Here is a 121,896-nt window from a genome sequence, read left to right as displayed (position 1 = left end):
CACATGGGATTATTTAAGTTGTTAGGAAGTTGTTCTACCACTCCTAAATTTGCTTCTTCGCAACTCCCCACCTAGCCCCACCATTGCTTTCTTTCCCCTTTGCCTTTGCCTCCTCTATCCCTTTTAATTCTCATTTCTTGGAATCCTTAGATCCCATCTAGACTCGGCTCATGTAGTGCCACTGCCTTCAAGAGGCCTTTCCTAGCTCCCCTCATTGTAAGTTCACCCTTCCCCCCCTTCCTAAGCAGATTTATCTGTGAGCATGTTGTATCCCCCCATATAGATATGAGAAAAGTATCATATGGAAAGAAACATAGAAAGCAAGAACCTTAAAGGATTGGGCTGTCACTTTTGTATTTGGATCCATAGCACTTAGTGTTGTGCTGAAGAAATGCTTGCCTGCTTGTTTCTAGATCTGTTCTCTGGGGACAAGCAGAATTAGTCTAATCCTTATCCCACATGACAGTCTTTTAAGTATTTGAAATTTATCCTGTGATGTCGCCTTCCCCTATGACATTCACTTAGTTGTCTTCTCTATCTATAACCAGGCCAATTCATCTCCAGCAATTGGGTGTGGAAGGCATCTGCCATCTTCCTGGCACAGCTCCTAGGAGTTTCAGGATACTGAATGGTATACTCAGGATGTAGAGATGTATGGGCAGGGTCATCTTTAGTCCACTTGATCTATATCTCATCGCTGGGCCCTGATGGCTCTGGAGGTGAAAGTGAGGCTGATGACTTTGCACAGCCTTCCCTCACTTAAATCCAATTCATTTGCATGTCATGGCATCACCTCCCTGATGTCATGGTCCTCTTCAAGAACGAAGGACAAACAACAGAGAAGTATGGGATGGGATGAATCCAGATGGGATCCCCCTTGATGAGTATAGAAGATCTGGAGGTCTAACATTTCTATCATTGGGGGTAGGTGGTTGAATCCTAAAAAACCATAAGATTTTAAACCTTTCAGTTCTCCCTGGGGCAGGGATAGGGTTTGTTTTGTACTCTATGCCCCCTGCTGGGTGCCTGTATTTGCCTAATGAATAAATTTCAGTTGTAATGAATGGGCTGCCCATTAACCAGCACATCTGGACCCAGGGCTTCAAAGCTCCCACTTCTTTGCTTCTGCTGAACCATTCTGTATCCAGGGCAGGGCAATGTGGCTCAGGCTGCAGAGAGTTGGGGAAATGTATGGAGACAGTGTTCCTTTTGTAATGCAATGTATGTTTTAAACATTTTTATTTGAGTATCACATGCATGTCCGGGGTGCTTGTATTGAGAAAAAAGACTGACATTCCTATTTTACTCCAGACGTTGACCCTTTAGAATGAGTAAGGCTGCTTTCAAATCATAAGGGCTTTCTTGATCTCTGTCCCCCCTCACCCTTTACCAGCTGCTAGTGTTTCCTTCCACTCCCAACCACTCCACTGCTCAAAATCATCTCCTATCTACTTTGCACATATCTTGGAAAATCTATTTGTTGGTGTAATGGATAGAGAATTGGCCTCAGGGTTAGGAAGACCTGTCTCTGACACATATTGTGTGATCCTGGGCAGGTGACTTAACTTCCGTCTTGCAACAACTATAAATTATAGAGCAGATATATACCTGTTATTGGTAGAGGGGGTTTCCTCACTGTGAGTTCTCTATGCTGATGAAATCACATGTTTGTTGACCTCCCTGATCCCAAGTATTCTGTACATGCCTATATGTATACATGTTATTTCACCCAATAGAAAGTAAGCTTCTTGAGGGCAGGCACTGCTCTTTGTCCTTATATATCCAGTGCCTAGCACACGGTAGGTACTCTGTAAGTACTTTTTGTTGATCATGATAATTGATCATTCTGGTTAGTTAAGTATGCTTAACTTTCAAAAACCATTTTTCCAAAAACCATGTTTTTAAAAGGTGATTTCCCCCCTGCCCCCAGTACATTTTAGTATTTGCAAGTAGTAGAGGAGCTAACACTTTTAATATGTGTTTTGGAGAAGAATATCATTGTGTCACTAAACGTCATTAAACAGAGAAGAGTTGTGCTTCCATTCCAGCAAACCCTGACAGTGATTAAAAAAATATGATCTCTTGGGCCAATCCACCAGTCGCCAATCAGTGTCGAAAACATACGGACAATGAAGGTTATAGACTCAGAATAAATGTATTCAATGCATTATAAAGTAAAAATATAATCTAGAGGAAGGATATCAGATAGTTCTATACACAGAAGCCTGTCCTGCAAGCACTCGTTAGGGCATGGAGAGAATGGGAGGATAAAGGGAATGTCTTCTGATAAGGAATGTTCTGGAATTCCAGGTGGGAAAAGACCACATGACATTGGAGGAGATGAAAGAAAACCCACAGACTGTTTATTATAAAGGTCTCTCTGCGGATGTTCCTGGTGTGCATTCTGCGATGGTCTCCTTGGTCCATAAGGAGATGGAAGAGAGAGGAGATCAGGTCAGGGAGAGAGAGGGGAGTGGAGTCTTGGTTCTCAGGATGGCTTTCAGATGCCTCTAAAGTTTCATTGGTTTCAGATGACAGTGTTTCCTCATTAGAGCATTACTTTTCTGAACACCATAATAGATGAAGCTCAAGACATCATCCATAGAAAATTAGGCCAGAAGCTTGGCTGGGGCCTCTGTGAGTGAGGGACAATTTTGTGAAGTTCTTATTGGTATCCTGACTGCTAGGACAGATTCTGTTACAACAGACTCTGTTTGCTGAGTTGTCCTGAAACTTTGTTACACCCAGGATTACTAAAAACTTTTTTTTACATTAGAAATGCTTTTGTTAGAAACTTTCATGTTGTAATTGTATTTTGTTTCTGAGTTACAATAGCTGTTTGGATTTAGATATGCTTTTCCAGGCTCTGTTTCTGCTCTGAAGTTCATTGAAAGGAAGCTCTTAGTTGTGGTAAAAACTGTCCCTAAATTCGCACATGCAAAATTCCATCTCCTTGGATGGGATCTGTCTTCTTTCCAGCAAACATTCATGACAAGTCTCGATTTAGCTATTTTTAATAGCAGATTTATCACTGCCAAGATGACTGTCCATGTGGTATGGGATGGCCAGTTGTGATATGAGTTAGCAGGGAGAACAGAAAACAAAGGTCTTTTTCTTTCCCAAATCACAAAAATTCCTCATTTGCCATTTTAAGATAGCAACGAAGATATCCATGTCTCCTATAGGCAGTATCTCCTCATGAGAAGCACCCTGGGTCATGTACAAAAGGACATTATGATGGAGAAGGGGCTGGTGAATTTCTGAAGGGTTGGCTTGTTTTACTGGAGTCTAGAAAGGTCCCTGGTCTTCCTTGTCTGCCTGAACACTGTGGTGTCTGTTCAGGCTGTGGACATGCTGTGTTAGTGCTGCTGTCGTCGAGAGTTTCTGGTATTTGTTTTCTATTTTGCTGAGCAAAAGTTACTCCCAGAGGCGAGTAATTGAAACATCCAAGGAAACAGTAAATCAGGAAGAACTCCAAGACAGAGAAGTTTGGCAACTATCAGGTCTTTCCTCAAACTATCTCCAAAGACAACTGGATCTTGTTTCATCTGTTAGGCTGGCAAATAGTTTGATCTTAAGCATTTCCCCTCCCTCCACCGCCAATGCCTTCCTCACCCCTCCTCCCCCCACCCTCCAACACACCCCCAGGTGTCTCTGTGGTCTGATCACTTCTTTAATACTGATCTGAGAAGAAGGAGGCTTGGAGGACTGGGGGACTAGCTGCCTCTCCTGGAGGGGTAGAGCCGCCATCCTCAGAGGGTTCTGACAGGTCTCCATATTCACTGTTATAAAATGTCTGACCGGCAGTTGGTATCTGGTAGGATGGCCGGCATCTGCCTCTCAGGGCTAATCGCTCCCCTGTCTGATCCATGTTTCTGCCAGAGCCTTTACAGCTGCAAAAAGATAGAGAAGATGAGCTGAGGACTTTCCTGATTGGTTCAGATTCATCTAAGCTTCTTTGACACTAAAGTGAAGGCTGTGCCCTTGAAGAGAATGGTGGAATGTGCCAGTCAGCACGAAATGAGCCTCTCTGGCTTCTCCAACACATTCTGCATGGCTGCCAGCTTAATGTGATCACGTTCCTTAACAATCTGCTCAAAAGAACCCCCAAACTCTTCAGTGGCTCTCTATTACACAGAGGAAAATGTCCCAGCTCCTTCGCCTCCTTAAATCAGTGTCTTTTTCTTTTTTTAAAGAAAGTCTTTAGAAGGGATTACTATCTTATGCTTATATTACTTTTATTTCTCACTGTTCCCCCCTTTGATCTCCTACCCAATCATCCATCCCTTGTAATAAAGGATAAAAGAGAACGGGAAGAAATAGTTCACAATACATCAGTTGTTCATGTAGTACATGTGATGTTCCATACCCAGTGTTCCCCACCTCTGCAAAGAAGGGAGAGAATTGTATTTTCTTATCTTTCCTCTGATGCTAAACTTGGTCATTATAAATACAGTGTCATTCCCCCCCCCCTTTTTTCTTTCTCTACTTGCATAGTTACCATCACTGAATTTCATAGAATCTTAGATTTAGAGCTGAAAGGGATATTAAAGCCCATATTCTTCATTGTATCAATGAGGAAACAGGCCCAGAGAAGTTAAGTGATAATGCTTGGCATTACACAGTTAGTGTCTGTTGTTGTGTGTTGTATCGCATACACTACAGATCAACAAATGTATTGTGTTGACCTGAGTAATAGGAAAAAAATAATGAAGATCCTGGAAACAATGAAACATACCTCCTCCCACATGTCAGGGAGGTAGGGGCTACTAGGACAAAATATTGGATTTCTCTAGCATATGTTTTTGCTTACTTGTTTTTCTTTATCACAGGGATGGAGGATTTGATCTGCCCAGGGGGGAGTGACCATGATGAAAAGACAAAAAGCATGAATAAAATTTAATTTTTAAAAAATTGCTGAGCTGAATTGAGTTACCCTCTTTATATGCTTGGAGAGGGGACCTCCATGTTCAATGAGAAGGGATCCTCTGTAGTTCAAACTTGGAAGTCTATCACTCACTATGATGTAGGCAAGGAAGAACATATTCAGGGCTAGTGAATTGCAGTTACCTGAATCCACCTTCTTTTCTGTGTCTGTTTTCTATCCTCTCAAATTCTTCAGAGGGCAAGACCATTCCACTATCAGTTTGGTTTTCCTATAGAAAAAGAGGAAGCAAGCTTCATCCTTCTTATAGGTTTTCGTTTGTTTCCTCAAACAACTCTACATAAAAGTACAAGTGGGAAAGAAAGACAAGGAATGTCCATCCCATGAAAGGACCGGAGAATCACAGATCTACACTATCTAGTTACAGAAGGGGAAACTGAGGTCCAGGCAGTTGTAGTGGCTTTCCCAAGGTCAGCATAGTAAGTATCAGAGATGGTATCTGAACTCAGGGGCCTTGGGTTCCAGAGACAGTGTTCACTCAGCCAATCAGTCAGCAACCATTATTAAATACTAAATAATCAGTGCTAAGATACGGAAAAGACAAAAATCACTGGGCACTCAGGAATGGATATAAATGTATAAAAATGTATTACCATCTGCTTTGCTCTCGTACCTTAAGGACCACAGGACTTTTCCATCTGACTTGTGGCTGAAGCCTGCTATATGTATTGTCCCCTTATTAGAAAGTGAACTCCTAGAGAACAGGGTTTGTCTTGATTTTCTATTTATATCCTCATCATTTAGCACAGTGCTCTGTACTTAGTAAATATTTAATGAATGCTTTTTTCTCCCTCCCTCCTCCTTCTTCCCTCCTTCCCTCTCTTCCTTCCTTCCTTTCTCTTTCTTTCTTTCTTTCTTTCTTTCTTTCTTTCTTTCTTTCTTTCTTTCTTTCTTTCTTTCTTTCTTCCTTCCTTCCTTCCTTTCCTCCCTCCCTCTCTTCCTTCCTTCCTTCCTTCATTCCTCTCTCCCTCCTTCCCTCCCTCTCTTCCTCCCTTCTTTCCTTTCCTGACTATTATTACAGAAGCCTGCTTGTTGGTCTTTCTGCCTCAAGTCTCTCTCCAGGATCAAATATAAAATATTCTGAGCTTTTAAAGCTTTTCGTAACTGGCCCCCTGCTACCTTTCCAGTCTTCTTCTACCTATGATACATGAACTCTATGATTGAATGACTCTGGCCTTCTTGTTATTCCTCACACAATCCTCACTACATTTGCCAACCTGGGGCATTTTCTTTGGCTGTCATGGATGCCTAGAAAATTCTCCCTCTTCATCTCTGCCTTTCAGCTTCCCTGGCATCCTGCAGGTCTCAGCTAAAGTCTCACCTTCTACAGGAAGGCTTTCCTGATCCCTTTTAAAGCTAGTGCCCTCCTCACTCCCCTGAGATTTACTCCAAATTATGGCATCTGTAGATTGTTTGTAGATAGCTGTTTGAATGTTGTTTCCCATTAGACTGTGAGTTCCTTGAGGGCAGGGACTGTCTTTTACCTTTCTTTGTATCCCCAGCTCTCAGCACAGTGCCTGGCACACAGCAGGCATTTAATAAATGCTGCAGATAATAAATGATGCAGAAAGCTCTACCAAATGCCAGGTTCCAGGATAGTATGGTTCCAAGGGAGGGTGGGAGCTATTCAAAGGCTTAGGACTCATCTTCCAAATAGAACCAAACAAAGGCTTTTTCTGAGACTATCTGAGAGATACTTTCTGTCATAACAGCCCACATTTCCTTCCTCACAATCACTCCATGAATTAGGTAGATGTGTATTTGCTCTCCATTTTACAGAGGAAATGACTTATCCCTGACCTAATAAGCATTAGCGGACTCCAACCCAGGTCTTCTGACGCCAAGGCCTGGGCCAGCTCCAACTAGATTCTCTGCCTCTCCCCTCTCTGTTGCCCTTATTTGTTAATATAGAAATGTTTCTTCACCTCCCCTTTCCCCCTGCTTTAGAAGGCTGTTAGTCTAGGGATGTAATTCATTGTGGTAGAAGAAAATGGCTTTCCAAGACTGAATTCTGATCTGAGTGAGCCATTAGACTCTATCCTGAGAGGGTCTGGGATGATCATTTGAACTACAGGCATCCTTTAGAAATGAAGATTAGTCACTAGTAGACTCCATTAGTGGGGCCAGAATGAGATACCCTCTCTGCAGGAAGGGAGTGAGAAGAGAAGGCCACAGGGACAGGTTGAAAGACTGTTGTTTCCAGGGGGATGCTTCTGTTGGGGCTCAGAGTACTCCAGAGAGACTAAGGCAGAGCTGGCGGTGTTGACCTTGTAATCCCTGACCTCCACAGCAGGACGGGGTGCAGGCCTTGTGTAAATAGAAATAACTCTGTATAGCAGGTCTGGGAACTCTGTTGGCAGTACTGTTTCCTTACTGCTATTTGGGACTTGAATCTTTATTTCCAGATTCTGAGACACTTGTTTGCTGGGAAAGGTCTTATCTCTGTTTCCAAATAGGCATTTCCTGACCCTTCATAAATCTAAAGCCCGATTTCTCTTCTCTCCGCCTCCACTTACCGGATGTGCTTTTGATGATGTATGAGTCATTGGAAATTCTTCAAAGGTTTTTATTCTGGATGGACACCTGATTTGATTCCCTCCAGTCAAACAACTCGGAAATGATACACAGTTATAGTATCTGTTTAAAACAAAAATACATTCTCTCAGGCTGAAGACATTATTGGAAAACACAAGTTGACCACAGTACTAAATGCACCCCCTGAAAGCTCCCGTTTTGTTCCTTGTCCATCTGTGGGTAAGCCCCTGGCAGCTAAAGAGTTGTGCAGCTGGAAGAGGACAAGGAAGGCTAGCAGCCCAGAGAGGAATAGTAGGGGAATACCTTCTGTGGGTTCACTTTTCCATCCTTACAGTAGAAGGCAGAGCATTTCTGCTCCTGGAATAATTTCTTAAGCAAGCAAATCATGTTCACTGTTCCAGCAGGCAGGAGGATTGAGGGGTGAAAGATGGATAGTGATCTCTTTGGTGGACTTGGAGATGTCTCCATTGGACATAGGATGATGGGATTTTATAGATGGAATGGACCTTGGTGATCATGCAACCCACCTATTTAATTTTATGTATGAAGATGAACATTTCTTGAGAAAGTTTTCAAGGGGGATCTTATTCAAGTTTGGGTTGAATTAGATGGTCTTTGAGGCCTCTTTCAATTCTAAGATCTTGTGATTCTGACTCTGTGACTTGCCCAAGGTTGTTGAGATAACAAGTGGTACAGGTGGGATTCAAACATATGTCCACTGTCTCCAAAGCCCACTGCTTAGCACAGTGCCTGGTATACAGTAGGAACTTAATAAATGCTTGTCAACTTACTGTTGTTTCCAGAGGGTCCCAGTGAGCAGATAATAAAAAATAATGCCCCAACTCCAAATGTTCCTTTATACCAGATCTGCACAACTTGGCAGGAGATAGGGGCCAAAATTAAAATAGGCTAAATTTCTTTGAGCTGCAGAGAGGTTAGACTAGAGACAGACTGATGATGGCTGGTTGGTGCAGGTCATGGAACAAACAGGAGAATGTACAGTGGCAACCCTACATTTTCCACTGGCTGCCTGATCGTTTGGCAGGCAGGTCGTATGTTGTGCAGACCCACTTTTTACTCACTGACTAGGCCCTTGGAGCTAGAGGCATTCAGACCTTTTCAAAGCCCAGAAATTGTCGTTATTCTCTGGGATTTTATTAAAACACAAGCTGCCTGTTTTTAGAGTGTTGTTGCATCTCACCCCATCCTATCTCCTCATCCCTAGAAAGAGAACTGACCTTGCTGCTAAACTATGGCAGTGGAGTCTCAGGTCATATTCTTCCGCATCCAGGTTGTGATGGGCAGCAGAAGGCCCCTGAGAGAAGCCGTCATCTTCTGAGCTCTGAGAGTCATTCAGGGGTATGTAGTCCTTTCCCTCCTGAAGAGAAAGTATAGGGTTATGTCAAGGATGTGGAGCATCTGATGCTGTGCACATTGTCTGATCCATAGACCTGCATCTGAGGTGTAAAGCAAATGAAGGTCCTAGGCCAAGGTCAAGAAGTCAGCCTTTCTCAAGGCCTGGGAGCCGCTAAAACATCCTGCTTGCTTCCTCTCTGCTTTTGGTCTAATTGTCCAATACCTTCCTGGGGCATCACATTGTCAGGGGTTGTTTTATTTTGATTTTTGTAATCCCAGTGCCTAGCACAGTGCTCTGAACCAAGTAGGTGCTTAATAAATGCTTGTTGATTGATTACTGTAATGAGACCTTTTGCCTATTTCGTACCAGAGCAAACGCTAAGACTATTTACATTGATGGGCTGAGGGACAGACATCAGGAAAGGAGAGAGAAAAAGAAGAGCATTTAATGTGATCCCTATATCTTAAAAAAAGAGCTATCTCCTTTTCTGGGTAATTAGATTACTGTCCATCTCTCTGTAGGCAACATAGAAGTAAACACATTCATCTACATGCATGAACATCTACACAATGACCTAAATATATATTAAGCCACTTACATAACACATGCACACACATGCACACTGGTCAGCAAGCATATTCACATCAACGTGTATACTATACAAACTCACAAGACACACAGACACATGTACGTGTGCATATGTGTATACCACACATATACCCATGCCCATCAATGAGCACATGCGTTCACATCTACATGTACATCCACGCACTGATGGATTAAAGATAACACAGTCTCTTCTACCCTCTAATAAAGTGGAAAGGAGTAGTATGAGTTATGTGAAAAAGGGGATTCATCTCAGAAAGCAATCCCCAGGCAGGCAGGACCCAACAGCTCCAGATATGCAGAAAAAACATGGTTTCACCTGCTGTACATTTTCCTGAAGCAGATCTCCCAGGATTTCTACCAGGTCAGAGAATGCTGGTCTCTCCTTGGGGTCTCCTGACCAGCAACTTAGCATGATGTGGCGGCTGTCAAAGAGAAACCATACATATTTTTTCCCATATTTCTTTCCCTTGTTTCAGTATGTGGTTAAACAGTAGCTTAATTCTCCTGAAAGATAGGGAAAAGGTGGGAAACTCACATTTCTGCTGTGGCATACTCTGGAGCTCTCATTCGTGTGCCCTCCTTCAGCCTTTGGCAGAATTCTTCATTGATCTGCACACCAGGGTAGGGAGAGGCCCCTAGGTGGCCACACACAAAGGTGGTTGAGAGTAGGAAGAGCAGTCAAAACACAAGACTATACTAGAAGGTTCCTCTCTAGGTCAGTGGGCATCATATGGCTTTCTCTTCTTCTGTGGGGCTTGCTGCCACTCCCCTTCCTCCCTGCCATCAGAACTCCTCTCCTCCCATACCATGGTGCTTCTGCTTCCCAAGCAGCTCTGAGGTGCCAAGAGAACTCACTAATTTGGATTAACAAGGGACAGGCCGGAGAAGTCTGAATTGTGATGTATTCTAAAAACACTGCTCACATTTTCTACCTTTCCTGATTATTTCAGACTAGGCTGCCAAAGTTCATTCATTCAGACTGTGACCCCGAAAGGCCCTTGGGAGATGCTCTAATCATGAGACTGCTTCATTACTGTATCATTAGATTTATGTAAATGAAGATAGTTTGAGCCTTAAGTATTTAAAGATTTTCCTTGTAGCCCTGTTCATCACAGACTCCTAGATTTAGGGCTGGAAGGGACTTTGGAGGTCATCTATGCCAACTTGCTTGTTTTAGAGTTGAGGAAACTAAGGCCTTGAGGTTAGGTGTCTTGCCCAAAATCACACAGGTAGTAGTTGGCAGAGTCTGGGATTCATTTGCTACTTAAGCTTTGGCTTCACATGCAGAGCTATCCATACTTCGTCATGCTGCCTTCCAATAATTGTTTTAATTTTTACTCCCTTTCTTATAGAGGGAAAAGGGCCGGGCTGAGACTTAGGGTCTGGTCGTAGGATCATAGGTTTATAACTAGCAGGATTGCAGAATCATAGATTGAGACCCGAAAGAGACCTTAGGGCTGTCTAGTCCATCCAGACCCCTCATTTTACAGGAGGAGAAATGGAGACCCAGAGAAGTAGGTAAAATGGTTTGCCCAGGCTCCCAATGCTTATTCCACTCCACCACATACGATCCAGTTTCCACTAACAAACATGCTATGAGACATTGGGCCAATTGTTTCCCTCTGTAAAATGAAGGGGTTGGATGAGGTGGTCTGTGGGGTCTCTCCCAGTTTTAACATTCTACTTTCCATGTTCTCTCAATGAAGGAAGGGTTGATGCTAAGGCCCAGGCCACACATTCCATGACTCCTCTGAGTTCATGAGGTTTAGCTATATTTACCTTAAGTTCACTCTGGGTCTCCTGCTGTGTGACCCCGGACAAGGCACCTAACCTCTTTCTAGCTCAGTTTCCTTATCTGTAAAATGGGGATAATGAGAGCATTTATATCTCAGGGTTGTTGTGAGGCTCTGATGAGATAACCTATATAAGATGCCTCATAAATCTTAAAAGCTCTCTAGAAATGCTAGTTATTACTATTAAAGGCTCAGGCCTGTGGCCACACAATCCACGTGATTAGCCACGTTCTCCTTATTCTGCCTCTTGGTTTCTTCCTTTGGGACTTTGGGCACTTACCTAAGGAAAAGATCTCCCAGAGCAAGACTCCGAAGGACCAGACGTCACTTTGGGTGGTGTAGACCTTGTCGAAGATGCTCTCTGGTGCCATCCACTTTAGAGGGAGCCGGGCCTGGGATATAAAGGGACGGACCCTTAAGCAGGCTGGGCTTAAATTTGTGAGCTCAAAAGGGAGCAGAGGGGAGGGGGAAATGCTTCTCTTCTGACTGGAGATGCAAAGAGGAGGAGTGGACTGTTCTCCACATCTCTCAATGTGTCTCTAATTCCGGTCCCTCATCACCTCTCTCTTTGGCTACAGAAGCCTTTTAATTGCCCTCCGTCTCTCAAGACCCTCCTTCCTCCACTGCACTACACAGTTATCCAAACAACCTGAAGCATGGCTCTGATCGTATTGTCCCTATCTTCACTCTTCCCCTACTCTCATAAACTCAAGTGAACCTCTATTATCACTAGAAGCAAATACAAGCTTCTCTGTTAGGCATTTAAAAATCTCCATGGCTCTATCCTACCTTTTCAACCTTATTACATAATACTCCTCTATGTGAACTCTATGGCGTAGTCATACTGACTGACTTTCTCACACACAACACTTAATCTCCTGACTCTGTGCTTTTGCATTGGCTGTCTCCATACCTGGGAAGCTTTCCTTCTTCACCTCTGCCTCTTCAAATACACCAATCCGCTGCAAATTGTCCAAGTCTCAGGCACTCCCTTCTGCATGAAGCCTTTCTGGTCCCTCAGCCTCTGGTGCCTTCCCCCACAGTCACTCTGTATTTCTTCTTCGTGTGTTTTGTATATACCTATCTATACGTGGATGTGTAATCTATATCTATATATAGGCATATGTAAATAGGCACCTATATATGGACATCTGTCTGTATATGGGCATCCATTAAAATGTCAGTTCCTTGAGGGCAGAGACTGTTTCATGTTGATTTTTGTGTCTTCGGCGCCTAGCACAGAGCCTGGCAAATGGTAGGCATTTGCTAAATGCTTGTTGATGGATTGATTCTAGTTGAAAACCAGGCTTATTGTATAGTGAGCCCAGATAGGCTCTTCCAGGAGGAGCCTGCCTCCTCCTTTGCCTTTGGGGACACTACTGTTTACACTGTTATCAGGACTGCTCCTTTCCCACAAAGGGGTGGCAGTGGTGGCCAGGTACAGAGATGGTGAGATGCACCCCAGCCGTCTCCCAGTTTTTCCTGAAGGGGCATCATGCCTTTGTGCATTCCCAACTTTTGTGTACCCTCCAGGCTTTGTTGCAAAGCCTGACCTTATGATGATCTCTGGGTTTGTTGGTCCCCCAGCCTCATACTCACACTGCCCTTCCTGACATAATCAGGATCTTTGTAGATGTCCCGGGCCAGTCCAAAGTCACAGATCTTCACCACGTTGTTCTCTGACAACAAGATGTTTCGAGCAGCCAGGTCTCTGTGAATGCACTGGAGAAGGAAAGGAGAGTGAGATCAGACAGACTCTCTGGCCAATGATGGTGAGTGGGGTTAGTCATGGCCAGCTCAGGGCACAGAGGAAGCTGGCAGACAGAACTCAGGGGATTTTTATGTTTGGGAGACCATACACCAACTATCTGAGTCCATTAAGTGTCTTTCCAGAATTTATGGGTCATTGACCCCATAACCACACCAACTTCCAACATAGCTCAGGCTATGTACATACACATTTGTAAAAAAAAAAAAAGCATATTGTCCTTTCCTTATACCATAAACTTGTTCTGGGACAAAAATGTAGAGACTGATGGGAGAGAGGGAGGTAGGGAGAGAGGTGGGGTGTGGGAGAGGAGGAGAGGGGAGAGAAAGAGAAGAAAAGGAGAGAGAATGGGGTGGGGGTGTTCCATGGGAATGTTGTTATAAATAGGTGATTATCTTTTATAATATTTATTTTATATTGATAAAATAATATTTTATAATATTTTAGTAGGGCTCAATGTTATAATGTATCACATAATTACAGTTTGCCAGTGACGCTATTGCAAAAGGACAGGAGTTTAGGCACTATTATACAGGGTGTGCTGAGCTGGGCCTTTGGCTGGGTAGCCATGAGGCTGACATAGGCTATAAGGTGGTAATTGCGTTGAGGATAATGATGTCTTATTCAGCTTGGTGTACTTCATAGTGCCTGGCATCTCTCTCTACTGCCCTTTCTCACTCTTGCTAGACAGAAAACCAGGGGAGTGTGTGGAATTCAAGTCAATCAATGACTACTTATTAGCCCATCTGGCTATAGGCTACTGTAGGGAAGAGAATGAAGTTAATATCTAAACCACTGGTTCTGGATCATTTCTGATTTTAGTTTATCAGTGTCCTCTTAATTAGTTTGGGGAATGAAAGTTAACAACTATTCTAACAGCACGGGGTTTGTAATCAGAGTTACTTTATGAGCTCCTCTGGAAATGGCTTTCTATTTCCAAATAAAAAGCTCAATGTTTCTCTAGGAGAAGGTGGCACAGTAGATAAAGTGCCAGACTTGGAGTCAGGAAGAACTGAGTTCAAATATGACCTCAGACACTGGTTGTGTGACCCCGGGCAAGTCACTTAATCTCTTTGCCTCAGTTTCCTCATTTGTAAAATGGAGATAATAATAGCCCCTACATCTCAGGGTTGTTGTTAGGGCCAAGTGAGATAATAATTATAAATAGCTTAGCACAGTGCTCGGCACATACTAGGTGCTATATAAAGGCTTGCTATTCCTGTTATCATCAGAAATGGCAAAAGGGCACTGGGTCTGGAATCCGAAGCCCTAGGTTGGATCCTGCCTCTGACTCCACCTTTCCTCTGTGACCATGGGCAAAACACCCTCCTGGGCATCAGTTTCCTCAACTGTAAAATGGGCTGGGATAGATGGCCTTTGAGGTCCCTTCTGACTCTCGATTTAAGACTCTGTGATCTATGATATTCTTCCATTCATTAATAGCACTCATTGAACCTCTGAGCATCAGGTCTTCAGTAAAGTCATAGTTCCATGCTCTATGTCACTGCCCTTGCCTCTGCCAACTATACTCTGAATCTGCCCTCCTCAACCTGCTGCCCATGGAGGGAATGTACACTTGCTTTCTTTTTTGGAGTGAGAGGCTTAGGATAGTGGAGACCACAGACTGGTAGTCTTTAGATCATAAGTCATAGGGTTTTCAGCCGCAAAGCACTTTAGGAATCAATTACTCTAACTCCCCAGTTAGTAACGCAATCATTAGACTGTGAGCTCCTTGAGGGCAGGGACTGTCTGCTACCTCTTTTTGTATCCCCAGTGCTTAGCACAGTGCCTGGCACATAGTAGGTGCTTAATTAAAAAATTTAAACCCTTATTTTATACATGAGAAAACTGAGGACCAAGGAGGGAAACTGATTTGTGATTTTGCCCACAAGGTCATGCAACTAGTGGGCAGCAGAGCCAGAATTCAAACCCAAATCTTCTGATTTCAAATCCTCTGCTCTTTCTATTAGCCCATACTTCTACATCATATTGCCTGAAGGAGACTTGGGTTCATATCCCAGATCTACTCTGGAAGATGTCCCCTCTGTAAGTGCTAAGGGTAACCCAGAGCCCCACTGGTTGACTGCATGGTCTTGGATAAGTCATTTCACTTCCCAGAGCCTCAGTTTCCCCATCTGTATAAATGGAGATAATACTTTTCCCATCTCTCACAGAGGGCCACTGTGAGGACAACGAAAACAAAACACTTTGTACCAGAAAAAAGGTAGATGGAATCCATCCAACATTATTAATTGGTCCATGAAAACACAGCCTTGGGCAAAATGACATTTCAGTGGGCAATTAAGTCCACTGAGTGATATGGTTGTCTTGTTGTATGATTGGTTTAGTGGAGGGAACGCTAGTTCTGGAATCAAAGGATCTGCTTCCTGTGCTTCCTTGCTGGGTGGGCTTGGACAAGCCACTCGACTCCTCTGAGCCTCCCTCTCCTTATTCATAAAATGAGGAGGTTGGACAGATAGCCTGTAAGGTCCTTAGAGCTCGATCAATGAGCAGCAGAAAAGCATTCTTGTGGGGCTTCAGTTGGTTATCATGTACCAATGATGTGACTGCAAAATGAAATGATGTTAAGTGGGGTATGCCCACAAAATGGAAGTGGTTGCTGTCATCATTCTTGTTCCTCTTTGCCTGTTTGCTCAGAGAATCCCAAACGCTTTTCAGGAGGCAGCCTCTTTCAGAAGGGTCAGCAAGGCTTCCACCCTTTCCTTACCTTCCTTGAAGCGAGGAACTCCATCCCTCGGGCCACCTGGAAGCTGTAGCAGATCAGGTCTTCCATGGTCAGGGGGCTTTGCCACAGGTCATCCTCTGTCCAGAGAAAACCGGGAGAAACACATGCATCTGACTCTGTCTGAAACTGCTGGGGCTTGCCTAGGACACGTTCGTTCTCTTCGGCTCAAACCATGCACAAAGAGGGAATAATTAGAAGTCTTGTCTTATGTGCTTCTGAAGTGTGACGGGCTGGGCTTCCCCCTCTGCATTTGCAAAAAGAATTAATTCTCCTCATTTTCAGAGAGGTCATTCATGGCCAGGGGAAGCCGGGTCAGGATTCTGGTTGCCTCTAGCTGCTAGTTCCTTCCTACCCCCTCCCCGCCTTCGTATCTATAGAGTGGTTTAGTTTTAAGCTTTAATAACTTCAGAAGTATAAATGCTACAAACTTACAAAAAATATCATTTAAAAGTTTATTGATTTTTTTACACTGATTTGTAGTGTGAATTTTTAATGATGCATTTTTAATTTTAGTTTTTCATTTCATTCCCTCTTATGGCCAAGATCTTAAGGACTAACTTAAAAAGGCCAAGGTCTCCCACTGCATCTGGGGCCATCTCCAGTGGTCCTGATCTATATCTGCCACTGGGCCCAGATGGATCCAGAGGAAAAAGTGAGGCTGGTGACTCTGAGCAGCCCTCCCTCACTTAAATGCAATTCACTTGCATGTCATGGCATCACCTCCCTGATGTCATGGTCCTCTTCGAGAATGAAGGGCAAACCAAACACAAGGATTACAAAGGCAATCCTTTCTGTCACTGAGTAGCAACTGATAAAGGTTTTTACAAAGTTGAAAAATGATAAGAACAACGAATATCATAAGACAGTGGATATATTGGATTTTACTAAGAAACACATCAATATATGCTTTTTTGTTTTATTTTGTGGATGCCATCAGGATTAAGTGACTTGCCCAGGGTCATACAGCTATTAAGTGTCTGAGGCTGGATTTGAACTCAGACCCTCCTGACTTCAGGGCCATTGCACTAGTCACTGTGCCACCAAGCTGCCCTTACATCAATATTTTAAAAACAAATAATTAACCTTTCAAATGTTGTTTTTTACAAGTTTATAACACATACTTCTGAAGTTGTTAAACTTTAAAATAAAACTTTTAGGACACCCTGTAATGTGCATCTCTCTCTCTCTCTGTCTCTGTCTGTCTCTGTCTGTCTGTCTCTGTCTGTCTGTCTCTGTCTCTCTCTCTGTCTTTCTTTGTCTCTCTCTGTCTCTGTCTCTGTCTCTCTCTGTCTGTCTGTCTCTGTCTGTCTGTCTGTCTGTCTGTCTGTCTCTCTCTCTGTCTCTCTCTCTGTCTCTCTTTCTCTCTCTCTCTGTCTCTCTCTCTCTCTCTCTGTCTCTCTCTCTCCCCTTCCCTCCATCCCTCCCTCCTATGGATAATCCTCACAGACAGTAAGCAGAGACTGTCTCAATTTTGTCTTGTACCTCCGGCACCTAGCACAATACCTGACTCCTAGCTAGTACTTAATGGATGCTTGTTGTTGGACTGCCTGTTTGCCCGATTGATTAAGTCCTCCTGGGAATAGTTAGAGCAGCCATGAGACTCCAGATTTTGAATTTCCACTGGGATAGTTTCAAATGATCAGTGTTGCCGGTGGAGTGGGTGTTCCTGCTTTTCTATAGGGGACAACTATGTCATGGTGGAAATGTACTGGATTTTGAATCCAAGGACTTGGGTTCAAGTGCCAGATATGACCTTGAAAAATCACTTCTCTAAGCCTAAGCTCTTCATCTCTAAAATGGTCTAGAAGGCCTTTAAGGTGACATTCAGCTATATATCTATGATCCAAATCAAGGTTTCAGTGCTTCCAGAGGTCATTAAATCCATTCCTTGCCTCCAGGGACAATCTGTTAAAGCACTTTAGCTTTTTAATCCCAAAGAGGCAGAGCCCATGTTTCCAAGGGATTCATAACCTCTGAAGCCAGAATATTTTTCTTACTGTCCAGTGGCACTTAGGAAACATAGTTCAACCAAGGTGACCCTTTTTGGTCAGTCATCAGTGATAACCAATCCTTGACTACCTTTTCATTAGGCCAAATAACTTTGATGTCACTGAGTATTCTGGGAGGCTATTAAGGCCATAGATCTAGAGCTAGGAAGGACTTTGGAGGTTACTTAGTCATTTTATAGATGAAGAAATTATGGCCCAGAGAGGTTGACTAGCACAAGTGATAAATGGCAGGGTTGAGATCCAAACCCGGGTTCTCTGATTCCGATTTCCTCTTAGGTCCCACATACTATAGGACCAGAAGTCCATTGGTCCCCTTATTCCTAACGATTTGCCTGTTCTTTGGATGGCACCTCTCTCTGTTCTTGCAACTGGGCCCGCCTCTCCTCCAGATCCAGAGACAGAACAGCAGTCACCATGCTGATGATCTCAGAACTGTGGGCCCAGGAGGTAAAGTGGTGGACTTCAGAGAAATCAGCTCCCTTACCATCTTGGATAGGCTGGGCCCGGGAAGCAAGGCCTTTCCCCAGCAGAAAACGGGTGAAGATGGCACTGTCACTGGTCCCAGTCCGACTCCTTCTGTCTGCCTTCACAGCTTCCACCATGGAATGGACCTGGTTTCGAAGCCTGGGGGACTTTTCCTGGGAAAACAGAGGTGGGCATGAGCCAGATAGAGCTCAGAAACCTTTAGCTCCCAGGTTCCTCCTGGGGTGAGGGATGCTCAGGGGCCCCATGTGACTTGTCTTTCTGAGGGAGAATCCTCACTCTGAGCTCCAGCCTCCTTCACACTTCCCATGTTCCTCCTTCCAGTCTCTGGGCAAAGGGAAGAAGATGACCCTTGTCAAGGAGATGAGAAAACAGGGTCTCTGCACACAAACTGCATGCGCATACATGAAGGAAGCTGAATGCACTCACCTGAAGTTGGACCAAAAGTGCTCCCTGCGGCCATCTCCAATCCTGCCTTCTGTCCCACCCTTCCCACAGGCTGATACCCTTTGGGACTCTGTGTGTGTGTGTTGGGGGCAAGGCCTGGGCGCTATAGTGAGGCCCAGCCCCAGAGCCGGCGTGGACCCCTCTCCATGAGCTCCAGTGCCACAGCAGCCTGTATTTATTTGGAGCCATGTTGACCTCCAAGGAAAAATAGACACTCCCTCTCTAAGGCTTCTAGGGCTCTAGCCGCTAAATCCCAGACTCCTAAAGTTAGAAGGGGCCTGAAGATCATCAAGGGCAATCCCAACATGAACAGGAGTCCTTACCAAGTGGCCCCATCCAGTCTCTGTTTGGGGATTTGATCTGGGGAGCTGACTACCTCCCAGGCCAGCTCATGCCACTTTTGGAAACCTCACTCTGGTAAGGAGTTTTTCTTTCTTTAGAAACCTGCCTTTCTGAGACTTCTCCTCCCACTCCCCCCAATTCCTCCCAGTTCTGCCTTTGGGGGTCGAACAGAACAAATCTATTTTATTTTTCCCATGATAGCTCTTCAAGTACTTGAAGAGAGTGATCATGTTTCTCCCCTCTTGGCTCCTGCCGAATCTTTTTTTCTGAAGGCTAAATATCTCCGTTTCCTTCATCTGATCTTTATATATAGTATAGGTTCAAGTTCCCTCACCATACTGGTCACTCTTCTCCGGGATTCCCCCAGGGCCCATAGGTATTCAAGTCATCCTAACAGCAAAGAGAGTGCCTGGCCCAAGGCTGTGGACAAAGACACCTCTGGAGATTATCTTAACATTTTCTCTTGTCTATTCCTTTTTGTAAGCTCATTTACCATGGCCCAATGGCCTCATGGTAGGTTCTACAAGAACATGACATCAAGGGTCAACCAGAGCCAGAGAAGTTGCCCTCAGACACTCTCCAAGGGCTGAAACCACCTACTCTGTAAGGGCTGAAGTCTTCCCTCTTGGTCCGAAGGTAGTTGGAAAGATTCCCATATTTGCAGAATTCCACAATCACCATGAGAGGGCCTGAAAGAGAAAAAGAGAGAGAAGGAGGTAAGGAAGAGGGATCATTGTTGGAGGCCTAGAGAAGGAGAAGAATCTGTAGATGGCCAGGGACATGCACACACAGACAAGTCACAGTTACTGTACTGTAATAATAATTAATAATAATGTAATCCCACTCCCTTCCTAAGCCTGGGGAGATTTCCTGAAGGACAGCTCTGTGACAGAGTATTGAGGGATGACTCCTGATTGGTTGAGACACTTCTGGGTGTGTGTAAAGAGACTTTGGAGAAAAAGAGAGAAGTGGAGAATGGAATTGGAAGACACAGGTGGAGAGAAGTCCTGAACTTTCCACTGGCCCAGGGGAGTTCCCAGCGCTACAGACATAGAGGGGAGCCTGTCCCCCAACCTCTTGCTTCCCAGCTGCTGCAAGCCTAGAGCCTGCTAGGAGCTAAGGAGTGCATTTCCTTGGAGAGATTGTCATCACCTTGGTTGAGCTGAGACTTTGATCTTGTTTCTCCATTGAAGAGCTCATTATTCTCTTGTCTATTCTGTCTACCCTAACACGTATAACCTTCCCGATTTCTGTTGAATTCTTACTTTGATGAAGGGGTTTAACAGCCATTTGTGACTGTCATTTTTGTTCCCAGCATTTGGCGGGGGAAGCCAGACTGGTGACTGAGCTAATGATCACCCTCCTGGTCTAGAGCACATCTACTTCCCACCTGGAATAACCAGGGAAAGTGGCGTTATCCTGAACCCCTAAGGAGTCTTACCCCTGGGCTACCGGTACTTGAGATGTGGTAGGTAGCTCTAATACCCCTCTTGGAGATAGGCCATTGGAGCGGAGAGTTCCCAGCCAAGGTTCTCCTCTTGCTCCTCACAAAGGCAGAGGCCAGACCCCAGATCGGAGAGTTACCTCTCTATGCCACATGTGGGCCAGTCATGTGTATATCCTTTTTAATGAGTCCAGGTTTTACAGAACAAATCCTTTTATTAAGGGGATTTGTTCTGTGAAGTTTGGATTCAAAGGGCTGCACTTGAGGACCTAGAGGGCCACATGTGGCCTTGAGGTCACAGGTTCCCTACCCCTGTTCTAAATGCTTCTCAAATCTTCAACTTCTCCCAATCTCCTGCTTCCTTCCTTGTTGCCTACAAACACAGCTAGGTCCCCCACCTTAAAACACTCACTTGACCCAACTATTCCCTCATGTTGTTGTCCTCTCTCTTCCGTTTCGCAGTCAAAATCCTAGAAAAAGTGGTCCATGTTTGTTGCCTCCACTTTATTTTATATATTCTGTATATATTTTTGTAACCATTCATTTCTCCAATAGAATAACGATATAACATTTATATAGCTCTTTGAGGTTTGAGAAATGCTTTGCTTACGTTATCTAATTTCAGTAGACTGTAAGCCCCTCGAGGCAGGGACTTTTCCTTTTTGTCTTTGCATCCCCCATGCCTAGCACGGTGCCTGGCATGTGACAGATGCTTAATAAATGCTTGTCGATAGATTGTTTAATTGGTCACTGAAGGTAACTTTGTCCTTTGGCTGCTCTGCTCATCTGCCACTTCCCAGGTGGCAGTGAAGACGAGCACAGTGCCACAGTCAGCCGGGGAAGAGAACAAAGGAATCTTTCCCAGCTTGCACAATCTCAGACCAGGACTGCAGTTAGACAGTGGGAACTTCCAGCCAAGGGCCTGTAACATGACTCACTCATTAAAGAAATGGAACCGAATTAAAATTTTGCCTAGAGAATGTTATGACACCTCCAGTGAAAACAGGTACCACAGAGAGGTGCTAGCTCACCAGGGTAGGAATCCAGTCCCTTCCTCCTTTGTATCAGCCACCCCCATCAATTCTTCTCCCTCCACGTCTGGCACCCCTCCCCCCCATGCCTCCTCCTCCATGTCAGGCACTCCCCCCTTGTGTTGGTAACCAAAAATGGGCTCCTTAGCACTTAGTCAACAAGTGCCCTTGAATAGTTTGGCTTTTTCCCCTGAACTAAATGAATGTTCTGAAGTTTGGGGTGCTGGTTTTTTCCCTGAACTGACTGAATGCTGGATTAAAGTAAGCTTGTCGGCCCCTTCACCTTGCTTCCCTTGATTAAGCAGATCAAAAGAACCTGTGCTTTCCCCGGCATACCTTACACCCCTGCAGAAGCTGCTAGTCGGATGGTTAAAAACAGCTTCTGTTGGAGCCAGAGACAGCTACAGCTACAGCTGAAGCTGAAGCAGGAGCTGCCGGTAGCAGAGCTGACCTACGTGTGGATTGAGGAGTGCTGAACAAGGACTTGAGGCCAGTGGGTAATCTTTTTACCATAGGGGGAAGCATGTATATGATTTTGCTTTATACCATCATGCTTCTCTGTGGCCTCCTGCTTACTCTTGTGAGGCGGACTTATTGGGCCTGGAAGCTTTTGATCAAAATATCAAAATGGGGATGCTGGTTTGTGGGTTGGTTACTGTGGAGCCTAAATATATGCTTTGATTCTTCTGCCTCCTACTTTGAGAATTCCTTATATCCAGTGGTTCTGAACCTTTCAGACATATATATGATTCTTTTTGAAATTATAAATTCTGCCCTCATAATATACCCCTCCCTCATGCCATCCCTTTCCATGTCTGTTATTTCCTCCTCCCTCAAAACCTTCCCCTCCATATCAGGCACCCCACCTCATGCCATGCCCTCCATGTCTGGTACTCCACCCTCCCCCAAAGCCTCCTCTTCCATGTCAGGTACTCCCTTCCCCCTCATGCCATCCCCTCCATGTCTGGCACTCCCCCCTTTTCACATCATCCCCTTCAGGTCTAGCACTACGCCCCTCAATGCTGCCCCCTCCGTACCTGGCACTCCCTGCCTCCCCCACCTCGAATGGCTCCCCTTGCTGGCACTAACCATTGGGCTTGGTGCAGGCACCCAGGAGATTAACCACATTGAGATGGTTTCCAATGTGTATCAGAATCTTCAGCTCTGACATCAGTGCTTTGTGTTCACTGGCAGTAGCCCCCTCTGGAAAGAAACACGGCATGGAGCTGAAGGCTTCCTGGGTCTAGTCAGCCTCAATCACTTCTTTTCCACTTCTCTGCCCAGGGGCCTGGCTCAGCTACCCTCACCCTCCCAGAGCAGCCACAGCCAAACTCCAGGACCCACTGAGGGGAGGGAAGTGTGTGTATGTGCAAGGCCTCCTCAGTGGCCAGGCCCTGCCACTGGTGGCCCTGGCTCCAGTCCCACTGGGAATACCCGGTCCTATACCATTCATGACTCTTCAGAGGAGTGGGTTCTCTTCCCTTTGGTCAGGCAGGTGCAGCAGAGCTGGCCTACGGTCTAAGACAGGGGCCACGTCTGTCCCAGTAGCTGGGGAGCCAGGCCCAGGACAGGGTGGGCTAGGCCTGGACAGTGGCAGAGATTGGTTACTTCCTTGTCCTTCCATCCTAATTGTGTGCAAGATGCTTCCTGTGTGTCTGCCCTGATTCCCTCCCTCCCCTCCTCAGCTGTGTGAGAATGTGGATCATGCATGCTCGGCTCCTTTGTGTTCTGGGATCTGTCCTACAGATCCTGTCACCTTCCTCCTTCCCACACAGGGTCACCACCTGACAGCCCTGGTTCAGTGGAAAGAACATTAACTCTGGAGTCAGCGGATGTAGGTTTAAATCCTGCCTCTGACTCTTAGTGTCTATGGGATCTTGGGCAAATCCCTTAAACCTCTCTGGGCCTTGTGTCCCTCATCTGTAAAATGAAGGGCCTGGCGAGATGACGTCAAGGTCACTTCTAGCTCTAGCCCTCTAAACCGGGTCCAGGTCTGCCTAGGCCCACGTGACCTTTGCCTCCAGGGCTGCTTAGGCAGTCTTTTGGTGAAACACAAGAAAAGCCTTGTTTCTCAGAGAGCTGCGGCCTCCCTTCCTTTGCAAAACATCTCAGTGGGAAAAGGCCGAGGAAAGGATCCTTTTCTTCCCCATCTTAGTTAGGACCTCACATTTAAATAATGTTTTCAGGTTTTTAAAAATTCAAAAAAAAAATTTTTTACTTTGAAGTTTGCAAAACATTGTTTTATTTGAGCCTTGAAATATCCCCATGAGGAAAGTGTATTATTGTTCCCATTTTAAAGAAGAGGAAACTGAGCCTGAGTGGTTGTGACTTATCCAGGCCTGTGTCTGAGGCATTTGAATACAGGTCTTCCTGATTTCGAGTCAAACACTGGCTACTGTACCACCACTTCCAGAGAGTAGGTAACAGTGTGAAAACTGCCTGCCCTCCCCGCCCTTATACAAGCCCCAGTGGCCGGCCTACCTTTCAGCATTTTGACTGCCACCGTGTCACAGCTGTTGCCCTTGTTAATCCCAAAGGCAGAGGCTTCAACCACCTTCCCAAAGGCCCCATGTCCCAGGACTCTCCCTGTTGGGCAGAAGGAGAGAGGGGAAGGGAAGGGAAAGGGGGAAGGAGGGAACAGGTCATGGGGGCTGTATGTGATAGGAGAGGTAGAGAGCATGGGACAAGCTCGGGTTGTGGGGCACAGGGGGATGGCTGTGAGGGGACAGCACAGGGCAGGATGGTAGAGTACAGGCATGGGAGCCAGGGTCAGAAGACTGAGTGGTGCTGAGTCAGCCATGGCGTGCCTGCCACAGCTTGGAGAGGAAGGCAGAGCCAAAAACTCAGGCAAACCTCAGCCAAACAGGAAGGGGCTGGGGGTGAAAGAGAAGGACCAAAGCAGAAGAGGAGAGAGGGGAAGAGGAAGGAGCCAGCATCCTCTCCCTCCAGGTGCTCAAAGCCCTTCCCTCACCAAAGCAGCAGGAAACAGCTCACTGGGCTCTACAGACCCTCTGTCCCAGACTCCTGGGGGGCATGGGAAAGGGGAGCTCTGTGCCTGGGGGACCAGGGGTCACACGCCCGGATGGGCGCGGTCAGGATGAATGGACAGAGAGGTCTGTATTTCCGGGATGAGCTTTAGGAATGGAAGGAATTTCACATGTCCCCAGGCAGGTGTGGAGGATGAGGACTCCAAAGTCTTTCCCCATCCGCTCCCCACAAACCCCTCACTAACCACTGTACTGATCTCTCTTTTCCTCCACCCCACACCTCCCACCAAAAGCCTCCAAGCCAGCACTATTTCACAAGCCACACGTTTCCCAGTGGCTTTGCCATTCATTCCCGAATCCTGGCTTCCCAGGGACTAGCGAGGCCACACAGTCCCTTTGTCTCACCAAGATGGAGCCGTTCTCGGGGAAACTCCCATTTGCTGGAATCATAGGGCAAATATTCACACTGGTCCTCCAGGGCCACCTCGCCTGGGTCCATGATGATGGATAGGTATCCCGTCTTGATGTCTGCATGGGCAGGCTTCAGGGAGTAGGGGGAAGGGGACAGGGGAAGTCTTATCATTTCTCTTCTCCCTGAAGCTGACCCCTTCTAACATTTTAAATTGGGTCCATGAAAATATAGCTAGCCTTATGCAAAATAACATCTCGATGGGCACTTAAGGCCATAGAAACAGATATTATAATTTGCACTTTAGATGACTAGAACAGTGAAAAGAGCATTGGCTTTGGAATTAGAAGACCTGGGTTCAAATCTCACCTCTGATGCTTACTAACTGTGTGACCTTGGTCAAGTCACTTAGCTTCCTTAAATGAGGGTATGAGATGAGATGGCCTCTAAGATCCTTTTCCATTTTAATTTTATGAACCTATGAACCCTCCTTCCCTCCACCATTCAACCCTGTTTATTGAGCCTTCTATGTTCAGGGCCCAGTGCTGGACTCTTCTGGAGAGACTCCTTAGAAGAGGGAGATGGTAGGGTCCACTACTGTGAAGGCATTCATAGAGTGATAAGAATGGATACCAAAAATTCACATGAGATCATTTATACCAAGATCCAGATTGCTTTGAGGGTGGAGAGAAAGCAAGGAGCATGTCAGAGAGGGGTCTCAGGAGTAGCAACTAACTTGGGCCCTGAGGACCTCAGAGGCAGAGGGCAGTTGGACCCGGCTAGGGGTGGGTGCAGTACGGGGTACAGAGGGCAGAGATATCTTGACTGAGACAACACCTAGTGATTTTAGGCAGAAGAAATCTAATGATCAAAGCTTTAGAAGCAGGCAATGTCTAGGGAGTGGCTGGGTGTCCAGTTTGGCTAAAGCATAGCTTATATGAAAGAGTAAGAGATTAGTCTGGAAAGGTACATTGGGATCAGAGTACCCAGGGCCTTGAAAACTAGGCAAAGGAGTTTAGAGAGTCAGTGAAGTGGAGCATATAGAGTAATGAACCTTGCAATCGAGAACATCATGGTTCAAATCCTGTTACAGACCTTAGTGAGTTATTTAACCATCTAGGCCTCAATGCCCTCATCTGTAAAATGGGGGTGCTGGACCTGAGGGACCACCTCTAGCTCTAAATCTATGATCCTATTTTAATATTCTCTTGTAGGCCATAGGGAGACAACAAAATTGTGTGAGAAAAGAGAGGATAAGATCTAATCTGGGCTTTCAGAAAATTAGCAGAGCTGCACCTAGACATTTTTATGCCTTGGGAAAGTATCACACCCAGAGCATGGAACAAGTAGCATGAAGTGTATCCTTCGTTGAGGAATGGGGTGGAAACAGAGACCCTGGAATACCAAGGCAAGGTCACAGATGGGGAGGCAGAGGAAGGCTGGAGAGAAGAGGAACTCACTCAGCCATCTATTTGGTAAGAATCAAGTTGACAAATCAGGAAGCATTTAAAAAGTGCCTACTATGCACCCAGTACTATGCTAAGAATTGGAAAAATTTTAACTAATTAGTTTTGCTAATTAGAGGTTAAGATCTGTTGTTTCTACACTGCTGAAGACTAAATCCTGCTAACTTCTGTTCCCTAGACAATCTGAAGATCGACCTTTTTCTGCTTGGCTCCAGAAGACAGAGCTGGGAGATATAGGTAGAAGTTATATTGGGGCAAATTTCACAAGATTTAGAGCAACAGATCTAAAAGGAGAGTTTGAAACTGGCCTCAGACACTTACTAGCTGTGTGACCCTGGGCAAATCATTTAACCCTGTTTGCCTCGGTTTCCTCATCTGTAAAATGAGCTGGAGAAGGAAATGGTGAACCATTCCAGTGTCTCTGCCAAGAAAACCCCAGATGAGGTCACACAGAGTCAGATACAACTGAAACAAGTTCATAACAACAACCACCAAAGAGATCATCTTGTCCAGCCCCTCCATTTTACAGATAAGCAAACTTAGACCCAGAGTGACTCGCCCAAGATCACACAGCTCATCAGTGTCATAGCTGGTGTTTGAAGCCAGCTCATCTGAAGGATGAAAGATTCTCTCCTGAAAGCCGGAGAATCCTGGAAAGGGAAGACTCTGCCCTATTTCTGTGGTCTATCTGAAGGTTTCTATCTGTGTGACTGCCTGTCTTTCTGTTTATCACTTTTCAATTTATATTAGGAGTTCCCAACTTCCTTCCTTTTAGAATTTAAAATATGTGTGTGTGTATGTGTATGTGAGGGAGGGAGGGAGGGAGAGAGAGAGAGAGAGAGAGAGAGAGAGAGAGAATGATGGGGGTGAGGAGAATCAATTACTATGTGGAGAATGGAGGCTTGGCAGAGGAAGGAAAAGTAAATTTCAAAGCAAAATAGACTTGATGGTAATAACAGAGAAGGAGGGAGATGAGTGGCCAGCATACAGAAGGCCCAGGGGAAGGTAGGTAGGCAGGAGTGGATAATAGTCCCTCTGTCTCTGGTGGTAGCATCATATCTGGGCTAGCCCCATTTAGTTCCAGTATCAGGAGGAAATAATCTGTCAGTCAACAAGTATTTGTAGATTTTCTACTGTGCGCCAGGTGCTGTAGACACAAAAATAAAGATGAAATTGTTCCATATGCAAGGAGCTTCCACTCTGCTGGCAGGCTAATGGGAACAGTGAGGCCTGCATGATCAGGGGAAGAGGGCATTGGCATCTTCTCTGGCTCTGCCCACCTGCCACACCACCCTGGGCTTGCTTCCAAGCTGAGCAGCCTCTGAGCAGAGGTAGGAATGGCCAGCTGAAGGCAGGCCTGGGGGCCCCGGCCCGCCTTAGACTTACCCGCTTCATGTTGCAGAAGATGAGGATGAGGAGGATCCAGAAGAACACAGCAATGACTCCGGTGCCGATGAGGATGACAATCTCCATGCTGCCTTTGTCTTCAGACCCTAGGAAGTGAGGGAAAGGTCAGGGCTGGCCCGCCCTCCCGGGTAGGACTCTGGGTATGCCCATGAGGAAGGAGCCTCAGCCTTATTTCTCCACAGCCCTCTAGGTGGGGTTGATGCACCTATTCTCCCAGCTCAGGGCCTTCATTTTCCTGTGCCCCCTGCAGCTCAGCAACCAGGATGTCTCTAAAAAGCCCCATATGCCTAGTCTCTTTCCCAGACCAGTAGTAATAACAAACATTTATATAGTGCTCTAATGTTTACAAAATGTGTTACATACTTTATTTCATTTAATTCTCACTACAAACCCATAAGTGGTAGGTGCTATAATCACCCCTACTTTACAGATGAGGAAACAGCCTGAGGAAAAGTAAGTGACTTGCCCCAAGAGTCAGACAGCTAATAAGTATCTGAGTCAAGACTTGAACTCAGGTCTTCCTAATTTCAAATCAGCACATTACCACTGAACCATCACTCTGCCTGAGTATGAGAATGAGAAATAAGATTGGAAAATCTTATCTAGTTGGAAAGCCTGACCCTGGGCAGAGTCCTCGGAGTCTATGCTGGGCCTACAAAGACTACCAACCAGAACCAGAAGACATTGGGGCTCAAAGAAAAACTTAAGTACTGTCTATTCTCCCACCCCTGACCCTCATTTGAAAATTGTTCCTCCCAAGTACTGCTGTCCATAGGAGGCTTTAAGCCATCAGTGTAACCTGTGTGCTACGGAGAAGGGCTCTTCTAACATTAGAGGTACATGCGTTAATATTTTGGGGGGTCATTCACTGTGCCGCCTGTGGGTAGTGTCCTAAATGGCTGCCCGCCCTCACTTGTGGATCTGCTACCTTCCACAGACACGCTGGCAGAGGAATTGACACAGCCCTTGGCATTGCAGACGCTGCACAGGTATCGGCCTGCGTCTTCCTCCCGCACCCTCTGGATACTCAGTCTTTGGTTGGAGTCAGCCAAGTCAATCCCTGAGAGAGAGGAAGGAAGTTAGGGATGGGAAGGAGAGGGAAGAATAGTTTCTCCCTCCTCCCCCCTACCCAGCAATATGTTCTTTTGCTATTCTCTCGAAGGCTCTCTCTGAGACCTTCAGAACTGATAATGGCTACGTCTAATCTTTAGAGCCTCCTTCCACCCTGATAGCTAGACTGTGGTCCAGGTCAAGAAAGGTCTATCTTGCATTCTCTGTATCACAGGGTCCTGCACATAGCGGTGCTCAATGAATGTTTGTCGAATTGAATTTAACTGAATTGGTCGTGGGTTTCAGATATGTGCATCCTGTTGCCTCACAGAGATTGTGAACTCCAAAGGCAGGGGCCATGGCTTATACTGGAGTCGCTTATCAGTCAACCTTGACACCAGAAAGGAAGCAAACAAGGCATCTGAGCAGCCAAAGTCATTGTCGAAAAGTCAAATACTTTCCTCATAGAAGAGATCTTCATTCAGAGCCTAGTTATACTTGGTTAACACACAGTTCTATCACAATTCATTATCTGGTTTCTCAGCTCACAGAATATTAAGACAAGCAAAATTATATAGGAGTAAGGATGGCAGAGCAGTCAGAGGTAGGGACAGCGACAACAGTGAGAAGTGATAGCTACGGTGAAGGAAAAGAGAGAAAACTATTAAAAAAAACCCTTATAAAAACAGACATGAGAACTGCTTAAGACCAGTGGGCAGGGGCCTAGAGAAACTCACTGTATCTCAGCCAAACACAGTCCCTAAGGTTTATAGTGATGAGATTAAAAAATGAGGTTAAATTATGTTTATTATCATTGGTTAGGAATATGTATGTATATATATGCTCCATTTGAGAACGATTCCATCTATAGTGGTTAAAATTAAAGTTTTAGTGTTGAAAGGGGATACACACTAATATATGCTCGTATGATGGTGCTGGATAAATCATGCCTCCCTGCAATGTTCAGAGCAGACCTGAATTTGGTGGAACTGAAGGGATACTGTTACTTCTCCCTTCCCCCTCATCTCCCTCACCCAGGACACATAGACCTTGTCCTTGGTCTCTACTCTGGCCCATTCACCACATGGAATTCAATGTTCTCCAGCCAAAAGAAACCACACATTTGGCTTAGCTGAGTATGAGGGACAGAGACACCCTTTGAAGTAGCCCTTTTTTCAACCCAGGTGACAACAATTTCTTCCTAAATTCAACCCTATCCACGGACAGCTTCTAGGAGAAGTTGTCCCTAGCCTTCCCTGGGGATGAAGGAGGTACTTTTGGGCTTGAAGGATGCTCTTTGCTGGTGTTTCTCCCCTGGGTTTGCCCTCTAACAAAAAACCACCAAATATCCAATCTAACTAAGGAGGGGAGTGAATGAACCTCTTTCTTTAGGGAGGACAGAAGGTGAGGGAGTATAAGGAGGGGCTTTGAGGGCAGGATTGTCTCTGAGACAAGGCTGTGGCCCCAGTGAGTCTGTGCCCAATGATAGGGCCTGGGCCAGCTGCTCCACAGACAGGGAATCTTTTGTAACACAACTGGATTTCTAGTTCTTGGATTTACTTTCTTTCCTTCAGTTTCTTTGTAAAGTTCCCTTTGAAAAAGTCCCAACTTGTCCTAACTAAACCAAGGGAAAAAGGAATTGGATTGTCCATTGTCCATATGTGGGCTCAGTGGGCTTGGAGGCCTTTAGGAAAGAGGCCATCAGACAGAAGCCAACCCTCACAGAGTTGAAAACAATCAAGAAACAAGAAGAGAGACAGAGGGGTGAGAACCTAGAATGGAGTAGCCAGGACTGTGGATCATAGTCCCCTGCCTGGGACTTTCCTTTGGATCTTCCCAGGGCCTTCCCACTCTCAGGGCCCCTCCATACCTGATTCCTCCTCCAGCAGCCTCTCATCTTTGTACCAGACAATGTCTGGCACATGGGCCCCGGCCACCCGACATCGCATCTCAATGGAGTCACTGACGTTCACCGAAAGGTCAGTCAGGTTCTGTGTGAGCTGGGGTACCTCCAGAGCTGGGGGAAGGGCAATGTGTGGGGTTAGCTGCAGGGGATACCCCCACAGCTAAGAGCCTGAGAAGGTAGCAGGGAGGGAGTGATGTTGAGCTGGGGCAACAGGAGACAAAGAAGAGAGACCTGGTTTGATTGGGGGGGTGGGGGGCGGGGAAGGAGGGGTGGGCAGAGAGAAAAGACAGTGACAGCAGTGCTGTGTGTATGCATGTGTGTGTTGCGGGGTGTGGGGTGAGGGGGGAGTGGGGGGCTTTCCTTCCATTACAATATAAGCTGCCTGAGGACAGGGGCCTATTGTTTAGTTGTGTCCAATTCTGTGTGACCCCATTGTCAATGGGGTTTTCTTGGCAAAGATACTGGAGTGGTTTGCTGTTTCCTTCTCCAGCTCATTTTACAGATGAGGAAACTGAGGCAAACAGGGGTTAAGTGACTTGCCCACAGTCACACAGCTAGTGAGTGTCTGAGGCCAGATCTGAACTCAGATCTTTGTGACTCTAAGCCTGGTGCTCTATCCACTGCACCACCTAGCTGCCCAATTATTATTATTAGCTATTATAAAATACTTTTTGATTTGAATTTCATTAAATGCCTTTTGAATTTGTGGTGGCATCCATGTGTTTATGTGTTTTTTGTGGGTGTTTTGGGGGGGAGAGAGTGAATTCTCCCAGGCCTGTGAAATGGACCCCCACAGAGAGCTCTAGGAGGCTCTAGTTCTCTCGTCATGGATTAAGCCTATAGCTATCACTGCATCTGTTCTGCTACACCTCGTTCTGGGTGCCATATCTCTCTTTCTCTCCCTCTCCCTGACCTCTGGCCCCGGCTGCCCTCTGGGGCACCTCACCCTGCACAGAGATGTATTTCTTGTGGCAGTGCTTCTCATGGCTCCTCCGGTCTTGCACTTCACACACATAATCGCCCTCCTCGTCAGGAGCAATGCGGGGCAGGGCCAGGCGCAGGGTGGCATGGCGGGAACCTGGTGTGGAGCTCAGCTGGCCCTCCAGCCGGGTGGCGTACAAGTGCACATTCTTGCAGTCGAGCAGGAGTGGGTTCCCTTGAGCATCATGCAGTGTGGACAGGTTCAGGCGGTACCACTGAAGATTCTCGTAAGTGTAGTTGTCTGCCTTGCAGCTGAGGGTCAGGTCCTGGCCCTCCACGGGCTCTTCAGATGGTTCCGACTCGATGGTGAAACCATCAGGTATGGCTGTAGGAAAGAATGTGTGGGCTCCCGGGGCCAGGTGGGCTGCCATCCCCACAGCTGCCCTGAGGCCTTGCCCGCCTGGATCACAAAACCCAAGGGCCTTTTTCTCAGTCCTCATCCTCCTTGACCTCTGCACCATTTGACATTATTCATCATCCTCTTTCTCATGACACCCTCTTATCCCTTGGCTTTCATGACATTGTTCTCTGATTACTCCCCGGCTTACACTTTTTTCTTAACCCCTTCCACAGTCTAAATACAGGAATCTCCCAACGTCTCAGCCACAGCCCTCTTCTGTCTGTGTCTCTGTTTCTGTCTCTCTCTGTCTCTTTCTCTGTCTCTCTCTCCTTTTCTCTTTTTGGCCTTGGCAATCTCATCCACCCTCACGACTTCAAGTGTCACCTCCCATCTCCATCTCCACCCTCAGGTCTCACTGATTTAAGCATTCTCATAAAACTGGGCAGGGTCTTGGAATTAATTTAGTCCAAGCTCCAATAGAAACAGATCCCTGCGACTTAGAAAAGCACAAATTAACGTTATCGATGTTATATTTGTATTTATTTTGTTAAACATCTCCCAGTTACATTTCAATCTGGTTTGGGCCTTACTTGGAAGATTTGGGGGCTGCCTGTGCACAGAGGCCTTGAGTCTGACACCTCTCATTTAGTCTATACCCCACCCCCCTCCACTTTGCAGAGGAGGAGAACTAATTTCCTTGAGGTCACATAGATGGGTAGTAACTGAACAGGAACCAGAGCCTGGGCCTTCTAAGTCTTAGTCATGCACTCGCACTATAATTCAGCATCATCATCTACCTTCTGGCATTACTCTTGGATGTCCTGCAGGCATCTTAACTGAACGTGTCTTAAATTAGAGCTTATATTTTCCCTCAAACCCAATCTCTCTTCCAAACTTCCCAATTTTGTTTCAGGGCCTTACCAGGAGGAGGAGGAAGAGGAGGAGGAGGAGGAAGAGGAGGAGGAGGAGGAAGAGGAGGAGGAGGAAGAGGAGGAGGACCTTCCTTTTTAATTTTAGAGTCAACCTTGACTCACCTGTCTCCCTTATCCTCCCCCTCTCCCATCCATTCAGTTTCCAGTTTATTGATTCTATCTTCACAACAGCTCATGAATCCATCCCCTTCTCTCCACTCACACAGCCTCTACAGACCCTCATCACCTCTTGCCTAGACTACTGTCCCCTCTCCAAATCATCCACCATGCAGCTGCCAAATGGACATTTCTATGACATTTCTGTCGCTTGCCTACTCAAAAATTAATGGCTCCTGGTAGCTTGACTGATAAAATACCAAATCCTCAGCCTGGCTTTCAAAGTCCTCTACAAACCCGCTCCCTCCCTACCTCCCCAGTAATCTCATTTAACTTCCCTTCATATACTTTCCATTTCAGGCCGATTGACCCCTCCCCAACCTTCCATCTCCTTCCACACCTTTGCACAGGGGTCCCCCATATCCCGAATGCGCTCCCCACCTTACTCACTAGTTACGTAGAAGTAGATGAGCCGCTCATCCCGCCCCACTTTGTTGAAGGTGACACACTTGTACATGACAGAGACATTGGCCTCCTGGATCACCAGCTTGCTCACCGTCTGGAGTGGGAGAGGACACACTACTGAGATTTCTTTTTCCAACCAATGTCCCCTTCCCCTAATCATGGCTTGTGAGTAGCTGGAGAAATAGCCTGGGGACAGGAAGCAGGTTGTGGGGTAGCACAGAGTGCTAGGAATCATGTTCCAGGAGTCCTGGGCTCCAGCCCTTCTCCTCATGGGATAACACCCACATGCTTTATTTCCTTAAAGAAACCAGGAGCAGCCAGGTGGCAAAGGGAAGAGTCAGGAACAGCTGAGTTTGAATCCTGTCTCAGACACCTCTTAATTGTGTGACTCTGGGCAAGTCACTTTAACCTCCACTGACAGTTTCCTTATCTATAAAGAGGGGATAAGAAAGGTGCCTCCCTTGAAGGGTGGTTGTAAAGGTCAAATCAGAAGACATGTAAAGTGCTTTGTAAATCTTAAAGCAGTAGATAATGCTAGCTATTATCATGATATTAATGGAATGAAATGCTGTTAAAAATGACAAAAAATGTTAAAAAAAAGACAAAAGGGAACATCATTAAAATGACAAAAGAGAAACCTAGGAAGATTTGAACTTACAAACTAAGGAGTGAAGTCATCAGAACCAGGAGAACAATTTATATAATTAAAATAACATTGTAAAGGCGAACTACTTTGGAACACTTAAGAGCTCTGACCAACACAATAACTGACTACAATTCCAGAGGACTGATGATGAAACATGTTACCTACTGCCTTACCATGAGGCGATGGGTTCACAACACAGAATACAATATACATTTTTGGACATGGCCAATGTAGGAGTTTTTTTGACTTGACTGTGTGTATTTGTTAAAAGGATTTTGTTTTTCTTGATTTCTTTCTCAGTGGTGTGGGGAGAGAAGTGGGAAAGAGAGAAAATAAATGCTTGTTAATTGAAAAATATTAATTAAATAAATCAGAAACACATAGTAGACCCTTAAAATAAATTCTTGTTGTTTGTTCAATTGACTGGTTGATAGTCATTGTCATAGGTCTCAGAGTAAATCAGGTGCAGTGTTGAGATTAGAATATAGGTTTATTGATTCTCAAACCAGGGGAAAATACCCCCCAAACCTTGTACCTGCTCTGGTACTTATAGGAATGGTCCTTTTAGCCACTGGACCATTCTGGAGCAGTTCTAGGAACATTGTGGCATCTCCAAGTCCTGCCAGCTGACTGAGTCCCAGGATCACAGATGGAGAGCTGAAAGGGATCCCAGAGACCCACCCCCATCCCCATTCTATAGAAGAGGAAACTGAGGACCAGAAAAGTTAAGTAAATCGCCTCCAGTCATAGAAGTAGCAAGTATCAGAGAGGATGTGAGAACTCAGGTCCTCTGACTCCAAAAACACTTTCTATTGTGACTGCAATAAGCTCCTGACTAAGTGTCCCCTGTTGGAATGTATTCTCCTTGATGGCAGGGACTTTTTCTTTGTTTTGCCTTTCTTTGTATTCTCAGCATTTAGCATAATAGCTGGCACCTGCTGTTGTTAAATCATTTCAGTCCTGTCTGACTCTTTGTGACCCCATTTGGGGTTTTCTTGGCAAAGATACTGGATGGTTTGCCATTTCCTTTTCCAGCTCATTTTACAGATGAGGAAACTGAGGCAAACAGGGTGAAGTGACTACTTGCCCAGGGTCACACAGATAGTAAGTGTTTGATTTTGGATTTGAACTCAGGAAGATGGATCTTCCTGATTCCAGGTGTGACTCTCTATCCACTTTGCCACATAGTTGTCCCATGTACTACTAGCATGTTGTAAATGCTTAATAAATGCTTGTTGACTGGCTGACTAGGCCCTTGTCTAGGTCTCTTGAAGGGTTAGATGCTTTAGCTATGATGGGAAATAGGATGGGAGGTTAGGGGAAGTGAAGGAGGGAAAATACAGTGAACAAAAATGCAGGGATGGAAGGAGGGAGGGATGCCATCCAGTGTATCAGGATGGAGTCAAGTCTGCTGCAGTTCTTTGCCTGACCCATGGCCAGTGGAGTGGGCGCTCTCTCTCTGCAGGTTCCATCCCTTCCCTTTCCCTCCTATTCCCTTCCCATCCCCCTCCTGGCCCTGAGGCCACTTCCCGATGGGCCTTTGAACAGGAAGCATCTTTGGAGGTGTGTATGAAAACAGGAAGTGACTTGAGGAAATGGGAGTCCTTTGTTGTTCTGGGCCTCCATCCCCTCCTCCTCATGTGTTGCTCTCTGGGCCCAAGCCCCACTTGGGGGCACTGAGTAGATCAAGCAGGCAGATGGGAGGGATGGGAGCGGGGAGCCATCCTCTTCAGCTACTGTTAAGGGCAGAAAGCAGGGCGCTGGCTTCGAGCAGTTGGCACCATCCAGGCATATCTCTCCCTACTTGTCTTAGCAGCAACTCCTGGGTCCTCCCTCAAATACATGGGTAATTCATGGTTGGAAGCTATCAGTGTTTAATATTCCTTCCTCATCCTAAGAAGATGGACCTGGGATAGAGCAGAAGCTGCTTTGAGATGAGGTGGCAAAAGCCTCAGACCTAGATTCAAAGGGCCTGGGTTTGCATCACAGCTCTGCTACTCACTCCCTATATGACTTTGGACGAGTCACATAAACCTCAGTTTCCCCATCTGCATAATGAGGGAGTTGGACTAGATGACCCTTTAGGTCTCTTCTAACTTAAAATCACAAAATCTTTTAAATAGAGATCAGGCAATTGGTAAGGCCTGAGTCTGGCCACTGGGCAGGGAGTCAGGGCCTTGCCTCCCTACTTAGGCCTCCATCCCTAAAGTCACAAGTAGAATGTTCTCCAGTGCAGTACCACAGCAACATGTACATGTGCATAGAAGCAGGGGATGAGAGGGAATGAGACAATCATTCCTTTGAATTTCCTCCCAGGAAGAACCTACACTTACCCTGAGATAGAGGTGAATGTGGTTGAGAATTAAAGGGATAAAAAGCAGAGGGCCTGGAAAGGCAGTGTGGTTATTATACTCATATACTCTCTCTCTCTCTCTCTCTCTTTCTCTCTCTCTCTCTGTCTCATATATATATATATATATATACACACACACACACACACACACACACACACACACACACACACACACACACATATATATACAGACATACATATGGATATTCCTGACTTGGAATCAGGAAGACCTGGGTTTGAATTCTGCCTTAGACATTTATTTAGCTAGGTGACCCTGGGCAAGTCACTCAACAATCGAGGCCTCAGTTTCTTTATCTGTAAAATTAAGTGGGTTGAACTTATTGACCCCTAAGATCCCTTCTAGCTTTCTCTTACCTCAAAGGCCTATTCTGAGGAAAGTGCTCAGAAAATCATAAAGCATTATATAAAAATGAATTATTATTTTATTACGGTCACTTTGCACATGGGGGATGTGAGGCCCCCAAAGGTGTTTGACTTTCACAAAAATTCTAGTATTTGGTAGGAGTGACCCCAGAACCCAGATCTTTGGACCTTCAGGCAGGCTGGTGATGGTGATGGTGAACTGCAGGACTGCCTCAGGCCCTCAAGGTTGCCATGGTACGCAGTTAAGTACTGGCCAGAGCAGCCTAGAGCCAGGGGGCTTTCCTTCTGGCCTCCTCCTTTTTTGGCAGCTGTCAGTGCCTAAAGAGGCTACCTTGCCCTTACTCTTGGCTTTGTATCACCAGCACCATCCATGGTGCCTGGCACAAAGCAGAAGCTCAATAAATGCTTGTTAATTGATTCCAGTCCTAGGCATGGTTCTCACCTTGTTTTTGCCTTCCACAGATTCAGTCCAGGTGTCCAGGCTCTCAATGGGGTTCACAGCATCCTGGGCCGAGACCTCCCTCCAGTCCACACACTGGGGCATTCGGTCCCGCTGATGCCGCCCTCCTGCTGGCTGCCTTCTGTGCTTCCACAGGAAAGAATAGGGGGAAACCAGTGTTTGAGGCTGTCCCACCCCTTTCAGGAGAGGAGAAAAGTGCCAGGTGGCTCCCCTCTCTCCTCTTTGAAGGCCAGAGCCCATGACATGTCTGGTGGTCTTGGCATGGGTGGTAAGAGGGGCAGAGAGAAGGAGAGGAGACTGATTTCTCTTTATTCTCAAGATAAGGTTTCCCACATTTGGGTGGTCAGCCCTAAGTGTATTCAGATTCATTCTCCCATAACACAGATGCTCAAATCCACTTTGTACAGACAACAGGTGATGACTCTGAAAAGATTAGCCCACGCCCCTGCTTTGCAGCCTATGAGAGTTGCTTGTTGCCTAACAAAATAAGTTTAAACTCTTAATCTTGGCATATAAATCCTTTACAGTATGGCCCCAATAAACCTAACCAACACAGGTCTTAGCTAGGCTCTTGTCTTTGACCCTCCTCCACACCAACCTCAATGTCTTCTCTCTGATACCAGGCTCAGTGAAGTCCCTTTCCACATCAGCTCCTTGACACTTCCTCCCCCCACACACCAGGTTCATTGCCCCCTCTATATCTTTGCTCATGTGGTTCCCTGGACTGAAATGTTGTGTCTTCACCTATCCAAACCCTATTATCCCTTCAAGGCTCAATCCTGTTCTTTCTGTTTCCTTCAGACTCTAAGTCTCCTGAGGGCAGGCCTTGGCTCATTCTGTCTTCTCTATACTGTGAGCTCCTTGAAGGCAGGCTTTTTTCTCTGCCCCTGCCCTCTTTTCCCCATTTCCACCCCTTTATCTCCAAGACTGTGAGCTCCTCCAAAGCAGGGGGTGCCCCTACCCCTCTCATTTTAGCCCAGTTCAGCCCTGGGTAGTATTTTTAATGAGGATAATTAAATTGAATTGAATGCAAGTGAGGGAGTGATGGAGACCAGGGCTAGCTAGAGAACTACAAACAGCTGTTCGGTTGTGATTGGTGATGCGCTGCCAGGCATACAAACTGGTGACTGAGCCATCCTCTGGCCTGTCATCTCTGAAGGAGCTCATGAATGGAGGGGTCTTTTTGGTGCCCTTGTGGGTGGGAGCTTGGGCTCTTGGGAGGCAATAGCTGAGGAAAGATATCCCAATGCTGGGCCACCGAGGCCTCACTAGGGACTTAGTCCTGGGCAGTTTGGGCCCTGCTTCTACTTATCCCCCCCCTTCCTTTCCCAAACATTTAGGGCAGATGTCAGAGGAAAGCATGAGAGAGGGAATCTGGCATCACAGGACCAGGATTCCAATCCTGGCTCTTCTATTTATTATATTGGTAACCTTGGGGCTTGCCCATGATAACCAACGAGAAGGTGATGAGGCACAGCAGGGAGCAGGAGAGGGGCCCTGGTTGGGGAGAGACTCAGTCAGAAGATCGGCGTAAACAACAGGAAGGAAGTCAATCAGGAGCATCCCAGAGCCAGGACTCACTGGCCTTGGACACAACACTGCTACTCATCACCCCTTTGGTTTCCTATTGCCAAGACTGCCAGGGGCAGCTGGCCTCCCCCCTTCAGCTGCCCTCAACAATCACCGAAGACCAAGACCCTTGTCACCTCTCGCCTGGACTAATGTAACAGCCTCTCCCCACTGTCTACATTATCTTTCTCTTCTCTTCTTTCTCTTTTCTCTCCTCTCTGTCTCTCTGTCTTTTCTCTGCGTCTCTCCTCCTCCTCCTCCGCCTCCTCTCTCTCTCTCTCTCTGTCTCTCTCTCTCTGTCTCTCGCGCTCTCCTCTCTCTCTTACTCTCTCTCTCTCCTCTCCCTCTTTCTTTCTCTCCCCTCTCTCTGTCTTCTCACTCTTGCTCTCTTCCCCTCTCTTGTCTCTGTTTCTCTCTCAGTGCTCTGATCACAATCTCTCATGCTCAAAAAAGTTTCAATGGATCTCTTTTGCCAAAATTCAAATTCTTTAGCTTGGCATTTAAGGCCCTCCCAACCTACCTCTTCAGCCTTATCTCCCTCTCCTCAATTTTACATACCTTAAATTCTAGCCTGCTCAATCTCTGAACATGGCTCATGCTTTAATGATTATATCCTTACTCTCTACCTCAATGACCTCCCTGCTACCTCTCCATTTATTTAAATCCTATCCCCCCTTCAGGGCCCAGCTCAGGTCCTTCATCCCCAGTCTCCTCTGATCACCACAAGGTACAATTAGGTAGGGTAAAAGTTAGGATGAGGGTTGGGGCTTCGGTACAGATTAGGGTCAGGGCCAGGGTCAAGAATGTGGTATTGGCTAAAATCAGCCCCGGGAGGGGATACCTACAGGCTGCGTCTGGAGAACATCTTGCAGGGAGTCCAGGGCCTCCACTGCCACTGGATGACATCAGGTGGTGGTGCCCCATACACAGTACAGGTGAGGGCCTGGCGGCTGTGGCGGGAGTAGATGCTGGGTGAGGATGCCTCCTTCTCAAGGATGTGGGGAGGGACTGTGGACAAAAGAACAGACAGATGGATGCAGGTGTCCAGGACACCTGTAGACCTACCCCAGTGGCTTGTGCTGCCTCCCCTCCACTGCCCATCTCCAGCTTTTGCACTATGACTTCCACTGTCATGGGGTGTGTGTGTGGTGGGGGATGGGGTCGGCTGGCCAGGGGAACTGCCAGAAACCAGTCGGGATGTGTCTCTGGAGCCACTCAGTCCTGAGTATGTGTGTGTGTGTGTGGGGGGGGGGGAGCAGATTGACTGTAGCTCTGACCCACATTCTTTTGGGGCATTTACTGCTCCCCCATCAAATGGTAACCCCCTAGCCTAATCCCTATTCCTGCCCCCCTCAGCTCCTTTTCTACTGTCCTTTCCTTCCACTGCCCTGTTAGTTTTCCTCTCCTTGACTGCATTGTTCCCTGAAGCCCTGGCCTTCATCCCAGCCTCTCCCTGTCCCTTATTCCCTTTTCCACCATCCACTTTCCTGGCTCTAGTTCCACTCCCTTGCCCAAATCTGGTTTGCCCCATGCCAGCCTGGGCCAGCCCCTCTCCCTTGGCTCATACCGTTCACTACCAGCTCCAAGCTGATTTCACGTCTCAGGCCAGCCTGCCTGTTCCACAATGCCAGGGTATAGGTGCCTGCATTCTGTTCTGTCACCTCCTTGATTACTACTGAGTGTGGAGACTGGCGCCCAGAGACAGGCTTCCCATCCTTGTACCTGGAGGCATAAGGGAGCTCAATCCTTCACCTGCTGGTATTAGAGCCACACCCTGCCCCATCCTTGCTCCTGCAGGGGTCATGTTGAGTATGGCTCTGATTCCAGACTGGGCTGAGGATTGCAGGTGGAGAGCTGAAAAGGACCTTAGAGGTTATTCAGTATAAGCCCCTTATTTTACAGATGAATGAAGCCCAGAGAGGTAATGTTAATTGGCCAAAATCATACCATTATTGGTGCCAGGGCTTTTCAGAAGGAGTCTGAGTGAGCCTCATCAAAGTGGCGGCCAACAATAATCCCGGTTGCCCAGATATGCACATGCAGCTCCCTTATCCTCTTAAACTAGGATATGCCACTGCCACTGAATCATCCACTCGTATTTCCTGGTCTCTGGGACAACTCATCCACACATCATTTCCTCAGGCACATAGAGGTGGCCTTGGTATTCAAGACATTGGTGATGCTGTTCCTCCTTGTTCTCAAAGAGGCCCAGTGACATCACGAGGATGATGCCTTGACTTGCGAATGAACTGGATTTAAGTGAGGCAGAGTAGCACAAAGCCAGCAGCCTCACTCTCTCCTCCAGAGTCACTGAAGTCCAGTGACAAAAGTCAAGAGGCTAGCAATGGCCCAGGATGCAGGGTGACCTAGGCCTTTCTAAATTAAGGTCTTTCCCAGTCTCAGCTTGTCTGAGGCAATGCCCATTCAATGAATAAAGGCTAGATAGGAATTGAGACAAAAGATACGGTCAGAAGTGAACCCAGTGTAATTGGCCTAAATCAGATGGAGAGCTATAAAAGCAACAAGTAAGACCGTCTCCTTAACAGAGGCCACTAGGTGGCACAGTGGAGAGAGCACCAGTCCTGGAATCAGGAAGATCTGAGTTCAAATCCAGCCTCAGAGGCTTTCTAGTTGGATGACCCTTAGCAAGTCTCTTAATCTCTGTCTGTCTCAGTTTCCTCACCTGTAAAATTGGGATAAGAATAGCACCCATCTCCCAGGGTTATTGTGAGCATCAAATGAGATAATATTTGAAAAGTGTTTAGCACAGTGACTGGCAGATAGAAGGCACTTAATTTATTCCTTTCCCTTCCCAACACATCAGGCTTTGACCTCCGAATGAGAGTTGACTTTAAAGGAGCAATGAGAAGAGCATAGCGGGTCAGGGGAACTGGGTTCAAGTCCCAACTAAAGTCCTATCTAGTTCCTGTGGAGGTCTGTGGAACGTTTGTCAAGCACTGAGCTCATTCTGGCTGTCCTCAGATTCTCCTGCTAGAACAAACTCTTCTCCGGTAAGGAAGGAGTTATTTGCTGAATGCTCAGGAAAATGAAACCTGTTCATTGATGGTGGTCTGGGAATATTTCTCAGCCAGGCTGAAGAAGGGTTATGTCTGTGCTTCATGAGGGCAGAGATGCTAGGGAGAACCACTCAGAGGATGGTCCACACTTAGATGCCAAAAATTCAGAGTTTGTCGTTCCGGCAGCACTCCGCAGGCAGATTACTCCTTTGGAGTCTGCTGAAGGGTGCTGGGAGCTGGGGAGAGCCCAGCCTGGGGAAGGGGTTTGGTGGCCAATGTTGCCCAAGCTATTAGAGAATGCTGTGATGAATGTAAATTCTTTGAGGGCAAGGATAGTTTTATTTTTGTCTTTGTATTCCTGACACCAAGTACAGTGCCTGCCACATAGTAGGTGCTTACAAAATGCCATGCTAATTGATTAATGGGTATAATAAAGCATTTATGAAGTATTTACTATATGCCAACCACAGTGCTAAGCATTATACAGGGTGTTCCTAAAGTCTGGACACAGAGGCAATTGACGGCAATGTGGAGTTATTGCATCGAGTTCACATGAATCTTGCAAAGAGCATCAACCTTTGCATCACAAATGAATTGAAGATGTTATTTATTAATATTCCAATTAAATAAAATGTTGTTGAAAATTTCTTTCATTTCATTTCTTGAAAATATGCATTTTTGCCTACGTGTCCAGACTTTAAGAATAACCTGTATATATACATACAAGCAAGACAGATAACTTGCATTCTAATGGAGGAAGCCAGCCTATAAAGGGAAGCAACAACTGATTGACTCTTTGAGTAGGGGCGTATGATACAGTTCAGACAGAGTAAGGCTAGATCTGCATCAAATGTTAGAGTTGGGATGGCTCTTCTGGTGAAGTGGAAGTTATGATGAAGCCTGTGCCCTGAAAGCACCTGGAGGTGCTGAAATTACCAGCAATTACTGTCCATTAGAAATTACCTTTAATAAAGCCACGTGCATCATGAGTTGTCATGGCCAAAGACACACCATTGACCTACTAATTGAAGAGCTGACTGTCTATATTGTTCTCATGGTAAATGAACCAGAAGGTAAGGAAGTTGCAGCTAAATGGAAAGATGGCTTTCTTGAAGACTCAAAGGAATTGATGGCGCTGGTTTTGTCTCACACCCAAGGCAATAAGAAACATCATTCATAGGAAACTTGAGGTCTTGCCTTACAACACTGATGATGAATATAAGAAAGACAATTGTGAAGATGAACACTGCTTATGCATCAATATCTGGTACAAAGGATGAGAAAATTAAGTCAATCTACAGTTTGATATTCAATGATTTCAATGCAAAGATCTTCACAGGTGAAGATAGCCAATAGGATGTCAGAAAATGTGGTTCAGGTTTGAGAAACTAAAGACATCTTACATATAAATCCTTTTTTCCCCAAGAGAGAGTCCAAAGATACTGTTGTTGTTAAGTCATTTCTGTTGTGTCTGACTCTTTGTGACCCTATTTGGAGTTTTCTTGATCAAGATACTGAAGCAGTTTGCCACTGCCTTCTCCAGCTCATTTCACAAATGAGGAAACTGAGACAAACAGGGTTAAGTGACTAGTCCAGGGACACAAAGCTAGTAAGAGTCTAAGGCCAGATTTGAATGCAGGTCTTCCTGATTCCAGACCAGTGATCTATCCACTGTACCACCTAGCTGCACCCAAAGGTACTAAACAAAGTGTACTCAGGACATCATCATGAAAAAGTTGATTCTATCTTATGAGAAAAGAAAGAATTGCTTATTGATGTTTCGTCATATAAAATTCAGCAGTCTGTGCAGTCCAAAACCATGGAGAAAGATAACGGAAGACTCCAGGTAAGACTGCCTATTTAACAAAAGTTAAAAACTTAAAACAAAAACCAACATACAGAAAGCCTGGACTAACTAAGTTGCATCATTCCAAGGATACCACATATTTTTTAAAGTGTATCAGCCAATTACTCATTTTAAAATGTTTTGAACCTATGAAACATGAGTTTCCTTTAGACATTCTGCCTTGCCATTCATTCAAAGATGAAACTGGAGATGAGAGCAACAAAGAGTGAATCGCCATAATGCCTCCATTTGCATCCAATGCATCACTACCATCATGATCTGCTTCATCATCGTGATGATGGCATCAGCGTATTGGGGCCCTGACACTTCAATCTGCAGTGTGCCACGTGAGGAAATGGAAATGCCTCTTAGGAAGATGGAACCAGCAAGAGTGGCTGGATTGGCCTAAATAAGGACACATCAGGAAAGTCTTTGCTGGGGAGAGTACATTCTTGAAAAGCATTGTGGGATTGTTTTTACAAGATATTTAAGGAGTGGAGAGGTGCTCAAAAGCATGAGAAAAAATCATGGACAAGAGGATGCTAATAACAGCTGAACCACATGCCTATTCTCTCATTTTTACAAAATCTTTATGAGAATGATCTATGCACATATTTAGGGTAGTCTTGATGAAAATATAAGAAGGGAACAAGCAGGTTTCCTTGAACGATGTTCCACAGTATACCACAGCCTGACAATCACATAGTTGACTGAAAGGTGCAAAGAATACAAGATTCCTTTGGTTTTTTTTCACAAATTACCAAAAAAAATTTTTGATTCAGTTGAGCAAAACCCAACCTTTCAAGTCTCTTCTGACAAGGAATCTTTCATACATACTTTGAGACCATAAAATTCTTTCATAAATGCAATGACAAAAATATTGTTCAATGACCCTCTAGTTAATTATTAAACAAGTACAGCTATATAAAAAGAGATGTATGCTGTGTCTGCCACTGTTACAGATGAGGTTCTATGCAGGTCCAGGTTGAAGAGAGGTTCCCCATAGATGATGAGGTCCTCCACCATGCAGTTTGTTGCATCAAGCTCCAGAACATGAAAAGAAAGAGCCCCTTTGATGGAATCCATGATTTGGCCTGCGAGCCAAATCCAGCTCTTTACCTCTTTTTGTATGGCTCCCAGATAAGAAGATTTTACATTTTAAAATAAAGTTTAATAAAAAAACAATTCTTAGCTGGCAGGGGTGGAATGGGGGTGTGTAAGAGAGGGTAGGTAGTGTACAAAAAAGTGAAGAGCTAGATTTGGCTCCCAGACCAAGTTTGCTGACTCCTTGGTCTATAGGAAGAAGGCAAGGATGAAAATGCTTATTACCCAAACTATGACATGCACTTGGAAGGGCAGTCCATTGAATCTCCATATCAGTGAGTATATCTTCAGTCACTGCAGAAGGCCAGCCATTTGGGCACAGCATTGAATAGGAGAAAGAGAGCAGACTGGATTGCAATGGGGAAATTGTGTAGTGCTTTCAACTATCCAATACCAAGCTGCTCTCCAGTAAAAAACTCCCATCTTTTTAACATCTATGGTGTCCCAGAGCTACAAGGTGGATTCAAGTGGACTTCAACATATTTCCAATAAAGACCCATGTGGAAGAAGTAGTAAAAGGCTTATGAGCAAACAAAGGTATCATCAGTAAAGTCAGCGGTGGCCCAGTCATGAAGTAAGAGTGAGGGTTAGCTGATGGGTAGCCTGAATGCTACAATGGAACGCATGGGATATAAAATACCCTGGAAGAAGGCCTCCTGCACATTGAGTAGATCCTCTGTGAAGGAACTAGGGGAGAGTATAAGCAAGAATCATGAGTGAAATATTAAAAGAAGTACAAACGCCTAAGTACAAAATCTGTACCTTGATCATTACTAAACCGTTATATGTTCTACTTATATTTACTTTCCTCTGAAGGAAGGCTACCAGCCTTTTCTCCCTCATTGGCTGAATCAGGCTCTTTTCAAAAATCCTGGCCCTCTCTAGTCCATCCTGTGCCTTCCTACCCACTTGACACTTTTCCATTACTTTGTAAACACTATTTTCAGATCCTGGCACACACTGAATGTTTACGTAAAAGCCCTTCCATAGTCATTTCTGTATTCCACATAACCTTTAACCATGTTAGGTCTTAATAAACTGCCCATGACATAAACACTTGGCCAAAAAGGCCTGTGGGTGTATACAAGATCCAAGTAATGCCTAAACATTCTTTGTGTATAAAAGACAAACCCATTTTCCTAATTAATTTTCTACTGGGCTATATTATAGAATGTTTAACTCTCATATTCTTGTAAAGAAACAAAAGCCAAATCAGTAGCTGATGTACCATTTCAATCCGGTACAATAAGAATTTATTTTGCCACAAGTTTCTGAAAAGCTTCTTAAAACTGCTGAATAAATCAGAGTCTGTTTCAATGTCTCCAGTCTTGCTATTCCAAGCTTCCAACCATATCTATTATGGAAAATAAGGAAACCAAGGTTCAAATTCTAAGCTTGACACTTACTACTTGAGTGACCTTGGGCAAGTCACATCAACTCTCCATGCTTTAATTTTCTCACCAGTAAAATGAGGATTAATATTAAGCAGTAAGTAGTCCAGCCTTCCTCCTGTACAGGAATCCCTTCTATAAACTCAACACATTTTCTATCGAGTGATTGCTCTATGCAAGGCTCCATGCTAAGCTCCAGAAATGACTATGAACAGAAACAATGCAGTCTCTGCCCTTGAAATTTACCTGATACGACTTAACTGACAACAGTTATGGCAGGTGGTTGGTTACCTTCTGCTTTCATAGAACAACTACATTTGCTTATGCTTCTGTATAAGCTTATTTCAAGGGATCTATGATCTCACTTAGGCGTTTGTACTTCTTTTAATATTTTTAATATTATTTTGCCTCTAAGAAGAAAGTAGAAGTTAGTGTTATTTTCCTAATAGAGATATATTTGTAGGAAAACACAGCTAAGTAGGCATGAGTTATACCACCTTCTTTCAGTTGTCCAGCTCCCCTTCAGACCTACGCTATAACAAACAGGGACCATTTGGCAGCAGCCTCCCAAAGTTTAGACAAAGTACCTGGAAGGACCCTATCACCTTCCGTGGTGAAGGAAACATCATAGGCAGTATGAGAGACTGGGATCTGAGGTGGTTGGAGTGTGATATGGGATTGGATATGAGGAGGCTAGCATATCTGTAACCTGTTCTTTCCTGGGCTCTGCCATATTCTATGTTGCACAAAGAGGTACAATTAGAATTAACTTTCATGCCTACTGGGCAAGACTTCCCATCTACTTGCCTGATCTTGGCTTTCAATGAGGAAGTGCTGTCTCTGATCCCCTCAGATCTCCTCTCTGTCCCTTCCAGCTTTGGAAGTTCCCACAAAGAGTGATGGTATGGCTGGGGTTAAGGAGCTAGGGAACCAGGGGGAATCAAAGGGTATTTTTGGAGGTGGGAAGGAGGTTACCATTGGAACTCTGGAGGGGGGTAGGCTGCCACCTTCACTGGAAGCTTCACCAACTCATCTCCTGCTGTGGCCTCGATCACTGGGCCCTTCAGCCAGTCCACACTGATGAAGGGTTTGTCTGTGAGATGGAGAGAATAAGAGTGAGGCAAAGACCTTGATCATTCCCAAAGATGAATTCCTACTCATTCCTTTAAGGCCCAACTCAAAAGCCACCTATTCTAAGAAGGAATATCTTATTCTCCACTATACTCTAAGACCCTTGAAGGCAGGGAGCATATTTTATCTAAACTTCTAGCACTTGACACAATTCTCTGCATAAGTGCATAAATGTTTGTTAATTTACTTTTATTGACTATCAAATTCCTCACCAGCCTTAAAAGAGAAGTAGGCTCCTTAACTTTGTTGAAGTATGAAGAATGGGAACACTAGCCTAGAGAAGGAGCAAAGAGCAGGGATGCTGGACAGGGAAGGTAGACTTGAAAGCCAAGTCACTGTGAATGGATATAGATTGAAGACACTAGGAAGAGACATGGAATAGAGACACAGGGCCAATCTCCAAAGAGGATGACAGAACTGGAACACAGAGCAGGCAGGTGGGACAGAGACACTAAGTGGTGTCAGTAAGCTGAGTTAGCAAGCAGGGACCTATTCCTTTATGTCATTCACAAACATAGGGATATAGATATGTATATATATACATGCACACATGTACGTGTATATATAAATATATGTATGTGTATATGTATATGTACATATGAGTATAGACATATACATACATACATATACACACAGGCCTTAACAAAGGCTTCTGTTGAATGAATGAGTAAATGAATGCATACATTGATGGATAGGTTAGGGATTTGTAGCCCTTATGGCTATGGACAGCATGCATACCTGCTGTTCTGAGTTCTTATTAGGGGAAGGGTTAGGATGGGGCTGAGGCTGAGGGAAAGCCTCCTCTGTGGGTCTCCCTTCCTTCCCTCCTCTTCCAAATACTGCTCCCACGGGCCTATCCTCTCCCCCGAGAAATCCATACCATGCACGATGACCTCAGTGCTCTGCCTAAAGCTCTGGACACCGTTGCTGGCTTCACACACATACTGCCCCAGGTCTTGTTGGGTCACGTTCTGGATGACCAGGATGCTAGATAGTTCTGTGTGCGTCTGTTGGGAGCGGCGCTCGGGTGTCACCGCACCAGCTCGTTCTGTCTGCCAATGAGAGGGAACAGGAGAGGTCAGCATCCAGCCTCTGCCCCCTCTCCTGACTTTGATACCCTGTTCTGTTCCAGGGGAGAGGGTCACCAGGTAGTCCCTTGTTGTTGGTGTTCATCCTTTGTTCTCGAAGAGGACCAATGACATCAGGAGGGCGATGTCTTGACTTGCCAAGTGAATTGCGTTTCAGCGAGGCAGAGCTGTGCAAAGTCATTAGCCTCACTCTCCTCTGGAGTTGCATAGCCCAACTACCCTCAGATGAGTGGTGGAGGGAGGTCCCTTAGATTGGGTAGGAGGGAGCTGTCAGGGAAGGCCTAGGATAGCTGTCCTTTGTGAAAAAGGAATCTCTAAGAAATAGGTCATCTAGGATTTCCTCAGGAGTATGCATTCAGTCCTTGTTGTGCCACTTATACTGTATGACCCACCAGTATCTCTTCCCAAGGGAGTCTCCCACAGACTCTATTGGCCCAAAGTTCTATAGGGAAGTTGGCCCAAGAGGTGTGGGAAATTCTTGATAGTAAAATTTAACACAAATGATTTCAGTGCAGTAAAAAAGAACAAATTTCTTAAAAATATAATTGCGGCTGCACCAACATCTTGAAGTCAACTCAGAAAAAAGAAATACCCAGGAGATGGGAACAAGAATGAATAAAATGAGAGAATGAATAGGAAAAGTCTCAAAAGCGGTGAAGCTCAGAACGAGCTGAAACTGATGGCAAATGCTAAGGCTACAAAAAACAGCTTTCTTTTTCTTTTTTTGTTATGTAGGGAACCAGAGGAAAAACCAAAAAGAGATAGAATGGTTACTGACTGGGGTGGATGATGAAAGTGAATGACCAGAAGGCAGAACTACTTAACGCTTATTGTGATTTTCTTTTGTTTTACTAAGAAAAAGATTTTCTGATTGGAAAGAATAGAATTTTTTTATTTGTCGCTTGACTCTATTTTTGCTGTTGTTAATATATTTATTTAACATTTTATTTTTTCTCCGATGACATGTTAAAACAACTTTTAACATTCATTTTAAAAAATTTTGAGTTCCAAATTCTCTCCTTCCTTCTCTTCCACCTTCATTGAGGAGGCAAGGAGAGGAGGAGAGGAGAGAAGAAAAGAAAAAAGGAGAGGAGAGGAGTGTAGAGGAGAGGAGAGGAGAGCAATACATTTGTAGTCATGCAAAACGTTTCCATATTAGTTATATTGTGAAAGAAAACACAGACCAAAAAAAACCAAGAAAAATAAAGTAAAAAAATGTATGCTTTGATCTGAATTCAGATTCTATCAATTGAAAGAATAGATTTTCAAAAAGGTTTATGGGCAGGTAAATCTCAAGAAAAGTGAGGAAATGGTAAAAGAGCTTCTAGTTATCCTTAATTAGTTCAAGTCATTAGGCCTGAACCAACTGTATCCTATGGTATTGAAAGAGCTGAGCCACTGTAAGTGATCCATGAAAAATCATGGAGAAGGAGAGAGGATCAGAGATGGTGGGCACATGTCATACATATTTAAATTTTTAAAAACTATATATATCTATATATCTATATATATATAGATATATATATACACATATATTACAAAGGGAAGAGGATATAGGCTTTAAAATATAGTTTTGATGTTATTAAGGGGATGACTTGTAATTATTTAGAAAGGGAAGAAATAATCACCAAAATTGGTATGAGTTTATCAAGAACAGATTCAGGAAGAACCTCATTTCCTTTTTTGATATAATTATTTGGTTGGTAGATCAAGGAAGCATCACAAACATAATATGCTTGAATTTTAATAAGACATTTGTAAAAAGTTTCTGTGGAATGATGAAAAATTGAAAGGCACCATGGAACTGGTGGGGTCCATAAGGATAAAGAAGGAGGGGAGATGTCATGATGGCGCTTCAAGGAATCAAGATAAGCACCTCTGACATCTCACTAAGTTCAAAGGAGAACATTCATTTTCAACCTTCGGTGCCTTGGTAACTTTCCTTAGTTTTTCAATTTTTCTAGCTGTTCTACTTTGTTGGCCACAGTAAAAAGCTAAGAAATCCACTCTAGGGGGCTGTTTACTGCTTAAGGGATGGGGAGGAGGAGAAGGAAGAGTAGGAGAGGAGAGGAATGCCAGGACAGAGGACACTGGGAAGAAATGTCCTGTCCCCCAGAGAGATTAGGAGGATTGGGGGTTGGGAAGGAGTAATTGGTGATGGATGTCCGCAACAGAGAGAAGAGCTGGGTGTCATATCCTGGGCTTAGAGGAGGGAAGAATATCAGTGCTGGGAATCCAAAGACAAAATTGAAAGTCTGCCTTTAAGGAGATTCTGTTTTCTCAGTTCTCACACCATGTCTGCAGCCTGAGATGCTTAACCCTAGCTCTAGGCCTCAGTCATCCAGGAAAGCACCAGGATCTTTACAGAATGAGTCAGGGAGTGGGTCCTGGACAGAACAGAGATGATGGAGGCAATCCTTATAGGCTCCCTGGGAGCTACACTGGCCTGGGGGTTGGAGATGGGCAAGATGGAGGTCTCAGGTCTACAAAGGCAGAGATAGTGGCAACACAGAAAAGGAGGACGCTGGTGGGCAGAGGAGAGTCTTTCAGTACTGAGTGGGGGGAAAGCGAGAGAGAACAAGAGTTAGAGAGAGAGTTAGAGAGAGAGAGACAGAGAGAGAGAGAGAGACAGAGAGACAGAGAGAGAGAGACAGAGAGAGACAGAGAGAGACAGAGAGACAGAGAGAGAGAGAGAGAGAGAGAGAGAGTGAGAGAGAGAGAGAGAGACAGACAGACACAGAGAGACAGTGAAAGAGACAGACAGAGAAACAGAGACAGAGAGAGACAGAAAAAGTGAGACACACAGAGACAGAGAGACTGGGACAGAAAGAGACAGAGAGACAGAGAGGGAGACATAGAGACAGGGGGACAGAGAGACAGAGACATAGAAAGAGACAGAGAAAGAGAGACAGAAAGAGACAGAGAGGAAGACACACACACAGAGACATACAGAGAGGGACAGACAGAGACATAGAAACAGAGAGACAGAGAGACAGAGGTAGAGATAGCGCTGAGTCAGAGGGAAGGGGGGGGGGCAGTGTGGTCTAATGGAAAGAGCTGTGGCCCTAGAATTAGAAGGTTCAAATATCACCTCTGGTGCCTACCACCTGTGCAATCTTGGGTAAAGTACTTTGTCTCCTTGTTCTCATCTGTAAAATGAGGAGGTTGGACAATATGGCATGGGAGGCTTCTTCTAGCTCTAGCACAGACTTTATGAACAGTCAGCAGGAGATGAGTGGGACATCGAAGCAGAATGCCCGGTTGGCACTGCTGAGAAAACCCGTTTCAGCTTTCTATGTAACAAGATGTTTAACAGACATGATGGGATGGGGGCCATGCCAGGAGAATAATCACAAAAAACACTTCTCATGGATTGAAGGATCTCTTTTGAAAAGGAACCTGACCATGAAGAACAGCAGCATGGATGAATGGATAGGGAAGCAGACTTGGGTCAAGAAGACCCATGTTCATATCCTGCCTCTGATGCTTACCAGTTGGCTCTGGACAAGTAATTTGACCTTTCTGTGCCTTGGTTTCCTTCTCTGTAAAAGAAAGGGTCCAGACTCGCTTGCTCTAAGGTCTCTTTCAGATCTAAGGCTATGATTCCATGGTGAGTGCTAAAACGATGGTGGTGCCAACTAGCACACTGAGTGTTGGTTGGCACGGGATAGGCTATTTCTAGAGTTCTATAATATGAGAGGCAGTTTTTTGGTTTGTTTTAGAATGTTTCATCAGTAAGGGAGCGAGTAATGGAGTTAGCCTTCCTTGATGAAGGCACAAGGTACGCTGCTAAGTCTGAGCCTCTTCCCTGACCCTGTTTCTTTACCTGTAAAATAAGCATATTAATCATTGCCCTAGCAAGACTGTTGTGATGGTGAAATGACATAATAGATAGGTAAGCATTTTGTAACCACAAAGTATGATAGAAATGTAAGGAACCTTTATTGTTTTTCATTAATTTGGGGGAAGTATGGACCTATGATTTCATTGGTATAAAATACTCCCAATGAGGAAATTTCTTTTTACCAATGTGAACTGGTGCTTACTCTGCAACTTATAGCCATAGACTATAGAGAGTTGGTTTGGGGCAAAGAGAGAGTGACTTGGCTAGGACCACACTGCCAGTATGTGTCTGAGGCAGAACTGGAAATCAGGTCTTCCTGACTCTCTTCTCTATCTTCTATTCACCTTGGCCTTCATGATTAGTCATTAGTTATCGTATTAATTATAGAAACATAGGTGTATCAGAAAATATTTAATATGCTATCAATTATTAACTAACCCAATATGGGTTATACCCAATGGACATAGTCATGATTATATCAGTTATATTAGCATGAATATAGTTCTATTAATTATTATTACTATAACTTGAGAAATTAGCATTTGGGCTTTCCTCTGAAGAGCAAATGTTTAATTTTAGTCTCTTTTGCCTCCTGAGACCCAGTGTTATGATCCGTGTGAAACTCTGGGTTACTCTAAAGAGCAAGGTATTAGTGGACATGGGCTGATCTGAAGGACTTGAACAAAGAGAATTCCCAGATGATGGATGTTCCTTACCAAAGGGAAGGCAGGAGGGGCATAGAAGGTGCAGAGGGAGGGGCTGGCCAGGACCCATGGTGGGAGGGGGAGAGGTATGGTTGTGATAGAGCCATGGGGAGCAGAGCCCTATCCATTCCATGGAGACATACCAAGGAAGGGCCAGCCCACTTTGAAGAAGGATAAGCAAGGGGGTCCCATGGGGCCATGGAAAGTTGACAGGAAGAGGGGGGCTAACCTGCTTCCCAGGATAATCCCACTGGAAGGTGACTCCTGAGTTGAACTCGGCCCACACAGTACAGTTCAGGACCAGCTTCTCCCCAACCAGCAGCTCCAAGGCCTTCTTGGGATACAGCTGAATGTCATATAGCTCATTCCCTGGGGGACAGAGGCAAACACATAACACAACACAGTAACACAGAGCATGCACGACACCACACACACACTCAATAGCATAAAACATATACCAACACAGTAGATTCAGTAATATAGCAAAGTAATGGAGCACAGAACGACTCTCACAACAGATAGCACACTTGACAGACATAGCAGATAGAGAGAAAGATGCATGTATACACACACACAGCAATATGCATGAATGTTCACACACACAGACACACGCATATACAAAAATGGCTTCAAAACCCTAGCTCAGGTCCTAATCCCTCCTCTTCCCTGCCAGCCCCCTATCCAATACCACCAGTGCCAGGGCTGTGAGCCCCAGCAGAATTGAAGAAGATATCTCCCTTCCTGGTCTCCGGAATGGGGAAGGGTTTCATGGTTCTCATTCTGGTGGTACCTCATAAACAAGGGCTTAGGGCCAAGGCTGGAGCGAGTCCCTCTGGGAGGGACATAAAGGGGAATACCGTATGGTCTGGCAGGAGCAGGCTGCTCCCATCATACCAGTGATATGGATGATGAAGAAGTTGGAACGGAAGGTTCGGTCCCGGATGATGGTCTCACACTGGAGGAACAAGGTGTCTCCGAGGAGTGGCGTGGGCACCAGCATTCCCCTCCTGTCATCCCACACGATCTCTTGTCCGTCTGGCCGGATCACCCTGATTTGCTAGGGGTGGGGCGGATGGTCAGGGGCTGGATGCCTCTCCCCTCCCCACCATAACTGAGGGGCAGCTGGAGCCAGGGCCCCTTCTCCAGGAATGGTCACTAGATACCTCCAGCTCTGATTCACTGGGATAGGAAACCCTGGGCACAGAGGAGGTATTTGGAGCAGGTCAGGGGATACAGGGGGTGGTGGTGAGACAGGAAGAAAGGGACTGGTGATTCATACCGAATGCAGAGTGACGTTGAGGTCCGGGATGGACACCAGGCAGGGTACCCACATATGGTCCTTGCTGACCAGGAGAGTGTCTGGCCTGTTGATGAAGGGCTGCTCGAAGTCTGAGGCCAAGGACAGCCATCCGCCGAGGAAGAGGGAGAGAGGAGAAAGGAAGAAGTGGAGAGAAAAGAAAGAAGTGGAAGAGGGAAAGGAGAGAAGGTTGAGGAGGAAGGTAAAGGAGGAGAGGCAGAAAGAGAGGAATGAGGGAGAAATAAGGAGAAAGATGGGTATGAAACAGAAGGAGAAGTAGAATTTAACAGGATAGAGGAAGGAAAGGAAGAAGAGGAGGCAGAAGAGGGAGAAGGAAGGAAGAAGAAAAAGAGGAAGGATAGGAAGGAGGAAGAGGAAGAAGAAAGAGGAAAAACAAGACTGAGTGGCTGGATGGATGAGTAATGAGCCAGGGAGGGAGTCCAGGGCAGGGATAACATGCCAAACCTCAGGTCATATTCCCATGTTCAGATCCCCATCAGCTATGGGCCTTCATGGGCGTACCTGGGTTTTCAGACCTGCTTTCTCCAGGTGAGATCTGCCTTGCTATAGCCTAAGCTTCACTTCTGTACTGACATAGGGAGGTTGGAGTTCCCTGGTTTGCTATGACAGCTACAGGATAAATACTATAGTAACCAGGATTGTTTTCATTTTATACTGATACAACATTATTAGGTTAGCACTGTGCTATTACAGATTAGATGAAAGGAGAAAGAAATGGAGCTGATATTGGGATAGGACCACTTATGCTACAGACTGCCTGACAAGACAGCAGATGTGGATGATGTTTTCCTAAAAGCAGGTTACAGACCTGGCATGGCAGCAAGACATAACTGTGATGGGGGACTTAAAATACTCAGACATCTGTTGAAAGTCTAAGAAATTCCTGCCATGATGAAAAGTTCATGTCCAAGAAAGCAGATGAAGAGAAAAGGAGGAAGTCCTACTCTGGACATTCTTCTGATTAACAAAAAGACACTGGCTTGTGAAATAGAAGAACTTGGGAGAAAGTGATCATGATATCCTAGCATTATCATGATGAAGAAAGAGAATACAATATTCTTCCTTTAAAAAAGATTTCAAAAAGTTCCGAGAAAAACTAGTTTATGAGCCTTTGGATTAATTTTTAAAGAATTGATGGTTCATAAGAGATTAAAGATTTTGGAAAGTGTAATTCTGAAGACACAATCATAAATTTTCCAGAAGAGGCAGAACATGGGGAAGGGTATAGAGGGATCACATAACTTAGGATATATGCAAAGGGAGAGGGAAAGTAGGGGCATATATATAAAGATGAATGCAAAATATTGGCATAGGAATGTCAGATTAGCAAGTCCCAGAATGAACTCAACCTTGTGAAAAATGCTAAAAATAAAACAAAAAAGTCTTTAAAAACTGTTGTGACTAATGTGGAAATATGCTTACATGATTGCACATGTATAACCTAGATCAGATTGCTTGCCATCTTGAGGTGGGGGGATGGGAGGAAAGGAAAGAGAAAAAAATTTGAAACTCAAAATCTTTTAAAAAAAGAATGTTGAAAGCTACATGTAATTGGAAAAAATGCTATTTACCAATAAATAACAAAAATTAAAAAAAAACTTTGTTGGTCTTTGAAAGACTTACAACCTCTGATCGAGCAAGCCTAATAACTAAGCATCACCCTTCTCATTTCTTGACTGAAATCTGATGGACTAAAGGTGCAGAATGAGATTTGCACTGTTGAATTAAGTTAATTTATGGATTTGTTTTCACTATGCCAATTTGTTACAAGATAAGGGTTTTTAATTTTTTGGATGGGAAGAAGTTTTTTTGAGAAAAGATTAGTAACAGTGACAGTCACTTATAAAAAGCATCAGTGAAGCATTTTTTAAAATGCACAACAGAAAAAAGAGAATGAGATAGCTTTGAAATGGTTGGATTTAATAGTTTAAATAAGTTACATGTAATAGAGATTAATATTTTTATATACAACACTCTTTTCTTATCCTCTGTATGAGGAAATGTTCATGTTACTGGTGTTTGTCAAGACTGGAATAACAAAAAATGAAAATAAATTTAAATAAGAAGTGAAAAAAAAGAAAAGAAATCATAGAGAATGAGAGAAGTAATATGGGACTGGCAACAACTGGATGCTATCTCAATTTTTGGAAAAAGGGTGAAAAAAGGGTCTGGAAGTTATGAAAAAGGGAGGTCGATGTAAAAATCTTAAAAAAATTCCAGAAAGAGTTATCAAATGGATGGTCTAGGAGTATTAGAATTCAAGGATCACTGGGAACCAACATGGGTTGAATAATTAAGCTAACCTCATTTAAAAAAAAATTTGTTGAGTCAACAAGCATTTATTGAGCACTTAGTAGGTGCCAGGTACTGTGCTAAGTGCTGGGGATTGGCAAAAGATTAATGGTCTGTTAGATCAGTAAGATAGTAACATACCTGGATTTTAGCAAAGGATTTGAACACTCCTATGGATCAGAGGAGCAAATGTGGCTCGGACGATAGTACAATTAGAGAGATTTGAAGCTGTGCTTATACTCTATCATACCCATCATACAAAAGGATGCCCATCATACAAAAATCCATTCTTGGGAAACACTGTTCCATAGGAAGTTGTCCATTCAAAAATTCTGTCAGATTTTGCCTGTATTTTTCCACCTGGGAGCAACCAAGTTTCTACTGTCATTTGAAGGAAATTTAGGAATAGTTAAGACTGCTCTGCAGAGATAGAGAAAGTTTCCTTCCATCTTCAAGGTCCAGGGAGTTCAGAGGAATGGAGGCTCTAACCAGTGGAGGGGGAGAACCCGGTGGAGAAACCAACTCTTCTCAGGGGCAGGCATGGAAAAGGCCAAGCTTAGGGGACTGAACACTGAGATCTGGAAGTGAGGGAACCCCAAATGGAGCTATTTTCCTCAGTAGACTAGGCTAGACACTGTACCTAAGCTGCGTCCCTGCACCTGCTGACCCACACACTAGTGCCGAGAGCTATCCTGGTCATTAGCACTGAACGATTGGCTGAAGATGACACACAGGACATATGGGGTGAGGGCCATGCTCCCAAGATCTCAAGGAAGGGGCAGTGCTCAGTGCTCATTTGGTGTCCACAGACAAGCGTGGAAAAAAACAGGAGGCCCCCCCTAGCTTTCTTGCCCTGGATTCTGGGCAAGAAGTTGCTTTCATGTTAAGGATCAGGGAAGAGTCTGGAGCAACTGTTACATCCTATCCCATCCCAGCACACAAAGCTCTGGCCTTGCAGCAAACCTTCGGGAAAAGTACTTGTTGTATCATAGACCTAGAGCAAGAGGAGATCTCAGAGACTATCTAGTCTGTCGCCCTCCACCATTTTACAGGTGGTGAAACTGAGACTCTGGGAGGTGAAGTGATCGCTCTTATTAAACACACAGTGTATAGCAGAACCAGTATTTGAACTCAGATTTTGTTACTCTACATTCAACACTCTTTCTGCCGTACCATCTGCTACTCACTCCTTTCCTCCCTATGGCTTCCCTCCCAGCACCTCCCTGATAGTAGAGAGATGCCTGGATTTGGCCCTCGAAGGTCTAAATTCACATCCTGGCTCTGTTGGGTGCTTTAAGCCTCGGTGTCCCTCTTTGTAAAAGGTGAATAATATACTTGTACTGTATACCTCGCAGGGTTTTTTTTTGGGGGGGGGGACAACACCAAATAAACTGTAAAAGTCTATGAAAGGTAAGCTAGCTATAACTCCTAGGTGACCTCAAAGGCCCTTTCAGGTCTGGATGTGACTGCTCCCCTTTCCACCAATTCCGTCAAATCTCTCTCCCTCCTGCCCCTCCTACTGAGGTTAGCACCCAAGGGGGTCCCTGGATGGTTCTCACCTCTCACAAACACATAGGTGCTCACTGCAGTGGTGCCCTCAATCCGGGCCTTGATGTATTTGTAGTAGCACGTATAGGAGCCTGTGTCATTGGCCTGGGTTCTGGTCAGCACTAGCACCTTGCAGTAGGGCCGGGTATCTGTGCCCTCACAGTCTTGTTCAGCTCCAGCCTCTGCTGGTCCCCCAGCTTTGCTCTCCTTGTCACCTTGTCTGGGCTCCTCCCCGCCCCGGGGCCACGTCCACTCCAGGGGGTGCTGTCCTCTGGTAGAGGAAGAGGAGGAAAAGAGAGGAGTTATGGTGTGCCGTGACAGGGACCATCCAGGACCCAACTTCCTTAGGGTGGATCAGATGAAAAGAGCAGGGAAGAAGAAGGGGAGAGACAAGGGACCCTGCCAAAGGGAGTAAGGAAAAGAGAGCCCTGACACTTACCTGAGGAGACCAGAGGCCTAAGCCATGGTTGGCAATGCTGCACCTGGCCTGGGTGCCCTGCTCTGGTAGACAGGGGAGTCCTTTGTAGAATGTGGGAATGAGAGTATCAAAATTCTTGGGCAGCTCTAGGGCCTTGGAAGGGACCAACTATGCATCTGTATAAAAGTCTTTGGGGATGGAGACTTCTAAGCCAGATGGATGGGGAGTAGGGACTCCAGAAAAGCAACACTTGTCAAATTGTTAACAAATTGGCTCTCCTGGACCAGGCCAATGGACACGACGTTGGGACCAGGGGTGGTCTGTGAGATCCTAAGTAAGATATTTTTCCCTCCTCTCTTGGCTTTCTGACTCCCTGGTGATGGAGAAGCCTGGCTTCTCCAGCAAGGTTCCTAATAGCTGGTGTTAGGGCCTGAGTACCCATTCACTTGAGCTCTGGGTGGCAAAGCTTTCTTCATGTAGAAAAGAAACAACTGAAATGCAGAGAGTAAGCCTAGGTGCCTTCTGAGAGACAGGCAACATTTTGTACATCCAAAGGTTCCCTCTCTCCACCCCACCTCCTATTAGTAGTTGTGTAGTCCTGTATCTCCCCCACTGGGACTACGAGGTGGTAGAGAAACATCGTACGGTGTATTTCTCTAAGGGAGGGTGCTAATTAGCAAAATTAGCTAGGGTAAAAAAGGAGGGGATGGGGACTGGGAGGGGAGAGGGGTTCAGAGAAGAAGCTAAGAGTTATCCAAAAGTAGAAAGGCCTGCCTTGAGAGATAATGGGTTCCCCCCTCACTTGAAGCTTTCTAGGTTAGTTGACCACTTGACAAGTATGTTATAGATGGAATTTTTGGCCATTAAGGCTCCTTGTGACTGAAATCTTGTGAAGGACATTTAGGTCAAGCATTATTGGAAGTGAAGTAAACTAAGGAAGGGACCTAAGAGGCCACCTAGCACAGCCTTCATTTTATAGAGGACCCTGGGGCCTAAAGAGGCTCATGCCCACAGGCAGTAAGTGGCAAAACTGGAATATGAACCCAAGACTCTTTCCAGTGCGCTACTCGTCTTCCAATAGGAGAGAAGATCCAAGAAGATCGCTTATTTCCCTGACTCCTTAACCTTGGCTATTCTATAGCTTTCTCAAGTTTGTTGGTAAAACCCTGAGAAACTCCAAACAATCAACCAAACATTTATTAAGCACCTACTATATGCTAGGCATTGTGCTAAACTCTGAGATAAAAAAGGCAAAAGTTAGTCCCTGCCCTCAAGGAGTTCACAATCTGGGCTGTGATTTTTCCGGGCCTGGGCACAGGCAAAGGTGGAAGCAGGAGGAGGGAGGCTGAACAAGGTAGAGAAAGCTGGGAGGCCAGGAGTCTTATTCCAAAGGCAACAAGGAAGAGGAAAACCTATCGGTATGAGTAAAAGTAGGTGGTTACTTCAAGAAAACAAGATGGCCATTCACTGGGGCTAGAGAAGGCAAGAGAGTGCCTAGGGATGGACATCCCAAGAAAGCAGGCAGGAGGAAGATTTGAAGAGAGGATTTCACTTTGATCTTGTCTTTGCATTCCAAGCCTTATATAATTTTAGGCCCTACCCAATCTGAGAGAATCGTACCTTTTCATATTTACCAATCAACAAACACTTATTAAGGCCTGACTTTATGCCGGGCATTGTCCTAGGCACTGGAGAGACAGAGACAAAAGTGGAATGCTCCCTACCCTCAAGGAGGTTACATTTTATCAGGGAACAAACAGTATGTACATACATAAAGGTACACAGAACAAATTTGAAATAAATTAGATAGTTTAAAGAGGGGGTCAACTAGCATCTGGGGAGATCAGGAAAGGTTTCGTGTAGAAGGTGGGGCAATTTGGAAGGAAAGAAGCGATTCTACGAGTCAAAGGTGAGGAGGAAGTGCTGCCCAGGTGGGGACCACCACTGCCGAGGCAGGAGATGGGCTGGCATGTGTGAGGACAGTACGAAGGCCAGTTTGGCTGGACTAGAGAAGGCAAGAAGGGAAGTAACGTACACAATAAGCCTAGAAAGGTAGGTTGGAGCCAAGTCATGAAGGGCTTTAAAAGTCAGACGATGACATGTTGTATACCACTCCTCATTGCACACTAAATTGGACCACCCTCTGTTCCCTGAAATTTCCCACCTCAGTGTCTTTGCTCACATGCCTTACGTCTTTTCCTAACCTGGCGTTTAAAGCCCAATTTAAATGACCCTTCCTCCATGAAACTTTTCCCAATCCTTCTTGTTAGTAACCGTCTTCCCCCACGATTGCATATGATGTGTCATTGTACTCTCTGAAGTACTTATAGGTTTATTTGGACCAGACTCATGATTTCATTGGTATAAGGAAATTCCCAGGAAGGAAATTCTCCTATGTAGATTGGCCCCTTTCCTGTAGCATATAATTTTAGAGAGTTGCCTGGGGAAATGGGGGGATAAGTGACGCCCAGGGTCGCACAGCCGGTGCGTGTCAGAGGTAGCACCTGGGTCCAGTCTAAGGTTTTTTCTTTATCCACTAGAAGATGCCATCTGCTTATGATGTAACATTATGTTTTATTGTGATCTGTGTTTACATCTCATCTCCCCCACTAAATATTATTGGGTGGATAGGTAGGACCATGTTTTACCTAAACTTTATACATCCCCCAGCAATCTATGTTTCCTGCAACATACTATTCTACACCCAGTAGGTGCTTAATAAATGTTTACAGAATTGTAATTTATATTGTATTTGTCTATGTCTATGGCATATCCTCCCAATGAGCTCCCTGTGGACAGAGACCATATATTCATTATCTTTTGTCTCTCCCAGTCTAGTGCCCAGAATAGGTTCTAAACATGGTCAGTGCTCAATTAATATTTGCTGAACAAATGATTCATTGGGGGAAGGAATTTCTTTCTGAAAGATATCTTCCCATGAAGAATCAATCAATCAATCAATCTACAGCATTGAGTAAGTGCCAATATGTGCCAGGCACTATGCCAGGTTCTGGAGATACAAAGACAGATAGTAAACGGTCTCTGTCCCCAAGGAGCTTACATTTTATGAGGGGAAGGGAGGTGAGTGGGAATCACATGTATGTATATGGTTCTATACAAAATAAATAAAAGATATTTTGGGGAAAAAAAGGCACCAGCAGCTGGCGGGGGGGGTCAGGAAAGGCCTTGTGTAGAATTGAGGGGAGAATGGATTGAAAAGGACACTGAATTATAGGTAGCAGAGGAATGCTTCAGGATGACAGGGAATCTATGAGCAGGAGGTTGGTGAGGTTTTACTAAAGGGCATCTAAGAATCTTACCCCCAAGGCTTTCACTACCTCAGAGGGAAGGGACGCCCCTCCCCCTTAAGAACAGAGAGCAACAGAATAATCCCTAAGAAACATACAGCTCCTGTCTAGCCTCGTGCCTGAATAAGTTTCTAAAATTAGAGATCTCTTGTTAGGTTACATTTGATAGTCTATCAGCTCACTGAGGGCAGAGATTGGTTTCATTTACCTCTGCATCCCTGGCACCTAATAAATGCTGGTTGAACGTGGGATGAAAATTGAAGAAAGATGATCTATTCTGTCTCCAGAGGGATGGCTCACAGCACACTGAAATGCAGCCCAGAGGAGGATCAGCTAGTGAAATGATGGACTGTTAGACCTGTAATATCCCTGAACATCTCAGAGAAGGCAAAGCAGGGATTTATTAAACTTTGTGTTCTTTGTTGCTGTTTAGGCATGCCTAACTCTGCCTGACCCCATTTGGATTTTATTGGCAGAGATACTGGATTGGTTTGCCATTTCCTTCTCCAGCTCATTTTACAAATGAGGAAACTGAGGCAACCAGGGTTAAGTGACTTGTCCAGGGTCACATAGCTAGTAAGTGTCTGAGGCGAGATTTGAACTCAGGAAGATGAGTCTTCCTGACTCCAGACCCAGCGCTCTGTGTGCTATGGTACCATGGAGCTGTGTTGTTTAACTACACTTTAATCCCCTCCACATATTCTCCACACATTCTTGCAGTTCCTCTCACACGTCGCCCATCTTTGAGCCTTTTCACTGGCTGTCCCCTATGCCTGGAACTCTCTCCTTCTTCTCCACCTCCCAGTTTCAAGTTTCAAATCAAGTCCCACCTTCTGCGAGAAGCCTTTCCCAATCCCCCTTCATGCCAATGCTTCCCCTCTATCATCTCCAGTTTATCCTGTATATATACCTCATTTATATACAGTCATTTGCATGTTTCTGCCCCATTACAGCACGAGCTCCTTGAGGGCAGGGACTGTATTTTTGCCTTGCTTTGTATCCCCACCACTTAGCACAGTGCCTGGCACATGGTAAATGTTTAATAAAGGGTAGTTGATGGGGCCATCTACTCTCCTTGGGAGGTCTGGCTGGTCCTTATGTTAAAACCCTTAGACCAGAAGTTCTTAACCTGGGTTCTACAGACCCTCAAGGGGCACTTGGATATTTCAGGGGCAAATCACTCAGCCTCAGTTTCCACATATATAAAACAAGGGGCTGGGTTTGATGGCTTCTGAGGTCCCTTCCAGGTCTAGACCTACGATCCCACAATTATGCGACAAAGTGGCAAAAATAGCTGTGGGTAGGGAGCAGTTGGTCCAGCCTCTAAATAACTTCCAGATAGGGGTTGGGAGGGAGTAAGAAAGATAGGTCTGGATACAGGGACACAGGCCATGGCAACTGTGAAGGAAGCAAGGGTGGAGAACCTGTGGCCTCGAGGCCACATGTGGCCTTCTAGGTCCTTGAGTGCGGCCCTTTGACTGAATCCCAACAAATCCCCACCTCTGGTTAGCTTAGGGTCACAGATCACAGATTTAGAGCTGGAAGAGACCACAGAGGTCCATCCAGTCCAATTCTTCATTTTACTGATGAATAATTGAGATCGGCAGCAAGTGCCAGAGCTAGGATTTGAACCCCTGCTATCTGATTCCAAAGCCAGCTAGCTGTCTTTTCCCTGAACCATGTCATAATCCTCACCCTCAGTGCCTGCCTACATTAGTTTGTGTGAGAAAGAAGTCTGTCTGGAGGGACAGAAGATCCTAGAGACTTCTAGCCTGTGCAGCAGAAAGCTCATCAATGCAGCCAGGTTGGGAGCTCAGGAGGGGCTTAGAGAGCCCAGCTCCATTTCCTTTCCATGAGCTCCAGAGGTATCATTTCTATGAGTATCTGGAGGATTCAAGTAACTTTACAACTTTCTCTCTCTCTTAGTTTCGGCTCAGTTTGTTTCTCCTTAACAGAAGTAGCTTTGGTTATGTGTAGGGGAAAGGGACACCCTGGGAACCTTCACCTCATCCAGCAGGGGGGCAGGGATGGGGACAGGGATCAGTAAGTGGGTGGCTGGCTAAGTGGGAGCCATTTCCCTGGAAGACAAGAGGATGGGGTATTTCTCTGAGATAGCCTGAGGCGCTGAGACATGCTCCCTTCTGGAGCCCAGGAGGTCCAGATGCTCTTCTCTGCCTTAGGCCACACCAACATTAATCTCTCCATGGAAGCTCAATCCTGGGATTCCCCTTCCCCATGCCTCAAGATTCCCAGCTACCTTTCCCTCAGTGAGATCCAGCCTTCCTGATTCATAAAGAGAGGAAGTGGTCAGGATGACTGGGCCTGAGCTAACGGGAGAGTCTTTACCTGCAGGTGATGGCCAGGGTATCCTGAACGTCAATCACGTACTCTTCTTCTGTGATGTTCAGGGTTGGAGGAGTCATAGAATAGGTGCTGACAAGGCCTGGGGATGAGGGATGCAGGAGGTAGAGAAAAGGAAAAAGGGAAAGTCAGTTTGAGGCTCAGATTGGGAGATCATAACTTCATGGAATTTAGATCGGGAAGAACCTAGAAGATCATTTAGTCCAGAGACGTCAAATATGTAGCCCACTTACAACATTCTCAAGTGTGGCCCAAACCAGATTAAAATGTAATTGGTAAATATTTAACAAAGTAAATAAAAATACAATAAAATATTGATAATATGTGGACTACAGACATCCTTGCCTATGATTTACTGGCCACTGTTCCTGAGTTTGACACCACTGATATAGTCTAATTCCCTAATTTTGCAGGGGCAGCAGGGCTTGGTCAGGACTCTGTGATTTCATTAGTGTAGGGTCTCTCTCCAGCCTCACCCATGGATGCAGATCTGAAAATCATCATCTTAAAGAGTTGCCTGGGACATGAAAGGTTAAGGGACTTGCCAGCGTCACTCAGCCATTATATGCTAAAGGCAGGACCTGAACCCAGATCTTTCCTGACTTTAAGATAAGTTCTATTAACTTTATGACACTATCTCTCCCCTAACTGAATGAATGAAACTATGGGTCTGAGAGCTCAAGTGACATGCCCAAAGTCACACAGGTAATAAGTAGTAACACTGGAATCTGAACCCACAGAGGGAACCCCAAGTGTCTGGGCAGTATCACGTTTTTTTTGAGGTAATTGGGATTAAGTGACTTGCCCAGGGTCACACTGCTATTAAGTGTCTGAGGCCACATTTGAACTCCTGACTCCAGTCCGGCACTCTATCCATTGTGCCACCTAGCTGCCCCTATTATCGACTTTTCCCAAAGAGGCTTCTGGCTGGTTGCTTCAGTGTTTGGAGGACATTTAACGCTAAGGAAGTAAAGCCTCACTCCACATAAAGGTAATGAGGATGATAGGGCCATTAAAGCATTTCCATGTTCTATATGCTTTGACCTTCACAATAATTCTGTGAGGTGGGTGGGTGCCATGATCATTTCCACTTTACAGATGAGAAGACAGGGCAAAAGAGGGGCTTGTCCAAGGTTATCCAGTGTCTGAGCCTGAATTCAAACCCAAGTATTTCTGACTCACAAGTTCAGGCCTCTGTGTACTTCTCACTGACTCTCAGACTGACTGAGAACCCAGTCACAAGCTGACCCCACACTCCAGTGACAAGATGGACCCCGGGGATGCAGGTGCATGCTGACCTCCAGACATCCCCCTGCCTCCCCTGGAGCTCAGTATGTAGAGATAATGGAGATGAAGATGAGTGGCTGACATGTATGAGAAGAAGCAGATCTGCCTATGCCTTTGCTATGCAGCCCTGAGGGAGGATGGGAGCAGGCCTATGGAGCGCAGGAATGGGGCAAGTGTCATTTCTCAGTGACACTCCCAAGGCAGCAGGTACTGATGGATAGACATCAACACGTCACAATAGTGACATATGGAATCATGCTGTTGTTAGCCTCAGTTACCACCATCAGAAAGATATAGCCATCATCTCACCGGGCCATCTGACCACTGCATTTGTTCCCTGATGTGCTCCTCAATCCCCACACTCATAATGACAGAATTAGGCTTTCAGAGTTGGATGGAAACTTTCTAGTTCATCTTCTCATTTTTTTCTTTCTCCCTCCCTCCCTCCTTCCTTCCTCCCTTCTTTCCTTCCCTCCTTCCTTCCTTCCCTCCTCCCTTCCCTTCCTCCTTCCTTCCTTCTTTCCTTCCCTCCTTCCTTCCTTCTTCCCTCCCTCCCCTTCCTTCCTTCTTTCCTTCCTCCCTCCCTCCTTCCTTCCCTCCTTCCTTCCTTCCTCCCTTCCTTCCTTCTTTTCTTTCTTCCTTCTCTCCCTCACTCCTTTCATCTCTCCCCTCTTCATTCCCTCTCTCCCTTCCTCCTCTCTCCCTTTCTTCCTTCCTTCCCTTCTATTCCTGTCCCTATCTCACCTCTCTTCCCTTCCTCTCTCCCTTTCTGTAATCTGTGTTCCATCCCACCACTCTACTGAAGCATTCTTCAAAGTTACTACTGAGCTCTTAAAGCCTTAGTCTGACGGTCTTTTCTCATTCCTCATTCTTGTTTACCTCTGCAACTTTTGATACTGTTGACTACCCCCTACGCGATTCTCTTCCTTTATTTAGCTTCTGTGACACTGCTTTCTTCTCCTACACCTCCTTCTTCTTTGACCATGCTTGGTCTCTTTTGCTGATTATTTATCCTCTTGCATGAGCAATACCCAAGGCTCTCTTCTACGAGCCCTTCTCTTTTCTCTAGATGTGTCCTTTGGCCATTATTCCTTCCCATGGTTTCTACCATTACCTCTTTGGAGATGACTCTAAAGTCTGTAAGTCTAACCTCAATTTCCCCGGGGCTCCAATTCGCCATCTACACCTGGATCTACATCTGCACCTCAAGCTCATTATAAACTCATGTTCTTTGCTCCAAACCTGTCCTTCCTCCTAGTTTTCCTACTGCTGTTCATGGTACCAATAACCTTCCAATCCCTCAAGTTCAAGACCTTGGGTTCTCTTTGATTCCTCTCTCTCCTTTGCGTTCCACATCCAATCAGTTACCAAGTCCAGTCCACATAATCACCCCCTCTCCTCCACCTGTTCCCTTCTCTCCATTCACATGGCCATACCTACTAATTTAGGGCTTATTACTTCACACCTAGATTACTATGTCTCCCTGCCTCCCAACTCTTTCCTCTTCAATTCATCCAACAAGGAGAATAATCTGCCAAAATAATCTTCCTAAAACACAGGTGGGGCCACGTTGGTCCTCTGAAGAGGAGAAGGAGATTGGCTGGATTGCCTTTGGGAAAGGACACAGTACTTTTAAAGACCCATACCAGCTCCCTGAAACAGAGGCCAATTTTTTTTTTAAATATCAAGTCTTTCAATGATGTTGTATGGATACAAGTAGATGCCACAATCTCTGGAAAATTCAAATCACAACATTTTCATTTTGGGGGTAAAAAACTTTTTCACCCAAAAGTTAATGCAGAAGCAAAGGGTGGAAATGAATAGTTTGTATTTCCCTTGGAACGGAAAAACATTTATTGAGTACTTATTACATGCAGAGCACTATGCTAAGTGCTGGGGATATAAATAGTCAAATGACATAGTCCCTGATCTCAAAGAACTCGCATTCTAATCATGGGGGACAACATGTATATGGAAGGTTAAGCTCAGAAGCAGATAGAAAGGCCTTGTGGCCCAGGGGGTTCAGCAGCAAAGGCAGATGTTAAGGTCCAGTGGTCCTTAAGATCTGGTGGGGAGATGGTTAAGTATAGTGGTCCTTCCTTCTCATGAGCAGGATTGTAGTTGGTGATACCCCCTCCCCCCCAGCAAATTTGGGTGGGAGGAATAGCATAGAAAATATCATCAAAGAAATGTATTACCAGAAAAGGAGGTGAGGCAGCTCCATCACAAGGGTGAGGGAAAGCCAGTGGATGACAGTGTACTTCATTGGATTCCACACAATATCAAGGGATCTTTCGGAAAGGATTAGCACACTGGGTGGGCCCCCAGTGGCGGATTTATGGGAGGAAATGGACAAGTCACACAGGATGAAAAGGCGTGGATGGATTTCAGTTGGCGCTGGTAGAAGGATGAGATCACGAATTCACTGAAGTACTAAGGCTTCCCTTTGCCTACACAAATACAAACTCCTCAGCCTCACAAACAGGCTCCAATCTACCTTTGCAATCTTATTTCACATACGTCTTCTTTATGTACTTAGCCTAGCTGGACTATTGGCTGTTCTAATCTCATTCTTCAGAACATAGATTTGGAGTTGAAAGAAACCTTAGAAAGTGTGGACAAGTGGCTGTTCTTTACTCACTCAATGCATTCACTCAGGTTTGTTCCCCAAGCCTAGGGGAACTGCCCTTCCATTGCTCTGTCTATTGAAGTTCTCATCTTCCTTCACTGTTCTTGGCAATCTCATCCACTCTCATCTGAGCCTCTATAGCAGAGGTGTCAAACTCCCCAGTATGGGCTTGAACCAAATTAAAATGTAATTGGGGAATATTTAACAAAATAAAGAAAAATACAGTAAAACAAAGAAAACATTACATTTTAAAACTATTTCAATATGCAGCCTACAGGGATCCTTATGTATAGATTAGTGAACTTGTTTCTATTTGAGTTAGAACTAAAAGAGATGTCTCTCTTCTTAAATTTCTTAGAGCACTTTGCTTGGATTGTCTTTGCTTTTTCTTTGTATCCCTAGAACTTGATACAGTGTCTAGAAAAGAGTGAGTGCTTAATAAGTGCTCGTTAATTGACTGACTCTCCTTTGCCCTTATCACTTTCTATCTTGTATTATACTTACTCGAGCACCTGTTATATCCTTCCTATTAGACTGTAAGCCCTCTGAGAGCAGGGGCCATGCATAGGATCTTGCACAGAGTAACTACTTGTTAAGTGTTTGAAATGAATTAGACATCATCCAACCTCCTACCCAGAACAAAATTACCCACTATATTCTCCTTGACAGAGCTGTCTAATTTCTGCTCGAATTCTTCCAGAGACAGAGAACTCACTACTTTACAAAAGCAACCCACTCCATTGTTGAAAAACTTTAATTTGTGGGGAAATTTGTCCTGTAATTAGGAGAAATCTACCCTCCTATAACTTCCCTTCATGGCTTTAGTTCTGCTATTTCAGACCAAACATACTAAAAGAAGTTTCTCTTCCACATGAAGTCATGGTGTTTCCAGGAGAGGAGAAGCTAGGCAGCTTAACGGTATGTTTGGGATCCCCAATTCTTCTCTGATCCTCCCTCTCCTCACCCCACATTCCGCAACCTCAATAGATATTAGTACAAGCACCTAGGTGGTGAGAAACCTGAAGAAATATTGGGCAGCCTTTGACTCAGATATGATTAGCCATGCATCCTGGGCAGATTAATAATAGAAGGAAAAGCAGATGTACAAACATTTATATCATCACTTTTGTGTATGTGTGTGTGTGTGTGTGTGTGTGTGTATGATAGCAGGGAACTGGAAACAAAATAGGTGTCCAAATATTGGGGAACGGTTGAACAAAGTGGGATACGAAGGTCGTAAAAGTCAACTGAGCCTTCAGCAACGCTGAGCATGAAGACTCCAGAGAGACTTTTATGAAGTGATAGAATGAAGTGAGCAGAATCAAGAAAACAATTTATACAATGACTCCAACAGCATTGAAAGACATCAGAAACTTGATCAGCTTGGTGACCAGTGTTGCCTGGATACGATTGTTGATAAAAACCATCTGGGAGAAAGGTGGCAGACCACAGGTGTGAAATGAGCCCCCCCTGGCTTGCTTTGATTAACTGTACTTCTTTGGAACAAGGGAAGATTATTGGGGGTTGGGGTAGGAAGGGGATACAAGCAGGGCTGTGCCAGCGCCAGCTCATATATGCTCTCAGTCATTTCATTTGTGTCCAACTCTTCATGACCCCATTTGGGGTTTTCTCAGCAAAGATACTGGAGTGGTTTGCCATTTCCTTCTCCAGCTCATTTTACAGATGAGGAAACTGAGGCAAACAGGATTAAGTGATTAAGGTCATACTGCTAGTAAGTATCTGAGGACTGATTTCAATTCACAAAGATGAGTCTTCTGGACTCCTCCTGGGCCACCTTGCTGCCCAGACTCTCAAGGGCCAATTGTTAAATTTTCAGTGTGAGCATTTACACTTTGGAAATCAGCAAATGTCACAAATCAGGGTTTGGTTTATTGTTTTGTTGGTAGTCATAATTTAAGAAAGTGACAGGGAAAATGTTAATCATTCAGATTAAGCTTAAAAATATGACACACATACAATTTTTTTTCCAGGGAGGTGGTCGTTAAATATATATGAGCAAACTCCTGGCTATGGGGGTAGTAATATTGGTAAGGGACAGCACTGATTTTTTTTTAAAAAGCATTGAGAATTTTTTTTATAAAAAGGAAATAATGAGAAGAGGTCTGAGATTTGTGCCTGTGCAGTGGGGGGTAGTTTTCTATCTCTATGACCCCATGGCACAGGTGTCACATTGAGAGTGGTCCTCTCTGTGCCACCAGGGTAAAGACACCTCTGCCAGTCAAGTCCACATGGCCTTCTTAGAAAACAGCATTTGAAAAGAACAAGTATTTATAAGACCAGGAGCCATTCCCAAATAAAAACATGGCCAAAGGATATGAATAGGCAGTTTTTAAAGGAAGAAAGCCAAGCTGTTAACAGTCATGTGAAAAAAACGTTCTTTGAGTTCTGCCTGACACCTATCAGACAGGCAAAGATGACAAAAGAGGAAAATGACAAATGTTGGAGGGGCTGTGGGAAACCAGGCCTGCAATGCACTGCTGATGGAGCTGTGAGGTAGTCCAGACACTCTGGAAGGCAATTTGGAACCATGCCCAGAAAGTCACCAAACTGTGCGTATCCTTTGACCCAGTTTTACCACTATTAGGCCTATACCACAAAGAGATCAAAGAAAGAGGAAAATGATATATATGTTGAAAAATATTTATAGCAATTCTTCTGGGGGATGGCCAAAAATTGAAAACTAAAGGGGAGTCCTATTGGAGAACAGCTGAACAAATGACTACATATGGATATAGTGGAATATCACCGCGCCCTAAGCGATGATGAAATGGACAATTTCAGAGGAAACTGGGAAGGTCTTTATGAACTGATGCAGAGTGAAGTGATCAGAACGAGAACGATTGATACAATGACAACAACGTCCTAGAGAAAAAAAACTTGAAAGATTGGTAGGATTCTTATGGATACAATGATAAACTATGAGTCTAAAAGAGTGAAGGTGAAACGTGACACTCATGTCCTGACACAGAAACTTAAAATGCAGAGAGACACATATGTTTTGGGATGTGGCTGTGGCTAATGTGGGAATTTATTATTCTGTGTGTATCATTTGCTTAATTCCTGTGTGTGTGTGTGTGTGTGTGTGTGCGCGCGCGTGTGCGTGTGCTCGCGCCCAGAGCATGCATGATGCATGTGTGTGGAGGTGGGGGTAGTGGAAGGGACAGATTAAAAAAACAACTTGTTACTTGAAAAATAAAAATAACAAATTATTTTTAAAAGTGCAGGTACCAGGGCTGGTTAGGCCGGGACTGAGGCCAGCCCGGGGGCAGGTTTTCTCCCCCTGTGGCCCAAGGCTAGCCCCAACCCCCAGACAGGCCAGTCTTGAATGTGGTGCACGCTTCCTCTTTTTTCCCCATTGTTTTACCACTTCCTTCCCCAACATGTCTGGGGCATTGCCTGACCCCCTCATAAAGCAGCCTCGCTGGGGTGGTCTCTTCTGCCCCTGACGGACACTGGTCTTGCTATTATTCTCCTGCCTCCTGTTCCGGTACCTAGGGATGCCAGCTGGGCTAAGGGGGAGCTAGATGCTGTGGCTGTTTCTGGTCACTGGACAGGGATGAGAAGCAGGCACAGGAGGAGCTGGGGAGAAGCCCCAGAAACAGGAGTAAAGGGTGTACGTGCGAGCATCGGTATCACTGATTTGATTTGTGGCTGAATCGGGATGTTCCCAAAGGATCATCCACTTAGAGTTGGAAGGAACCTTTGAGGCCACTTAGTACAATCCCTCTCATTGTGCAGGTGAGGACATTGAGGCCTGGAGGAGTTAAGTGATTGGCCAAAGCCACACAGGTGGTAGGTGCAGAGAGGGGGAACTGATTCCAGAGCCATGGACCGTGCTGTCTCTCATGGAAGCACAGATGGGTTTTGGTTTGTTGTTCAGTCATTTTCAGTCATTTCTGACTCTTTGTGACCCCATTTGGGGTTTTCTTGGCAAAGATACAGGAGTAGTTTTCCATTTCCTTCTCCAGCTCATTGTACAGATGAGGAAACTGAGGCAAACAGGGTTAAGTGACTTGCCCAGGGTCACACAGCTCATAAGTGTCTGAGGATGAATTTGAACTCAGGAAGATGAGTCTTCCTGACCCCAGGCCCAGCACTCTGTGAGCTATGGTGCCACTTAGCTGCCACTTGTGTTTGGATGCATGACCCTGTATCTCTTGAGAATAATACAGGTAATAGTTGAGGGAGGGTAAGAAAATGAGGGAAAACGGTCTTCCTGCAGGAAAGAAAGAAGGATGGGCTGTGGGCAGAATGACAGGAGGGGAGGAACTAGCAGGAGCAACCAAGGGCTAAGAGGGCTCCTCCCCTCCTGGTAACTCTTACAGCCCTGTGGAGAAAGATTTTTAAGTCTCTATAACCAAGGGCAGCTTGTTTGGGAATAGGACAGGGGAAGGCTGAGACATCATGGTGCCAGGCACAGTGGATGAAGAGTTGGACTTGGAGCCAGAGGACCTGGGTTCAAATCCCACCTCTGACACTTACTAGCTGTGTGACCCTGGCCAAGTCACTTTCTCTAAGTTTCCTCATTTGTAAAATGAGAGTTGGATTAGGTGCACTCTAAGGTGTCTTCTATCTTTACTCCTATGACACAAGCCTCCAAAAACAGGAAGCCAACCATACTGAGATAAGAACTCACATAAGAACATACATAAGAACTCACTTATGAGTTCTTATCCAGCAAGGCTGACTAGACTAGTCCTGCTAAGGCTAAGGAAGCCAGCCTTTATGGACACTTGGGATTGCCTGTTGGGCCTTTAGAACCTCTCTACTCCTACTCTCCAGCCTTATTACACATTACTGCCTTTCATAAATTCAACCAAATGGGCCTTCCTGCTGTTTCTCTCTCTTTGTCTGTCTTGCTCTGTCTCTGTCTCTCTTTGTCTCTGTCTCTGTCTCTCTCCCCTCTCTCTCTTTTCTCTCCCTTCTTCCCTCTCCCTCCCTTCTCTCTCTCTCTCTCTCTCTCTCTCTCTCTCTCTCTCTCTCTCTCTCTCTCCCTTTCTCTCTCTCTCTCTTTCCTCTCTCTCTCTCTCTCTCTCTTCCCCTCCTCTCTGTCATTCTCTCTCTCTCTCTGTCTCTGTCTCTCTGTGTGTGTTTCTGTCTCTCTCTCTCTCTCTCTCTCTCTCTCTCTCCCCCCCCCATCTTTCTCTCTCCCCCCTCCCTCCTCTTTCCCTCTCTCATCTCTCTCTCCCTCCCTCATCTCTCTCTCTCCCCCACCTCCCATCTCTCTCTCTCCCCTCTTTCTTTCTCTCTTTCTCTCTCTCTCTCTCTCTCTCTCTCTCTCTCTCTCTCTCTCTCTCTCTGTCTCTCTCCCCCCCCCATCTCTGTCTCCCTCTGTCTTTCTGTCTCTCTCTCTCCCTCCCACCCTCCTCTCTTTCTCCCTCCTTCCTCTCTCTCTCTCTCCCCCCTGCCTCTCTCTCTCCCTCTCCCCTCTCTCCTCTCTCTCTCTCTCTCCATCTCCTCTCTCTCTCCTCTCTCTCTCTCCATCTCTCTCTTCCTTCCATCTTTGTGCCTTTGCACGGTCTTCGTCCTCACCTCTGACTCTTTAAATCCCACCCCTTGTTTCCTTACACATTGAACATCAATCCTGCCTTCTGAGACTTTTCCAATCTCCCCAGAAGCTGGTGCCCTCCTCATCCCATTACTCAGTGTTAATGTGACACCCTTTTGCAGAACTACCACCTTCCCTTACTTTTATCTGCAGATCTGTATTTCTAATGTGCTCGAATATGTATGTGTTGTCTCCTCTGGAAGAATATAAGCTCCCTGAGAACAAACACTGTTTTGTTTTGGTCTTTCTATCTCCATGGTCTAACACAGGGCTTAGTACATAGTAGGTGCTAAATAAATGCTTGTTGATTGATTGGTTGGTTATAGACTGTAGACACTTAGTCTCTTCTCTCTTTTGGGCACATTCTCTTCCACTCTGGCTTGGAGAGCAGGGAGTGATCTCACCTACGGACTGCCCCCATGAACATGGCTGGATCAGCACTTCCCCTACCCAGAGGAAAACAGAGATGGAAGTGAGGATCCCAGGTGAGGTCCCCAAGAGTCTTGGAAACCGCCACTGTGGGCGGATGACAATAAATTCCTGTAGAGGACAAATCCTCTACAGTCTGTCTATCCATTGGTCCAACTGTTTGGCAAAATGGGGGAGGGGGCATTGCTGGGTGGGTAGAGGTGACAGAAAAGCTCCAGGGGGCAGGTTTGGGCCTGGGGTTCCTGCAGATGTATCCTGCCCAGGACCATCCCCCAGACAACAGGAAAGGGAAGGAGGGCTCAGGCCGGATGGGCCACACCAGAGGCTGCTGTCCCCAGGTCCTGGCCCCAGTGAGGCAGTCACTGTCCTCAATGTGGATGGGATAATCTGCTCCTCAGAGGTATGCAGCCCTGCTGTGTGTGTCCCTCTTCCTGGGGACAACCCCAAGCCTTTGGGAGAGGGACCTGGGTCCTACCAAATTTCCTAATGCTATCCTTCTCCCCACTCTTCACCTCCTGCCTCATGCCCTGATCCGATAGGTGAGCTCTGTTTGGGGAACTGTGTGAAGCTGGTCAGGCTTATCCTAGTAATTAGTATTCATTATAATCATAGGATCATAAATATAGCAAGCACCTCAGGGACCATCTTGTCCAACCTTCTCATTTTACAGAGAAGGAAATGAGGCCCAGGGAGTTAAGTGTCTTGCCCAGGTGGGATTTGAACCCAGGTCTGCTGGCTCCATAATCAGTGCTCTTTCTACTATACCAAATTGTTTCCACTGTGGGGAGCTTGGGAAGTGTCTGGTTTGGGGATGGGGAGAGATGATATCCTTTATTTCCCCCTTCCCCCCTGCTCCCACCCCCAGCTCCCTTCAAGATGGTTTTATGCTCTGGAATAATCCCTGATCTGCATCCTTCTCTCACCTCCTGTCTGCCCCCAAGATCTAAGACCTTAGGTCCCTCTCCTGGCTGTGATTTCTATAACATCCCTCTTGGGCACAGGCCAGCTGTTTCCCTGGAGAATAACAGGGTCTAGTGGTCCAGCCTCAGAATCCTCTACCTCAGCTGCCAGGATTTCCTGAGCACCCTTCCGATGCTGATCGGGGCAGGGGTTACCAGGGGAAGAGACCACCTGGACCTTGGGAAGCACACAGGACCGAGATGGGCAGAGCAGGTCTATATTCATCCTTTGACCTTGTACAGCCCCTAAGTGACACAGTTTAGGAAATCGGGAAATGCTGACCCCGTCTGGTTTTTCCGCCCCTGCTTCCAGACTGCTGATCAGCGCTGGACCAAGTCACGAAATCAAGCAGAAAACCTACTATCAATTAATGTTGCACAAGTTCAGCTGGGACCCCAATGCTGCCTGACAATGCTTTCATTCTTTTACTAATCCCCTCTTATTTTTCATGACAGCCCATTATCAGCAGCAAGGCATGGAAGAATTAGCCCTGGAGCTGGGTTCAAATCCTCCCTGATACTTATTATCTCTGTGACTTCGGGCAAGTCACTTAAACTCCCAGGGCTTCAGTTTCCTGCCCTATGAAACAGGAGAGTAGGACTAGATGGCCACTGAGCTTCCTTTTAGACCCATCCTCCAGTTCTAAACCCTCTCTGATTCCCAATCCAATCAGGCATAATTATGCAGATGACCTAGATTCCTTCTTCACTGGGAGGAATGAAGTCATCAGATGCAAATGCCTTCCTGTGCTCCTCAGAATTCCTCAGCATCAGGATGCCTCCCCAGTCTCTTTCTCAGGCCTAGAGAAGGAGGCATTTCTACTCACTTAAAGGGACCCATGCCTTTGATCCTGAACCTCGTCTGCCCATCAAGGATTTTATTCTAGCAGATGTCACCCCTTTCTCTTTCCTCTTCAACCTCTCCCTTTCCACTGATTCTGTACCCCTGACTTCAAATACATTCTGTTCAATGATCAGTTGTTTTGGTCGTGTCTGACTCTTGGTGACCCCATTTGAGGTTTTCCTGGTAGAAATACTGGAGGGGTTTCCCATTTCCTTCTCCAGCTCATTTTACAGATGAGGAAACTGAGGCAAACAGGGTAAAGTGACTTTCCCAGGGTCACACAGCTAGGAAGTGTCTGAGGCTGGATTTGAACTCAGGAAGAGGAGTCTTCCTGACTCTAGGCCTGGCCCTCTATCCATGCACCGCCCAGCTGCTTTCAAATACACTTAGACCCTCTCAGTTTTACAAGAGCCTTCCCTTTGCCCCATCTATCCCATTCAGCTATCATTCTCTTTCTCCTCCCCTTCACGGCCAAACTTCTTAAAAATGTCGTCTACACTCAACATTCCCATTTACTCACCACCAATGAGGGATTCACCCTTTCAGTAATCCCCTCCATTCCACTCTCTCAGATGCCAGCGAGCTAATCAATAAGTCTGATGGTCTTGTTTCTGTCGTCTTCCTTAAGCTTGCTGCAACGCTGAACACTACTCAGTGTTTTGGATAGAGTGCTGGACTTTGAGTTAAGAAGACCTGGGTTCAAGTCGTGCCCCTGGCACCTACTACCTGTGTGATCTTGGGCAAGCCAAATGTCTTCCTTGGCCTCAGTTTCCTCATATGTAAAATCCAGGGTGGAAAGTGGCCTAGATGGCTCTTCCAGCTCTAGGTTTATGATTGTTGGCCTCCTCCAGGAAGCCTTCTCTGGCAGCAGTGATTTGGCCTTCTCCTGGGAGGGAGCACCTGATTATCTATGTGTCTAACATATCCCCTTACTAGAATATAAGTTCCATGTGGCTTGCTTAGACTTTTTTGGGGGGGCAGGGGGGAAGGCAGGGCAGTTGGGGTTAAATGACTTGCCCAAGGTCACACAGCTAGTAAGTGTGTCAGGTGTCTGAGGCTGAATTTGAACTCAGGTCCACCTAGCTGCCCCTTTGCCTAGACTTTTTATCACCTTCAGCGCCTAGCCTGGTGCTGGGCACGTGGTCGGCACTTAGTAATTGCTACACTGAACTGAGAACAGTACAGAGAGGATTCCCTAGCCTCAAAGAGAAATAACAAACTTTCTCATTTTAAGCAAATCATACTTGTCCTTCGAGGCCCATCTCATTCCTCCACTCCCCCAGGAGGTTAATTTCCTTAGCCACTTCCACTAATTATGATCCCTCCTAAGCGGACCATACGGAGACACAGGGTGGTGTGGCGGACCAGGGCTGGATTTGGGGTCAGAGGACCTAAGTTCAAATCCCGGCCAAGCCATTAACTACCCCTGTGCTCTTAGAAATCACGTATCTTCTCTGGGACTCAGTATCCTCATTTGTAAAATAAGTGGATTGGGTTAGATGGCCTTTAAGGTCCCTTCTATATGGAAATCTATCAAAGGATTTAGAGTCGGGGTCCCTGCCACTAATTTCAGATATAACCTTGGGCAAACCTCTTTCCTGCTAAAAGCCTCAGTTCCGTCATCTGTAAAATGGAGAAAATAATCCCCGACCTATCAACTGTACAGGGCTGTTGCGAGGACCCAATGGGACCCTAGATAGAGAGAGCTTTGTTGCCATAAAATACTCCAGAAGCATGAGTTGTTTTTGTTGTCATTATTATCAAGCAGCCTGAGACCCCGAAAAGCGTCAAGAGAAAGACTGTGTTCAGGCAGAGGCTGTGACTGACTAGAGATGGCCCTTAAGGGACCCTTGACAAGATTTCAGACCTTAAGGGTCTAAGGCCCAGAGAGGTGAGATGACCTTCCCAGGGCCACAGGGGGAATAAATAATAGAACTGGGATTTGAACCCAGGTCCTCTGATGCCAAATCCGGCATCCTTCCGTTGTACCATGCTGCTCCCTACTTTTACAGATAACGAAACTAGGGACCAGAGAAGTGCCTGGATCATTGATTTAGTGATTTAGTGTTGGAAGGTCACAGGAATCTATCTATCTATCTATCTATCTATCTGTCTGTCTATCTATCCACACACATATATACACACACATACATACGCACATATATGTATATATGTATGTATATATATAAACACATATATACACATATATACACATACATATACAATATATACTTGTTTACTTTGTATACCTGTTTACCTAAGGGGCCTTAGAAGTTATCATGTCTAACCCCTTCATCCTACAGATAAGGAAACTGAGGCCCAGAGAGGAAGTGACTTGCCCAAGATCACATAGCCATCAAGCGTCAGAGTCATAATGAGATCCCTTTCAACTCAGTCTGCGAATGCAGATCTTCCGACTCCAAAACCAGGGCTCTTTCTACCATACCCACTGAAGACAGGTAAGGGGAAAAAGAATTGCATTACAGTAGGAGGGATTTAGGCCAGCACTAGAAAGAACACTTCACTTAGTAGGGTAAGATGCTAGAACATATTACCCAAGAAGGTTGTGCTCTCATCTATGGAGTGCAGGCACCCCCCCCCACTTATGAATAATCAGCTTCTGAACAGCCTATATCTATCTATATCTAATCTATATCCACACGATCTACCTACATGTGCACACACATAAAATATACAGATGCCTACACACCCATGTATGCATATATACACACACACAGAGTTAGAAGGGTCATGGGTATACACTTGTTTACTATATCCACCTATTTACTCAAAAGACTTTAAATGTCATTGTATCCAACCCCCTTCATCTTATAGACAAGGAATCTGAGACTCAGAGAGGGAAGTGATTTGCCCTAAGTGAATATACATGTGTGTATATGATTGTGTGTGTATATATATCTATATTTATAGTGTGTGTGTGTATCTGTGTACTATCTAGAGGCTGGAGGGAGGAAACTGTCCCCAAACCTCTTCCCCTCTGCCATTTTTTCTCCCCTTCCCTTCTCCTTCTCCTTCTCCCTTTCTTCCACCATTCACAATTCACAGTTCCACTTCAGTTGACCTCATTCATCTGCACACTCAGCTTCTTTAGCCCTTATCTCCTACCCCTGTTTGTCCTCCTCTTTCTCTTTATCTTAATTTCTTTCCCTTCTTTTCTCAACCACTCACAAACTAAAATACCACCCTAAACTTGATAAGCCAGCATCAAGAAAGAGGAAAGAAAGTTTTGAAGGAAGTGTGACATAAAAATGACCCAGGACCATCCACTGCTCAGCCCTGAAAGGGATTAAAAAGGCATGTGAATGTAATGGAATTGTGAAAACATGAGTGGACTTGCCTGAACTGATGCAGGGTGAAGAAAGTAGAACCAGAAGAATATATACAATGATGGAAATGATGTAGATGAAAACAACACTAAAAAGCAGCTGAAATAAATAAGATTCATTGCAATGACTGGTCTTAGTCCCTGGAAGAGCTCATGAAATATATATCCCTTGTCTCAGTAGGGGGGCAGATATTAATATGAGTCTAGAATGTTGTAAACACTATCAGAGTTTGCATCGATCTTGTTTACAACGCCAGGGATATTTTGGAAAATGAGTGTGGCTCAAAAAATAAAAAGTATAAATAAAAGTTTAATTTATTTTTGTTTTGAAAAAGACTCTTTTAAGTTCCCTTCCCAGAAGTCTCTCCTTAAGCAGACTCAGATGTAGGATCTGTCATGAATTAGTTGTGTGACCACGGGAAAGTCATTCCATTTTCCCTAAATCTTAGTTTCTTAGTTTATTCCCTAAATCGTAGTTTCTTTGAATGGAGAGAATGACACCTATACCACCCAGCTCACAAAGTTGTTCTAAAGGAAGCACTTTGTAAACTACAAAGCATTGTAGAAGTATGCAAGCATCGTCATTATGATTAGTATTTCTTCAGCTAACAAATTCCTTTAAAGTTTCATCCTGATCAGAAGTTGGCCCTGAGTTCTCAAGAGCTATGCTAGTAGAAGGCAACCTACGGTGGGTCATAGAAAGCTGGGAGGTCTATGAATACGGGTCCTTTTCATAGGGAGTGATTGTTTGGGGACAACTTAGAACCATACAACCACAGAACACCAGAGCTGAGGGGATGTTAGAAACCACCCAGGACAACCTTTTCATTTTTCAGATGGGGCTTAGAGAGGGCGAGGGACTTGGCCAAGATTGCACAGCTAGTTAGCAAGGAAGGACTGAAGGTTCTGGACTCCCAACTTAGGGCCCTTTCCAGATACCATCATGCTACAGTTAGAGGCCATCTCGCCCCAAATTAAGGGAAAAGACCAGATGGTTCCTTGTAGTTCTTCACATCCTGAGACTCTGAGGACTGGCTGTGTCTACGCTGCTTTGGGATTTACAGCCATACCCCATACCCTTTCTATGGGTCCCTGTCACTTCTTTTTGTCTGTCTGTCCCACTGCTCCCTCAGCAGGAAGCTCTCTCTCATCCTCACCCTCCCACCTTCTGCCAGTCTTCCTGTTCATCCTGCCAGGCACAGCCGGCTTTTTCCTTTCCCTTCTGTCCCTTGATGCCTCCCTCCCCAATTCCTCTCCCTATCCTAGGTTGGGGGGAGGAGGAGGCTGAGCCAGCAATAGCCCATCAGGATAGACAGTGTCTACACAGAGGTCAGCCAGGTCACCGTGCAGACCTCCTCTCCCATCTGTGTTGTCCCCGCCCAGCCTCTGGTCCCCACACGGCTGTGTCCTACTCCCCTGCTTGAGGTGGGGTGGAGGCCTCCCTCATCAGGAACACACTCAGCTTCATTCCAGGCCAGTGAGCTGGGGGCAGGGAGGTGTGAGGGGACAGCCTGGAGCTGTTTAGAGCCCAGGTGTGTCCTCTTTCTGGGAACCAAAACGGAATCCTAGCTGGATGGGACAGAGCAACCTTGCACAAAGTTCTCAGCCCTTGAGTCAAGACAGAGAGATGAGACCAGGGAGAGCTGAGAAAAGCGGCTGTTTTGTGCAAGAAGGGGGAACTGTGAAATTGAGAAAGTCATTGTGCTGAAGGCAGAGACCAATTTCCCTGGTCTCTACCGAGAAGAGATGGATTGAAACTGCCCTAGATGGGGACATAAGGAAGACATAAGGAAGTATTTCCTGACCTGTGTATGAGACACTGGAACACAGGATAATTTCTCATTGACTAGGACGGGTTATTAAATAAAACCCTTAATGGAGGCAGAGGGCGGACCTACAATAGTAGCATCTGGCCTGAGGTCCAAGAGAGGGAAAGTGTCCTGGACTTGAGCCAATCATGGCTATTCCTTCCTCCTGGGCCAAAGAGGAGACCTCCCTCAGGAGGGCAGGGCTGGAAATTCTAGAGTCCAGAGGCAACACTGTGTAGTAGGTGGGGAAAAAGTGCTAGAGCAAACTTTTACGTTGCTGGTGGATGTAAGAACAGGTATAATCCTTTGGGGGAGAAATCCGATGATATATGAGCTGAGCCACAAAACTGATCAATCATAGAACAGAATTAGAAGGGACCCCAGAGGTCATCTAATTCAATCTTTTACAGATGAGGAAACTGAGGCCACAGGGTTAAAAAACTTGGTCAAGGGCACACCAATGGTAGGCATCAGAGGCAGAATTTGAACCCAGGTCCTTTGACTCCAAAGCCACTACTCTTCCTTCATGTTATAAATGAGGAAACAGGAGCTAACAGATATTAAGTGACTTATAAAAGAAGTGGGTGACAGAGCTAGGATTTTAACTCAGGTCTTCTGACCCCGCCCCCCCTGCGCCCCCCCAACCCCGCAAGGAAATTCTCTTTCCTTCATTTTATGGAGGAGGAAGCTGAGACCCAGAGAGGTCCAGTGATTCACAAAAGCTTGCTTAGGAGATGACACTTGAGTTCAGATTCAATACTTTTTCTCCTACACCACACGACCTTTGTTTGGATAATGAATCCCATTAGTAGGACTATTCCATAAAGCACATTGTTGACTGAAGAGGGAAAAGGACCTATCTGTATGGAAATATTTCTAGCAGCTTATCCAGTATTTATAGTAGCAAAAGAAACTGGAAATAACCTAAAAGTCCAGACACTTAACAAAATGTCAGTCGTGATTACCTTTAGGATAAAATACAAATTCCTCTGCTTGTCATTTAAAGTCCTTCACAATCTGACTTCCACTTTTCTCTCCAGACTGATCACACATTTCTCCCCCTCACATACCCTGTGTTTCAGCCAGACCAGCTTCTTTGCATTTTCTCGAATGCTATATTCTTACTCCTGTCTCCATGGTTTTGTACAGGCTCTTCCCCTGCCTAGAATACTCTCATTCCAGGATCAACTCAATTGCCTAATCCTTATAGGAGGCTTTTCTTAATTTTACCAGTTTTTAGGGCCCCCCTTTGCCCATAAAATCACTTTCTATTTATTTCGTATCGTCTTATCTGTGTACTTACTGTTTTCCCCAAGTAGAACATAAGCTCCTTGAGGGCAGGAACTGGTTTGTTCTGCTCCTGTACTTCCATGCCTAGCACAGTGCCTGATGCAGAGTGGGGACTTAGTAAGTTCTTGCTGAATAATTGAAAATTTTGTTGAATTAAATCAAAATCTCAGCACAGTGGTGTTTTATTGTGCCATCAAAATGGCAAACATGGGGAATACAAAGAAATGTCTAAAGACATGAGTGAAAAAGGCCACATTAGAATATGCATATTCACTAGAACGACATCCAAAAAACCAATATCATGACTGAAACGTCCTAATACTGTAGGCAGAAAAGGAATCGGGAAAGCTGAAGGGAAAATATCGGTAGTGTGATTATTCGGTTAAAGTTTGTATATCTTAATCAAAATAGAAATAGGTTGGAGTTTATCAGGGATTTTATTTCTTATTTTGTTTAATTGGTTGTTGGCATTTATTGAGACTTGTTTTTACTAAGAAATTTTTAGCATTTTCATTTTACATAAAAGAAGGACTGTTGGCTTAGGAATCAGGAGACCTGGCTTTTGGTATTAGCTTTGCCACCAACTTCCCGTGTGACTTTGGGCAAGGCATTTTCCTTCTCAGGGCATCGGTTTCCTCATCTGTCAAGTGGGGTTAGTGATCCTCAGCCTCTACCTCACTGAGGATTTTGATGGAGCTCACATGAGCTAATGGGTGGGAAGAAGAGGTGCGTCCATTGTGTGCATCAGGGTTGTAAGCATCGCTGGGACTGGGCAAGTTGTAAGGGCTAGATGAGGCTTCTCTCTCTCTACAACATCCTCCCCATTTTCCTTAAGGTAAAAGGTTTGATTCTGTCAGTGGACCAACCTTAAAGGGCCCAGAAGGTTCAGGGGCCCAGAGTCAAATGCTGAAAAGAAGGCTGGAGGTGTCTCCTAACAAAGAACATCCTTTAGTTCTGCCCTAGGATGGGTCTGCCTTCTCTCATCATACCAGGTCAGAGAATCAGACTATATTAGAAACCATCTAGTCTCTCATTTAGAGAAACCATCTCTCATTTTTCAGAGGGGAAACTGAAACTTAAAAGTTAAATCAGTCTTCCAAGGCCACATGGCTATTTAATTAAATCTAAGAGCTGCAGCCTGAACCTGGGTCTTCTGACTCTCAGTCCAATTCTCTCTACCCTACTCCAGGCTGTCCTTGTTTCTGATGAAGCTTTAGCACAGGTGCAGCGTTCAATTCTGCTTTAACCCTGAAAAGCCTACTGAGGGGTTGTAGTTTTTTAGGACTGTGTGAGGCAAATATAAGGTGGGCCTGGCTCTGCCCTGTTAAAAACACCTCAGCATTGGGTTAAGGGGAGATTTTCATTCTCAGAGGGGAGATTATCAAGCAGGGAGATTTAGTTATGGGGAAGTGAACCCCCATGAAGGGGGTTGTGTTCTGTCTGCCTAGGGGCTGGGAAAAACTCCTGGAGGATTGGGGGAGAGGAGTCCTTGAAACTTTATAGGAGGGGCAGTGATTCCTCCTTTCTTGGATCTGTGCATAGGAGTGGGGGCCCTGTAGTCAGAAGGCCTCGGGAAAATACAGAGCGGGGGAAGGGCCTGGAAGAAACCTTTTCCCCTCCCTTGAGAGCCCTAAGTTAAATCAATAGGAAATTGGGAAGCCTGTGTGTGTCTGGTCTGTCTGTCCTGGAGTCCCACATCCTCCTGTCACTCACACACACACCAAATGGGAAATACCAGACAGTTTTGGGCTGCTTCCTTCCTCTGGCTCCATTCCCCTCCTTCCCTCCTCCAACTCTGTGCTGGAAAGGAGGAAGGGAAGGCCCCAGGTTGTCCCTGATCACTTACAGATCTCTCCATTTCTTCATGCCTTGACTGGGGCTTTTGCTGGGTATCAGGGAGGCTGAAGTGGTAGCTGGTTCGACTGGGAGCCATTGAAGCAGAGCAGACCTCATTGTTCACCTGGGTCCAGGAAGCCAGGGATCCCCAAGATTCTTTTTCCTAGATTATGGGCTTGGGATAATAAGGCCTCAGGTTGGGGCCTGGGCTTAGGACTGACCCAATCATTCTTGAGGGATCCTAATAATTGCCACCAACTCATTTACTCAACTAATTTCAAGTCAGTTCTGTTCATAGATGACCTGGGGTGTGTGTGTGTGTGTGTGTGTGTGTGTGTGTGTGTGTGTGTGTGTGTGTGTGTGTGTGTGTGAAAGTAGGGATACACATGAACAGGGAATGGGAGTGGACCTGTCCAGGGACAAAATAAAACAAATAGGGTCACTGGCCTTTTCATCACAGTGGGTAGTTGCAGGGAAAGGGTGGGAAGCCTACAATTATGTGGAACCCCATGTTGTTATACTCTCAACTCCACTGAAATGCTGGATGGCAGCCTGAGGCCTCTGCATGTTAATGTGGGGTTTGGGGATGTCAGTGTAAGTAGAGCAGGAGGGGGACAGAATCTTTGAATAGCAAAGCCCAATCTAAACCCCTAGTTCAGTCTCAAATTGCCCAGAGCATTTCCAGCTTGGCCATGACTAGTCATCAAGCTTTTCCCCAGATTCCAGGAAAAAGAACAATGACGGGGCAGAGGGTATCTGTCTACACCCCCTTCCCTGAGAATCAGTTTCTAAAGGGGGTAGATTTGCTTCCATATGAAGGGGCTAAATAGAATTTCTCTCTCTCTCTCTCTCTCTCTCTCTCTCTCTTTCTCTCTCTCTCTCTCTCTCTCTCTCTCTCTCTCTCTCTCTCTCACACACACACACACACACACACAGACACACACACATATGAGTTGCCTTCACTTTGGCTAAACCTTTTTCCCTCTAGAAGGGGAGTCGTGGAAGCTAGATGGCACAGTGGGTAGAGTGGAGTCAGAAAGATTCATCTTCCTGAGTTCAAATCTGGCCCCAGGCACTTACTAGCTCTGTGACCCTGGGCAAATCACTTAACCCTGTTTGCCTCATTTTCCTCATCTGTAAAATGAGCTGGAGAAGGAAATGGAGAAGGAAAAGTATCTTTGCCAAGAAAATCCCAAATAGGGTCACAAAGAGTCAGAGATGACTGAAAACAACTGAACAACAACAGGGAAGTCGTAAGATTCAGAGCTGGAAACCAGCATAATATGATAACCACAGAACCATGGGTGCAAAGAGTCAGAGCTAGAGGCCTCCAAGATCCATGCCCTCACTTTAAAGATCAGGAAAAAGAGGAGACAGAAAAGGTTAAGTTACTTGCCCAAGGTTACCCAGGCATTAAGTGATAGAGGCAGGTTTGAATCCAGGCCCTCTCACTCTTTCCACCGTACTTCTCCTTAGTTCAATCTCAGAATCCCAAGTTTAATTCATTGATTCTCATTCGTTCATTCAACTAGCATTTACTAAGCATGTATTATGTACCGGTCCTTGCTTTCAAGGAATTTACATTCTGTTGGGAGGAACAGAACGTCCACACAGAAGTAAATACAACACAGATTCAAGTAAGTACAAAAGACTGCCAGACAGTGTGGCACAGTGCAGTTGTCCCCAAACTTTTTGATTGTGTACCCCTTTCAGCAAAAAAGTTTAGAGCATGCATCCTCAATATGAATACATTTACTTATTTAAAAATTACATACATGTAACACTGTGCTAAGAATTATGTACATTATAAAACACAAAAATAGAAATTTAAAAGGGAGAGATGAAGGTGAAATTATGTTTGATTCTCAATGTAATAGGGAACTCGGTATAGCCAACGGCGGAGTTTAGTAGGAAAGTGATGTGGTCAGACCTATACTCTGGGAAGATCACCAGAGTGAAGGATGGATTGGAATGGGGGGAGAGGCTTGAGGCAGGGGATCAGTCCGAAAGCTGCTGCAGTAATTCAGGCAATGAGGGCCTGAACTAGGCTGGTAGTTTTGTGAGAAGAGAAAAGAGGGCACAAGTGGAAGAAATGTCGAGGTAGAAACAGCAAGATTTAGTAACTGATGACACACAGGCTGTGAACTTGGGTGGCTGGAAGGACCGTCGTGCCCTTGACAATAGTAGGGAAATCGGGAAGAGAGGTGGGTTTGGGGGGAAAGACAAAATAATGGGTGTGATCTGTGATATGTTTCAACCTATCCATGATTTCTTATCCTGTGCAACTCACTCTGTTCCACCAAAAACAAGGAGGGATGCTAGGGTTCTTATTGGGGGGCAGTCGTTAGCCAAATAAGACTTTATTTGGCTTTGTTGCTGTGTTGTTTCAGTCATGTTCTGACTCTTCATGACCCCATTTGGGTTTTTCTGTGGCAAAGATATTGCAGGGGTTTGCCATTTCCTTCTCTGGCTCGTTTCACAGATGAAGAAACTGAGGCAAACAGGGTGAAGTGACTTGCCCAGGGTCACACAGCTAGTAAGTGTCTGAGGCCGATTTGAACTCACAAAGATGAGCTGACTCCAGGCCTGGCGCTCTATCCCCTGGGCCGCCTAGCTGCCCCTCTGAGGGGTACATAATATAAGCACTAAATGATCTGAGAGCTCAGGTTGTATATACTGGGGGCAGGGTGGATTTTCCCAATGACATTTGTGCAGTTGCTGCTGTGGGTGTCCAGGCAGTGGTTTAGGAGGAGAGGGACAGGCTGCGGCTGCACCTCCAGGGATGCGGTAGGAGGGGTTTAGGGAGAGTGAAACGTTGTGATAAAGGGCTGTAGTGCTGGTTGCACAAGCTCAGCTGAGAGTTAACAAAGAGGAAATGAGTCAAAGGCTCTGCACAGAGAGAAGGCCTAAGACAGCAAGTGTGGCATGATGTAAATCGGGCTGGATTAGGTGTCAGAAAACTTAGATAAATCCCAGTCTTGCTACTTACTGGCTATGTGAGTTGCAGTTCATCGTCCCTAAAATTAGTGGGTTGGAATTGATGGATTCTAATGTCCCCAAATCTGTACTTGCTCAGGCCAGGGGGCATCAGTGCCCATTTGAGTCCCTCTGCTGAGGGTTAAGAGATAACTCTATGAGGCTCAGAAACTGTTCAGAGTACCAACAGCCCAAGTTTTTTTTTCTTTTTTGGAGGGAGGAGAGCAGGGCAATTGGGATTAAGTGACTTGCCCAAGGTCACACAGCTAGTAAGTGTGTCAAATGTCAGAGGCTAGATTTGAACTCAGGTCCTCCTGACTCCAGGGCTGGTGCTCTATTCACTGTGCCACCTAGCTGCCCCAATAGCCCAAGTTTTGGCTTTCCTGTGGCTTCCTACTCTTTTCCTCCATCCTGTCTCCACCACAGAGAAGGGGAGGGTATTGGAAAGAGCCCAGGATTTAGAGTCAGAGTTTCTGAGCTCAAATCCTGCAACTTAATACGTGCCTTAACTTGGGCAAGTTACTTTATATGTTCGGGCCTCAGTTTCTTCATCTATACAAAGGAGAAGTTGGACTAGGATGACATCTGAGGTTCCTTCCAGCTCTAAATCTATGAGCCTGGGATTCTATAATAGGCCAGCAGGGAGGTCTGTCCAGGCAGCTCTCAGCTCCCCACCTGAACATAGTGAGGAATTATCTGCTAATGACAAAAGCCCCCATCTTCCAGGTCACTAATTCACACACCCAAATGTCTGCAGTGCTCAGCCTCCTCTGACACCTGTGTATACATACAATCATGGATCCCTAACCTGCCTGCGGCTGGCTTTGTGCTGGGACTGTGGAGGAGCAGCATCTTGAGCTCAGGGGTCCCCCTCTCCATCCCTTATTTGGGTCTGGGGGATCCTCTCCTCTGCTCCTCTCTCCCATCCAGGGCTTGTGCCCATCCTGGGTGAGCTGCTGCCCACAGGCCTGCCCTCTCTCTTGCTCCTTTCTCCCAACCGGGGCTTGTGCCCATCCTGGGTGAGATGCCCACAGGCCTGCCTGCCCACCCCGGGCCCACAGGGCTACCAGCTGTTATCAGTCAGGGACAGCTTCCGCCTCAGGAAAGCTAAATAAGGTTCGTCCCTCGCTCCGTGGCCACAGGAAAAGGGGAAACGCAGGCAGGACGTCCGCTCCAGCTGCCGACGATTCCTTTCCCATGAACCGACACTGACCTCAGCAGGCCAGGCCCTCGGGGGCTGGGCCCACCCTGGCCACGTGGCAGGGGCACCATGGCCTCAAGCTCCCCCCTGCCCCCCTCCCCGGGCTGATGGGCAGGGAGGTGGGCAGACACCATGGGTCTGGGTGTGCGAGAGCAGCTCTGTCTGCATGTGAAATGGCCACCTCCCATCCACAACCAAAGCTGGAGAGATTTCCTGGGACGGGCCCCCACCCCCAGCTCCTGAATCGTGAGGTTAAGAGTACTCAAGGGGAAAGACACACAGACTGAGAGGGTATGAGTGTGTGTGTCTGAGGGCACATATATGTGCGACATCTGTGTCTCTATATGGAAGTGCCTGGAACACAGCAGGTATATAATAAAGATGTTATTTCATAAATAAGTGCACACAGGCACACAAGTCTATGAGTTGTATATGTCTGCGAGGGTATTTTATATTTAAGCACATGTTTGTATGTGTGCGTGTGTGGGGGGCGGGGTAAATATTTCTTGCTCTGCCTGCCTCATAGGACTGCTATTAGGATCAGAGGAAATAGTGAATGGGCAGATGCTTTGTGAACTGTAAATCATGCAAACACACAAACTACATGTGTACATGTATGCATGCGAGCTGCATGTGCGTATGTACATGAGCTACATGTGCATGATATATGACCTGCATGGGTGTATGTATGTGCATTAACCACATGCGTATATGCATGTATTTGAATGGCGTGTGTATTTATGTGAACTACATGTGTACATGTATGTCTAAGTACAGGTATGTGAGATAGTGGGCATAAGCATCCTTCAAATTCAACACGTCTACAAGCGAGCATATCTTCCCTTGAAACCTGCTCCTCTTTCTGTCTTTCACTCGCTCAGGCTTGAAATCTTGGCGGCAACCTTGACTTTTCCCTTTCCCTTGCTCACTCCATATAATCAACTGCTACATCTTTCCCCTTCTACCCCTCTTGAGCCATTTGTACTTGCTCCTTCAGTCTCCTCAGACGACCCCCACCACCTTCGTTCAGGTCCTCATCACCTTTCACCTCACCTTCTAACTGGTCTCCCTGCCTCCAGTTTCTCCTCTCTTTGATTCATCTTTTGCACGGCTGCCAAAATAATCTTCCTAACTTGCAGGTCTCCCCATGATACTCCCTCACTTAGAGCCCCTTCATGGCTCCTCACTGCTTGTGGGATAATGTCCAAACTCCTCAGCTTCACGCCCATGACTCCACAATCTGGAGCCACTTTGCCTTTTCAAGCCTTATCTCCTGCTATTATCATTTACCCACCCTCTACTTTGGTCAAACCAGACTATTCTTAAACACTTCATGTTCCTTCTGATTTCTGCACCTTTGCTCACAATATCCCAACCTACTGAAAAATGCCAGCTGTTCTCCAGGGGCCAGTTCAGATGCAACCTCCTTCACATCTCCCTAGCCGGAACTGCTCTCCCTGGCTCCTCGTGACATTTTATTTGTACCCCTCTTACTCACAGCACATCACATCCTGCCGCGCATTGTAGTTATTTATGTCCAAGTCCTATTCCCCTTCATGAGACTGTGAACCCCCTGAGGGCAGAGACCATGTCTTATTGGTCTCTTTGGCCCTCAGTGCCCAGGACAGCACCCCCTGCACAGCAGACAGTAGCTGCTCAGGGGTTGCTGAATAAATGTAGATGGTGAGGTGAGTGTCTCTAGAGACATCATACTTATCATACTTTCCCTGAATGGAACAGGTTTTCCAAAAGTCTGCTACTAATAGCAGCATTTCCCTTCCCCCAGACTTCTCCCCACTGCAAAGACCGGAAAACTGAGGCCCCAGAGGAAGTCAGTGTCTGAAAAGGGATCTAAACTCAGGAATCCCTGGCTCCCAGCCCAGGACACTTTGCTCCTCTGGATTCCACGAGGTCATTTACTGGTGTGACTCTGGGCACTCACCCCATTGGCAGGCTGGTCTGCCCTTTCCTAGGGATAGACTCTCAAGCAGGGTAAGGGAGCTTATGCACTGGGAAGTGTGTGTATGCGTGTGTGTGTGTGTGTGTGTGTGTGTGTGTGTGTGTGTGTGTCTGTGTGTGTGTGTATGTAAGGGAGAGATGTGGGAGGGAACTAAGAAGAAAAGACTAGAAATAGGGGCATGACCCCTGGCCCTGAGGAGAAAAACATCCCAAGTAACAACAGACTGTCCCAGGAACAAAGGACAAGCAGCTGCAGGAGGGACCTAGGCTAGCCGTGGATAACTTTTCTCCTTGACATTTCTGATCAGGTTTCCCACAGGGTCAAGAGTGTGACAAGCGAGGAGCACCAGGATGACAGTGCTGACCCCAAAGAGCTTTAATTAAATGAACAGCTTACAGCAAAGCCTCACATCTAGACCCCAAATTCCTCATTTTTAGTGACTACATGACTCTGAATTCCACATGGTAGTGAGAGTGCAATCTCCCCCTTGGCCCCTCTTCCCATCACTCCCTGTGTCTCTCCCTCCTTGACAGTCAGATATGAGATCTGTAATCTCCCAAGATGTTGGCTGGGGGGTCGGTTAAACCCCTGAAAGCCCCATCCTCAGTAGCTAAGGTCAATCTTAAACAGTAGAGAAAAGGGTCCTGCAAAGCAACCTAAAAACATAGATTTGAGGGGCAGCTCAGACTCAGCATACCCAAAACTGAACTCATGAGTTTTTCTCCAAACCCACCCATCCTCTTCTAAACTTCCCCTATTTCTATCTAGAGCCTCACCATCCTCTCAGTCACCTGGATTCACAGCCTTAGTGTCTTCCTCAGTTCCTCTCTCTCACTCACCCCAAAAAGCCACTTGATTGACAGATCTTCTGGTTTCTATCTCTACAATGTCCTTCATTTTTTGTAAACATCCCCTTCTCTCCTCTCCCCTCATCCAGCCACTTACCTAGTTTTGGGCTCTTGTCCCTTCTTACCTGGATTATTGCAGACATCTCCTAATTGGTCTCATTGCATTCTGGTCAAATTTCTACTTTGCTGACAAACAGATTTTTCTAAAGCTCAGCTCCCACCGTGTCTTTCCTCTACTCAACATCCTCCAAAGGCTCTCTGTAACCTCTGAGGTCAGATAGAAATCCTTTGTTTGTCATTAAAGCACTTTGTAGCCTAGCCTGAGCCCACCTTTGCATCCTCCACATATGGCCCACAGTTTAGCCACACTGATCTTGCTGTTCCTCACGATCAACATAACATCTCTTGCTGCCATTCCCTCGCATTGGCTGTCCTCCATGTCTGAAATGTTCTCTCTCTTCATCTCTACCTCTGGGAATCCCTGGTTTCCGTCAAGACTCAAATGAAATGCCATATTGTATAAGAAGCCTTGCCTGGTCTCCCCAGCTGCTTGTGCTTTCCCATACAAGGCGTGTTGTTGTTCAGTTGTGTTTCAGTGGTGTCTGACTCCTCGTGACCCTGTTTGGCATCTTCTTGGCAAAGATACTGGAGCAGTTTGCCATTTCCTTCTCCAGCTCATTTTACAGATGAGGAAACTGAGGCAAATGGGGTTAAGTGACTTGCCCAGGGTCATACATTTTGGAGAATAACCTAATTATGCATAGAATTATGCCCAAATAGTTATTAAACTGCCTATACCCTCTGACCCAGCACCACTACGATTAAGTCTATTTCCAAAGATGATTAGGGAAAAGGGAAAAGAACCCGTGTGTTCTAAAATGTTTATAGCAGCTCTCTCTGCAATGGCAAAGAACTGGAAATTTCTGGGATGCTCATCAATTGGGGGAATGGCCGAACAAGTTGTGGTATACGATTGTGATGGAATACTACTGTGCTATAAGAAATGATGAGCTCAGTGATCTTAGGAAAACATGGAGAGACCTGGACGAAATAATGAAGAGTGAAATGGACCGAACCAAGAGGGTGTTGTATACGTTAACAGCAGTATTGTTTTAAGAATGACTTTGGGCAAATAAGTCATTTCGACTATTATAAATATCCAAATGAACTTTGAAGGACATACCCTATTGGCATCCAGGGAAAATACTAATAAATAGAAATATGTACAGAATAATTTTGCATATCTATCTATCTATGTTTGTGTCTAATGGTAGTCATCTCTAGTGGGGGGGATGGAAGGGGGAAGGGAAGAAAAAAAAGAAATTTACATAACTTTATTATATATTTGAAAGAAACAGCAAGTTGTACATAATAGATTAGCAGTTTCATGTGCAATCATCTTTTTTATTATACTATGTAATATGAAAATGCTTGTCTTATTCCACAAATTGAAAATAAAATAAATTTTTAAAAAAGTAGTGTCTGAGTCCAGATTTGAACTCAGGAAGATGAGTCTTCCTGACTCTAGGCCCGGCACTCTAACCACTGTGCTCCCTACCTTCCACTTTTATGTAGTTTGAGTGTGTTTTGTACATATGTCTGCAAGTACATGTTGTCTCCCCATTAGATTATAAACTTCTTGAGGACAGGTCCATTTCCCTTTTGCTTTTGAGTATTCAAGGTATGGCACACAGTAGCCACTTAATAAAGGTTTGTTAATTGATTGAAAGGGGGACCAACCCCCGGAGACCAGGGAGATCTCAGAAGATCAGCTTCATATCCAGCCAGCTGCAACATGTCTTTCATGGAAGCAGAGGAAAGAATGAGGGGAAATTTAAAAGCTCCTGCCCCACCTTGGGCACATGGAGACTTTCCATCTAATCTTCTAGGCCCTTCTTCCCCAAGGGATGCCTAAGTTCCTTCCCAACCTCATATATCCTTGTGGAGGATGCAGGATGATCATTCTAGAGCCTAGTGACCCCGAGTGAGTTGTATTCTCTCTCTCTGCCTCAGTTACATCTTCTGTAGAATGAGGACTGGCTCCATATACCCCCATCTATGGCCAAAGGGAGGAATTCTTTCTATCAGGTCTCCTTGAAGTCCCTCACAGAATCAGAATAGATTACCCTTTGGGTGCTGGCTGAGTCATCAGGACAGAGAGATGGCAGGCCTGCCCCCAGAAATCTCTGCCCATATCCACTTTCATGTAGGGAATGGTCAGACTGATGAACAGAGAGTTCTGGGGCTGAATCCATCAAGACTGTGCCCTGAATGGTGGGGAAGACCTCAGGGAACCATAGGATCTCCAAGCTGGAAAGGGTCTCAAAACGTATGTAGTTTAACCATCCCTGATCAGGAATTCTCTTAAGTATTGCCAATAACTGGTCATTCACCCTATGCTTGCTCACTCTTCAGTCCAAACCCAGCCTGACTAAAGGGAAGGGCCTTACCACAGAGGGGTGGGGAGCAGACAGGAAGGAATTCAACCTCAGTCCTGGGAAATCCACCAGGTGGATAAGCCACCCGCAGATAATGGGGACACAGTGGTTTCGCTCAGAGTACAAAACAAGCATCAGATTTTCCAAAATGACTTCTCATTCTAGAAACTGAGAGAAGCCAGACCTGGGTTCACTAGCCATGTATCCTGCCAGTTGCCCTGGCACATATTGTATTGGGCTTCAGGGGCAGGTTCACTAGTGATGTCCCCTGATTTACAGAGTTCTGAGGACCTCCCATGCTATGGCTCAGAGAGAAGAGAGAGCTCAGAAGGACAGTCAGGGCAAGACAGCAAGCCCAGTCAAAGCTTGGAAATACCATATGAAACCCAGCAAACACCAGATCTCAGGACAAGGATAAGGGCAGGACCTTAATGGAACTCAGGTGGCCCCAGTGAAAGTCATAGAAAACCAGGCTAGAAAGACAGTGGAAAGAACCAGCAATTTAGAAAAGCTGTTGGAAGACTAGTAGCTCTGATGCGGATTGACACCAATCCCTACATGAAAGAAGCCTAACAGATTACTGAAGGACAATGGAGGAACCTGGGATGTCCCCAGTCTGATTGGTGACCTCTGGGACGGAGATGGTTGTCTTTTCCATTTCCTCTTCCCTTTAGGCCACCCTGGGAAGAAGGAAGGCTCATAAGTCAAGAACTACTTTCCTAAAGTAGCCTGACTGGGGCCAGAATAATCACAATTTCATTGAGCAGCAACATGCTAATGTTGAAACGAGGCAAAAAGCTAAGTGATGAGGGTCGGAACAGAGTGGGAACCAGCATGAGGTAGCTGGGGCTTTGCCCCAAGTGCCAGCTTCAGAGGCACACGCCTTCCTACTCCTAGTGCCCAGAGGGGCACTGGCTACAAGATAGGCCTGCATGCCTCTTCACCCCTTCACCCTCCACTGCCACTCCTCAGCATCCCATGGCACTAATACTCCTCTCTAGGGTCCCATTTGCCCACCACATGGGATCTTCCTGCTGGGTCTTGGGATGTGCACCATACAGGATACCCAGCTCGGTGGGATAAGCAACACCCTTATCCTCAATAGCGAAGGCTATATCCCTTCCCACTCCCGAGCCTCCTCTGCCCTCCCTTTCCTTTGGAATCCATCTCTATTGTTAACAAACTCCCCTTCAGCCACTGTCTTCCTCTCACATTCCTACCATTTTCTGGTGATCATTGAAACCTAGCTTCCTCCTCTACCATGACTTTTGGCACCCTTTCCAAGGCTGGCTGCTCCTTCCCTCAACCATCTCCATGCCTTTCTACTGGCCATCCCAAATGTCTAAAATGCACTTCTTCCTTACTTCCTCTTCAGAGAGTCCCTCTCTTCCTTTAAAATGCAGCTCAAGGACCATCTTCTTCATGAAGCCTTTCCTGATTCTCCCAAATGCTAGAGTATCCTCCTCAAGCCACCTTGTATTTCTTTTGTCTATACAGGTGTCCCAAAAGTCTTAGTGCAGTTTTAAGCTATTAAAGTTAAGGCTTTTGGGACACTATATTTTGCATATATATACTTTATATTTATGCTGCATATGTTCTGTATTCATCCCTTCCATTGGAATGTAAGCTCTTCAATTTGGAACTTTGCCCCAAAAGTCACTAAACTCTCTATACTCCTTTTCTAAGCTATCTATATACCGCTACTAGGCCTATACCCCAAAGAGATGAAAGAAAGAAGGAAAGGATTTTTATGTACAAAAACATTTATAGCAGCTCTTTTTAATGGCAGCCCAAATTGGAAATTGAGGGGATATCCTCCTATTATAGAGTGATTAAACAAACTATGGTATGAGAATGTACTGGCGTATTATTATGCTGTAAGAAATTATGAAATGGACAGTTTCAGAGGAAATTGGGAAGAGCCCTCTGTTCTTATGGAGAGAGAAGTGAGCAGAACTAGGATAGTTTATGCAATGACAAAAATCATCCCAGAAAAAAGGAACTTTGAAAGACTTTAAAACTCTGATCAATGTGATGAGAAACCACCAGTCCAGAACACTGAAGATGGAACACACCATTCTCCCTCCTGCCAGAGGGCTGATGAGCTTAAAGTACAGAGAAAGAAGTGTGTTTTGGGCATGGCCAGAGTGGGAATTAGTTTTGGTGGACAGCAAATGTTTATGAGGGCTTTAACTTTGTTGTTGTTATTCAATAGGAGAGGCAGTGGGAGGGACAGATTATAAATGCATGCAAAAATAAATAAACTTATTTTAAAAAATATTTATTTTAAATATTTTAAATTTTAAACTAAAAAATAAATTCATTTTTAAAAACTGAGAGTAGGAATTGTTTGATTCCTTATGCTTTCATCCCTAGCACATTTTTTGCTGTTGTTCAGTCATTTCAGTCTTGTCTGACTTTTCGTGACCCCATTTGGGGTTTTCTTGGTAGAGATACTAGAATGGTTTTGACATTCCCTTTCCCAGCTTATTTTACAGATGAGAAAACTGAGGCAAACAGGGTTAAGTGACTTGCCCAGGGTCACACAACTAGTAAGTGTCTGAGGCCAGATTTGAACACAGAAAGAGGAGTCTTCCTGATTCCAGGCCTGGCACTCTATCCACTGTGCCACCTAGCTGCCCGCATGGCCACAGTAGGTGTTTAATAAATGCATATTGATTGATTGATTGGCTTATACCTGATGATGAACAGGTCCAAGAAGAGGACTTGATACACTCTCAGCTTCTCACCCTGACTTTCAGACTCTATCTCTCCTGCCATCACTCAGAAATTGCCTCCACTTCCCACCAGTGTGCCCAGACTTCTGTTGTGTCATCTGTTGACCTCCATGTTATTTTTTCCTCTCCAGTAAATTCTTCTCCACTCTAATTTCTCCCCCCTTTGAATATCCTGCCCTCCCACTTCCTCAACCTTTCCAATTGTGTGATTTTGGTTTTCAATCTGCCTCAACCACTCACAGGAGTGGTCTTACCTTAGACAGCCTCACTTCTCATGAGAAGAGTGAAGGCCCCCAGGGCCAGAATTCCTAGTCCCGGCTTTGGATTTGAGAGAGGTGACCTAAGAGGCAGTAAGGTACTGTAAAAGGAGCAATAGACATGGAATCACAGAGCCAGAATCCAAATCGTACTGACACTAGCCACGGAGACCTGGAAAAGGCATTTAACTTCTCTAGGTCTGTTTATTCCTTTGAAAATAAGGGGCTTGGACTAGATGACCTCGGAGGTCCCTTCAGCTCTAAATCTGTGATCCTGTCCTGGGCAGAGCAGAGGCCTTGCCATAGAGGATTAGGAGCCACAGGCTGGTGACTCTGGTGGAAGGGAGAAATGCCAAAAGGAAATGGGGGTGACAATTTTAGAAGAGGTGATAAACGAGGTAGATCTTGAAGTTCCAAGAGGCTGAAGGTAGTAGGAGTTCAGAAGTACTGCCCCAGGAAAGGGTGGCATTTTCAGAGAATTTCTTTGAGCAGGATTCAAGCCGGGGCCTGGGTGGCTATGAGGACAATAGGTTTTTGTTTTTCTAACAAAGAACTAGACCATGGGCTTCTTTACAGGAACCAGGGACCATGTTTTCTTCATGTTTTGGTTACCCTGTGGCCCCTCCCCATATTTATTTTTTGCTTACTTATACATGTATACATTGTGTTCCTCCTATAAAGGGTAAGCTCCTTGAAGGCAGGACTTACGTTACTTTTGGCTTCATATCCCCAGTACCCAGCACAAAGTAAAGTGCTTTGGTTTAATTGAATCCATTATGGACCTGGAACCCCAAAAGAAAGGCTCTTGTATCCCCGATAACCAGGAAAGCCTCTCCAGGAACAGACATCTTAGAAGTAAGGGTAAATTAGGAAGGGGAATTGAAGATGATTTAAAGTTCCAAAGAATCACTGAGCACAGAATTGTCAGAGCTAGAAGGAACCCTCGGATCTAGAACTTGGAATGTCAGATTTGTAAGCAGAGGTTTGCTGGTAAATGTTTAACAGCTGCTCTCCAAAACAAAACAAGAAACCCCACATGACACACTTTTAAATTCAATCTGCATTATTAACATTTTCTCCAACACAAGTTCAGGAAAGCAACAAAATAATAAATCAACCTCTAATTTGTAGCATTGGCCGATTTCTGAGGTATACATGTTCACAGTGAAAATTTAACTGACTCTCGAGAGCCTGTAACTTGAGAATGCCCCTGGCTATATAAAGCACCTTAGGACAGATGCAGACTATCAGAATGGGGCCTTGGAGTATGGAACCCAACCCTCTCATTATACAGTTGGGGAAACTGAGGCCCAGAGAAAGCAAGTAGAGTGCTCAAGGTCACAAGAAAGTTAGTAGCAGAGCTGGACCTCAGACCCTGTTTCCCTAACACCCATTTTAATACTTTTATCTGTGATCCTGAGCCCACCTAAATCAAGCAAGAGGCTGGGATTTGCAGTGACATACCAGTTCAGGACCCTACCTACTGCCCCCTTAAGCAGCAGGCAGGCAGAGAGCTGATGAAATTGCCGCTGGAGACAATGGAGTGGTGTTTTGTTTGGGTAAATACACTCACCTAGCTCCCAGCAAGGTCCCAGGACTCCTAATGTCGGTGCCCTGGGTAGAGTTGGAAACAAATACTCCTAAGAATAGCAAATCCAGCAGCCTTAGCTAGAAACAGCTTAGCCTCACCCCTTCTGACCAGCGGGCAGTGAGGCCCACGTGGAGGGAAGTTATCATTACAGGAGGATTAGAAAGGAGTGCAGAAGTGGCCACAGTATAGTGGGCAAGAACAATTACTTTAAAATCAGAGGACCCTGGGATTGAAGTTTTGCCCTGGCACTGACTGTGTGACCTTGGGAAAGTCATTTCCCTTTTGAGTGCCAATTTCCTCTTTTGCAAAATAAAGGGATTTGGTCTCTAAAATTCTCTCCAGACTGAAATCCTACAAGTACAGACACTAACTCCACTGACTCCTAAAGTAATGTCAAGTAAAAATCCTTAGGGGAACTACTTCAAGGGGCAGGTTACTTTGTACCCAGCATACCACTCTTTGGGGCATAAAGGATTTTTCTTAAAGTGTATAAAAGTTTGTTTCCTTGAGTAGGTAAGTATGTCCCTTACAGTCTTGTTTGCACTATTTAATTCGGTCCCCTTGGACAGATAGTATAGAGAGAAATTTAATCCTCTTCTTGTCTTTTTCTCCTTAATTCTGAATGCTATTTGACTGTCCTAAGATCCAAGGTTTACCAAGGTGCTCAGCTAGGCTAGGCTTTAAGGGAAAATGAGTCTATAAGACTCACACCCTAACTCTCCAAGCCCCCTTCCCCAAAGCTCAGCCTATCCAACAGTGACACAGGATGACTGGTAGTTTGATGGGGTTTGCTTGGTGGGACTTCTCCTCTCTCTGGAGTCAGAAGCCTTGGGTTCAAATTCTTTTGGCACCCATGGGACTTTGGCTAAGGTACCTCTTTGGGCCTTAGTGTGGTCATCTATAAAATGAGAGGGCAGAATTGGATAGCCTCTCTAATCATTTTGAACTTTAAATCTAGGCTTCCATGATCCCTGCCCAGGCCACACTGCCCCAGTGGGTAAGAACACAGTCTAGTCTTGCTGGGTCTGCTGTTACAAAGACCTGGCAGACATGATTGCAAAAGCATCATTCTTAAGACATCTTAGTGGAGGGAGATGAGAGTAATCTCAGTCTGATGGGGACCAAACATCTTAATGCAATTAGGTTTTATATATACCAATGCTGGAACTGAGAATATGAGAGGGACGGGCATTGGAAACTCCGGAATAAGAAGATGGTGAAAGATCAAGGAACAGCTGACATATTTATTCCATCTGCCCTGAGACCCATTTTCCCTGGTCCCTCTACTGGGAAATGTCCTCCTGTCTTTCAAGACTTTTCCTACCTCCTCCTATCAGTTTCTTGATCTGTAAAATGAGAGGCCTGGAGCAGATGATCTTTAAGGTCCGTAACGACCCTCCCCCCACACCACCACCCAGCCCTGAGTTGATCATCTTTTGATCTCTGATACCCAAGAGCCTTGAGGGCAACTGGAAGTTGATTTTTGTAAGAGTAACTAAATACAGGGGATCTGGGCATAGAAACCCAGTGAGGGACCCCCAGCCCTTCCCAGGCCTTTGGGCATCAAGATGCATATAGCTTTGGGAGTGATAACATCAGTTCATATTTTTAAAGAACTTTGCAATTCAACAAATGTGTATGAAACATCTACATTGTAAGCATCCCTACTCCCTTCCTTTTTAAAATTTTTAACCAAACCTATGATTCCGTGGGCGTACTGGTAAATGTTTAACAACCTGATCTCCAAAAAAAAAAGAGTACCCATGACACACTTAAAAGTTTAATTTACATTATTAACATTTTGTCCGTCTCTATCTTAAGTCTAGACAATCAACAAAACAATAAATCAGACCCTGATTTGTATGTAGCCTTAGTCAATTTTGAGGGGTGAATACTCACACTGAAAATTTAACGAGGCCTTAAGATTTGGCTCTGGTATACCCTCACTGTGATTTCATGGGTGCTGGGAGCTCCCAAAGAGGAACTTCCAACTACCTTCTACCAGTCCCAGAGAGTTGCCCCGGGGGGCAAGGAGAGGTTAATTGGCTCACAGGTGGTCACACAACAAGTACAGTTATCCCTTCTACATCCTGACTTTCCCCATAGAGGTTTCAGTATATTGCAGGTTGGCATAAGAAGTTAAAGGGGAATTTTTTGGGAGTTCTGCAGAAGCTGCAGATGACATGAGAAGGCCAGCAGACACAGGAAAAGTTTAGAAACTCAGAAATGGATAAAGTATATTTATAGTATTGTATTATATCAACCCAAATTTTACAATAAGTACTGTAAACACTCCATAAAGGAAAAAGAAAAATTCAGACTTTGTCTCTGGTATGAAGGGTGGGCCAAAAAATTTTACACGGATTTTCCAGTTTGTGGGGGTGCTGTCCCCCCTGACCCCCAAGATGGGCAAGGGATAACTGTAGTCAGAGGCAGTACTTGAACCCAGATCCTCCTTACTCTAAGGCACACTGTTTTCATATTCTCCATTTTACCTATGAGGAAATAGATGGTCAGAGGACTTAAGTAATCTGCCCAGATTCATATAGGGAGATTCAAATTCTGTTCACTTGACTCCAAATTCAGTGTTGTTTCCACTATGCTATGATGTCTTTCATCCACCATGTCTGGAAAAAAATTCTGCCTTGCCCTTACTCCCCCCTGTCGCCAATCTCCTTCTCTACCCACTAAAAGTTGACATTTAGCAGTAGCAATACAGAGAGATTCTGGGGAAATGACTCGTGCAAAGATGGAGACAGCCTTCTAGATGTTTCTGGCTACCTCATGGACTTCTTTGCTTTGGTCATGTCCATTCCTAGTTTGGCTGGAATGAAGTCTTGCTTTCCTTCCATATCTACAGATGAGGCTAAGGTTTCATTCTCTGGCATGCCCCACTTTTTGGCCCTAGATCCTATTCTCTTGGGCCTAGTTCTTCTGCCTTTAGGAAAATCTTGTTTCTTCTCCACATATCTCGAATACGTCTCCTTTCTACTTACAAAACCACCACTCTGATTCAGCTGTTCATCATCTCTTTCCTAGACTACCGCAACAGCCTAGCTCAAATCTTGTACCACTCCCAATATATCCTGCACACAGATGCCAAAGTGAGTTTTTCAAATCATGTGAAATGTGAAAATATCACCCCCTCCTCAATTAACCCCAGTGGCTCTCTATTGCCTTTAGGATCCAAGATAAACTCTTCTATTTGGCTTTTAAAGTCCTTTACAAGGTTCAACCAACCTTTGTATGCTACATATTACTTTTCTTCCCCTACCCTGTGGTCAGTAATTTAATAAACATTTATTACATGCTTATTGTATCTCTAATGCTGGAGATACAAAGGAAGGACTAAATGTCTTGCTGTTCCCCAACCAGGACATTCTATCCCATCTCTGTGCATTTGCACAGGTCATCCTTCATGTCTGGAATACACTCACTCTTCTTTTCTGCCTCATAGCATCCCTGGTTTTCTTCAAAATTGAGTTCAAATGCCATATTTTATACAAGACTTTCCTGGATTCTCTTGTCCCTTGCTGCTAGTATCTTCTTCTCGCCTCCAATTACGTTTTATTTCTTTCGTATTTATTTATCGATACATATGGTCCCACCCCTCCTCCAGGGCAATACTTTCCCCTTTATGTTTGTATCCCTAGCACCTGGCATTGTGCCTAGCACGGTGGATGCTTAAAAGATGCTTGTTGATTGATTGAATGATAGGCAAGGCTCTTACTCTCTCAGGCTCCCCTTCTCACGGTCTTGCCCAATTCTCTCAGGCACAGCAACCTACTTAGGGCTACCTACCCCACTCATTTCTGGAATCCTGGGCCTGCTTCTAGAGCAATACAGCTCATGAAAAGCCCAAGATGGAAATATTACTCCCCAGAATGAAAGGCTAGGCTCTGACATTGGAACCTTTTCCCTCCCTGCAAAGCAGAAAGGAAGTAGGACCTTTACACCTTCAGCCCTTCCTTGAGAAGGTAGCTGAAGAGATGGAGTCTCTAGACACTCAGTCAGGATACAGTGCTCTCCCAACCCAGGGGTCTCCATTATTGTTTGTTCCCTTTTTGTTCAACTTAGGCCCCTCCCCCAGGAAGCCTGACTTTCTCTCTCTCTCTCTCTCTCTCTCTCTCTCTGTCTCTCTCCCCCCTCCCACCTTCCCCTGCACTCTCTCAATCTCTCCCTCCCTCCCTTTCTCTCTCTCTCTGTCTCTCTCAGTCTCTCTCTCTCTCTCAATCTCTCTCTCTCTATCTCTCTCTTAATCTCTCTCTCTCTCTCTCTCTCTCTCACACACAGACACACACACACACACACACACACACACACACACACACACACATGCCCCTTACCATCTTTTGGAGCACAATCACTCTTCAACCATCTTAGTCCCTGTTGGTTCTCTGTAGTACCTACATCTTTAGTCCCTCCACTACCCCAAAACCTAATCTAAATCCCACCCTCCTACGTCAGTCTGTCCTTGTCCTCCTGAGTTCTTGAGGTGTGCTTTAATATTCCTACCTGATAAACTTTGGCATCAACACAAGTCTCTATCCTGAGCTTCCCTAACCCTCCTACATCTCAATCGAACCACTGGGCAATCCTTTCTAGACAATATACAGTCCCCAACTACCGAGCAGCCTTTGATTTCAATGTGGAATGGCAGGAAGTAAGGTTTATCCCCCCATTTCCTTTTCCTCTTCCTACCCATGGAGTGGAGGTATCCCCAAAGCTTCATCCCCAGTCCTCTTCTCTCTAATCTCTCTTCCTTGGTGATCCCATCTGTGGCCATCAGGCCAGTTATTTCCTTTATCCAGGTCACTGTCCAGCCACCATTTCTACCTTAAGTTCTGGCCATCCTCAGCTAGATGGTTGCCACATTACACTGGGTGACCATGGCCAAAACATTCATTATCCAGTGGGGTTAAGATGCTCATAAGGAACTGCACTATACTTAGAGAAGTTGGTCCTGGAACAGTAAACACAGAAGCCTTCCACCCTGCAAAAGCTTACACTCTAAGGGCATAGCTTTGAGAAATGAAGATCAGTGCCATACCATTGTGAAGCAATGGACCTCATCAAGGAGGGATATGTATGTTTAGAAAAGGAGGAGACTGTCAAGTAGAGAGGGTAAAGGATAACAAATAGCCTAAGTGTTGCATGGTAGCCACGAAAGAGTAAAAGACCTTTAGCATGACTGGGGGAGTAGTGATTATGGGAGGACCTGGATGAGATCTGAACCAGCATGGCACAATGTAATGTGTGCTGAATTTGGAATCAGAGGACCTAGATTCAACTCCAGCTCTTCCTTTCACTAGCTGTGTGGCCTTGGACAAGTCACTTAACCTATCTTCATCTGTAAAATTAAAAAGTCACACTAAATGGCCTCAAAAGTATTTTCCAGTTCTCAAACTAGGCTCCTCTCCTCTAATTCCAGACTGGTGAGGGTAAGGACAGATTACATAATAAATTTGTTAAAGTATCAACATTTGTTACAATGATAATTTTTCTGTATTACAGTCCACTCCAACTCCAAGCACTTTTTCCATATCAATGGTTATTTAGGTATCTCTTCAGTTCTGCACTTGTAAACCGTTTCAACCCAAGCATAAGACTTGACATTAATCCCTATTAAATTCCATCTTACTTGATTGGCCCCTTTATTCTGACCTGTAAAGATCTTCTTGGATCCTGATTCTATCGCCTAATGTGTTTATCTCTCCCAGTTTCATGTCATCTGCAAAGTGTTGAAGCATAGATGCCTTGGACAATCTGCTATGCTTTCTTCTATAAATTCATGAAAATTGTACCAGATGATTTCTAAGGTCCTTTGGTTTCTGTGGCTATGATTCTTTGACTTCATCCAAATCATTTATAACAATGGTGAACAGAACATGGCTGGAGGCAGGGTCTTGTGGCACTTCACATTGACACAGGTCATTATCAATTGAGTCTGATCTTTCAACCAGTTCTAAATCCACCTAACCATATTATCTCCCAGTCCATATCTCTCCTTTTGGTCTACAAGGATAGCATAAAAGAGTTGTTAAATGCTTTGCCGACACTCTGCCTATGGCATCTCCTGATCTATCTATCTAGAGACGTGTTAAAAAAGGAAATGAATGACAAATCAGTGGCCAAAGTCTGTCGATACTACTCTAGCAATATCTCTCAAATTCCTCTCTTTCTTTCCCCTTCCATATCCCCCCTCTCCCCTTTTCAGGTTCTCATTATCTTTCACCTGACTTCTAAAAGCCTTCTAAGTTGTCTCTTACCTTTAATTGTCATGTGCTAACTATAATCTTCTTGATGTACATATCTGACCACATCACTCTCCTCAAAAATCCTCAATAACTCTTTATTGTCCACAAGGTTAGTCCAAGGTCCTTAGCCTGGCATTTAATTGGATTTTGGGTTCCTTGTCTGTACAATGAGGATGCTAGACCAGATTATCCCTAAAAGTCCTTTGCATTCTTACATTATGTGGTTCCATGACCCAAAGTACTCCACAGTGGGGCCCCAAACTATCTTTCCAGCCTCAACATAGGACCCCTGAACTTGAGTTCTGGCCTTGTTGGAGCATCCCCCAAACTGTCTCTCATGCTATCACCCTCCACGGTGCCCTTCCTTATACTCTCTGCCTATCCAAGCTATGTTACCGACTGGGTGTCATTGCAGCAAAGAGCAAATGACTCTGATCTCTCACAGCCTTTTCTGTCTGTACCCAACCTCTTCCCTCTGGCATAAAAGTCTGATTCCAAACAACATCCTCATTGCCCTGCTCCTGCCCTAGAGCCTTCGGGGCTCAGGTGCCATCGACACTCTGCTGCCGCAGAGGGATCTTAACGGAAAACGGAGCCCCGGTGGAGAAAGACGCGTGGACAGTCCTGCCCCAGCCAGTCGGGGGGCACCGATGGTGGGCAGCGACGGCTTCCCTCCCAGGGCGCCCTCTGGCGGACAACTGGGCATGGGCTTTTGGCCCACGACGGGATACGCAGGACCAGGGCTGGGGTAACTCTCCCAGTAGTCATTCGGGGTTGGGGGGTTGCCAGGGATGAGGGGATGCGGGGAGGGCCTGAACGCACGGGTCTGGGCCAGGCTCGAGGTGGCGGCAGTAGTGCAGGGGAGACAGCCCCGGGCACTGTGCCTGGCACAAGCATGGAGTGGGAAGTGGGGGTGAGCAGAGATGGCCGAAAGGTCCGGGCTAGGAGACAAGATAAGCGAGAAGGCGGTCAAGACCATGGCCAAGCTGGCGGTAGAACTGAGCAGTCCATCCAGTCCCGTCCCGTCCGGTCCGGCCCCATCTCATCCCGTCCGGTCCAGTCCAGCCCCGTCCCGTCCTGTCTCGTTTATTCCCAACTGCACTGCACCCCGTCCCGCGGCGGCTCCTCACCTGCCTCCCACAGGACACCGACAATCAGCCACAGGCTCCGGCTCCAGACGCCCCCTCTCTTCATTTCCAGCGGCCGTCAGCTCGGCGAGGCTGGGTGTGCGGCGCCGCCGCTGGCTGCGCTGCCCTGGGCTGCGCTGCACTGCACGGCTGTCCAGTCCCGTCAAGTCCTCTCCTCTCCTCTACGTGCCTGTGCCCGCCGCGGGGCGGGGCCGAGGGCGGGTCGGGTCCAGGCAGAGGGGGGCGGGGTGGGGAACTCCCGCCAGGAGGGGCAAAGGGCGGAGGGAGTTTGGCTCCCGGACCCGACCAGGCCGGGACTGCCCCTGGGTTGTCAGCCCGGCCCAAGTTGCGGGGAGACAGGTAGTGTACAAGGGCGCGGAGCCCAGATAGCCCTGGTACCTGTACCTAAGAGGAGAGAGGACGGCAATGGTCGAGGACTGCTGTCAAAACTTTAGGAAGGACATGGATAAATAGAAGACGGTCCAGAGAAGGGTAGCCAAGATGGTAACAGGAGTGACGTTCATTTTGTTACAGGTAGAAGAAAATATTTAGGTGGGATGCATTCTCTTCGCTTCAGGTATTTGAAGGGCTGTCACGTGGAAGACTCGTTCTTGTCTCCAGAGGAGCAAAGCGAAGAAGTTGTCAAGAGGCAGATTTCAGTCCAATGGCGAAGACCTTCCTTTCAATCAGAGCTGTCCGACAATGGGTTGCCTCTGTAGGTGATAAGCTCCCCATCGCTGGAACTGTTGAAGCAGAAGCTTCTTGCACATTTCCAGCCAAGATATTCTTGGAGTTCCTTTAGACCTCGGAGAGTCAAAACTATCCTGACAATTCCAGCTAAGTGGGCAGCTGTTAAGGATTAAGGTGTGATTCCCTCCAATAGCGTTCTAGAATTGGAACGTGCAAGGGTTGAAGCTTTTCTGGTGCAGTTACTTGGAAGGGAGCAGAGACTGGGGAGGATTTCTCCTTGCATTGTTGATTCTGACCAAGGAGATGAAATGCCTCTGCATTGGTGGTGGAGAGAATCCCTTCCTCTGCCCATCCCATTATTTCCCAGCCACTGGCCACCTCTGCTGAGCTGATTTATACCACGGGGATTCCTAGGTTGGGGGAGATAGGGCTGGTAGCTGCTCTTCATTCTCTAAGAGTGTGCCCCAATAAAGGAGTAAGGAACCCCTCCCTCTGTGCCTTCTGCCATTAAAGAAAGGCAGCTGAAGGGAACTGGTGGCACAGTGGTTAGAGCCCTGGGCCTGGAGTCAGGAAGATCTGAGTTCATATCCTGCCACAGACACTTTCTAGCTATGTAACCTTGCAGGCAAGTCACTTAACCTCTGCCTCGGTTTCTTAAACTTTAAAATAGAGATAATAATAGGGTTATGAGGATCAGATGAAATAATATTTGTAAAAAGTGCTTAGCACAGTGCTTGGTACATAGTAGGTGACATAAAAATATTGAATTTCCTACTCTTCCCCTCCCAGAGCACCAATTGTGTGGAAAAACCACTGTACTTACCTGCAAGGGGTGGGGGGAGATGGGAGGAAACAGGAAAGTCCCTACCTCACCCTTACCTGGGAACTCTGAGTCAAATTAGGAAGGTGAAAAGGAGGCTGGGAGAAGGTACCTGGGCAGGCTTAAGCAGTGAAGGCTCAGACATTCTAAGGAAGGGATCACAAATTTGTGTGTCCTGCACACCTAGTTGCTGAATCTTGCTCCAGATGTTGGGTCTCCATTGTTCTGAGCACTGAGCCTGGAATGTGGGATGGCTAGTCCAGCCCAGTGTCCCAGAAAGAGGCAGCTTTGACCTCCCCACCCAAACCCAGGCCTGGTGGGGAGCCTCAGTTTTCAAGGAACTCATCATTTCCCAAGTTTCCCTTCCCTTCCTTGGGTTTCACCTTCTCTACAGAGAGGATTCTGGGCTTGGTGTGCTGCTCTATTTTCTCAATTTAATTCAATTCAATGAACATGTATTAAGCAACTACTGTACACAGAGTCCCCTAGGCTAGGGGAAATAGAAAGTTTAGATAAGACTTAGTCTCTGCCCTCATGGAACTTATAGTCTCTTAGGGGGATAATAAATGTGGCTTACTGTAAAATACTTAGTCATGAGAAGTACATTAGAGAAGTGTAAAAACACTATGTGGTATGGGTGGAAGAGAGGTTCATAATGATAGGTGGAATCAGGGAAGGTTTACTGGATGGAATGGCATTTGAGTTGACCTGGGGAGGGATGTCATGGAGGGGAAGGAAGGACATTCCAGGAAGAAGAAAAATAGGAGCAAAATTATAGAGTGGGGAAAATACTCTGGAGGTTGGTAGCCTACTTTGGGTGGAGACTGGAATGAATATTGGGAAATGATAGGAGATGAAGCAGGAAAGATAGGTGGTCCAAGATCGTGAAGAGCATTGAATGCTAGGCAAAGAGGTTTGAACTCTGCTGGCTGGGCAATAGGCAGTCATCCAAAGGTCCTGCAGAGGGGTAATATGTCCAAGTTTATGTCTAGGAAAAAGTAGTCTGGTAGCAATATGAAGGATGGATTAGCGAGTAGATAGTAACTATTAGAAGGCCATTGTAATAGTCCAGGTAGATGGTATGTGGCAGTGGGAACTGAGAAGAAGGGCAGGATTCAAAAGCAGTTGCAGATGTAGAATCGACAGGACTTCATGACTGTTTGGCTATGAGAAGCGAGGAAGAAGGAAGTTTTGAAAATAACCTCCAAAGTTATGAACATGGAAGACAGACCAAATAGTTTTGTTTCAGATAGAAATACTGAAGTCAGAAAGAGGAGCAGGTTTGGGATGGGAGCAGGGTGGGGAGAGAAAAGAACTCTTTTTAGCTCTAGAGGGGATGCCTGCTTATGCTCAGCTGCCCTCTTTAATCTTAAGTCCGTCTTGATCAAGGTCAGCTTGGCTAAGGGAGGTGGACCAGACTACAGTGGGGGTGGGGGAGAGAATGACAGAAAAATAAACCACTTTATTGTTGTTACCCAAAAAGAAAGCCCAGCCCTCTCTTCCTTCCCTCTGTCCTTGGGCTGGGGGGAGGGGGGATTCCTGTAGGAAGCCCCCACTGACCTCTGTACCCCGGCCTCCTTCCTTCTGCCTCTCCTCACCAAGAGCAATGAACAGCAGCCAGAGAAGTAGCTCGAGTTGGTGGAGAAAGGAGTGGGGAGGTCCTGAAGGGAAAGAAGACAAAAAGACAGTGACAAATATAGAAGAGAGAGGGAGACAAAGGCAGAAAGGGAAAGAGAGAAGGAGGAAGACAGAGAGACAAAGGAAGGATTGCACAAAGGGGAAAAGACAGGAAAAAAGAAAAATAGCTAAATGGATGTAGTCTCTCTACAGGGTGTTCCTAAAGTCTGGACACATAGGCAAAAATACATTTTTTCAAGAAATGAAATGATTGAAATTTTCAACAACGTTTTATTTTATTGGAATATTGACAAATAACATCTTCAACTTCAAATAACTTCATATGATTTCACATTCCTATTCCAAGAGTGAATGTGCTAAAATTGACAGCAATGTGGAGTTATTGCATCGAGTTCACATGAATCTTGCAAAGTGCATCATCCTTTGCAATGCAAATGATGGAAATCATATTGAAGATGTTATTTGTTAATATTCCAATTAAATAAAATGTTGAAAATTTCATTCATTTCATTTCTTGAAAATATGCATTTTTGCCTATGTGTCCAGACTTTAGGAACACCATGAATTCTCTGATTGCCAGATATAAGCATACAGAGAAAGAGATGAAAACAGAGGTAAAGAGGAACAGTATTTGGGGGATGGGTGTCAAGAGACAGTTGAGTGCTCTCTCTTACAGCCCTGGGTGCCCTGAGGCTGGTTGAGGAAGAGCTGCTGTGCTATGAACACTGGGATGGAAAGATGGTGGGAGAGGGAGGAGAGAAGGGCAGGTGGATCTCCTCAAAGATGTCACCTGTCTAAGTCTCTAGTTTAGCTCTGTGTTAGCAGGCTGGTAGAGTGTGTGTATAGATGCCTTTGGGAGTGGGAGAGGGAGCCAAATCCCTACATCTGTCCTTACATCTGTCCCTACAGGACCAAGCGTCTGCTCAGAGCTGCCACCTACTGGGAGAAAGGGGAAGTCCGACTAAGATCTTGGATTTCCCTCTGTCATTTCCATTAGGGGACCAGGTCACTGTCCCAGGTTGGGGGAACAAACTCTGTCCAAGGGAAAGGGCTCAGAACTGCTTTATTCCGCTGGACTCCATCCCAGAGTTACAACACCATTTCCTCTTTTACAGCTTTAGATGTGAGAAGCTGTTAACTTTCCCCCTTCTGCTTCCCCCACATCCCACCACGCACAATGTTTGAGTACCTGATATTTCCCAAGCAGGAGATAAACTAGGCAGAGGACTCACTTATTGATTGACAGGAAAATGGTTGTCATCACACCTTCCTCTCCTTCTTCCTTCCCATTCTCATCATCCATCACCACAGGAGGATGAAAATGTGGCCTAAGAGTCAAGGGACTTAGATTTTAGCCTGGCTTTGCCACTAACTTACTGTGTGGCCTTGGTCAAGTCAATCAATATAAGCAACCTATTTACAGGGAAAGGCATTTATCTAATTTATTAAATATAATAAGGAAATACTGAAACATAGCCCTGGATTAACCTAGAACTAGAATGGTGAAAATGAATATGGGAATGGGCCAATTAGAAGGTTGAGGGGTGGCCACCCCATAGATGTTACAGGTGAGTGTATATGCTTATGTAATCTCACTTGATCCTCACAACAAACCTATGAGATAGGTGCCATCATTTCCCCACTCTACAGATGAGGAAAATGGGGCAAAGAAAGATTAAATAATTTGCCCAGTCATATAGCATGTAAATGTCTGAGGCAAGCTTTGAACTCAGGTATATCCTCACTCCAAGTCCACCATTCTGTCCACTATGGTACGGAGCATGGCAGATACCATCCTTAGGGAGCAATAGCTTCCCCTGAGGGGCCAGTAGATTAGTGATCAGAGGCCTTGAAGAGACAACTGTGACCAGGGATGAAGGTTGAGCTGTTGTACCCACTATGGACAAACGGCTTTTCTGGCCCCTTCGCATGTGTCATGACATCACTGAGTGATGGTGTAAGGCCTACATGCTCTCAGACAGACATGTAGCATATGCTGATATAATACAGATACCACCGTTCTTCTGGAACTTGGTTCACCTGATTAAAAGAGACAGCTAGAATGTGACCAGAGCCTTCAGCAGAATGAACTCACACCATTTAATCTTGTATCATCCCTTGGGGCCAGAATGGTTTTGCTTAAGCACATTCCTACATTCTTTTCACAGCCTCATTGGGGGTGAGGTGGGGGTGTAAGTGTGTGTGGAGAATCTTCTTTACAGCCTTGGGCCTCTGGAAGACAGGTAGAAGTTGTCTTTGTGCCCTGTCTACCAGCACATCTTTCCCGACAGGACCCCAGGTCAGTCTAGCCTGTTAGATGCATGGAGACAGTAGGGTTCCCAGACACCTGGACTCCAGTCTCCATAGTGCCTGGCCAGCCCCTAGCAATCTGGCCATTAATCTATTTTAAAGAATGCTGAGAAGAGGGTTGAGACCTGTTCCAATTTTCCCTGCTTCTGTTACAACTACTCTCTTGCTTGGTGACCCGGTCTGGCCTGGGGGGCAGCTGACATTGGCTGACAGGCCTGACCCCTCCAGCAGCCTTTTGTTCTATCGATTTTTCATTCCCCCTTACCACCTCTGTATTCAGTCATTGGCCAAGTCTTCCTCCACAACGTCTCTCTCATCCAACTTTTACTCTTCACTCACATGGCTACCGCCGTCATTCAGGCCCCTCTCATTGAAGTACCTTTGAAGTAGGCTCCTTACTGGTCTTCCTTTTCCGTCTTGAATCCATCTCCTACACACAAAGAATAAGTGATAGTCTTACGGGACAAATCTGGTCACAGCACTTTCCCATGCAAAAACTCTGATTACTCCCTATTATCTTATAGGAACACAGATTTTGATCTGGGATGGCTCTAAGAGACCTTATAGTCCGACCATCCCATTTTTCAGATAAGGAAATTGAAGTCCAGACTGGTCCAAGGTCATATAAATAATGACGTAGGCAGGATTTGAATGCAAGTCCTGCCTCCAAATCTAATGCCCTTTTCTATTGTACCACATTGCCCCTAAGAGAAAGTGTACATTTCTTTGTTTGTCATTCAAAGCCCTTTAGAATTTGACTCTAGTTTACCATTTTAGGATTATTGCACACCACTCTTCACATACCCTACATTTCAGTCAAATTGCCTTACTTGATGTTCCTTGTGCATAAATTCCATTTCCTCACTCTGTGCTTTTGCATTGGATGCTCCCATCCCTGGGATTTACTCTTGCCTCATCTCTACTTCCTAGAACACACCCATTAATAGTGGGTGTCTTCCCAATGCTCTGACTTGACCTCTCTTCTTACTCTATATGATTTCACTTGGTGATCTCATCAAGTCCAGTGGATTTAACTAGGATCTCTATGCAGATGATTCTTAGATCTGTTTATCTACCCTAACCTCTCTCTTGATCTCCATTCTTTCATCTCCTACCATCTACTGGACATTCCAAACTGAATGTCCTGTAGACATCTTAAATTCAACATGTCTAAAGCTGCACTCATTATCTCCAGCCTCCCTCCCCCACCTCAAGTCCTCCTCATCTTCCTAACTTCTCTGTTACTTTGAGAATATCACAATCTTCCCTGTCACCCAGGCTGGCAACCTTTGTCTGTGTCCTCAGTTCCTTTCTCTCTCTCTCAACCCTCTCCCCACCACCGCCCCATATGAAATCCTTTGCCATGTCCTGTTGATTTTCACCCCGGTAACACCTCTTGTAGATACATAGCTCCCTCCTCTTACAGTGCTGCCTCCCTGGGGCAGAATCTCTTCATTTCATGCCTAGATTATTACAGTAACCTGCTTGTTGGCGTCCCTGCTTCTAGTCACCTCAATCTAGTGTATCCTGTACTCTGTTAGCCCAAAGCACAGGACTGGCCATGTCACCTTCCTATTCAGTGAACTCCAGTGGCTCCTTCTTGTTTCCTGGATCAAATATAAAATCCTCTACTTGATGTTCAAAGCCCCTCATGACCCCCCCACCCCACATCTTTCCAGTCTTCTCATATCTCTCCCCTCCATGAACTCTGCACTCCAGTGACACCAGCCTCCTGGCTGCTCCTCATACACTACACTCCCTTCTCCTGACTTCAGGCATTTTCACAGGCTGTCCCTCATGCCTGGTACTCTCTCTCCTTATCTCCATCTTCTGGCTTCCATCAAATATCAGCTAAAGTCTCACTTTCAAGAAGCCTTACTGATCCCCCTTAAGGCTAGTGCCTTCCCTCTGAGATTACCTCCGATTTATCCTGTATACATTTTGTTTGTACACACTTGTTTGGTAGCTTGCATGCATGCTTTCTCTGTCCCCAAGCCCTGTTAGACTGTGAGCTCCCCCGGGCAGGGATTGTCTTTTGTCCTGTTTTTGTATCCACAGGGCTTGGCACAGTGCCTGGTGCGTAGCAGATTAAGAAATGAACATTGACTTGACTGAGAATCCCTGGCTCCCTTCAAGGCACAGTTCAAGGGCTCCCTCCATGATGCCTTTCCCGACCTCCCCAGGTGCTACCATCCCACCCAAATCACTTTTGATTTATTGTATAGGTATTATTTTTACTTCTATGTGGACTTTGCCCCAGGAGAAGGCAAAGTACTTAAGGGCAGTGACTATTCTGTTTTTGTATTTAAATCTCCAATGCCCAACACCTCAACACCTGGCACACTTAACAAATGTTTGTTGGTTGGTTGATGCATTCCCTAACAGCAGGAGGCTATCTGCGATAGTATTCATTATCAGATGTGAACTGATCTTTGCCTTTTCCAAAGTAGTCAGGCAGTGCAGTGGCTAGAGAACTGGACCTGTAGTGAGAGGTCTGGAGACAGAAAGACAAGTTCAAATCCATCTGCAGACACTCATTAGCTGTGTGGTCCTGAGCAAGGCACCTAACCCCTCTCTGCCTCAATTCCCCCAACTGTAAAATGGGGATAATAACCTCACAGTTATTATATAATATATATATATATATGCATATATATATATTATATACCTCACAGGCTTAGTGTGAAGATTAAGTGAGATAATATTCATAAGGTTCTTATTACAGGGTCTGGCACATGGTAGAGCCTTAATAAATGCTTCTCCTTTTCCCTAGCTGTTGCCTAATGTAAAGTTCAATTGTCATTTAATTAATGAGACCTGGTAGACTTACCTCCCAATGCTTTGATGAGTCACATAGAGTTCAATTCCCCAAATGCACATACATCCTCCTCCTCATGGTCTGCAATGATAACAAGTGAATCGATCACTGACTTTCAACTGTCTTAGGTTCCATCTGGACAGGGCCATTCCATTGAGTCCTTGAGACGTCTCAGTCAGTTATGGTCCCTTTAGCTTTTGGGATTTGTATACTTCCATATTAACTCTAAAACCTCCACTTCTGTAACACTTTAATGCTCACAAGGATTCAGGGCTTTCTTTAAACATCCCAGTCTAGGACAAAGTCCTTATTACCCACCCCTCATCTTGATTCAGATCTCACACCTCCATTTACCCCTGCCCATTTTGAGTTGGGCCTTCCAGGGCTTCCATGGGCATAACATCATCACCAGTCACTAGGCTGATCCTTCAGGTTGAACTTCCAAAAATCTAATCAGATGCTTCCCTCATCGGTCCTCTCTCCAACCACTGATAGTCTGCCTGGATTCATTCTTCAGTGGTTAGCATACTCCCACTGCTTTGTACTCTCCCTATCCCAGTGACTTTGAATTCTCAGCTGCAGATGTACAAACTCATTTTATCCCCATTTATCTTCTCCTTTATTTCCATCCACCTCAACTCTACCATGCCAGTGTCCCACTCAAGATCTGCCTGCTCCTTCTCCTGTACCTTCTGGAATGCCTGCTCCATAATTAACAAACTTGGTTTGATCTTCTGACACTCATGAAGACCTAGCTCCCTCCTGATGACACTTCTTTCTTCACCATCACCCTGTTCATTACTGGTTATACTTTCTTTCATACCCATCTGGTTCACTGGACATGCTAGGGGGATAAGAATACTCCTTATTGAAAATGATAAATGCTGGAGAGGATATGGGAAAATTGGGATACTGATGCACTGTTGGTGGAGTTGTGAATTGATCCAACCATTCTGGAGAGCAATTTGGAACTATGTCCAAAGGGCATCCAAACTGTGCATTACTTCATTCTTTTGTATTTTTCCCCTTTTGATCTATTTCTTCTTTTATAACTGTGAGTAATATGGGAACATTTTTGCATGATAACACATGCATAAACTATATCAAACTGCCTACCATTTTCAGAAGAAGGGAGGGCAGGGAGGGAGAAAGCTTTGGAGCTCAAAATCTTGTAAAAATGAATGGTAAAAATTGTCTTGACATATAACTGGGGAAAATACTATTTTAAAAAAAGAATACTCCTTATTTACCATTGCCACTTTCATACTTTCTCTCTTCTACTACACTTGGGAACTTATCTTCTTTTGAGGTTACACTAGATACATGTCACTCAATCTAGGTCTTAGTGGCTGTTACCTATTCGCCCCCAAGATATTCTCCTTCCTTGCTCAATGAGCTCAGTGTCTGACTTAACATCTTCCTCTCCTCCCCAACTCCTACCTTGATACTAGGTGACCTCAATATATATACTGATTCTCCATAGCCCATCGCTCTAGTTCCCCAATCTACAGAGTTCCTATGACCTACTCCTCTACTTCACCTCAGCTCCAAACAGAGATAATCATACTCTTGACCTTGCCATCACTTATAAGTGTTCCACTTCCATGTTCATGAACTCTGAAATTATTTTATCTGATAATAATCTATTATCATTCCATATTTCCCCATGCCTTATAATCCCTAACCCTGTTCTTTGTCCTCACTACAGCCTCCATTTCTTTTATCTCTCAGTTGTTTCTTAGGCCATTACCCCCACACTAGCTGCACCCACAAGGTGACATCACTCTCTCCTGATTCTCTTACTATCTGTTTAACTACACTTTAGTTTGCTTTTCTGTCTCCTTATCTATGTTATAACAGCTAATTATGGGTGTTCACCAAGGCACTGTCCTGGGCTCCCTGTGCTATCCCCCTTAGTGATGTCATCAGCTCCAATGAGTTCTTCTTTAGGTAGACGATTCCCAGTTCTGTGTAACCAAATCTTAGTCCAGGGGTGGGGAAACTGTGGCCTTGAGGCCATGTGTTGCCCTCTGGGTCCTCAAGTGAGGCCCTTTGACTGAATCCAAACTTCACAGAACAAATCCTCTTAAAAAAGGATTTGTCCTCTTAAAAAAAGGATTTGTTTTGTAAAACTTAGACTCACTCCAAAGGCTGCACCCAAGGACCTAGAAGGCCACATGTGCCCTCGAGGCTGCAGGTTCCCCATACCTGTACCTAGTCTTTCCCCTGAGTTAAATTCTTGCGTCACCAACTGCCTTTTGCTTATTTCAAACTCAGCAAGCATGTCCAAAACAGAACTCTTATTGTATCTTTCCCCGCCAAGCCCAGACATCTTCTGAATTTCCCTATTACTGGTTTATTTTTGGAGGGGGGAACGCAGGGCAATTGGGGTTAAATGACTTGCCCAAAATCACACAGCTAGTAAATGTGTCAAATGTTGGAGGCTGGATTTGAACTCAGGTCCTCCTGACTCCAGTGCTGGTGTTCTACTTACTGCGCCACCTAGCTGACCCTTCTTACTACTTTTGAAAGCATTGCCATCCTCCTATTCATCCTGGCTTAGAACCTTGGAGTCATCCTCAACTCTTTATTCTATCTTATCCCATATACCCAGTTTTCTTGTTCCTACCTTTATAACTTCTCTCATATACATTCCCTTTTCCCCAATCATAGAATTACTACCTGGTTCAGACCCTCATCACCTCTTGCCTGGATGATTGCAATATCCTTTTTATTTTAAAAAAATAAATTTTTATTGATGTCTCCCTCTCTCTTTTTTTTTACATTATCAAAATCTCCCTAATACCCCTTTCCCTTCTGGTCCCAGAGAGTCACTTCATATAGAAAATAATATTTTCAAAGACAAAGAAATGAAAAGAAGGCAGAACAAATAAGCAAAACTGATTAATACATCTGCAATGTACCACGCTCATGGACATCCTCTGCAATGGGATTGGAGCATCTTATCTCTTTTTTGGAGTTATGTTTATTCTTTGTAATTTTGCAATATTCTCTTTAGGCATTTTCGTGGTAGCTCATCCCATTTACATTATAGTCACTGTATATATTGTATTCTTGGTTCTGCTTACTTCACTCTGTATTAGTTCATATAGATCTTCCCATGTCTTTTTGTACTCATCCTTTTTGCCATTTATTGTGGCACAGTCATCCTATTACATTCATGTATCCTTTATTTGCTTAGCCATTCTTCAATTATGGGCATCTATTTTGTTTCTGATTCTTTGCTATCACACACACAAAATGCTGCTGTAAACATTTTTGTGCACATGGGGACTTTCTTCTTATAATAATTTTTCTTCTTTCTTCTTCTATAATAATTTTCTATAATAATTAATTCTTCTATAATAATTTTTCTTCTTATAAAAATTCTTCTTATCAGTGGCTTCCTTGTAGCACAAATCTACAACTAGAATCTCTGGGACAAAGGGTATGGGCATTTTAGTCATTTTATTTGCACACCTTTAAATTGTTTTCCACAATTGTTTTATGGATTCACAACTCCACCAACAATGCACCTATTTCCCCATAAGCCCTCCAACATTGACTTCCCATAGTTTGCCATTTTTTTTCCAATTTTCACAGTGTAAGGAGAAATCTCAGGGCTGTTTTGATGTGCATTTCTCCAGTTATTAGTTATTTGGAGCATTCTTGAGTATGGATGTTAATAGATTGCAATTCTTCTTTTAAGAAATGTTTGTTCATATCCTTTCACCATTTTATCCATTGGGAAATGGCTTTGATCACACACACACCCAGTTAATTGTCATGTATCTTGAATTCAAACACTTATTTGAGAAATTTGATACAATTTTCCTTCCATCATATCACTTCCCTTCTTATCCTAGGTACATTAATTTTTCTTGTGCTGAAGCTTTTCAGTTTCATGTAATCAAAGTTTTTTATTTTATCTTTTGTAATTGCCCCTGTCCCTTGTTTGGTCAAAAAATACATCTCCTATCTATATCTTTAAAAGATAAGTGATCTATTTGTCTTCTAATTTTTTTATATTTCTCCAACTTTTATTCCATTTTTTATTTATTTAATTTATTTAATATTTTTAGTTTTCAGCATTGATTTTCATAAGAGTTTAAATTACAAATTTTCTCCCCATTTCTACACTTCCCCCCATTCCAAGATGGCATATATTTTGGTTGCCCCGTTCCTCAGTCAGCCCTCCCTTCTGTCACCCCACTCCCCCCCATCCCCTTTTCCCTTACTTTCTTGTAGGGCAAGATAGCTTTCTATGCCCCATTGCCTGCATATCTTATTTCATAGTTGCATGCAAAAAATGTTTTTTGAACATCTGTTTTTAAAACTTTGAGTTCCAAATTCTCTCCCCTCTTCCCTCCCCACCCACCCTCCCTAAGAAGGCAAGCAATTCAACATAGGCCACATGTGTATTATTATGTAAAACCATTCCACAATACTTATGTTGTGAAAGACTAACTATATTTTGCTCCTTCCCATCCTATCCCCCTTTATTCAGTTTTCTCCCTTGACCCTGTCCCTTTTCAAAAGTGTTTGTTTTTGATTACCTCCTCCCCCTATCTGCCCTCCCTTCTATCATCCCCCCTTTTTATCTCCTTCCTCCTTCTTTCCTGTGGGGTAAGATAACCAATTGAGTGTGTATGTTATTCCCTCCTCAGGTCAAATCTGCTGAGAGCAAGATTCACTCATTCCCCCTCACCTGCCCCCTCTTTCCTTCCTACAGAACTGCTTTTTCTTGCCAATTTTATGTGAGATAATTTATCCCATTCTATCTCTCCCTTTCTCCCTCTCTCAATATATTCCTCTCTCATTCCTTAATTTAATTTTAATTTTTTTAGATATCATCCCTTCATATTCAACTCACCTTGTACCCTCTGTCTATATATATATATATATATATATATATATATATATATATATATATATATATATATATATATATATTTATATACCTGTATATATTTATATACCCTTCAGCTACTCTAATACTGAGGTCTCATGAATTATACACATCATCTTTCCATGTAGGAATGTAAACAAAACAGTTCAACTTTAGTAAGTCCCTTACGATTTCTCTTTCTTGTTTACCTTTTCATGCTCCTCTTGATTCTTGTGTTTGAAAGTCAAATTTTCTATTTAGCTCTGGTCTTTTCACTGAGAAAGCTTGAAAGTCCTTTGTTTTATTGAAAGCCCATATTTTGCCTTGGAGCATGATACTCAGTTTTGCTGGGTAGGTGATTCTTTGTTTTAATCCTAGCTCCATTGACCTCCGGAGTATCATATCCCAAGCCATTCAATCCCTTAATGTAGAAGGTGCTAGATCTTGTGTTTTCCTGATTGTGTTTCCACAATACTCAAATTGTTTGTCTCTGGCCGCTTGCAGTATTTTCTCCTTGATCTGGGAGCTCTGGAATTTGGCAACAATATTCCTAGGAGTTTTCTTTTTGGGATCTTTTTCAGGAGGTGATTGGTGGATTCTTTCACCTTCTATTTTACCCTCTGGCTCTAGAATGTTAGGGCAGTTCTCCTTGATAATTTCTTGAAAGATGATATCTAGGCTCTTTTTTTGATCATGGCTTTCAGGTAGTCCAATAATTTTAAAATTACCTCTCCTGGATCTATTTTCCAGGTCAGTGGTTTTCCAATGAGATATTTCACATTGTCTTCCATTTTTTCATTCCTTTGGTTCTGTTTTATAATATCTTGATTTCTCATAAAGTCAGTAGCTTCCACTTGCTCCAATCTAATTTTTAAGGTAGTATTTTCTTCAGTGGTCTTTTGGACCTCCTTTTCCATTTGGCTAATTCTGCCTTTCAAGGCATTTTTCTCCACATTGGCTTTTTGGAGCTCTTTTGCCATTTGGGTTAGTCTTTTTTTAAGGTGTTATTTTCTTCAGTATATTTTTCAGTATTTTTGGGTCTCCTTTAGCAAGTCATTGACTTGTTTTTCATGGTTTTCTTGCATCACTCTTATTTCTCTTCCAAATTTTTCCTCTGTTCTCTAACTTGCTTTTCCAAATCCTTTTTGAGCTCTTCCATGGCCTGAGACCAGTTCATGTTTTCTTGGAGGCTTTTGATGTAAGCTCTTTGACTTTGTTGACTTTTTCTGGCTGTATGTTTTGGTCTTTGTCACCAAAGAAAGATGCCAAAGTCTGAGTCTGAATTTGAGTCCATTTTCACTGCCTGGCCATGTTCCCAGCCGACTTATTTGACCCTGGAGTTTTTTGTTGGAGTATTACTGCTTGTAGAGTATAGAGGACTTTGTACCAAGCTTGAGGGGCTGTGCTGTTGTTTTCAGAGCTATTTCTACATGGCAAGCTCTGCCACACCAGCACTACTCCTCCCCCAAGAACTGCCAACCCAGACAGGACTCAGATCTAAGCTGGCTCTGCACTCCTGCTCAGATCTGCCACTGAATTCCTCCCACCAGGTTGGCCTGGGGCCTGAAGCAACTGCAGCTGTAGCTCTGTTACCAGCCTCAGAACTGCACCACCTCCTCTGCCCCTGGGGTAGTGGACAAACCACGAACTCCTTTCACTCTGTCCCAGCAGCTTTTCCCACTAACCTTCTCTCTTGTCTTTGGTGTTTGTGGGTTGAGAAGTCTGGTAACTGCCACAGCTCACTGATTCAGGGCTCTAGGGCCTGTTCTGCCCAGCTCCTGGTCTGGTTGGTCCGTGTTGCCCATGCTGGGCTCTGCCCCCAGCTCCGTGCAATAAACCTTACCCAGCAACCATCCAGGCTTTCCTGAGCTGGAGCCCTGCTTCCCTCTGCTATTCCATGGGTTCTGCAGTTCTAGAATTTGTTCAGAGCCATTTTTATAGGTGTTTGGAGGGACCTGGGCAGGGAGCTCACACAAGTCCCTGCTTTCCAGCTGTCATCTTGGCTCTGCCCCCTTCTAATTTTTTAGTAGTGCGACATTTAATATAAGGTCATGTTTCCATTTAGAATTTGTGGAATATGTTGTAAAGTGTTAATCTAAGCTTTATTTATGTGAGATTTCTTTTCAGGTTTCCATGAAATTTTTATCAAATAAGTTTTTTCTTAAGTAATTTACATTTTCTAGTTTACCAAATACTGGTATATTGTGTTCCATTATTTCTGATTCTTTCTTGTCCTGACTGTTCCATTGGTCTACCTCTCTATCTTTGCAATAGCCTTGTAATTGGCCTCTCTCTCTCAACTCCACTCCAAGGGCTCTTCCATACGTGGCTGCCTCAGTGATTTTCCTAAAGCTTGAGTCTGACCATGTCACCCCTTTCCTCTAGGTAAACCCTAGCAATGGTTTTTACGTCTAAGATTAAACATAAACTGCTGTGTTTGGCATTTAAAGGGGAAAAGGAACATTTAATAAGCAATTAGCATGTATGAGGCACTATGTTAAGTGATTTACAATATTATCTCACTTGATCCTCACAACAACCCTGGGAGGGGAGGTGTTATTATTATTCCCATTTTATGACTGAGGAAACTGAGGCAAAGAGGAGGTTAAATTACTTGCTCAGGGTCACATGGGCTAGTGTCTGAGGATGGATTTGAACTCAGGTCTTCCTGATTCCAGACTTCCGATTCTTTTCACCATGCCACCTAGCTGCCTCTTTAAAGCTCTTCATAACCATCCCCTTTTATACCTTGACAATTCTTTTATATTTTGTTCAACTCTACATGATGGACACCCAGCGGCACTGCCTAACTCGCTGTCCTTCATACGTAAGGCTCCATCTTCCATCTCTGTGCCTTTGAAATGGCTGTCCCTCGTGACTGCAAAGCTCTCCCTCCTAGATTCTGCTTCCTGGTTTCCTTCAGCTCAAATCTCACCTGTAAGAGGCCTTTCCTAGCTCCTTCAGTGGCTAACCACACACTGTATATCTTGTATGTGCTTTGTTATTTTCATA

At 45.1% G+C, this 121,896-nt stretch overlaps 1 protein-coding gene across 1 annotated transcript; it reads right to left on the bottom strand.

The window, feature by feature from the left end:
* Nucleotides 1–1,263: 1,263 nt before the first annotated feature.
* On the bottom strand, nt 1,264–105,848 carry FLT4 (fms related receptor tyrosine kinase 4). Its single transcript, XM_036750870.1, has 30 exons — nt 105,724–105,848; nt 64,316–64,412; nt 58,255–58,514; nt 54,365–54,474; nt 53,980–54,142; nt 53,315–53,454; nt 48,330–48,501; nt 47,294–47,411; nt 40,528–40,682; nt 39,806–39,968; nt 37,374–37,512; nt 33,534–33,642; nt 31,681–32,040; nt 30,699–30,845; nt 28,707–28,838; nt 27,758–27,864; nt 24,902–25,037; nt 23,991–24,095; nt 22,599–22,712; nt 19,635–19,723; nt 18,247–18,400; nt 15,736–15,830; nt 12,839–12,961; nt 11,520–11,631; nt 9,982–10,081; nt 9,763–9,868; nt 8,719–8,858; nt 7,462–7,582; nt 5,071–5,156; nt 1,264–3,893 (listed from the first exon to the last, which is right to left on the bottom strand). Exons 1-30 carry the CDS (start codon nt 105,785–105,787, stop codon nt 3,674–3,676), a joined length of 4,137 nt encoding a protein of 1,378 aa, XP_036606765.1. The 5' UTR covers nt 105,788–105,848; the 3' UTR covers nt 1,264–3,673.
* Between the last annotated feature and the right edge of the window lie 16,048 nt (nt 105,849–121,896).

This window comes from Trichosurus vulpecula, chromosome 3, assembly GCF_011100635.1.
Source record: "Trichosurus vulpecula isolate mTriVul1 chromosome 3, mTriVul1.pri, whole genome shotgun sequence".
Lineage (NCBI taxonomy): Eukaryota > Metazoa > Chordata > Mammalia > Diprotodontia > Phalangeridae > Trichosurus > Trichosurus vulpecula.
This window is presented reverse-complemented; position numbering and strand designations above follow the sequence as displayed.

What these genes read in the sequence shown, in the direction of transcription:
- FLT4 (XM_036750870.1), bottom strand. Translation starts at nt 105,787, where the DNA reads ATGAAGAGAGGGGGCGTCTGGAGCCGGAGCCTGTGGCTGATTGTCGGT. An exon ending in ACCCTGGCCATCACCTGCAG is followed by an intron (nt 58,515 to 64,315) that starts GTAAAGACTCTC and finishes TTCCTCTACCAG; the next exon opens with AGGACAGCACCCCCTGGAGT. An exon ending in AAGACTTCAGCCCTTACAGA is followed by an intron (nt 18,401 to 19,634) that starts GTAGGTGGTTTC and finishes CTGTTTTCCCAG; the next exon opens with GAAAAGTCCCCCAGGCTTCG.